Genomic DNA, 134,256 nt, shown 5'->3' with positions numbered 1-134,256 from the left:
CCCAACAGTGGGCTCACAGTCTAAAGGGGGGAGACAGAGAACGAAACCAAACATGGTAACAGAATAAAATAAATAGAATAGAATAGATATGTACAAGTAAAATAAATAAATAAATAGAGTAATAAATATGTACAAACATATATCATCATCATCATCATCATCAATCGTATTTATTGAGCGCTTACTATGTGCAGAGCACTGTACTAAGCTCTTGGGAAGTACAAATTGGCAACATATAGAGACGGTCCCTACCCAACAGTGGGCTCACAGTCTAAAAGGGGGAGACAGAGAACGAAACCAAACATAGTAACAGAATAAAATAAATAGAATAGAATAGATATGTACAAGTAAAATAAATAAATAAATAGAGTAATAAATATGTACAAACATATATCATCATCATCATCATCATCAATCGTATTTATTGAATGCTTACTATGTGCAGAGCACTGTACTAAGCGCTTGGGAAGTACAAATTGGCAACATATAGAGACAGTCCCTACCCAACAGTGGGCTCACAGTCGAAAAGGGGGAGACAGAGAACAAAACCAAACATAGTAACAGAATAAAATAAATAGAATAGATATGTACAAGTAAAATAAATAAATAAAATTAATAATAAATATGTACAAACATATATACATATATACAGATGCTGTGGGGAAGGGAAGGAGGTAAGATGGGGGGGAGATATGATAGATCTATTGATTGATTGATTGAAGAGAGCTCAGGGGGAGAGCAGCAATCAGCGATCATCATCATCATCAATCGTATTTATTGAGCGCTTACTATGTGCAGAGCACTGGACTAAGCGCTTGGGAAGTACAAATTGGCAACAGCGATCAAGAGGTCCAGCGCGATGCAGAGCTGAGCGGGGGACCATTGGAGGTTTCGAAGGAGTGGGGGAGACGTTCGTGGTGCGGTGTTGTAGAGAAATGATCCGGGCTTCAGAAGGAAGACTAGATTGGAGAGAGAAGCAGAGAAGCAGCGTGGCTCAGTGGAAAGAGCCCGGGCTTTGGAGTCAGAGGTCATGGGTTCGAATCCCACTCCACCACATGTCTGCTGTGTGACCTTGGGGAAGTCACTTAACTTCTCTGAGCCTCAGTTCCCTCATCTGTAAAACGGGGATGAAGACTGTGAGCCCCCCGTGGGACAACCTGATCACCTTGTATCCCCCCCCCAGCGCTTAGAACAGGGCTTTGCACATAGTAAGCGCTTAACAAATGCCATCGTTATTATTATTACTGGAGAGGGGAGAGCCTGGAGGCAGGGAGGCAAATGAGGAGGCCGACGCAGGAGTCTGATGCAACTGAGGCAGGGCCTTGAGGAGCAGTGTGGCTCAGTGGAAAGGAGCCCGGGCTTTGGAGTCAGAGGTCATGGGTTCAGATCCCGCCTCCGGCAACTGTCAGCGGGGTGACTTCGGGCAAGTCACTTTGCTTCTCTGTACCTCGGTGACCTCATCTGTAAAATGGGGATGAAGACTGTGAGCCCCACGTGGGACAACCTGATTACCTTGTAACCTCCCCAGCGCTTAGAACAGTGCTTTGCACATAGTAAGCGCTTAATAAATGCTATTTAAAAAAAAGTCACTTTGCTTCTCTGTACCTCGGTGACCTCATCTGTAAAATGGGGATGAAAACTGTGAGCCCCACCGTGGGACAACCTTAATCACCTTGTAACCTCCCCAGCGCTTAGAACATAGTAAGCGCTTAACAAATACCATAATCATCATTATTATTATTATGTAAGGGAGAAAGACCGTGGAGAACTCGACACCAACACCCCCATCTTAATCCTCCTCGACCTCTCAGCTGCCTTTGACAGCCCCTCCTTCCTCTCCCCCTCCTCCCCCTCTCCATCCCCCCATCTTACCTCCTTCCCTTCCCCACAGCACCTGTATAGATGTATATATGTTTTTATGGATTTATTACTCTATTTATTTTACTTGTACATATCTATTCTATTTATTTTATTCTGTTAATATGTTTGGTTTTGTTCTCCGTCTCCCTCTTCTAGACTGTGAGCCCGCTGTTGGGCAGGGACCGTCTCTAGATGTTGCCAACTTGGACTTCCCAAGTGCTTAGTCCAGTGCTCTGCACACAGTAAGCGCTCAATAAATATGATTGATTGATTGATTGGACACTGCAGACGACCCCCTTCTCCAGGACATAGCTGTAATTTATTTATTATAGCTGTAATTTATTTATCTCTAGACCTGTCTGTCTCCACGTGAATCCAAGCACGTCTCATTCATTCAATCGCATTTATTGAGCGCTTACGGTGTGCAGAGCACTGTACTAAGCGCTTGGGAAGTCCAAGTCGGCAACATATAGAGACAGTCCCTACCCAACAACGGGCTCACAACCCTCTACTGCACCAGCCTCCTTGCTGACCTCCCTGCCTCCCGTCTCACCCAACTGTGGTCCACCCTTCTGTCTGCTGCCTGGATTATTTATCAATCAATCAATCGTATTGATTGAGCGCTTACTATGTGCAGAGCACTGTACTAAGCGCTTGGGAAGTACAAATTGGCAACATCTAGAGACAGTCCCTACCCAACAGTGGGCTCACAGTCTAAAAGGGTGGGCTCAGTAGCCCATCCATCCATTCATTCATTCATTGTTGTATTTATTGAGCGCTTGCTGTGTGCAGAGCACTGTACTAAGCGCTTGGGAAGTACAAGTTGGCAACATAGAGAGACAGTCCCTACCCAACAGTGGGCTCACAGTCTACGCATCAAACAGAAACTCCTCACCATCGGCTTTAAAGCACTCAATAACCATGCCCCCTCCTACCTTATCTCCCTTATTTCTTACCAATCAATCAATCAATCAATCGTATTTATTGAGCGCTTACTGTGTGCAGAGCACTGTACTAAGCGCTTGGGAAGTACAAGTTGGCAACAACAACAAGTTACCACAACCCAGCCCGCATATTTCACTCCTCTAACACCAAAATACTTGCTGTTTCTCAATCTCGTCCATTTTGCCGCCGACCCCTTGCCCACATCCTGCCTCTGCCCTGGAACGTGCCCCTTTTTTAAAAATGATATTTGCTAAGTGCTGACTATGTACCAGACGCAGTTCGAAGCACTGGGGTAGCTAGAAGATAATCTATATGCTGCCAACTTGTACTTCCCAAGCGCTTAGTACAGTGCTCTGCACACAGTAAGCGCTCAATAAATACGATTGAATGAATGAATGAATGAATAATCAGGTTGGACACAGTCCCTGTCTCACATGAGGCTCACCATCTGAACCCCCCATTTCACAGATGAGGTAACCGAGGCACAGAGAAGTGAAGTGACCTGTCCAAGGTCACACAGCAGACAATAATAATAATAATAATGGCATTTATTAAGCGCTTACTATGTGCCAAGCACTGTTCTAAGCGCTGGGGAGGTTACAGGGTGATCAGGTCATCCCACGGGGCACTCACAGTCTTGCAGCGTGGCTCGGTGGAAAGAGCCCGGGCTTTGGAGTCAGAGGTCACGGGTTCAAATCCCGCCTCCCCCACTTGTCAGCTGTGTGACTTTGGGCAACTCACTTAACTTTCTAGACTGTGAGCCCACTGTTGGGTAGGGACTGTCTCTCTATGTTGCCAACTTGTACTTTCCAAGCGCTTAGTACAGTGCTCTGCACACAGTAAGCGCTCAATAAATACTATTGATTGATTGATTGATTGATTTAGACTGTAAGCTCTTTGTGGACAGGGACTGCGCCTGCCAACTCCCCTGAATTGTACTCTCCCAAGCAGAGCTCTGTGCCCAGTGAGTGCTCAATAATAATAATAGTAATAATAATAATAATAATGGCATTTATAAAGCGCTTACTATGTGCAAAGCACTGTTCTAAGCACTGGATAAATCCCACTGACCGATCAATTGATTGATAAGGAATTTCTGCTTAAAGCAGAGGGAGACACGTGACCGTCGGAGGCATTGGAGAATTAGAGAAGCGGCATGGCTCAGTGGAAAGAGCCCGGGCTTAGGAGTCAGAGGTCATGGGTTCAAATCCCAGCTCTGCCGCTTGTCAGCTGTGTGACTTTGGACAAGTCACTTCACTTCTCTGGGCCTCAGTTCCCTCATCTGTAAAACGGGGATTAAGATTGTGAGCCCCACATGGGACAACCTGATCACTTTGTATCCTTCCCAGCGCTTAGAGCAGTGCTTTGCACATAGTAAGCACTTAACAAATACCAAAATTATTATTATTATTATTGGAAGTGTTCAAAGAGTTGGGGTGGGTGGGTATCCGGTAACATTTCCAGAAATCAGGCCGGGCCACAGCGGGAGTTATATTCTGAAGCAGGAAATCAATCAATCAATCAATCAATCAATCGTATTTATTGAGCACTTACTGTGTGCAGAGCACTGTACTAAGCGCTTGGGAAGGACAAGATGGCAACATCTAGAGACAGTCCCTACCCAACAGTGGGCTCACAGTCATCATCATCATCATCAATCGTATTTATTGAGCGCTTACTATGTGCAGAGCACTGTACTAAGCGCTTGGGAAGTACAAGCTGGCAACATCTAGAGACGGTCCCTACCCAACAGTGGGCTCACAGTCTAGAAGGGGGAGACAGAGAACAAAACCAAACATACTAAAAATAATAATGATGGCATTTATTAAGTGCTCACTATGTGCCAAGCACTGTTCTAAGCACTGGGGAGGTTACGAGGTGATCAGGTTGTCCCACGGGGGGGCTCACGGTCTTCATCCCCATTTTACAGATGAGGGAACTGAGGCACAGAGAAGTGAAGTCACACAGCTGACAGTTGGCAGAGCCGGGATTTGAACCCATGACCTCTGACTCCAAAGCCCGGGCTCTTTCCACCGAGCCACGCTGCTTCTCGTGGCCGGAGGCTGGTAAAGAGGCTGATGCAGCAGTCTAATTTTTTTTTTTAATGGTTCTTGTTAAGTGCTTACTATGTGTCGAACGCCGTTCCAAGTGCTGGGGTAGGTGTGATTTAATTTGGGTTGGACCCGGTCCCTGCCCCTCATGGGGCTCCCAGTTGAAGCAGGACGGAGAGCAGGTATCGAATCCTCATTTCGCAGTTGAGGAAACTGAGGCCTCGATGAGTGAAGCGACTCGCCCAAAGTGAGTCAGCAGATAAGCGGCGGAGCGGGGATTAGAACCCACATCCTCTCACTCCCAGGCCCAGGGGCTCTTTCCCACGCGAAAGAAAAACCCCACAGACTCCGCGTTGGGTTTAAAGGGTATTAATTTCACATGGAGGGTATTACATTATTACATGGAGGGTATTTAAGGCCCTGCTGAGAGCTCACCTCCTCCAGGAGGCCTTCCCAGACTGAGCCCCTTCCTTCCTCTCCCCCTCGTCCCCCTCTCCATCCCCACATCTTACCTCCTTCCCTTCCCCACAGCACCTGTATATATGTATATATGGTTGTACATATTTATTACTCTATTTATTTATTTATTTATTTATTTATTTTACTTGTACATTTCTATCCTACTTATTTTATTTTGTTGGTATGTTTGGTTCTGTTCTCTGTCTCCCCCTTTTAGACTGTGAGCCCACTGTTGGGTAGGGACCGTCTCTATGTGTTGCCAATTTGTACTTCCCAAGCGCTTAGTACAGTGCTCTGCACATAGTAAGCGCTCAATAAATACGATTGATTGATTGATTGATTGATTGATTTAGACTGTGAGCCCACTGCTGGGTAGGGACTGTCTCTATACGTTGCCAATTTGTACTTCCCAAGCGCTTAGTACAGTGCTCTGCACATAGTAAGCGCTCAATAAATACAATTGATGATGATGATGGAGGGTATTACATTATTACATGGAGGCTATTTAGACTGTGAGCCCACTGTTGGGTAGGGACTGTCTCTATATGTTGCCAATTTGTACTTCCCAAGTGTTTAGTACAGTGCTCTGCACACAGTTAGCGCTCAATAAATACGATTGATGATGATTGAGCCCCTTCCTTCCTTTGAGCCCTTCCTTCCTCTCCCCCTCGTCCCCCTCTCCAACCCCCCCATCTTACCTCCTTCCCTTCCCCACAGCACCTGTATATATGTATATGTTTGTAAATATTTATTTCTCTATTTATTTATTTATTTATTTTAATTGTACATATCTATTCTATTTATTTTATTTTGTTAGTATGTTTGGTTTTGTTCTCTGTCTCCCCCTTTTAGACTGTGAGCCCACTGTTGGGTAGGGACTGTCTCTATACGTTGCCAATTTGTACTTCCCAAGCTCTTAGTACAGTGCTCTGCACACAGTAAGCGCTCAATAAATACGATTGATGATGATGATGATGATGATGGAGGGTATTACAGCAGAGAAGAAGTGGCTCGGTGGAAAGCGCCCGGGCTTTGGAGTCAGAGGTCGTGGGTTCAAATCTCGGCTCCGCCACTGGTCGGCTGTGTGACTTTGGGCCAGTCACTTCACTTCTGAGCCCGGGCTTTGGAGTCAGAGATCATAGGTTCGAATCCCGGCTTCGCCAGCTGTCTGCTGTGTGACCTTGGGTAAGTCACTTCACTTCTCTGAGCCTCAGTTCCCTCCTCTGTAAAATGGGGATTAAGACTGTGAGCCCCCCGTGGGACAACCTCATTACCCTGTTTCCCCTCCCCAGCGCTTAGAACAGTGCTTTGCACATAGTAAGCGCTTAACAAATGCCATTATTATTACTATTATTCTCTGGGCCTCAGTGACCTCATCTGCAAAATGGGGATCATCATCATCATCAATCGTATTTATTGAGCGCTTACTGTGTGCAGAGCACTGTACTAAGCGCTTAAGTTGGCAACATATAGAGACAGTCCCTACCCAACAGTGGGCTCACAGTCTAAAAGGGGGATTAAGACCGTGAGCCCCCCGTGGGACAACCCGATCACCTTGAAACTTCTCCAGTGCTTAAAACAGAGCTTTGCACATAGTAAGCACTTAACAAATGCCATTATTATTATTATTATTATTATTATTACAGAGACAGGTTTATTTCTACTAGTGCTTCTTCCAGGATTAGCAGGGTGAGGCGGCTGAGCAGCAGAGATTCCCCTGCTAGTCAAGGCCAGCTCAACTTCAAACAATATACAGTTTCACTGGAACAGCATTTACACTCAAGCGCTTAGTACAGTGCTCTGCACATAGTAAGCGCTCAATAAATACGGTTGATGATGATACTGATCCTAAGAATATAATATAAGAGAAATACTTTAGGACAGAAAGCAGTAAGTCCCTCGGGCATTTTCCATTCAGTCCCGCTTGGTTCTAGGCGATCTGATACTGCTGCTATTCATTCAATCGTATTTATTGAGCGCTTACTGTGTGCAGAGCACTGGACTAAGCGCTTGGGAAGTCCAAGTTGGCAACATCTAGAGACGGTCCCTCCCCAGCAGCGGGCTCACAGTCTAGAAGGGGGAGACAGAGAACAAAACCAAACATATTAACAAAATAAAAGAAATAGAATAAATATGTACAAATAAAATAGAGTAATAAATCCGTACAAACATATATACATATATACAGGTGCTGTGGGGAGGGGGAGGAAGGGGAGAGGAAGGAGGGGGCTCAGTCTACTACTACTACTAATAATAATTATCATCATCAATCATATTTATTGAGCGCTTACTATGTGCAGAGCACTGTACTAAGCGCTTGGGAAGTACAAATTGGCAACATATAGAGACAGTCCCTACCCAACAGCGGGCTCACAGTCTAAAAGATAATAATTGTGGCATTTGTTAAGCGTTTACTACGTGCCAGGCACTATAATAATATATATATATAATATATATAATAAGCGTTTACTATGTGCAAAGCACTGTTCTAAGCGCTGGGGAGGTTACAAGGTGATCAGGTGGCCCCACGGGGGGCCTAGTAGTTTTAATCCCCATTTTCCAGATGAGGGAACTAAGGCACAGAGAATAATAATAATAATAATAATGATAATGGCATTCGTTAAGCAGTTACTATGTGCAAAGCACTGTTCTAAGCGCTGGGGAGGTTACAAGGTGATCAGGTTGTCCCTGGGGGGACTCACAGTTTTAATCCCCATTTTCCAGATGAGGGAACTGAGGCCCAGAGAAGTGGAGTGACTTGCCCAAAGTCACCCAGCTGACAGTTGGCGGAGCTGGGATTCGAACCCATGATCCCTGACTCCAAAACCCGGGCTCTTTCCACTGAGCCACACTAATATAGGAGAAGAAGCGTGACTCAGTGGAAAGAGTCCAGACTTGGAAGTCAGGGGATGTGGGTTCGAATCCCAGCTGCGCCAGTCGACTGCTGTGTGACCTTGGGCAAGTCACAACTCGATTGGAGTCAATTGAGAAACCAAGTTGGGTTGAGCCAATGAAGTAACCAATTTATAATAATAATAATAATAATGATGACATTTATTAAGCGCTTACTACGTGCAAAGCACTGTTCTAAGTGCTGGGGAGGTTACAAGGTGATCAGGTTGTCCCACGGGGGGGGTCACAGTCTTCATCCCCATTTTACAGATGAGGTAACTGAGGCACAGAGAAGTGAAGTGACTTGCCCAAGGTCACACAGCCGACAGTTGGCGGAGCCGGGATTTGAACCCATGACCTCTGACTCCAAAGCCCGGGCTCTTTCCACTGAGCCACGCTGCCAATTTATCTAATTCAATCAAAGAACTAGGCCGGACTTGAGTAAATCAAGTCATCAGGCACATCGAGAGAGGTCAAGCAGATGGAGAGAAGCAGCGTGGCTCAGTGGAAAGAGCCCGGGCTTTGGAGTCGGGGGTCATGGGTTCGAATCCCACCTCTGCCACTTGTCAGCTGTGTGGCTTTGGGCAAGTCACTTCACTTCTCTGTGCCTCAGTTCCCTCATCTGTAAAGTGGGGACTGATAATAATAATAACGATGATGGTATTTGTTAAGTGCTTACTATGTGCAAAGCACTGTTCTAAGCGCTGGGGAGGCAAGGTGATAAGGTTGTCCCAAGGGGGGCTCACACTTTTAATCCCCATTTGACAGATGAGGTAACTGAGGCACAGAGAAGTGAAGTGACTTTCCCAAAGTCACACAGCTGACGACTGGCAGGGCCGGGATTTGAACCCATGACCTCTGACTCCAAAGTCCGGGCTCTTTCCACTGAGCCACGCTGCTGTGAGCCCCCCCGTGGGACAACCTGATCTCCTGGTAACCACCCCAGCGCTTAGATCAGTGCTTTGCACATAGTAAGCGCTTAATAAATGCCACCATTATTATTATTATTATTATCTAGGGTTGAAACAACTCATAATAGTAAAATTATGCTTCCACACCCACTAGGCCACACTGCTTCTCTTGGCTAATCTTGAGAAGACAGGAGCTTGACCTGCTAAAGAAGCAGTCGATCAGTCAATCGTATTTATTGAGCGCTTACGATGTGCAGAGCACTGTACTAAGCGCTTGGGAAGTCCAAGTTGGCAACATAGAGAGACGGTTTCAACCCAACAGCGGGCTCACAGTCTAGAAGGGGGAGACGGACGACAAAACAAAACATGTGGATGGGTGTCAAGTCATCAGAATAAATAGAAGTAAAGCTAGATGCACAGCATTAACAAAATAGAATAGTAAATATGTACAAATAAAATAAATAGAGCAATAAATCTGTGCAAACATATATATATTTATCATCATCAATCATATTTATTGAGCGCTTACTGTGTGCAAAGCACTGTACTAAGAGCTTGGGAAGTACAAATTGGCAACATAATATATAGGTGCAGTGTACAAACTTCACTTCACTTCTCTGTGCCTCTGTGTCTGTGCCAGACGAGGGAATCGAGGCCCGGAGAGTCAATCAATCAATCAATCAATCGTATTTATTGAGCGCTTACTGTGTGCAGAGCACTGTACTAAGCACTTGGGAAGTCCAAGTTGGCAACATATAGAGACAGTCCCTACCCAACAGTGGGCTCACAGTCCAGAAGAGGTGAAGTGACTTACCCAAGGTCACACAGGAGGCACGTGGCAAAGCCAGGATTAGAACCCAGGTCCTTCTGTCTCCCACGCCCGTGCTCCATCCGCTAAGCCGTGGTGCTGTACTAAGTGCTTGGGAGAGTAGACAGTAGATGGGTGTCACTTCACTTCTCCCTCTTTTAGACTGTGAGCCCACTGTTGGGTAGGGACTGTCTCTATATGTTGCCAATTTGTGCTTCCCAAGCGCTTAGTACAGTGCTCTGCACATAGTAAGCGCTCAATAAATACGATTGATTGATTGATTGTTGAATCACTTCACTGTGCCTCAGCTACCTCAGTGGAAAGAACCCGGGCTTGGGAGCCAGAGGTCGTGGGTTCTAATCCTGACTCTGCCACTTGTCAGCTCTGTGACTTTGGGCAAGTCACATAACTTCTCTGGGCCTCAGTTACCTCATCTGGAAAATGGGGATTAAGACTGTGAGCCCCCCGTGGGACAACCTGATCGCCTTGTAACCTCCCCAGCGCTTAGAACAGTGCTTTGCACATAGTAGGCACTTAACAAATGCCATCATCATCATCTGTAAAATGGAGATTAAGACTGTGAGCCCCCCGTGGGACAACCTGATCACCTTGTAACCTCCCCAGCGCTTAGAACAGTGCTTTGCACATAGTAGGCGCTTAACAAATGCCATCATCATCATCATCATCATCTGTAAAATGGAGATTAAGACTGTGAGCCCCCCGTGGGACAACCTGATCACCTTGTAACCTCCCCAGCGCTTAGAACAGTGCTTTGCACATAGTAGGCGCTTAACAAATGCCATCATCATCATCATCATCATCTGTAAAATGGAGATTAAGACTGTGAGCCCCCCGTGGGACAACCTGATCACCTTGTAACCTCCCCAGCGCTTAGAGCAGTGCTTTGCACATAGTAAGCGCTTAACAAATGCCATCATCATCATCATCATCATCTGTAAAATGGAGATTAAGACTGTCAGCCCCCCGTGGGACAACCTGATCACCTTGTAACCTCCCCAGCGCTTAGAACAGTGCTTTGCACATAGTAAGCGCTTAACAAATGCCATCATCATCATCATCTGTAAAATGGAGATTAAGACTGTGAGCCCCACGAGGGACAACCTGATCACCTTGAAACCTCCCCAGAGCTTACAGCAGTGCTTTGCACATCGTAAGCGCTTAACAAATACCATTATTATTATTATTATTATCTGTAAAATGGGGATGAAGACTGTGAGCCCCCCCGTGGGACAACCTGATCACCTTGTAACCTCTCCAGCGCTTAGAACAGTGCTTGGCACATAGTAAGCGCTTACTAAACGCCATCGTTATCATTATTATTATTATTATTCCCCCCCGCCAGCTCCGCAACCTATGAGCTGTGTGACTTCGGGCGAGTCACTTAACTTCTCTTTGCCTCAGTTACCTCATCTGGAAATAGGGGACTAAGACTGTGAGCCCCACATGGGACAACCTGATTACCCTGTAACCACCCCAGTGCTTAGAACAGCGCTGTACCTAGTGAGCACTTAACAAACACCATCGTCATCATTATTATTATTTTTACTGAGGCCGGACGGGAACGAAGGCCTGCAGGGATGAAGGCCCCAGCGCGGCAGGAGCTCCTGGGATTTTATCCTGGATGCATCCCGCCCCGTCTCCTTGGCAACGAGCTGGGATCTGGGCAACGGCCCAGGCCTCCGCTGTCCTAACGAGTCCCCTGGGCATTGGGCGGCACCGAGTGCGACCGATTTGCTGGGAGAATCTCCCAGAACCAGCGAAGGGGGAGGAGGGCGCAGGCCCTGGCGCCAAATCTCCCCCACTTCAAAGCCTTCTTCAAGGCCCATCTCCTCCAGGAAGCCTTCCCTGACTAAGCCCCCCTCTCTTCTTCTCCCGCTCATTCGCTCATTCATTCAATCGTATTTACTGAGCGCTTATTGTATGAAGGGCACTGGACTAGTACAAGTTGGCAACAGACAGAGCCGGTCCCTACCCAACAACGGGCTCTCAGTCTAGAAGCGGAAGACAGACGACAAAACAAAACAAGTACACAGGCATCAGTAGCATCAAAATAGATAGGAGGAATTATAGATCTATACACATCGCTAATAAAACAAATAAGATAATAAGCATGTACAAATATACACAAGCGTATACACTCCCGTCTGCGTCGCCCTGACTTACTCCTTCATTCATCCATCATTCATTATGTTGCCAACTTGGACTTCCCAAGCGCTTAGTCCAGTGCTCTGCACACAGTAAGCGCTCAATAAATACGATATATGTATATATGTATATCCTGTATATATGTATATATGTCCTGTATATATGTTTGTACGTATTTGTTACTCTATTTATTTTACTTGTACATATCTATTCTATTTATTTTATTTTGTTAGTATGTTTGGTTTTAATAATAATAATAATAATGGCATTTATTAAGCGCTTACTATGTGCAAAGCACTGTTCTAAGCGCTGGGGGATACAAGGTGCTCAGGTTGTCCCACGTGGGGCTCACAGTCTTAATCCCATTTTACAGATGAGGTAACTGAGGCACAGAGAAGTTAAGTGGCTTGCCCAAGGCCCCACAGCTGACAAGTGGCGGAGCCGGGATTCGAACCCATGACCTCTGACTCCGAAGCCCGTGCTCTTTCCACTGAGCCATGCTGCTTCTCTGTCTCCCCCTTTTAGACTGTGAGCCCACTGTTGGGTAGGGACCGTCTCTAGATGTTGCCAACTTGGACTTCCCAAGCGCTTAGTACAGTGCTCTGCACACAGTAAGCGCTCAATAAATACGATTGATGATGATGATGACGATTGATTGATTGATTGATTCATCCTCCCTCTCATCCCCACCTGTAATTCATCTATTTATTTATTTATATTAATGTCTGCCTCCCCCTCTAGACTATGAGCTCGCTGTGGGCAGGAATGTATCTGTTTGTTGTCATATTGTACTCTCCCAAGTGCTTAATACAGTGCTTTGCACACAGTAAGCACTCAATAATCAATCAATCAATCGTATTTATTGAGCGCTTACTGTGCGCAGAGCACTGGACTAGGAGAAGCAGCGTGTCTCAGTGGAAAGAGCCCGGGCTTGGGAGCCAGAGGTCGTGGGTTCTAATCCCGACTCCGCCACTTGTCAGCTGTGTGACCTTGGGCAAGTCACATAACTTCTCTGGGCCTCAGTTCCCTCATCTGTAAAATGGGGATGAAGACTGTGAGCCCCACGTGGGACAACCTGATGACCTTGTATCTACTCCAGCGGTTAGAAAAGTGCTTTGTACATAGTAAGTGCTTAACAAATACCAACATTATTATTAATAATAATAATAATAATAAATATGACTGAATTAATTGTACTAACCGCTGGTGTAGTTATGAGCTAGCCAGGTTGGACACACCCTATGTGCCATAGGGGGCTCACAGTTTTAATCCCCATTTTACAGGTGAGCTAACTGAGGCACAGAGAGAAGTTAAGTGACTTGCCCAAGGTCACACAGCAGACAAGTGGCAGAGCCAGTATTAATAATAATAATAATAATTATGGCACTCATTAAGCACTTCCTATGTGCCAAGTACTGTTCTAAGCGTTGGGGTTAGAACCCATGACCTTCTGATTCCTCGGCCCACGCTCTATCCCGGCTAGCTTGCATCTATCCCAGCAATCAATCAATCAATCGTATTTATTGAGCGCTTACTGTGTGCAGAGCACTGTACTAAGCGCTTGGGAAGTACAAGTTGGCAACATCTAGAGACGGTCCCTACCCAGCAGTGGGCTCACAGCTTAGAACACTGTAGGGACTGTCTCTATATGTTGCCAACTTCTACTTCCCAAGCGCTTAGTACAGTGCTCTGCACATAGTAAGCGCTCAATAAATACGATTGATGATGATGATGACAACCTGATCACCTTGTAACCTTCCCAGCGCTTAGAACAGTGCTTTGCACATAGTAAGCGCTTAATCAATGCCATCATTATTATTATTAGTCTAGCGCTCTGCACACAGTAAGTGCTCAATAAATACGATTGAATGAATAAATGTAATACAAGGTGATCAGGTTGTCCCACGGTGGGCTCACAGTCTCCATCCCCATTTGGCAGAGGAGGGAACTGAGGCCCAGAGAAGTGACTTGCCCAAAGTCCCCCAGCCGACAAGGGGCGGAGCCGGGATTAGAACCCATGACCTCCGACTCCCAATAATAATAATAATAATAACTTTGGTATTTGTTAAGCGCTTACTATGTGCCAAGCCCGGGCTCTTTCCACTGAGCCACGCTGCTTCTCTAATTCATTCATTCATATTTATTCAGCTGTGTGATCTCGGGCCAGTCACTTCACTTCTCTGGGCCTCAGTTCCCTCATCTGTCAAATGGGGATGAAGAGTGTGAGCCCCCCGTGGACAACCTGATCACCTTGTAACCTCCCCGGCGCTTAGAACAGTGTGCTGCACATAGTAAGCGCTTAATAAATGCCATTATTATTATTATTATTGTTATTATGTGGGACAGGGACCGCATCCAATCTGATTACCTTGTATCCACCCCAGCGTTTAGAACAGTGCTTGGCACATATAGTAAGTGCTCAACAAGTACCACGATTATTATTAAATATCCCTGATTGGTTGATTGGGCCTCGCTCTTGCCTCTCTCCTCGTCAATCCCTTTCTTATGCCCTCCCTCCTTCCTGAAACTCCTTGCCCCTTTTATACAACAGACTGCTAATAAGAAGTATAATAAGTAGAATAATATAATATAATTATTATTATAATTATTATAATATAATATAATAATAACAATAATAATAATAATGGCATTTATTGAGCGCTTATTATGCGCAAAGCACTGTTCTAAGCACTGGGGAGGTTACAAAGTGATCAGGTTGTCCCACGGGGGGCTCACAGTCTTAATCCCCATTTTACAGATGAGGTAACTGAGGCCCAGAGAAGTTAAGTGACTTGCCCAAAGTCACCCAGCTGACAAATGGGGAGCCGGGATTTGAACCCACGACCTCTGACTCCAAAGCCCGGGCTCTTTCCACTGAGCCACGCGGTCACCCCCCACTTATTATTATAACATAATAATAAGTAGAATAATAAGTTAATAGTAAGAATAACTGCGGAATTGTTGGGAGAAGCAGCGTGGCTCAGTGGAAAGAGCCCGGGCTTCGGAGTCAGAGGTCATGGGTTCGAATCCTGGCTCCGCCACACGTCTGCTGTGCGACCTTGGGCAAGTCACTTCACTTCTCTGAGCCTCAGTTACCTCTTCTGGAAAATGGGGATGAAGACTGTGAGCCCCAAGTGGGACAACTTGATCACCTTGCACCCCCTCCCCAGCGCTTAGAACAGTGCTTTGCACATAGTAAGCGCTTAACAAATGCCATCATTATTATTATTATTATTATTCTAATCCCGGCTCAGCCACTAACGTGCTCAGAGACCTTGGGCAAGTCGCTTCACCTCTTGGTGCCTCAGTTCCCTCATCTGCGGAATGGGGGTTTAATACCTGTCCTCCCTCCTACTTCTTTTGGTTGATGGTATTTGTTAGGCACTTACTATGTAGCAAGCACTGTACCATGCGCTGGGGTAGAAACAAGATAATCAAGTCTTGTTGATGATGTTGTTGTTGATAATCAAGCGCTTAGTACAGTGCTCTGCACACAGTAGGCGCTCAATAAATACACTTGATTGAATCAAGTCCCACATGGGAGCTCACGGTTTAAGGAGGAAGGCAGCATAGCCTAATGGAAAGAGCGCGGGTGTCAGAGGACTTGGGTTCTAATCCCAGTTCCACCACTTGTAACAATAATGATGGTATTTGTTAAGCGCTTACTACGTGCCAAGCACTGTTCTAAGCGCTGGGGGAGATACAAGGTAATCACGTTGTCAAACGTGTCACAGTCTTAATCTCCATTTGACAGCTCATCATCCATCGTATTTATTGAGCGCTTACTGTGTGCAGAGCACTGTACTAAGCGCTTAATGAGGGAACTGAGGCACAGGGAAGTGAAGTGGCTTGCCCAGACGAGTGGCAGAGGGGGGATTGAGAAGCAGTGTGGCTCAGTGGCAAGAGCCCGGGCTTTGGAGTCAGAGGTCGTGGGTTCAAATCCTGGCTCCGCCGCTTGTCAGCTGGGTGACTTTGGGCGAGTCACAACTTCTCTGGGCCTCAGTTCCCTCATCTGTAAAATGGGGATTAAGATTGTGAGCCCTACATGGGACAGCCTGATTACCTTGTATCTACCCCAGCGCTTAGAACAGTGCTTGGCACATAGTAAGCACTTAACAAATACCAACATTATTATTATTATTACCTTGTATCTCCCCCAGCGCTTAGAACAGTGCTTGGCACATAGTAAGCGCTTAACAAATACCAACATTATTATTATTACTATGTGGGACAACCTGATTACCCTGTATCCACCCCAGCGCTTAGAACAGTGCTTGGCACATAGTAAGTGCTTAACAAATACCAACATTATTATTATTATTACCTTGTATCTACCCCAGTGCTTAGAACAGTGCTTGGCACATAGTAAGCGCTTAACAAATACCAACATTATTATTATTACTATGTGGGACAACCTGATTACCCTGTATCCACCCTAGCGCTTAGAACAGTGCTTGGCACATAGTAAGCGCTTAACAAATACCAACATTATTATTATTATTATTATTACCTTGTATCTACCCCAGCTCTTAGAACAGTGCTTGGCACATAGTAAGCGCTTAACAAATGCCAACATTATTATTATTACTATGTGGGGCAACCTGATTACCCTGTATCCACTCCAGCACTTAGAACAGTGCTTGGCACATAGTAAGCGCTTAACAAATACCAACATTATTATTATTATTATTACCTTGTATCTACCCCAGTGCTTAGAACAGTGCTTGGCACATAGCAAGCGCTTAACAAATACCAACATTATTATTATTATTATTACCTTGTATCTACCCCAGTGCTTAGAACAGTGCTTGGCACGTAGTAAGCGCTTAACAAATACCAACATTATTATTATTATTATTATGTGGGACAACCTGATTACCCTGTATCCACCCCAGCGCTTAGAACAGTGCTTGGCACCTAGTAAGCGCTTAACAAGTACCGCAATTATTATTATTAGAACCCACGTCCTTTGACTCCCAGGCTTGCATTCTTTCCGCTAAGCCACGCTAGGCCTGCTGTGTGATCTTGGGCAAGTCACTTATCATCATCATCATCATCAATCGTACTTATTGAGCGCTTACTGTGTGCAGAGCACTGTACTAAGCGCTTGGGAAGTCCAAGTTGGCAACATCTAGAGACAGTCCCTACCCAACAGTGGGCTCACAGTCTAAAAGGGGGAGACAGAGAACAAAACCAAACATACCAACAAAATAAAATAAATAGAATAGATATGTACAAGTAAAATAAATAGAGTAATAAATATGTACAAACATATATACATATATACAGGTGCTTAACTTCTCTGGGCCTCAGTGACCTCATCTGTAAAATAGGGATTAAGACTGTGAGCCCCCCACCGTGGGACAGGGGCTGGGTCCAACCTGAACAGCTGGTATCTATTGCGGAGTCCCCTACAGTGCCAGGCAAATAGGAAGCGCCTAATAAACTCCATTCTCATAAAGAAAAGAGGAGGGAGAACAGGTCTGAAATCCCCATTTGGCATGTGAGGGAACCGAGGCACAAAGAAGTGAAATGACTCACCCAAGGTCACGCAGCAGGTTAGGGACGGAGCCGGGATTAAACTTAGATCTTCGACTCCCCAAACCACGCTCTTTTTTTATATATATATAGCATTTATTAAGCGCTTACTATGTACAAAGCACTATCCATTTTCCAGATGAGCAAAGTCACACAGCTGACATGTGGCAGGGCGGGATTTGAACCCATGACCTCGGACTCCAAAGCCCGGGCTCTTTCCACTGAGCCACGCTGCTTCACTATTCATTCCTTCATTCCTTCAATCGTATTTATTGAGCGCTTACTGTGAGCAGGGCACTGTACTAAGCGCTTGGGAAGTCCAAGTTGGCAACATATAGAGACGGTCCCTACCCAACAGCGGGCTCACAGTCTAGAAGGCATTTATTGTTAAGCGCTTACTGTGTGCAGGGCACTGTACTAAGCGCTTGGGAAGTCCAAGTTGGCGACATATAGAGACGGTCCCTACCCAACAATGGGCTCACAGTCTAGAAACTTCACTACTCCCCTCCCTACTGAGTCACCTTTGCACTTGAGCCCTAACCACTGAGGTACTCTGCCACCCCCAAAGCACTCCTGTCCATGTTTTTCTCATTCAATCGTATTTATTGAGCGCTTACTGTGTGCAGAGCACTGTACTAAGCACTTATACGCTCTTATATGTATATGTCCTTATACGCTCTTGTTTCTCTTCCTGTAATTTATTTTGACGTCTGCCTCCCTGCTTAGATTGTAACTCCTCGAGGGCGTGGGTCACGTCTTCCGGCTCGACGGTCCTCTCCCCAACGCTTAGTACAGTCCTCTGTGCTCAGTAGTGCTCAATAAATTCCATTCATTCAATCATATTTATTGAGCGCTTACTACTACTACTAATAATAATGGCATTTATTAAGCGCTTACTATGTGCAAAGCACTGTTCTAAGCGCTGGGGAGGTTACAAGGTGATCAGGTTGTCCCACGGGGGGCTCACAGTCTTCATCCCCATTTTCCAGATGAGGGAACTGAGGCACAGAGAAGTGAAGTGACTTGCCCAACATCACACAGCTGACACTTGGCGGAGGCGGGATTTGAACCCATGACCTCTGACTCCAAAGCCCGGACTCTTTCCACTGAGCCACGCTGCTTCTCTATAATAATGGCATTTATAAAGCGCTTACGATGTGCAAAGCATTGGGGAGGTCACAAGGGGCTCAGTCTTCATCCCCATTTTACAGATGAGGTCACTGAGGCCCAGAGAAGTGAAATGACTTCCCCAAAGTCACACAGCTGACAAGTGGTGGAGCCAGGATTTGAACCCAAGACCTCTCAGTCCAAAGCCCGGGCTCTTTCCACTGAGCCACGCTTACTGTGTGCAGAGCACTGTACTAAGCGCTTGGGAAGTCCAAGTTGGCAACATCTAGAGGCGGTCCCTACCCAACAGCGGGCTCACGGTCTAGAAGGGGGAGACGGACAACAAAACAAAACATATTAACAAAATAAAAGAAATGGAATAAATATGTAGAAGTAAAATAAATAGAGTAATAAATATGTTCAAACATATATACATATATACAGGGTCACTAGGCGTGGTCCCCAGACTCCTGGGAGCCAGAGTCCTCAATAGTGCTCAATAAATTCCATTCATTCAATCATCAATCAATCAATCAATCGTATTTATTGAGCGCTTACTGTGTGCAGAGCACTGTAGTAAGCACTTGGGAGGTCCAAGTTGGCAACATCTAGAGACGGTCCCTACCCAACAGCGGGCTCACGGTCTAGAAGGGGGAGACGGACAACAAAACAAGACATATTAACAAAATAAAATAAATGGAATAAATATGTACAAGTAAAATAAATAAATAAATAGAGTAAATATGTACAAACATATATACATATATACAGGGTCACTAGGCGTGGCCCCCAGCCCCCTGGGAGCCAGAGTCCTCAATAGTGCTCAATAAATACCATTCATTCAATCATATTTATTGAGCGCTTACTGTGTGCAGAGCACTGGACTAAGCGCTTGGGAAGTCCAAGTTGGCAACATCTAGAGACGGTCCCTACCCAACAGTGGGCTCACAGTCTACTACACTTGAGAAGCCGCTTGGCTCAGTGTGGAAAGAGCCCGGGCTTTGGAGTCAGAGGTCGCGGGTTCAAATCCCGGCTCCGCCAATTGTCAGCTGTGTGACTTTGGGCAAGTCACTTCCCTTCTCTGCGCTTCAGTTCCCTCATCTGGAAAATGGGGATGAAGACGGTGAGCCCCTGTGGGACCACCTGATCACCTTGTAACCTCCCCCAGCGCTTAGAACGGTGCTTGGCACATAGTCAGTGCTTAATAAATGCCATCATTATTATTATTATTAGAAGGGGAAGAGGGGACAGGGGCTGAGGAGGGGATGGGGAGGGTAGCTCCCCTAAAAGGAGGAGGGGAATTGGGGGTGGGCTGTTTTGGTGGAGCATATGCTGTTCCTCTGGGACCATGGGCCCTGAGCCTAGGCCTGGGGGTGAGGTAACAGAGGAGGCAGGAGGGAGGCGTGGGGGACGGGAGCGCCGGGCCTTTCTCCTTTGTATTTCCGTATACTGGACCTTTGTTCCTCCACTGCCCCATCCTCTCCTTCCCCTCCCTCTCCTCCTCCCCCACCCCCAGAGCCTGGACGTCCGTCCTTGGGGGAAATGAAGAAAACTCCCACTTCCCAAGGCCTGGTGGTGGTGGTGGTTGGGAAGGGGAGGGGGAACCATGGGGTCCTGGAGAGGGAAGGGGCGGTTGGGAGAGGTTCAGCCTGGAAGCGTCGCCACTGTTGGGAAGAGGGGGACGGGACACTGGGGGGGTGTAGGGGGACAAGGAGGATAATAATAATAATAATAATGGTAAGCACTTACTACGTGCCAAGCACTGTTCCAAGCGCTGGGATAGATACAAGGTCATCAGCCTTCAGCCCCGTTTTACAGATGAGGGAACTGAGGCCCAGAGAAGCCAAGTGGCTTGCCCAAAGTCACACAGCAGACAGGTGGGGGGGGCCGGGATTTGAACCCATGACCTCTGACTCCAAAGCCCGGGCTCTGTCCACTGAGCCGCGCTGCTTCTCTGTGGATGGGGATGGGGGTGGGGGGGGGAAAGAGGGGAGTGGGGTGTCTTGGCTAGAGAAGTTGACTGGAGGCTGAGGTCAGGGTTAAGACCAGGGAAAGAGGTGCTTGGAGATCGGGTCAAGGAAAGTCGGGGGGACGGACTGAGGGAGGAGGGATCTGGCCTGTCTCAGATAGGGAGCCCTGAGGTGCAGGCCCAGGCTAGGGATAAAGCGTAAGGGTCTTATAATAATAATAATAATAATAATAGTAATGATGATAGCATTTGTTAATCAATCAATTGTATTTACTGAGCGCTTACTGTGTGCAGAGCACCGTACTAAGCGCTTGGGAAGTCCAAGTTGGCAACATAGAGAGACGGTCCCTACCCAACAGTGGGCTCACAGTCTAGAAGGCATTTATTGTTAAGCGCTTACTGGGTGCAGAGCACTGTACTAAGCGCTTGGGAAGTCCAAGTTGGCAACATAGAGAGACGGTCCCTACCCAACAGTGGGCTCACAGTCTAGAAGGCATTTATTGTTAAGCGCTTACTGTGTGCAGAGCACTGTACTAAGCGCTTGGGAAGTCCAAGTTGGCAACATAGAGAGACGGTCCCTACCCAACAGTGGGCTCACAGTCTAGAAGGCATTTATTGTTAAGCGCTTACTATGTGTGCAGCACTGTTCTAAGTGCCGGGGGGCGGGGGGTACAAGGTGATCAGGTTGTCCCACGTGGGGCTTGCAGAGAAGCAGCGTGGCTCAGTGGAAAGAGCCTGGGCTTTGGAGTCAGAGGTCATGGGTTCGTATCCCAGCTCCCCCAATTGTCAGTTGTGTGACCTTGGGCAAGTCACTTCACTTCTCTGGGCCTCAGTTCCCTCATCTGTAAAATGGGGATTAAGACTGGGAGCCCCTCAGGGGACAACCTGATCACCTTGTATCCTCCCCAGCGCTTAGAACAGTGCTTGGCACATAGTAAGTGCTTAATAAATGCCATTATTACAGTAAGCGCTCAATAAATACGATTGATGATGATTGATGATTATTATCATTAATCCCCATTCTACTTAACTTCTCTGTGCCTCAGTTACCTCATCTGCAAAACGGGGATGAAGACCGGGAGCCCCACGTGGGACAACCTGATCACCTTGTATCCCCCCCAGCGCTTAGAACGGTGCACTTAACAAATACCATTATTATTAGGTGAGGTAACCGAGGCCCAGGGAATTGAAGTCACCCAGCTGACAAGGGGCGGAGGCGGGATTAGAACCCACGACCTCTGGCTCCCAAGCCCGGGCTCTTTCCACCGAGCCAGGCCGCTTCTCTCCTTATGTAAGCGGGGGCCACAGCATCCCCCAGAGGGGTGCGGGGCTGGGGTGGCCGGGCTTGGCAGCGCGGCGGGTACAGGCTCCGGGCCTGGCCATGACCCCGCTGGCTCCGAGCCCTCCGGCTGACCGGGTCGCCTGCCAAAGTCCCCGGGTCCAGCTGGCCGGCCCAGCCGAGGGCCGGCTTCCCAAGGCCCGGCCGGGGGGCCTCGGTCTCCCCCTTCATCATCATCACCATCATCAATCGTATTTATTGAGCGCTTACTGTGTGCAGAGCACTGGACTAAGCGCTTGGGAAGTACAAGTTGACAACATATAGAGACAGTCCCTACCCAACAGTGGGCTCACAGTCTTCGACGCGGACCCTCACCCTGGGCCTGCCTCTTTATGCTGGGCACCACCCTCTCTCCTCCTCTGGACCCCCCATTGCCAACCCAATCTGACCCCAGGGCCTCGACTTGTCGCCCCTCCTTTGGGCTCAGTCCCTGGGAAGATGACGCCTCCCGGGAGGGCAGTGCAATCAATCAATCAATCAATCAATCAATCAATCAATTTATTGAGCGCTTACTGTGTGCAGACTGAGCCCCTTCCTTCCTCTCCCCCTCGTCCCCCTCTCCATCCCCCCATCTTACCTCCTTCCCTTCCCCACAGCACCTGTATATATGTATATATGTTTGTACAGATTTATTACTCTATTTATTTATTTATTTATTTATTTTACTTGTACATATCTATTCTATTTATTTTATTTTGTTAGTATGTTTGGTTTTGTTCTCTGTCTCCCCCTTTTAGACTGTGAGCCCACTGTTGGGTTGGGACTGTCTCTATTTGTTGCCAATTTGTACTGCCCAAGCACTTAGTACAGTGCTTTGCACATAGTAAGCGCTCAATAAATACGATTGATGATGATGATGATCATCACAGCACAGCACTGGACTAAGCGTTTGGGAAGTGCAAGTTGGCAACATCTAGAGACAGTCCCTACCCAACAGTGGGCTCACCGTCTAGAAGGGGGAGACAGAGAACAAAACCAAACATATGAACAAAGTAAAATAAATAGAATAGATATGTACAAGTAAAATAAATAAATAGAGTAATAAATATGTACAAACATATATATAGGTATGCAGACACTGCAAGTCCAAAGCCAGCCTCCTGCAGAGGGGTGGGCTCCCATCGCCCACTGTGAGCCCACTATTGGGTAGGGACCGTCTCTATATGTTGCCAACTTGGACTTCCCAAGCGCTTAGTACAGTGCTCTGCACACAGTAAGCGCTCAATAAATACGATTGATTGACTGATTGCCCCCCAAGCCAGGAGGCTTCCCAGACTGAGCCCCCCCCTTTCCCTCTGCTCCTCCTCCCCATCGCCCTGACTCCCTCCTTCTGCTCTTCCAGCGCTTAGAACAGCGCTTTGCACATAGTAAGCACTTAATAAATGCCATCATTATTACCCCTTTCCCCACCCCACGGCACTGGTGTATATTTCTACATAGTTATTATTCTATTGCTTTTGATGATGATGATGGCATTTATTAAGCGCTTACTATGTGCAAAGCACTGCTCTAAGCGCTGGGGAGGTTACAAGGCGATCAGGTTGTCCCACGGGCGGCTCACAGTCTTCATCCCCATTTTCCAGATGAGGTCACTGAGGCCCAGAGAAGTGAAGTGACCTGCTCAAAGTCACCCAGCTGACAGTTGGCGGAGCCGGGATTTGAACCCCTGACCTCTGACTCCAAAGCCTGGGCTTTTTCCACTGAGCCACGCTGCTTCTCATTTAATTAATGATGTGCATATACCTATAATTCTATTTATCTATTTTGACGCTATTGATGTCTATTTGTTTTGTTTTGTTGTCTGTCTCCCCCTTCTAGACTGTGAGCCCATTGTGGGTAGGGATTGAGAAGCAGCGTGGCTTAGTGGAAAGAGCACGGGCTTGGGAGTCAGAGGTTGTGGGTTCTAATCCCAGCTCCGCCACTTGTCAGCTGTGTGACTTTGGGCAAGTCACTTAACTTCTCTGGGCCTCAGTTTCCTCATCTGTAAAATGGGGGTTAAGACTGTGAGCCCCATGTGGGACAACCTGATTACCTTGTATCTACCCCAGGGCTTAGAACAGTGCTTGGCACATAGTAAGGGCTTAACAATCAATCAATCAATCGTATTTATTGAGCTCTTACTGTGTGCAGAGCACTGGACTAAGCGCTTGGGAAGTACAAGTTGGCAACATAGAGAGACGGTCCCTACCCAACAGTGGGCTCACAGTCGAAAAGGGGGAACAGTCTAAAACAGTTAACACCAACATTATAATTGTTGTCTCTGTTGCCGAACTGCACTTTCCAAGCGCTTAGTACACTGCTGTGCACAGAGTAAGCGCTCAATAAATGCGACTGAATGAATGCATGAAGCCTGATGTGGGGTCTGAAGAGGGTAAGAAGGACAGAGCAGGAATGGGAGGGTTTGTGGGATGGAGACCAAGATGAGGATCATTTAATCAATCCATCGATGGTGTTGATCTCATTCATTCATTCATTCATTCAAGCGCTCAATAAATACGATTGAATGAATGAATGAATTGAATTGAATGAATAGTTGGGCGGATGTGAGGAGGAAGGGCGTGGGCAGGGGGTCGACGGCGGGACAGGTGAGAACGAGGCCCGGTGAGAAGGTGAGCGGCGGCAGAGGAGCGGAGGGTGCGGGCTGGGCTGGAGAAGGACAGAAGGGAGGTGAGGTAGAAGGGGGTGAGGGGATGGATGGACAGCCTGGAAGCCGAGAGTGAGGAATTTTTGCTTCATGTGAAGGTTGATTGGTAGCCACTGGAGATTTTTGAGGAGGGGAGTGATATGCCCAGAGTGTTTCTGTACAAAGATAATCCGGGCAGCAGAGTGAAGTATAGACTGAAGCGGGGAGAGACAGGAGGATGGGAGATCAGAGAGGAGGCCGGTGCAGTCATCCAGTCGGGTTAGGAGGAGAGATTGAACCAGCAAGGTAGCGGTTTGGATGGAGAGGAAAGGGCAGATCTTGGCGATGTTGCGGAGGTGAGACTGGCGGGTTTTGGTGATGGATTGGATGTGTGGGGTGAACGAGAGAGCGGAGTCGAGGATGACACCGAGGTTGCGGGCTTGCGAGACGGGAAGGACGGTAGTGCCATCTACAGTGATGGGTAAGTCAGGGAGAGGACAGGGTTTGGGAGGGAAGATAAGGAGCTCGGTCTTGGACGTGTTGAGTTTTAGGTGGCGGGTGGACATCCAGATGGAGATGTCCTGAAGGCAGGAGGAGATACGAGCCTGGAGGGAGGGAGAGAGAGCAGGGGCAGAGATGTAGATTTGGGTGTCTGAGTAGAGATGATAGTTGAAGCCGTGGGAGCGAACGAGTTCACCAAGGGACTGAGTATAGATGGAGAACAGAAGGGGACCAAGAACTGACCCTTGAGGAATCCCTACAGTTAGGGGATGGGGGGGAGGTGAGAAGCCCGCAAAGGAGACTGAGAATGAATGGCCGGAGAGATAAGAGGAGAACTAGGAGAGGATGGAGTCTGTGAAGCCAAGGTTGGATAATGTGTTGTGGAGAAGGGGATGATTCACAGCATCAAAGGCAGCTGAGAGGTCGAGGAGGATTAGAATAGAGGAGGATTAGAATAGAATTCTTGCCATTGGATTTGGCAAGAAGGAGGTCAACTGAGAGGGCAGTTTTGGTGGAGTGTAGGGGACGGAAGCCAGATTGGAGGGGGTCTAGGAGAGAGTTGGAGTTGAGGAATTCGAGGCAGCGAGTGTAGACGACTCGTTCTAGGAGTTTGGAAAGGAAGGGTAGGAGGGAGATGGGGCGATAACTGCAAGGGGAAGTGGGCTCAAGAGAGGTTTTTTTCAGGATGGGGGAGATGTGGGCATGTTTGAAGGCGGAGGGGAAGAAGCCATTGGAGAGTGAGCATTTGAAGATGGAAGTTAAAGAAGGGAGGAGGGAAGGTGTGAGAGTTTTTATAAGATGAGAGGAAATGGGGTACGAAGCACAGGTAGATGGGGTGGCACTTGAGGGGAGGGAGGAGATTCATTCATTCATTCAGTCGTATTTATTGAGCGCTTACTGTGTGCAGAGCACTGTACTAAGCACTTGGGAAGCACAAGTTGGCAACATATAGAGACGGTCCCGACCCAACAGTGGGTTCACAGTCTAGAAGATCTCCTCTGAAGATACTGCTGGGAAGGATGGGAAAGTAGAGAGGGTTGAGAGCGGGGTGGGATGGAGAAGGGGGAGGGGTGACTTCAGGGAGCTCAGACCTGATGGTGTTAATTTTCCTAATGAAGTGGGTGGCCAGGTCGTTGGGGGTGAGGGATGGAGCGGGGGAAGGAACGGGGGCCCGAGGGAGGAGTTAAATGTTCGGAACTGCTGATGGGGGTGATGGGCACGGGTGTCAATAAGGGAAGAAAAATGGTTTTGCCTGGCAGAGGAGAGAGCAGAGTTAAGGCAGGAAAGGATAAGTTTAAAGTGAACAAGTTTGGCTTAGCATCTAGACGTTCGCCAGTAACATTCAGCAGCTCGAGCATAAGAGCGAAGGAGGCAGACAGTGGCAGTGATCCAAGGCTGTGGGTTAGGGGTGCGAGAGCGACGAAGGGAAAGGGGAGCGAGTAAGTCGAGTTGAGTAGAGAGGGTGGAGTTAAGGGAGTAATCTGGTCATCAGGAGTGGGTAGAGAGGATAGGGAGGCGGGGTGGGGTGTCATGCGCTGAGAAGATGGATGGGGTTGAGAGAGTGGAGGTCTCTGTGGGGGAATAATATAGATTTACAGAAGGGAGGAGTGTGAGAGAAGAGGCAGGTGAGGAGGTTATGGTCAGAGAGAGGGACTTCAGAGTTGGTGAGGGTAGAGATAGTGCAGAGGTAAGACGTGATGAGATTGAGTGGACGAGGTGTGGTGGAGCAGGAGGTTGGCAAAGTCAAGGAGAGATAGAAGGCGGGCAGAAGAGGAGTCACCGGGTACAACCATGTGGATGTTGAAGTCTCCGAGGATCAGAGTGGGCATGGAAAAGGAGGGAAGGAAGGTGAGAAAGGGGTCAAAATGGTTAAAGAAATTGGAGGTGGGACCAGGCGGGAGGTAGATGATGGCTACAAGAATCTGGAGGGGGTGCGAGAGGCAAATAATATGGTGGGCTTCAAAGGAGGGAAAGGAAAGGGAAGGGGAAGGAGGGATAGTGCGAAAGTGACATTGGGGTGCGAGAAGGAAGATGACACCTCCTCCTTTCCCGGTGAGGCTGGGTGAGTGGGAGAAGAAGAGGCCTTCCCTGGAGAGAGCAGCAGAAGAGACTTTGTTATCCAGGGTGAGCCAAGTCTCGGTGAGGGCGAGGAGGAGGAGAGAGCGGGAAAGGAACACTTTCTACTACTATTAATACTATTCAATTAATTTTGTTAATAATAATAATAATAATGATGGCATTTATTAAGCGCTTACTATGTGCAAAGCACTGTTCTAAGCGCTGGGGGGGATACAAGGTGATCAGGTTGTCCCAAGGGGGGCTCACAGTCATCATCCCCATTTTACAGATGAGGTAACTGAGGCACAGAGAAGTTAAGTGACTTGCCCAAAGTCACACAGCTGACAATTGGCAGAACTGGGATTTGAACCCATGACCTCTGACTCCAAAGCCCGGGCTCTTTCCACTGAGCCACGCTGCTTCTCTAAGCAGCGTGATGATGTGCATATAGCTATCGTGGCTCAGTGGAAAGAGCACGGGCTTTGGAGTCAGAGGTCATGGGTTCAAATCCCGGCTCCGCCAATTGTCAGCAGTATGACTTGGGGCAAGTCACTTCGTTTCCCTGTGCCTCAGTTACCTCAACTGTAAAATGGGCATGAAGACTGTGAGCCCCCCGAGGGACAACCTGATCACCTTATAACCTCCCCAGCGCTCAGAACAGTGCTTTGCACATAGTAAGCGCTTAATAAATGCCATCGTTATTATTATTATTTGTTCTGACGATTTTGACACCTTTCTACATGTTTTGTTTTGTTGTCTGTCTCCCCCTTCTAGACTGTGAGCCCGTTGTTGGGTAGGGGCCGTCTCTCTATGTTGCCGACTTGTACTTCCCAAGCGCTTAGTACAGTACTCTGCACACAGTAAGTGCTCCGTAAATACGATTGAATGAATGAACAGGTAGAAGATGAAAAAGATCTTACCTCTAATGGAGCAGGGGATTCGTAGGCCACACTTGGCAGCAGCTGTGGAAGGAGGGGAGGGGGAGGAAGGATGGGTTTGGATGGGAATGAGTTGGCGGGGGCTTGGGCGGGGAGAAGGGGATGAGGGGTGGCGATGAAACAGGAGAACTGGGATGGGACGGGGTGGGAAGGAGAGGAGGGAAGGGTTTGGAAGGGACGGGTTTGGCCGGGAACTGGGCAAGGTGGGGAAAAATGAGGGTTGGCACTGGTACAGAGGGATTCTAGGCGGGGAAGAAGGGTGGGGGCGGATAAAAGGGAGGGAAAGAGCTGGGTGGGAGAGGGGAAAGGGAAGGTGAGGACTGGGAAGGGCAGATGGGAGCAGGCGAATTGATAGATCATGGTGAGGTCAATGAGGTAAATGACAGCAGTGAGAGCAGTTAACAATTAACATGCAATAGCAACGATAACATCATCATCATCATCATCAATCGTATTTATTGAGCACTTACTGTGTGCAGAGCACTGTACTAAGCGCTTGGGAAGTACAAGTTGGCAACATCTAGAGACAGTCCCTACCCAGCAGTGGGCTCACAGTCTAAAGGGGGAGACAGAGAACAAAACCAAACATACTAACAAAATAAAATAAATATAAATGGGTGATGCCCAGAGTAGAAGGCTGAATTGTCCACGGGTCAATCAAATCAAAAAGGCTACTTGATTGGGCGCTTACTGTGTGCACAGCACGAAATGGATAGAGTCTGGTTTGGGTAGTGAGTTCTAATCCCCACTCCACCACTTCATTCATTCAATCGTATTTATTGAGCGCTTACTGTGCTTGGGAAATACAAATGGGCAACATATAGAGATGGTCCCTATCCAACAACGGGCTCACAGTCTAGAAGGGGGAGACAGACAACAAAACAAAACCTATTAACAAAATAAGATAAATAGAATAGTAAATATGTCCAAGTAAAATAAATAGAGTAATAAATCTGTACAAACATATATAGAGGTGCTGTGGGGAGGGGAAGGAGGTAGGGTGAGGGGGATGGGGAGGGGGCTTAGTATTTATTGGGTGCTTACTGTGTGCAGGGCACGGTACTAAGCGCTTGGGAAATACAAATGGGCAACGGTAGAGATGGTCCCTATCCAACAACGGGCTCACAGTCTAGAAGGGAGAGACAGACAACAAAACAAAACATATTAACAAAATTAGATAAATAGAATAGTAAATATGTCCAAGTAAAATAGAGTAATAAATCTGTACAAACATATATAGAGGTGCTGTGGGGAGGGGAAGGAAGGAGGGGGAGGGGGAGAGGAAGGAGGGGGCTCAGTATTTACTGAGCGCTTACTGTGTGCAGGGCATCATCATCATCATCATCATCAATTGTATTTATTGAGCGCTTACTGTGTGCAGAGCACTGTACTAAGCGCTTGGGAAGTACAAATTGGCAACATATAGAGACACTGTACTAAGCGCTTGGGAAATTCAAATGGGCAACGTATAGAGATGGTCCCTATCCAACAACGGGCTCACAGTCTAGAAGGGGGAAACAGACAAAAAAAAAACAAACAAGAAAACAAGTAGACAGGTGTCAATACCAACAGAATAAATAAAATTATAGCTCTCTACACATCACTAATAAAATAAATAGAGTAATAAATATGTACAAATATACACTAGTGCTGTGGTGAGGGGAAGGGAGAAGGGCAGAGGAAGGGGGAAGCGATGTGGGGGGAGGAGGAGGAGAGGAAAAGGTTGGGGGGCTCAGTGTGGGAAGGCCTCCTGGAGGAGGTGAGCTCTTAGTAGGGCTTTGAAGGGAGGAAGAGAGGAGGATGTGTGGAGGGAGGGAATTCCAGGCCAGGGGAAGGACGTGGGCCGGGGGTCGACGGCGGGACGGGTGAGAACGAGGCCCGGTGACGAGGTGAGCGGGCAGAGGAGCGGAGGGCGTGGGCTGGGCTGGAGAAGGACAGAAGGGAGGTGAGGTACGAGGGGGCGACGGGATGGACAGCTTGGAAGCCGAGAGGGAGGAGTTTTTTGCTTGATTCGAAGGTTGACGGGCAACCACTGGAGATTTTCGAGGAGGGGAGTGACATGCCCAGGGCGTTTCTGTAGAAAGATAATCCGGGCAGCAGCATGAAGGATAGACTGAAGGAGGACGGGAGATCAGAAAGACAAGATCAGCACTTGTCTGCTGTGTGACCTTGGATAAGTCATTTCACTTCTCCATGCCTCAGTTCCCTCATCAGGAAAATGGGGATTCAGACTCTGAGCCCCATGCGGGACAGGGACTATATCCAACCCAATTTGCTTGTACCCATCCCAGTGCTGAGCACAGTGTCTGGCGCATAGTAAGCACTTAAAAAATACCACAATTGTTATTATTATTACTAAGTCCTCTGGACAGTAAGCTCATTGAAGGCAGGGAATGTATCTGTTTATTGTTATACTGCACTCTCCCGAGAGCTTAGTTCAGTGTCCTGCACACGGTAAGTGCCCAATAAATACCACTAAGGGCTTGGGAGAGTACATACTTAGTACAGTGCCTGACACATAGTAAGTGCTTAACAAATACCATTATTATTATTATTATTACACTACAACACAGTTGGTAGGCATTCCCAGCCTGCCAGGAGCTTACGGTCTAGAGGGGAAGGCAGGAATTAATATAAATAAATTACAAATATAATAAGCGCCGTGGGGCTGGGGAGTGAATTATTTATCCATATTAACATTTGTCTCCTGCTCGAGACTGTAAGCCCGTTTTGGGCAGGGAATGTGTCTGCTAATTCTATTCTACTCTCCTAAGCACTTAGTACAGTAATTAATGATGGCATTTAAGCACTTACAGTACTCTGCACATAAGTGCTCAATAAATACCATTGATTGATAGACCGATTATATTATCATTCATTCATTCATTCAATCGTATTTATTGCATGCTTACTGTGTGCAGAGCACTGTACTAAGCGCTTGGGAAGTACAAGTTGGCAACATATAGAGACGGTCCCTACCCAACAACGGGCTCACAGTCTAGAAGCAGCGTGGCTCAGTGGAAAAAGCAGGGGCTTTGGAGTCAGAGGCCATGGGTTCGAATCCCTGATCCACCACATGTCAGCTGGGTGACTTTGGAGCAAGTCACTTCACTTCTCTGGGCCTCAGTGACCTCATCTGGAAAATGGGGATTAAGGTTGTGAGCCCCCCGTGGGACAACTTGATCACCTTGTATCCCCCCCAGTGCTTAGAACAGTGCTTTGCACATAGTAAGCGCTTAACAAATGCCATAATTATTATTATTATTATTAGAAGGGGGAGACCTTTACTACTGCATCATCATCATCAATCGTATTTATTGAGCACTTACTGTGTGCAGAGCACTGTACTAAGTGCTTGGGAAGTACAAGTTGGCAACATATAGGGACAGTCCCTCCCCAACTGCATCAGCCTCCTTGCTCACCCCTCCCTGCCTCCTGTCTCTCCCCACTCCAGTCCATACTTCACTTTGCTTCCCGGATCAGTTGTATTTTCCCAGCGCTTAGTATAGTGCTCTGCACACAGGAAGCGCTCGATAAATACGATTGGATGAATGTTCCTACAAAAAACTTTCAGTCCATGTCTCCCCCCCGCTTCTCAAGAACCTCCAACGGTGGCCCACCCACCTCAGCATCGAACAAAAACTCCTTACCCTTGGTTTTAAAGCACTCAACCCCTTCGCCCCCTTCTATTTTATCTCCCTTATTTCCTACCACAATCCGGGCTGCGTACTTCGTACTTTGCTTCTCTATTGTCAACATACTGGCTGTACCTCTATCTCCCCTACCTCACCCCTGACCTCTCATCCAAGTCTCGTCTCTGGCCTGGAATAGCCTCCCTCTACATATTCGCCAATCACTCTCATTCATTCATTCATTAATAATAATAATAATAATGATGGCATTTATTAAGCGCTTACTATGTGCAAAGCACATGTGCGAATCATTATATTTTACTTGTACATATCTATTCTATTTATTTTATTTTGTTAGTATGTTTGGTTTTGTTCTCTGTCTCCCCCTTTTAGACTGTGAGTCCACTGTTGGGTAGGGACTGTCTCTATATGTTGCCAATTTGTATTTCCCAAGCGCTTAGTACAGTGCTCTGCACATAGTAAGCGCTCAATAAATACGATTGATGATGATGATGATGATGATGTGCAAATCATTCATTCAATCAATCGTATTGATTGAGCGCTTCCTGTGTGCAGAGCACTGGACTAAGCGCTTGGGAAGTATATGGGGGCAACATCTAGAGACGGTCCCTACCCAACAGCGGGCTCACAGTCTAAAAGGGGGAGACAGAGAACAAAACCAAACATACTAACAAAATAAAATAAATAGAATAAATATGTACAGATAAAATAAATAGAGTAACCTTCAGAGTCTTTTTGAAGGCACATCTCCCCAAGAGGCCTTCCCTGACTAAGCCCTCATTTCCACTTCTTCTACTCCCTTCTGCATTGCCCCTGTACTTAATAATAATAATTATGGCATTTGTTAAGCACTTACTATGTGCCAGCCACTGTACTAAGCGCAAGGATGGATACAAGCAAATCGGGTTGGACGTAGCCCCTGTTCGGCATAGGGCTCACAGACTTAATCCCCACTTTACAGATGAGGTAACTGAGGCCCAGAGAAGTGAAGTGACTTGCCTAAGGTCACACAGCAGACAAGTGGAAGTGCCGGGGTGGATTAGAGAAGCAGCGTGGCTCAATGGAAAGAGCCCGGGCTTTGGAGTCAGAGGTCATGGGTTCAAATCCCAGCTCCGCCAATTGTCAGCTGCGTGACTTTGGGCAAGTCACTGAACTTCTCTGGGCCTCAGTTACCTCATCTGGAAAATGGGGATGAAGACTGTGACCCCCCTGTGGGACAACCTGATCACCTTGTCACCTCCCCAGCGCTTAGAACAGTGCTTTGCACATAGTAAGCTCTTAATAAATGCCATTATTATTATTTGCACTTGGATTGGATTTGCCCCCTTTATTCACCCCTTCCACCCCAGAGAAGCAGCGTGGCTCAGTGGGTTCGAATCCCGACTCCGCCACATGTCTGCTGTGTGATCTTGGGCTCTAGTGTCTAGTGTCTTGAGTGTCTCTAGCTCTGTCTCTGCCTCAGTCTCCCCTAACTCAGTCTCTGCCTCAGCGTGTCTCTCTAGCTCATTCTCTGCCTCAGAGTGTCTCTCTAGCTTAGTCTCTCCCTCAGTGTCTCTCTAGCTCAGTCTCTGCTGCCTCAGTCTCCCCTAACTCAGTCTCTGCCTCAGAGTGTCTCTCTAGCTCAGTCTCTGCCTCAGAGTGTCTCTCTAGCTTAGTCTCTCCCTCAGAGTGTCTCTCTAGCTCTGTCTCTGCCTCAGTCTCCCCTAACTCAGTCTCTCCCTCAGAGTGTCTCTCTAGCTCAGTCTCCCCCTCAGAGTGTCTCTCTAGCTCAGTCTCTGCCTCAGAGTGTCTCTCTAGCTCAGTCTCTGCCTCAGAGTGTGTCTCTAGTTCTGTCTCTGCCTCAGTCTCCCCTAACTCAGTCTCTGCCTCAGCGTGTCTCTCTAGCTCAGTCTCTGGCTCAGAGTGTCTCTCTAGCTTAGTCTCTCCCAAAGAGTGTCTCCCTAACTCAGTCTCTGCCTCAGGGTATCTCTCTAGCTCAGTCTCTCCCTCAGAGTGTCTCTCTATCTCTGTCTCTCCCTCAGAGTGTCTCTCTAGCTCCGTCTTTGCCTCAGTCTCCCCTAACTCAGTCTCTGCCTCAGAGTATTTCTCTGCCTCAGTCTCTGCCTCAGAGTGTCTCTCTAGCTTAGTCTCTCCCAAAGAGTGTCTCTCTAGCTCTGTCTCTGCCTCAGTCTCCCCTAACTCAGTCTCTCCCTCAGAGTGTCTCTCTAGCTCTGTCTCTCCCTCAGAGTGTTTCTCTAGCTGTCTCTGCCTCAGTGTGTCTCTCTAGCTCTGCCTCTGCCTCAGTCTCCCCTAACTCAGTCTCTACCTCGGAGTGTCTCTCTAGCTCTGTCTCTGCCTCAGTCTCCCCTAACTCAGTCTCAGCTTCAGAGTGTCTCTCTAGCTCAGTCTCTGCCTCAGAGTGTGTCTCTAGCTCTGTCTCTGCCTCAGTCTCCCCCAACTCAGTCTCTGCCTCAGAGTACCTCTCTAGCTCAGTCTCTGCCTCAGAGTGTCTCTCTAGCTTAGTCTCTCCCTCAGAGTGTCTCTCTAGCTTAGTCTCTCCCTCAGAGTGTCTCTCTAGCTTAGTCTCTCCCTCAGAGTGTCTCTCTAGCTCCATCTCTGCCTCAGTCTCCCCTAACTCAGTCTCTCCCTCAGAGTGTCTCTCTAGCTTAGTCTCTCCCTCAGAGTGTCTCTCTACCTCTGTCTCTGCCTCAGTCTCCCCTAACTCAGTCTCTCCCTCAGAGTGTCTCTCTAGCTCAGTCTCTGCCTCAGTGTCTCTCTAGCTCAGTCTCTGGCTCAGAGTGTCTCTCTAGCTTAGTCTCTCCCAAAGAGTGTCTCTCTAGCTGTCTCTGCCTCAGTCTCCCCTAACTCAGTCTCTCCCTCAGAGTGTTTCTCTAGCTCAGTCTCTGCCTCAGAGTGTATCTCTAGCTTAGTCTCTCCCAAAGAATGTCTCCCTAACTCAGTCTCTGCCTCAGGGTATCTCTCTAGCTCAGTCTCTCCCTCAGAGTGTCTCTCTAGCTCAGTATCTCCCTCAGAGTGTCTCTCTAGCTCTGTCTCTGCCTCAGTCTCCCCTAACTCAGTCTCTGCCTCAGAGTATTTCTCTACCTCAGTCTCTACCTCAGAGTGTCTCTCTAGCTTAGTCTCTCCCAAACAGTGTCTCTCTAGCTCTGTCTCTGCCTCAGTCTCCCCTAACTCAGTCTCTCCCTCAGAGTGTCTCTCTAGCTCTGTCTATCTCTCAGAGTGTCTCTCTAGCTGTCTCTGCCTCAGAGTGTCTCTCTAGCTCAGTCTCTGCCTCAGTCTCCCCTAACTCAGTCTCTGCCTCAGAGTGTCTCTCTAGCTCTGGCTCTGCCTCAGTCTCCCCTAACTCAGTCTCTGGCTCAGAGTGTCTCTCTAGCTCAGTCTCTGCCTCAGAGTGTGTCTCTAGCTCTGTCTCTGCCTCAGTCTCCCCTAACTCAGTCTCTGCCTCAGCGTGTCTCTCTAGCTCAGTCTCTGGCTCAGAGTGTCTCTCTAGCTTAGTCTCTCCCAAAGAGTGTCTCTCTAGCTGTCTCTGCCTCAGTCTCCCCTAACTCAGCGTCTCCCCAGAGTGTCTCTCTAGCTCAGTCTCTGCCTCAGTGTCTCTCTAGCTTAGTCTCTCCCAGTGTCTCTCTAGCTCTGTCTCTGCCTCAGTCTCCCCTAACTCAGTCTCTCCCTGAGTGTCTCCCTAGCTCAGTCTCTCCCTCAGAGTGTCTCTCTAGTTCAGTCTCTCCCTCAGCGTGTCTCTCTAGCTCAGTCTCTGCCTCAGAGTGTCTCTCTAGCTCAGTCTCTGCCTCAGAGTGTGTCTCTAGCTCTGTCTCTGCCTCAGTCTCCCCTAACAGTCTCTGCCTCAGCGTGTCTCTCTAGCTCAGTCTCTGGCTCAGAGTGTCTCTCTAGCTTAGTCTCTCCCAAAGAGTGTGTCTCTAGCTCTGTCTCTGCCTCAGTCTCCCCTAGCTTAGTCTCTCCCAAAGAATGTCTCCCTAACTCAGTCTCTGCCTCAGGGTATCTCTCTAGCTCAGTCTCTCCCTCAGAGTGTCTCTCTAGCTCTGTCTCTCCCTCAGAGTGTCTCTCTAGCTCTGTCTCTGCCTCAGTCTCCCCTAACTCAGTCTCTGCGTCAGTGTCTCTCTAGCTCCGTCTCTGCCTCAGTCTCCCCTAACTCAGCCTCTCCCTCAGAGTGTCTCTCTAGCTCAGTCCCTGCCTCAGTCTCCCCTAGCTCCGTCTCTGAGTGTCTCTGTAGGCCTGTCTCTGCCTCAGCGTGTCTCCCTCGATGGGCCTGGATCTCTCCCGCTTTGGGCGTCCGTCGTTCCCCCCACCCCTTCCGCAGCGTGGCTCAGTGGAAAGAGCGCGGGCTTTGGAGTCGGAGGTCACGGGTTCAAATCCCGCCTCCGCCACTTGTCAGCTGTGTGACTTTGGGCGAGTCACTTCACTTCTCTGGGCCTCAGTTACCTCACCTGTAAAATAATAATAATAAAATAATAATAATAGTAATGGCATTTATTAAGCGCTTACTATGTGCATAGCACTGTTCTAAGCGCTGGGGGGGATACAAGGTGATTAGGTGGTCCCACATGGGGCTCACAGTGGAGGCTTGGGAGTTGGGGCCGGTAATTGGTTGTCAGAGATGATAATAATAATAATAATAATGATGGCATTTATTAAGCGCTTACTATGTGCAAAGCACTGTTCTAAGCCCTGGAGGGGTCACAAGGTGATGAGGTTGTCCCCCATGGGGCTCACAGTCTTCATCCCTTAGTACAGTGCTCTGCACATAGTAAGCGCTCAATAAATACGATTGATTGATTCATCCCCATTTTCCAGATGAGGGAACTGAGGCCCAGAATGGGGATGAAGACGGTGAGCCCCATGGGGGACAACTTGATCACCTGGTATCCTCCCCAGCGCTTAGAACAGTGCTTTGCACATAGTAAGCGCTTAACTAAAGGCCATCATGATTATAATTATTATTGCGCCCCCCGCCATTAGGCCGCACGCGCTCGGCCGTTGCCCGCGAGCGCCCCCGCCAGGCCCGAGGCGACCATTGCACCCGGACTTCTGCCCGGCAACCAGTGACGCTAGGGAATCCCGGCGCCTGATTGGCTGGCCCCGGCCTGCGGGGGGTTCAAACGGTTGTGGAGGTGATCCGTCGGGCCTAGGCCTCCATAGGCCTCCCTAGGCCAATTCCTGCCCCCTGGGGCCCCCCGACGCCCCCATTTTCCTTCATCCCCGAGGGGGCACAACGAGGTAGTCGGGACGGGCCCCGGGGGCTGTCGGGAGGCCGGCCGGGGGGCCCAGGGAAAGGCCAAGTCCCCCCTTGTCAAGCCGTGTGGCTCAGTGGAAAGAGCCCGGGCTTTGGGGTCAGAGGTCATAACAATAATAATAATAATGATGGCATTTATTAAGCGCTTACTATGTGCCAAGCACTGTTCTAAGCGCTGGGGTAGATACGAGGTAATCAAGTTGTCCCACGTGGGGCTCACAGACTTCATCCCCATTTTCCAGATGAGGGAACTGAGGCCCAGAGAAGTGAAGTATATATGTATATATATATATATGTATATATGGTTGAACATATTTATTACTCTATTTATTTATTTATTTATTTTACTTGTACATTTCTATCCTATTTATTTTATTTTGTTGGTATGTTTGGTTCTGTTCTCTGTCTCCCCCTTTTAGACTGTGAGCCCACTGTTGGGTAGGGACTGTCTCTATGTGTTGCCAATTTGTACTTCCCAAGCGCTTAGTACAGTGCTCTGCACATAGTAAGCGCTCAATAAATACGATTGATTGATTGATTGAAGTGACTTGCCCAGAGTCACCCAGCTGACAAGCGGTGGAGCCGGGATTTGAACCCATGACCTCTGACTCCAAAGCCCGAGCTCTTTCCACTGAGCTACGCTGCTTCTCATGGCTTCCAATCCCGGCTCCACCAACTGCAATAATAAATGCCATCATTATTATTATTATTATTCTCTGGGCCTCGGTGACCTCATCTGGAAAATGGGGTTGATCGTGAGCCCCACGTGGGACAACCTGATCACCTTGTAGTCTCCCCAGCGCTTAGAACAGTGTTTGGCCCATAGAAAGTGCTTAACAAATACCAAAATTATTATTGTTAGGATGATGAGGATGGTGCTGCTAAGCGCTAACCCCTCGGCCCAGGCCGGGTGGGGGCAAGTAGGGCGAGGTGGGAAATAATAATAATAATAAAACAGTGATGGCATTCATTAATTATTACTTAATTAATCATCAATTAATTAATTAATTACTATGTGCAAAGCACTGTTCTAAGCACTGGGGAGGTTACAAGGTGATCAGGTTGTCCCACGGGTGGGGGGGCTCACAGTCTTAATCCTCATTTTACAGATGAGGTCACTGAGGCACAGAGAATAATAATAATAATAATAATAATAATGGCATTTATTAAGCACTTACTATGTGCAAAGCACTGTTCTAAGCGCTGGGGAGATTACAAGGTGATCAGGTTGTCCCACGGGGGCTCACAGTCTTAATCCTCATTTTACAGATGAGGGAACTAGACTGTGAGCCCGTCTTCTATCAATCAGTCAATCAATCAATCGTATTTATTGAGCGCTTACTGTGTGCAGAGCACTGTACTAAGTGCTGTCTTCTAGACCATGAGCCCGTTGTTGGGTAGGGACCGTCTCTATATGTGGCCAACTTGGACTTCCCAAGCGCTTAGTCCAGTGCTCTGCACACAGTGAGCGCTTAATAAATACGATTGAATGAATGAAGTGACTTGCCCAAAGTCACCCAGCTGACAATTGGCAGAGGCGGGATTTGAACCCATGACCTCTGACTCCAAAGCCCGGGCTCTTTATACTGAGCCACGCTGGACAAGGGAAGGGGCAGTGGGGCCAAGGTGACCTGAACCCGGGGCTGCGAGCTGTGGGTTCAAAGTCGTCCCTTGCCTCGTCCCCACCGTCCAGGGAGATCCCAGGGCCTGGAGGAGGCTGGCACCCCCAGGCCCGGAGGGCAGGGAGGGGACAAATTTTATTATTATTATTATTATTATTATTATGGTATTGTTTCATTATTATGATGATGATGATGGTATCGTTAAGCGCTGACCCCTCGGCCCAGGCCGGGCGGGGCAAGTGGGGCAAGGTGGGAAATAATTATAATAAAATAATGATGCTATTAAGCGCTTACTATGTGCAATGCACTGTTCTAAGCGCTGGGGAGGTTACAAGGTGATCAGGTTGTCCCACGGGGGGCTCACAGTCTTCATCCCCATTTTACAGATGAGATAACTGAGGCCCAGAGAAGTGACTTGCCCAAAGTCACCCAGCTGACAATTGGCAGAGGCGGGATTTGAACCCACGACCTCTGACTCCAAAGCCCGGGCTCTTTATACTGAGCCACGCTGGAAAAGGGAAGGGGGAGTGGGGATCCCAGGGCCTGGAGGAGGCTGGCATCCCCAGGCCCGGAGGGCAGGGAGGGGACAAATTATTATTATTATTATGGTATTGTTTTATTATTATTATTATTATTATTATCATTATTATTATTATGGTATCATTAAGCGCTGACCCCTCGGCCCAGGTCAGGCAGGGCAGGTGGGGCGAGGCGGGAAATAATAACAATAAAATAATGATGGCATTTATTAAGCCCTTACTATGTGCAAAGCACTGTTCATTCATTCATTCAATCATATTTATTGAGCGCTTACTGTGTGCAGAGCACTGTACTAAGCGCTGGGGAGGTTACAAGGTGAACAGGTTGTCCCACGGGGGGCTCACAGTCTTCATCCCCATTTTACAGATGAGATCACTGAGGCCCCGAAAAGGGAAGGGGGAGTGGGGCCAAGGTGAGCCGGGGCCGTATTGCTAGAGAAGCAGCGTGGCTCAGTGGAAAGAGCCCGGGCTTTGGAGTCAGAGGTCATGGGTTCAAATTCCTACTCCACCAATTGTCAGCTTTGTGACTCTGAGCAAGTCACCTCACTTCTTTGTGCCTCAGTGACCTCATCTGTAAAACGGGGATTGACTGTGAGCCCCCCGTGGGACAACCTGATCACCTTGTGGCCTTCCCAGCGCTTAGAACAGTGCTTTGCACATAGTAAGCGCTTAATAAATGCCATTATTATTATTATTATTATTATTATGCGCTGACCCCTCGGCTCAGGCCGGGAGCGGCAAGTGGGGCGAGGCGGGAGAAGGGAAGGGGGTGTGAGGCCAACGCGAGCTGATCCCGGGGCTGCACTGTTAGAAAAGCAGCGTGGCTCAGTGGAAAGATGGCATTTATTAAGCACTTACTCTGTGCAAAGCGCTGTTCTAAGCGCTGGGGAGGTTACAAGGTGATCAGGTTGTCCCACGGGGGGCTCCCAGTCTTCATCCCCATTTTACAGATGAGGGAACTGAGGCCCAGAGAAGTGAAGTGACTCTCCCAAAGTCACACAGCTGACCATTGGCGGGATTTGAACCCACGACCTCCGACTCTAAAGCCCGGGCTCTTTCCATTGAGCCACGCTGCTTCTCCAAAGAGCCCGGCTTTTGGAGTCAGAGGTCATGGGTTCAAATCCCCGCTCCGCCAATGGTCAGCTGTGTGACTTTGGGCAACTCACTTAACCAGGAGGCCTTCCCAGACTGAGCCCCCTCCTTCCTCTCCATCCCCCCCATCTTACCTCCTTCCCTTCCCCACAGCACCTAGATAGATGTTTGTACATATTTATGACTCTATTTATTTATTTGTCTTACATGTACATATCTATTCCATTTATTTTATTTTGTTAGTATGTTTGGTTTTGTTTTCTGTCTCCCCCTTTTAGACTGTGAGCCCGTTGTTGGGTAGGGACTGTCTCTAGATGTTGCCAACTCTTACTTCCCAAGCGCTTAGTCCAGTGCTCTGCACACAGTAAGCTCTCGATAAATACGATTGATTGATTGATTTTCAGGGTGGCTCCCGCTCGGCTGCTCCCCGACGATGGTGACCCCGGAACGCCGGCCGCCGGCCCTGCCCGCCGCGGGGGCTCCCCACGCCGCCGGTACTTGACACCGGGCCCGGGGGCGGGCGGGCGCGGGCCTTCTCCCTCCGGGCCGCCGGGGGGCGCTGCGGCGGGCGGCGGGCGCGTGCCTTCTCCCTCCGGGCCGGCGGGGGGCGCTTCAGCGGGGCCAGGCGCGTGCCTTCCCCCTCCGGGCCAGCGGGGGGCGCTGCGGCGGGCGTGCCTTCTCCCTCCGGGCCGCCGGGGGTCGCAGCGACGGGCGTGCCTTCTCCCTCCGGGCCGGCGGGGGGCGCTTCAGCGGGGCCAGGCGCCTGCCTTCTCCCTCCGGGCCGGCGGGGGGCGCTTCAGCAAGGCCGGGCGCGTGCCTTCTCCCTCCGGTCCGGCGGGGGGCGCTGCGGTGAGCGGCGGGCTTGCCTTCTCCCTCCGGGCCGGCAGGGGGCGCTTCAGCGGGGCAGGGCGCGTGCCTTCTCCCTCCGTGCCGGCGGGGGGCGCTGCGGTGGGCGCTTGCTTTCTCCCTCCGAGCCGGCGGGGGGCGCTTCAGCAGGGCCGGGCGCGTGCCTTCCCCCTCCGGGCCAGCGGGGGGCGCTGCGGTGAGCGGCGGGCGCGTGCCTTCTCCCTCCGGGCCGGCGGGGGGCGCTGCGGCGGGCGGCGGGCGCGTGCCTTCTCCCTCCGGGCCGGCGGGGGGCGCTACAGCGGGGCCGGGCGCGGGCCTTCTCCCTCCGAGCCACCGGGGGGCGCTGCGGCGGGCGCGTGCCTTCTCCCTCTGAGCCGGCGGGGGGCGCTGCGGCGGGCGCGTGCCTTCTCTCTCTGGGCCGCCGGGGGGCGCTTCAGCGGAGCCGGGCGCGTCCCTTCTCCCTCCGGGCCGGCGGGGGGGCGCTGCGGCGGGCTTGCCTTCTCCCTCCGGGCCGGCAGGGGGCGCTTCAGCGGGGCAGGGTGCGTGCCTTCTCCCTCCGGGCCGGCGGGGGGCGCTGCGGCGGGCGTGCCTTCTCCCTCCGGGCCGCCGGGGGGCGCTGCGGCGGGCGTGCCTTCTCCCTCCGGGCCGCCGGGGGGCGCTTCAGCGCGGCCGGGCGCGTGCCTTCTCCCTCCGAGCCGGCGGGGGGCGCTGCGGTAGGCGTGCCTTCTTCCTCCGAGACGGCGGGGGGCGCTGCGGCGAGCGCGTGCCTTCTCTCTCCGGGCCGCCAGGTGGCGCTTCAGCGGGGCCGGGCGCGGGTCTTCTCCCTCCGGGCCGGCGGGGGGCGCTGCGGCGGGCGGGTGCCTTCTCCCTCCGAGCCGGCAGGGGGCGCTTCAGCGGGGCCGGGCGCGTGCCTTCTCCCTCCGGGCTGGCGGGGGGCGCTGCGGTGGGCGCTTGCTTTCTCCCTCCGAGCCGGCGGGGGGCGCTTCAGCGGAGCCGAGCGCGTTCCTTCTCCCTCCGGGCCGACGGGAGGCGCTGCGGCGGGGCCGGGCGCGGGCCTTCTCCCTCTGGGCCGCCGGAGGGCGCTGCGGTGAGCGGCGGGCGCGTGCCTTCTCCCTCCGGGCCGGCGGGGGCGCTGCAGCAGGGCCGGGAGCGTGCCTTCTCCCTCCGGGCCGGCGGGGGGCGCTGCAGCGGGGTCGGGCGCGTGCCTCCTCCCTCCGGGCCGGCGGGGGGCGCTGTAGCGGGGTCGGGCGCGTGCCTTCTCCCTCCGAGCCGGCGGGGGGCGCTGCAGCGGGGCCGGACGCGTGCCTTCTCCCTCCGAGCCGGCGGGGGGCGCTGCGGCGGGAGGCGGGGCCGCGGAGAGGGGCGGGAGGAGGAGGAGGAGGAGGAAGGGGCGGAGGAGGAAGAGGGCTTGGCGGTGGGAGCGGAGGGCGCGGGGCCGCCATGGCCGACGGCGAGAAGCTCAACTTGGACTCCATCATCAGCCGCCTGCTGGAAGGTAGCGGGCCCGGGCACGGACCCACGCGGCACCGGAAGCCACGGACGCCCCCGGGGTCCCCCGGGCCGCGGGGGGGCGCGCGGGAGCCCGCGCCAGACCGGAAGTGGCCTCGAAGTTGGGGGGAAAGTGGAGGCCTCGCAGGCCCGGGGGGGGGGGCTGGGGGTCAGAGGTCAACCCCACATTGACACCCCCCATTCATTCATTCATTCATTCAATCGTATTTATTGAGCACTTACTGTGTGCAGAGCACTGGACAATGCGCTTGGGAAGTCCAACTTGGCAACAAGGGGGTCAGGGGGCAACCCCTGACTGAGCTCCCTCATTCATTCAATCGTATTTATTGAGCGCTTACTGTGTGCAGAGCACTGGACTGAGCGCTTGGGAAGGACAAGTTGGCAACAGGGGGGTCGGGGCAACCCCAGACTGAGCCCCCTCATTTATTCAGTCGTATTTACTGAGCGCTTACTGTGTGCAGAGCACTGGACTGAGCGCTTGGGAAGGACATGTTGGCAACAGGGGGGTCAGGGGGCAACCCCAGCCTGAGTCACTTCATTCATTCAATCGAATTTACTGAGCGCTTACTGTGTGCAGAGCACTGGACTGAGCGCTTGGGAAGTCCAACTTGGCAACAAGAGGGTCAGGGGGCAACCCCAGACTGAGCCCCTTCATTCATTCATTCATTCAGTCGTCTTTATTGAGCGCTTACTGTGTGCAGAGCACTGGACTAAGCGCTTGGGAAGTGCAGCTTGGCAACAAGGGGATCAGGGGGCAACCCCTGACTGAGCTCCCTCATTCATTCAATCGCATTTACTGAGCGCTTACTGTGTGCAGAGCACTGGACTGAGCGCTTGGGAAGGACAAGTTGGCAACAGGGGGGTCAGGGGGCAACCCCAGACTGAGCCCTCTCATTCATTCATTCATTCAGTCGTCTTTATTGATCGCTTACTGTGTGCAGAGCACTGGACTAAGCGCTTGGGAAGTCCAAGGTGGCAACAGGGGGGTCAGGGGGCAACCCCAGACTGAGCCCCTTCATTCATTCATTTGTATTTATTGAGCGTTTACTATGTGCAGAGCACTGGACTAAGCCCTTGGGAAGTCCAGCTTGGCAACAGGGGGGTCAGGGGGCAACCCCAGACTGAGCCCCCTCATTCATTCATTCATTCAATCGTATTTATTGAGCGCTTACTGTGTGCAGAGCACTGGACTAAGCGCTTGGGAAGTCCAACTTGGCAACCCCAGACTGAGCCCCCCCCCCCCCCACCCATTCATTCAATCGTATTGAGCGCTTACTGTGTGCAGAGCACTGGACTGAGCGCTTGGGAAGGACAAGTTGGCAACAGGGGGGTCAGGGGGCAACCCCAGACTGAGCCCCCTCATTCATTCATTCATTCAGTCGTCTTTATTGAGCGCTTACTGTGTGCAGAGCACTGGACTAAGCGCTTGGGAAGTCCAACTTGGCAACAAGGGGGTTAGGGGGCAACCCCTGACTGAGCTCCCTCATTCATTCATTCAATCGTATTCAGCGTTTACTGTGTGCAGAGCAGTGGACTAAGCGCTTGGGAAGTCTAAGGTGGCAACAGGGGGGTCAGGGGGCAACCCCAGACTGAGCCCCCTCATTCATTCATGTGTATTTATTGAGCACTTACTGTGTGCAGAGCACTGGACTGAGCGCTTGGGAAGTCCAGCTTGGCAACAGGGGGGTCAGGGGGCAACCCCAGACTGAGCCCCCTCATTCATTCATTCATTCAATCGTATTTATTGAGCGCTTACTGTGTGCAAAACACTGAACTAAGCGCTTAAGAAGTCCAACTTGGCAACCGGGGCGTCAGGGGTCAACCCCAGACTGAGCCCCCTCATTCATTCATTCATTCAGTCGTATTTATTGAGCGCTTACTGTGTGCAGAGCACTGGACTAAGCGCTTGGGAAGTCCAACTTGGCAACAGGGGGGTCAGGGATCAACCCCAGACTGAGCCCCCTCATTCATTCAATCGTATTTATTGAGCGCTTACTGTGTGAAGAGCACTGTACTAAGCGCTTGGGAAGTCAACTTGGCAACGGGGGCGGTCAGGGGTCAACCCCAGACTGAGTCCCTTCATTCATTCAATCGTATTGAGCGCTTCCTGTGTGCAGAGCACTGGACTAAGCGCTTGGGAAGTCCAAGTTGGCAACATACGGAGACGGTCCCTACCCAACAGCGGGCTCACAGGCTAGAAGGGGGAGACAGGCGACAAAACAAAGCATATTAACAAAATAAAATAAATAGAATATGTATAAGTAAAATAAGTATGTATTTATTTTGTTTGTAAATATGTACAAACATGTATACCTATATACCTTCCTTGCTCTCCCCCTCCCTACCCCCCCGCCCTACCTCCTTCCCCTCCCCACAGCCCCTGTATATATGTTTGTACAGATTTATTACCCTATTTATTTTACTTGGACATATTTACTAACCGTCTTTATTTTGTTACTGCATGTTGTTTTGTTGTCTGTCTCCCCCTTCTAGACTGTGAGCCCACTGTTGGGTAGGGACCGTCTCTATATGTTGCCAACTTGTCCTTCCCAAGCGCTTAGTCCAGTGCTGTGCACACAGTAAGCGCTCAATATGAATGAATGAACCGTGACCGTCTGTGTTGCCAAGTTGTCCTTCCCAAGCGCTTAGTCCAGTGCTCTGCACACAGTAAGTGCTCAATCAGTACGACTGAATGAATGAATGAACCGTGACCGTCTATGTTGCCAACTTGTCCTTCCCAAGCGCTTAGTACAGCGCTCTATCAATACGATTGAATGAGTGAATGAATGAATGAGCCATGACTACATATGTTGCCAACTTGTCTTTCCCAAGCGCTTAGTCCAGTTCTGTGCACACAGTAAGCGCTCAATCAATATGAATGAATGAATGAATGAATGAACCGTGACCATCTGTGTTGCCAACTTGTCCTTCCCGAGCGCTTAGTCCAGTGCTGTGCACACAGTAAGCGCTCAATCAATATGAATGAATGAACCGTGACCGTCTATGTTGCCAACTTGTCCTTCCCAAGCGCTTAGTACAGCGCTCAGTCAATACGATTGAATGAGTGAATGAATGAATGAACTGTGACCATATATGGTGCCAACTTGTCCTTCCCAAGCGCTTAGTCCAGTGCTGTGCACACAGTAAGCGCTCAGTCAATATGAATGAATGAACCGTGACAGTCTATGTTGCCAACTTGTCCTTCCCAAGCGCTTAGTCCAGTGCTGTGCACACAGTAAGCGCTCAGTCAATATGAATGAATGAACCGTGACAGTCTATGTTGCCAACTTGTCCTTCCCAAGCGCTTAGTCCAGTGCTCCGCACACAGTAAGCGCTCAATCAATATGAATGAATTAACTGTGACTGTCTGTGTTGCCAACTTGTCCTTCCCAAGCGCTTAGTACAGCGCTCAATCAATACGATTGAATGAGTGAATGAATGAATGAGCCATGACTACATATGTTGCCAACTTGTCTTTCCCAAGCGCTTAGTCCAGTGCTGTGCACACAGTAAGCGTCAATCAGTATGAATGAATGAATGAACCGTGACCGTCTGTGTTGCCAACTTGTCCTTCCCAAGCGCTTAGTCCAGTGCTGTGCACACAGTGAGCACTCAATCAATATGAATGAATGAACCGTGACCGTCTATGTTGCCAACTTGTCCTTCCCAAGCGCTTAGTCCAGTGCTCTGCACACAGTAAGCGCTCAATCAATATGAATGAATGAACCGTGACCGTCTATGTTGCCAACTTGTCCTTCCCAAGCGCTTAGTACAGCGCTCAATCAATATGATTGAATGAGTGAATGAATGAATGAACTGTGACCATATATGGTGCCAACTTGTCCTTCTCAAGCGCTTAGTCCAGTGCTGTGCACACAGTAAGCGCTCAATCAGGATGAATGGATGAACCATGACCGTCTATGTTGCCAACTTGTCCTTCCCAAGCGCTTAGTCCAGTGCTCTGCACACAGTAAGCGCTCAATCAGTACGACTGAATGAATGAATGAATGAACCGTGACCGTCTGTGTTGCCAACTTGTCTTTCCCAAGCGCTTAGTACAGCGCTCAATCAATACGATTGAATGAGTGAATGAATGAATGAGCCATGACTATATATGTTGCCAACTTGTCTTTCCCAAGCGCTTAGTCCAGTGCTGCGCACACAGTAAGCGCTCAGTCAATATGAATGAATGAACCGTGACCGTCTGTGTTGCCAACTTGTCCTTCCCAAGCGCTTAGTCCAGTGCTGTGCACAAAGTAAGCGCTCAATCAGTATGAATGAATGAATGAACCGTGACCGTCTATGTTGCAAACTTGTCCTTCCCAAGTGCTTAGTCCAGTGCTGGGCACACAGTAAGCGCTCAATCAATATGAATGAATGAATGAATGAACCGTGACCGTCTATGTTGCCAACTTGTCCTTCCCAAGCGCTTAGTACAGCGCTCAATCAATACGATCGAATGAGGGAATGAATGAATGAACTGTGACCATATATGTTGCCAACTTGTCCTTCCCAAGCGCTTAGTCCAGTGCTGTGCACACAGTAAGCGCTCAGTCAATATGAATGAATGAACCGTGACAGTCTATGTTGCCAACTTGTCCTTCCCAAGCGCTTAGTTCAGTGCTGTGCACACAGTAAGCGCTCAATCAATATGAATGAATGAATGAATGAACCATGACCATCTATGTTGCCAGCTTGTCCTTCCCAAGCGCTTAGTCCAGTGCTGTGCACACAGTAAGCGCTCAATCAGTATGAATGAATGAACCGTGACCGTCTATGTTGCCAACTTGTCCTTCCCAAGCGCTTAGTCCAGTGCTGTGCACACAGTAAGCGCTCAATCAATATGAATGAATGAACCGTGACCATCTATGTTGCCAACTTGTCCTTCCCAAGCGCTTAGTACAGCGCTCAATCAATACGATTGAATGAGTGAATGAATGAATGAACTGTGACCATATGTTGCCAACTTGTCCTTCCCAAGCGCTTAGTCCAGTGCTGTGCACACAGTAAGCGCTCAATCAATATGAATGAATGAATGAATGAACCGTGACCATCTGTGTTGCCAACTTGTCCTTCCCAAGCGCTTAGTCCAGTGCTGCGCACACAGTAAGCGCTCAATCAATCCGATTGAATGAATGAATGACCGTTCCGATCCTTCCCGCCCCTCGCAGTGCAGGGCTCCCGGCCCGGGAAGAACGTGCAGCTGACGGAGAACGAGATCCGGGGCCTGTGCCTTAAGTCCCGGGAGATCTTCCTGAGCCAGCCCATCCTGCTGGAACTGGAGGCCCCCCTCAAGATCTGCGGTGAGACCCCCGACCCAACAGACAATCCGTGGGGTTTATAATCGTGATCATAATGGGGTTGGATTTGTAATAATAATGATGGGGGTATTTATTAAGCGCTTACTATGGGTGTTCTGAGCGCTGGCGGGGAATACAAGGTGATCATCCCCCCATCTTACCTCTTTCCCTTCCCCACAGCACCTGTGTATATGTATATATGTTTGCACATATTTATTACTCTATTTTACTTGTACATATCTATTCTATTTATTTTATTTTGTTAGTACGTTTGGCTTTGTTCTCTGTCTCTGGTTTTGGTTTGGTTCTGTTGTCTGTCTCCCCCTTTTAGACTGTGAGCCCACTGTTGGGTAGGGACTGTCTCTATGTGATGCCAATTTGTACTTCCCAAGCGCTTAGTACAGTGCTCTGCACATAGTAAGCGCTCAATAAATACGATTGATTGATTGATTGATTGATTGTCTCCCCCTTTTAGACTGTGAGCCCACTGTTGGGTAGGGACTGTCTCTATATGTTGCCAACTTGGACTTCCCAAGCGCTTAGTACAGTGCTCTGCACATAGTAAGCGCTCAATAAATACGATTGATGATGATGATGATCAGGTTGTCCCCCGTGGGGCTCCCAGTCTTCATCCCCATTTTACAGATGAGGTAGGAATAATGATGATCAGGTTGTCCCCCGTGGGGCTTCCAGTCTTCATCTCCATTTTACTAATACTAATGATGGTATTTGTTAAGCGCTTACTATGTGCCAAGCACTGTTCTAAGCGCTGGGGGGGGTACAAGGTGATCAGGTTGTCCCCACATGGGGCTCCCAGTCTTCATCCCCATTTTACAGATGAGGTAGGAGTAATGATGATCAGGTTGTCCCACGTGGGGCTCCCAGTCTTCATCCCCATTTTACAGATGAGGTAATACTAATGATGGTGTTTGTTAAGCACTTACTATGTGCCAAGCACTGTTCTAAGCACTGGGGGGGATACAAGGTGATCAGGTTGTTCCATGTGGGGCTCACAGTCTTCATCCCCATTTTACAGATGAGGTAGGAATAATGATGATCAGGTTGTCCCATGTGGGGCTTCCAGTCTTCATCCCCATTTTACAGATGAGGTAATACTAATGATGGTATTTGTTAAGTGCTTACTAGGTGCCAAGCACTGTTCTAAGCGCTGGGGGGGATACAAGGTGATCAGGTTGTCCCCCGTGGGGCTCCCAGTCTTCATCCCCATTTTACAGATGAGGTAGGAATAATGATGATCAGGTTGTCCCCCCGTGGGGCTCCCAGTCTTCATCCCCATTTTACAGATGAGGTAGGAATAATGATGATCAGGTTGTCCCCCGTGGGGCTCCCAGTCTTCATCCCCATTTTACAGATGAGGTAATACTAATGATGGTATTTGTTAAGCGCTTATTATGTGCCAAGCACTGTTCTAAGCACTGGGGGGATACATAGGTTGTCCCCCATGGGGCTCCCAGTCTTCATCCCCATTTTACAGATGAGGTAGGAATAATGATGATCAGGTTGTCCCCCGTGGGGCTCCCATCTTCATCCCCATTTTACAGATGAGGTAGGAGTAATGATGATCAGGTTGTCCCCCCCGTGGGGCTCCCAGTCTTCATCCCCATTTTACAGATGAGGTAATACTAATGATGGTGTTTGTTAAGCGCTTACTATGTGCCAAGCACTGTTCTAAGCGCTGGGGGGGATACAAGGTGATCAGGTTGTCCCCCGTGGGGCTCCCAGTCTTCATCCCCATTTTACAGATGAGGTAGGAATAATGATGACCAGGTTGTCCCACGTGGGGCTCACAGCCTTAGTAATAATGATGATGCTATTTGTTAAGCGCTTACTCTGGGCCAAGCACTGTTCTAAGCGCTGGGGAGGTTACAAGGTCATCAGGTTGTCCCATGTGGGGCTCACAGCCTTAATAATAATGATGATGGCATTTGTTAAGCGCTTACTATGTGCCAAGCACTGTTCTAAGCACTGGGGAGGTTACAAGGTGATCAGGTTGTCCCACGTGGGGCTCACAGCCTTAATCATAATAGTGAGGGTATTTGTTAAGCGCTTACCATGTGCCAAGCACTGTTCTACGCGCTGGAGGAGATACAAAGTGATCAGGTTGTCCCACGTGGGGCTCACAGGCTTCATCCCCATTTGACAGAAGACGGAACTGAGGCACAGAGAAGTGAAGTGACTTGCCCAGAGTCACACAGCCAATAAGTGGCAGAGCTGGGATTAGAACCCGTGACCTCCGACTCCCAAGCCCGTGCTCCATGCTGCTTCTCTACTTCCCAAGCGCTTAGTACAGTGCTCTGCACACAGGTGCTCAATAAATATGATTGAATGAATGATGCACAGTAAGTGCTCAATAAATACAATTGAATGAATGATGCACACAGTAAGCGCTCAATAAATACAATTGAATGAGCGAATGTTAAGCGCTTAGTATGTGCCAAGCACTGTTTGAAGCGCTGGAGTAGATCCAAGGTGATCAGGTTGGCCCATGTGGGGATCCCAGTCTTCATCCCCATTTTACAGATGAGGGAACTGAGGCCCAGAAAAGTGAAGGGACTTGCCCACAGTCACACGGCTGATAAGTGCCGGAGTCGGGATTAGAACCCACGCCCTCTGACTCCCAAACCCGGGCTCTTTCATTCATTCATTCAATCGTATTTATTGAGCGCTTACTGTGTGCAGAGCACTGGACTAAGTGCTTGGGAAGTCCAAGTTGGCAGCATCTAGAGACGGTCCCTACCCAACAGCAGGCTCACAGTCTAGACGGGGGAGACATTCATTCATTTAGTCGTATTTATTGAGCGCTTACTGTGTGCAGAGCACTGGACTAAGCGCTTGGGAAGTCCAAGTCGGCAACATCTAGAGACGGTCCCTACCCAACAGCGGGCTCACAGTCTAGAAGGGGGAGATGGACGACCAAACAAAACGTGTAGACTGGTGTCAAAGTCGTCAGAACAAATAGAATTAAAGCTAGATGCACATCATCATTCATTCAGTTGTATTTATTGAGCGCTCACTGTGTGCAGAGCACTGTACTAAGCGCTTGGGAAGTCCAAGTTGGCAACATGGAGAGACGGTCCCTACCCAGTAGTGGGCTCGCAGTCCAGAAGATCATCATCATCATCAGTCGTATTTATTGAGCGCTTACTATGTGCAGAGCACTGTACTAAGCGCTTGGGAAGTACAAATTGGCAACATATAGAGACAGTCCCTACCCAACAGTGGGCTCACAGTCTAAAAGGGGGAGACAGAGAACAAAACCAAACATACTAACAAAATAAAATAAATAGAATAGATATGGACAATTAAAATAGAGTACTAAATATGTACAACCATATATACATATATACAGGTGCTGTGGGGAAGGGAAGGAGGTAAGATGGGGGGATGGAGAGGGGGACGAGGGGGAGAGGAAGGAAGGGGCTGAGTGTGGGAAGGCCTCCTGGAGGAGGTGAGCTCTCAGCAGGGCCTTGAAGGGAGGAAGAGAGTGAGCTTGGCGGAGGGGCAGGGGGATTGGGGGCATTCCGGGCCCCGGGGGAGGACGGGGGCCGGGGGTCGACGGCGGGACAGGCGAGAACGAGGCATGGGGAGGAGATTAGTGGCGGAGGAGCGGAGGGTGCGGGCGGGGCCGGAGAAGGACAGAAGGGAGGGGAGGTAGGAGGGGGCCAGGGGATGGATGGACAGCCTGGAAGCCCAGGGTGAGGAGTTTCTGCCTGATGCGCAGATTGATTGGTAGCCACTGGAGATTTTTGAGGAGGGGAGTAACATGCCCAGAGTGTTTCTGGACAAAGACAATCCGGGCAGCGGCATGAAGTATGGATTAAAGTGGGGAGAGACATGTGGATGGGAGATCGGAGAGAAGAAGGCTGGTGCAGTAGTCCAGACTGGATAGGATGAGAGCTTGAACGAGCAGGGTAGCGGTGTGGATGGAGAGGAAAGGGCGGATCTTGGCAATGTTGCGGAGGCGAGACCGGCAGGTTTTGGTGACGGATTGGATGTGAGGGGTGAACGAGAGGGCAGAGTTGAGGATGACACCAAGGTTGCGGGCTTGTGAGGCGGGAAGGATGGTAGTGCCGTCAACAGTGACAGAAAAGTCAGGGAGAGGGCAGGGTTTGGGAGGGAAGATAAGGAGCTCGGTCTTGGACGTTTCCACTCAGCCACGCTGCTTCTCTAGTAATAATAGTATTTACTACTGAGAGCTCACCTCCTCCACGAGGCCTTCCCAGACTGAGCCCCTTCCTTCCTCTCCCCCTCGTCCCCCTCTCCATCCCCGCATCTTACTTCCTTCCCTTCCCCACAGCACCTGTATATATGGATATATGCTTGTACATATTTATTACTCTATTTCACTTGTACATATCTATTCTATTTATTTTATTTTGTTAGTATGTTTGGTTTGGTTCTCTGTCTCCCCCTTTGAGACTGTGAGCCCACTGTTGGGTAGGGACTGTCTCTAGATGTTGCCAACTTGGACTTCCCAAGCGCTTAGTCCAGTGCTCTGCACACAGTAAGCGCTCAATAAATACGATTGATGATGATGATGATGATATTTAAGTTCTTACTATGTGCCAAGCATTCGTTCATTCAGTCGTAAGCTCTTAGAACAGTGCGCGGCCCAGTGTAAGCACTTGACTGTCATTATTATTATTATTATTGAGCGCTTAATGTGTGCAGAGCACTGCACTAAGCGCTTGGGAAGTACAATTCAGCAACAGATAGAGACGATCCCTGCCCACAACGGGCTCACGCTGTTCTAAGGTGATCAGGTTGTCGCACATGGGGCTCACGGACTTAATCCCCATTTTCCAGATGAGGGAACTGAGGCCCAGAGAAGTTAAGTGACTTGCCCAAGGTCACACAGCAGACAAGTGGCAGAGCCGGGATTAGAACCCCCATCCTCTGACTCATTCATCATCATCGTCAATCGTATTTATTGAGCGCTTACTGTGTGCAGAGCACTGGACTAAGCACTCGGGACATTCATTCAGTCGTATTTATTGAGCGCTTACTGTGTTACTTCCAAGCCCGCGCTCTCTCCACGAGGCCGCATGGTATTTGTTAAGCGCTGACTGTGTGCCGGACACTGTACTAAGCGCTGGGGTGGGTACAAGCAAATCAGATGGGACGCAGTCCGGTGTCCCACGTGGGCTCGCGGTCTTCACCCCCATTTTACAGATGAGGTCACCGAGGTACAGGGAAGTGAAGTGATTATATTCTTTTAGACTGTGAGCCCACTGTCGGGTAGGGACCGTCTCTCTATGTTGCCAATTTGTACTTCCCAAGCGCTTAGTACAGTGCCCTGCACACAGTAAGCGCTCAATAAATACGATTGATGATGATGGACTGGCCCAGGGCCACACAGCAGACAAGTGGCGGAGTCAGGATTAGAACCCACAACCTTCTAGCTCCCAGGCCTCCTGTGCTCTATCTGCCACGCCATGCCGCCATCGACCCCCGGCCCCCGTCCTCCCCCGGGCCCGGAATGCCCCCAATCCCTCTGCCCCTCCGCCAAGCTCGCTCCCTTCCTCCTTTCAAGGCCCTGCTGAGAGCTCACCTCCTCCAGGAGGCCTTCCCACACTGAGCCCCTTCCTTCCTCTCCCCCTCGTCCCCCTCTCCATCCCCCCCATCTTACCTCCTTCCCTTCCCCACAGCACCTGTATAGATGTTTGTACATATTTAGTACTCTATTTTACTTGTACATATCTATTCTATTTATTTTATTTTGCTAGTATGTTTGGTTTTGTTCTCTGTCTCCCCTTCTATTTATTTTATTTTGCTAGTATGTTTGGTTTTGTTCTCCGTCTCCCCCTTTTAGACTGTGAGCCCACCGTTGGGTAGGGACCGTCTCTAGATGTTGCCAACTTGGACTTCCCAAGCACTCAGTACCGTGCTCTGCACACAGTAAGCGCTCGATAAATACGATTGATGACGATGCTGATGATTCCTATCGTTCCCCGCCCGCAACGAGCGTCGTCTCGGGCTCTGACGGCCGGCCCCCCACGCCGGCGCCTCCCCGCAGGCGACATCCACGGCCAGTACTACGACCTGCTGCGGCTCTTCGAGTACGGGGGCTTCCCTCCCGAGAGCAACTACCTCTTCCTGGGCGACTACGTGGACCGGGGCAAGCAGTCGCTGGAGACCATCTGCCTGCTCCTGGCCTACAAGATCAAATACCCGGAGAACTTCTTCCTGCTGCGGGGCAACCACGAGTGCGCCAGCATCAACCGCATCTACGGCTTCTACGACGAGTGTGAGTGGGCCCGGGGAACCTCCCCGGCGCTCAGAGCGGTGCTTGGCGCGGGGCGGGCGCTCAGTGGGTGCCCTGGGCCCGAAAAGCGGGGCCCCCGGACGCCTCCGGACTCCGCTCCCCACGGGTCCCTCGCGTCGGGAACGAGATTCCCCCACGGGTCCCTCACATTGGGAACAAGATTCCCGGCGGGGAGGGCTGGGAAACCCCACCCCTCACCCCCGTTTCCGCGACAGGCAAAAGACGCTACAACATCAAGCTCTGGAAGACCTTCACCGACTGCTTCAACTGCCTCCCCATCGCGGCCATCGTCGACGAGAAGATCTTCTGCTGCCACGGGGGTGAGTCCCGGCCGGGAGCGTCCCGACGGGCCAGGGGCGGGTGGGGAGGCGGGCGCCGGACCCGTCCCGCCGGGATCGGTCGATCCGAACGCCCGCCCCGCGCCAGGGCTGTCCCCGGACCTGCAGTCGATGGAGCAGATCCGGCGCATCATGCGGCCCACGGACGTCCCGGACCAGGGCCTGCTGTGCGACCTGCTGTGGTCCGACCCGGACAAGGACGTGCAGGGCTGGGGCGAGAACGACCGCGGCGTCTCCTTCACCTTCGGGGCCGAGGTGGTGGCCAAGTTCCTGCACAAGCACGACCTGGACCTCATCTGCCGCGCGCACCAGGTGCGGGGGGCGGCGGGCCCGGCACGGGGCACGGGGACGGGGAGCGGGCCGGCGGGGCTGACGGCGGGCGTCTCGGCCCCCGGCGCAGGTGGTGGAAGACGGCTACGAGTTCTTTGCCAAGAGGCAGCTGGTGACGCTCTTCTCGGCCCCCAACTACTGCGGCGAGTTCGACAACGCGGGCGCCATGATGAGCGTCGACGAGACGCTCATGTGCTCCTTCCAGGTACGGCGCGGGGGTGGCGGGGCGGGCGCGGCCGGGACCCCCCCCCCGTCCCTGACGGCCCCTCCTCTCCCCCGCCAGATCCTCAAGCCGGCCGACAAGAACAAGGGCAAGTACGGCCAGTTCGGCGGCCTGACTCCCGGGGGCCGCCCCGTCACCCCCCCCCCGCAACTCGGCCAAAGCCAAGAAGTAGCCCCTTCTCCCGGCCCCGGGTGGGGACCCGGGGGCCGGGGGCGGACACGGGTGGTTGGCACGGGGCGAGCACTGAGGCCGGCATCGCCGGGCACCCGGGGGGAGGAGGGGGAGCCGCCACCTCCTCGCCCTCTAGTCTTTTTGAATAAACAGCGACGCTGGATTCTCAATCAACCAATCAATCGTATTTATTGAGCGCTTACTGTGTGCAGAGCACTGGACTAAGCGCTTGGGAACTACAAATTGGCAACACATAGAGACAGTCCCTACCCAACGGCAGGCTCACAGTCTAAAAGACTGTGATTCTCCTCGCGGAGTGGCATCGTCTCATTCGAAATGAACTCCAGCCAAAAATTAAAAAGCACCCGTGTCCAGACGCGGCCAAGGCACTGCACGACGTCAGCCCGTTGTTGGGTGGGGACCGTCTGTGTTGCCGCCTTGGACTTCCCAAGCGCTTAGTACAGTGCTCTGCACACAGTAAGCGCTCAATAAATACGCCTGAATGAATATGTTCTCTGTCCTCAGCGAGCTCACAGCTAAGAGGGTCTAGTCTTTAGTTATTGAGTAACTGTGTTCTCTGTCAGTGTCCCTAGATTCATTCATTCATTCAATCGTATTTATTGAGCGCTTACTGTGTGCGGAGCACTGTACTAAGCGCTTGGGAAGTACAAGTTGGCAACGTATAGAGTCCCTACCCAACAGTGGGCTCACAGTCTAAAAGTCCAGTGCTCTGCACACAGTAAGCGCTCAGTAATCTTCCAGACCGCGAGCCCGCCGTTGGGTAGGGACTGTCCCTATGTGTTGCCAACTTGGACTTCCCAAGCGCTCAGTACAGTGCTCTGCACACAGTAAGCGCTCAATAATCTTCCAGACCGCGAGCCCGCCGTTGGGTAGGGACCGTCTCTATGTGTTGCCGACTTGGACTTCCCAAGCGCTCAGTCCAGTGCCCTGCACACAGTAAGCGCTCAATAAATACGATTGAACGAATAATGAAATTCTCCAATGCCCTGCTATGGGACAGGGAAGATTCAGATGCTGGTGGTATCAAATATTTCTTTCTGCGTCAGATATTTAAGAGACATCTGTGAGACTGTGTTGAAAATACAATTGAGACTTTTTCCTCTTGGCTGGGTCACCACAACACTATGTTGGGAAATATTTGGACGGTGTTAACAGCCATTGGAAAACGTTTAGTACATGTTTACTATTCTTTTAATTTTGTTAATGACGTGCATCTAGCTTTAAGTCTGTTCTGACGGCTTTGACACCTGTCTACATGTTTTGTTTTGTTGTCCGTCCCCCCTCTTTTAGACTGCGAGCCCGCTGTTGGGTAGGGACCGTCTCTATATGTTGCCGACTTGGACTTCTCAAGCGCTTAGTCCAGTGCTCTGCACACAGGAAGCGCTCAATAAATACGATTGAATGAATGAATGAATCTAGGGACACTGACAGAGAACACAGTTAATAACTAGACTAGACCCTCTTCCTCAGTAAGCTGTGAGCTCGTTGAGGACAGAGAACATATTCATTCAGTCGTATTTATTGAGCGCTTACTGTGTGCAGAGCACTGTACTAAGCGCTTGGGAAGTCCAAGTTGGCAACATCTAGAGACGGTCCCTACCCGACAGTGGGTTCACAGTCTAGAAGGGGGAGACAGACGACAAAAACAAAACATATTGACAAAACTCTTGTACTGTACTCTTTCAAATGCATATTACGATTCTCTGCACAGATGAGTGAGAGAACATATTCAGTCGTATTTATTGAGCGCTTACTGTGTGCAGAGCACTGTACTAAGCGCTTGGGAAGTCCAAGTTGGCAACATCTAGAGACGGTTCCTACCCAACAGCGGGCTTGCAGTCTAGAAGGGGGAAACGGATGACAAAACAAAACATATTAACGAAACTCGGTTGTGCTGTACTCTTTCAAATGCATATTCATTCATTCAATCGTATTTATTGAGCGCTTACTTTGTGCAGAGCACTGGACTAAGCGCTTGGGAAGTCCAAGTCGGCAACATAGAGAGACGGTCCCTACCCAACAGTGGGCTCACAGTCTAGAAGGGGGAGGCAGACAACAAAACAAAACATGGAGACAGGTGTCAAGTCGTCGGAACAAACAGAATTAAAGCTAAATGCACATTCATTCATTCAATCGTATTTATTGAGCGCTTACTTTGTGCAGAGCACTGGACTAAGCGCTTGGGAAGTCCAAGTCAGCAACATAGAGACGGTCCCTACCCAACATTACGATTCTCTGCACAGATGAGTGAGACAGAGAACATATTCATTCAGTCGTATTTATTGAGCGCTTACTGTGTGCAGAGCACTGGACTAAGCGCTTGGGAAGTCCAAGTTGGCAACATCTGGAGACGGTCCCTACCCAACAGCGGGCTCGCAGTCTAGAAGGGGGAGACGGACGGCAAAACAAAACATATTAACAAAACTCGGTTGTGCTGTACGCTTTCAAATGCGTATTACGATTCTCTGCACAGGGGAGTGAGAAAGAGAACATATTCATTGTTATATTTATTGAGCGCTTACTGTGTGCAGAGCGCTTGGGAAGTCCAAGTTGGCAACACCTAGAGATGGTCCCTACCCGACGGCGGGCTCGCAGTCTAGAAGGGGGAGACGGGCGACAAAACATATTAACAAAACCCCGTTGTGCTGTACTTTTTCAAATGCGTATTACGATTCTCTGCACAGGTGAGTGAGAGGAGGAACTGGGGCCACCCCCTCGCCCCCCGCCCCGGTGCCCGCCCGCCCCAGGGCAGGGACGGCTGGGTCTCTCCATGCATTTTATTTACAGGGTCGGGGGTCTTGAGGAGGGGGAAGAGGGGGTCTTCGGGGGCTGGCGGCCCCTTCAGCCATCGCCGTCGCTGTCTTCGGCCAGAACCCGGCTCGGGGAGCCGTGGGGCTGGGGGCCGGTCAGCACCGAGCCGAAGAAGAGGGAGCGGAACTGTTGGAAGGGAGAGGAGGGCGGATCTGAGTGCGAGCACTCCTCAATAATAATGATGATGGCATTTATTAAGCGCTTACTACGTGCCAAGCACCGTTCTAAGCGCTGGGGACGTGATAAGGTGATCAGGTTGTCCCACGTGGGGCTCACAGTCTTCATCCCCATTTGACAGATGATAATAATAATAATGATGGCATTTACTAAGCGCTTTCTACGTGCTAAGCAGCGTGGCTACAGAGAAGCAGCGTGGCTCAGTGGAAAGAGCCCGGGCTTTGGAGCCAGAGGTCGTGGGTTTGAATCCCGGCTCCGCCACGTCTGCTGTGTGACCTTGGGCAAGTTACTTCACTTCTCTGAGCCTCAGTTACCCGATGTGTAAAATGGGGATTACGTCTGTGAGCCCCCCGTGGGCCAACCTGATCACCTTGTATCCCCACCCCGCGCTTAGAACGGTGCTTGGCACATAGTAAGCGCTTAACAAATGCCATTATTATTATTATTATTATTCTCCCCATTTGACAAGATGATAATAATAACAATGATGGCATTTATTAAGCGCTTTCTACGTGCCAAGCACCGTTCTAAGCGCTGGGGAGGTTGCGAGGTGATCAGGTTGTCCCCCATGGGGCTCACAGTCTTCATCCCCATTTGACAGATGATAATAATAATAATGGCATTTATTAATTAATTAATAATAATAATATTATATTATAATAATATAATAATTGTATTATATAATATAATATTATATAATATTATATTATATATATTATATATATAATAATTATATATTATATAATAATTATATAATATATAATAATAATAACTGAGCCTCAGTTACCTCATCTGTAAAATGGGGATGAAGACTGTGAACCCCACAAGGGACAACCTGATCACTTTGTATCCCCCCCCAGCGCTTAGAACAGTGCTGTGCACATAGTAAGCGCTTAACAAATGCCAACATTATTATTATTATTATTATTAAGCGCTTTCTATGTGCCAAGCACTGTTCTAAGCGCTGGGGACGTTGCGAGGTGATGAGGCTGTCCCACATGGGGCTCACAGTCTTCATCCCCATTTGACAGATGATTAATAATAATAATGATGGCATTTATTAAGCGCTTTCTATGTGCAAAGCACTGGTCTGAGCGCTGGGGAGGTTACAAGGTGATCAGGCGGTCCCACGGGGGGCTCACAGTCTTCATCCCCATTTGACAGATGAGGGAACTGGGGCACAGAGAAGTGAAGTGATTTGCCCTAAGTCACCCAGCGCTTCGAACAGTGCTTCGCACGTCGCGAGTGCTTAATAAACAGAGAAGCAGCGGGGCTCAGTGGAAAGCCTGGGCTGGGGATTCAGAGGTCACTTAGCTGTGTGACTCTGGGCCAGTCACTGCGCTTCTCTGAGCCTCAGTTGTAAAATGGGGATGGGCCGTGAGCCCCACGTGGGACAACCTGATAATAATAATAACGGTATTTGTTAAGCGCTTACTATGTGCCAAGCACTGTTCTAAGCACTGGGGGAGATGCAAGGTAATCAGGTTGTCCCACGTGGGGCTCACGCTTTTAATCCCCCCTTTTCCAGACGAGGGAACTGATCACCTTGTATCCTCCCCAGCGCACAGAACAGTGCACATAGTAAGCGCTTAACAAATGCCATCGTTATTATGGTAAGTGCCATTTAAAAAATAAAGTGCCAGAGCCGGAATTTGAACCCGCGACTCCAAAGCCCGCACGCTTTTCCACCGAGCCCCGCTGCTCCTGTTTGCCGACTGTTCCCCCGCCCCGAGTCCGCTTGCCTTTTTCAGGGGAGGGGTCCCAGGCACAGGCTCCTTGTCCTCGTCGTCCTCATCGTCCTCGTCGAGGGGGAGCGGGCTGACTGGGGGGCGAGGCAGGGGGGTGCCCAGCCCCTGGCACCCGCCGGTTTCCATGGTGACCATGAAGGAGTCGATGTCATCGCTGGCAAAGTCGTCAGGGAGGCCGTCCCTGAGCCGGGGCGGAGGCACGCTGAATCCGGGGCCCGGCCGAACCCCTCGTTCATTCATTCATTCAGTCGTCTATATGTTGCCAATTTGTACTTCCCAAGCGCTTAGTACAGTGCTCTGCACTAAATGCGATTGATGATGATGATGATGAAATACGACTGATGATTTATTGAGCGCTTACTGTGTGCGGAGCACTGGACGGAGCGCTTGGGAAGGCCAAGTTGGCAACATCGAGAGACGGTCCCTGCCCGACGGTGGGCTCCCAGTCTAGAAGGGCCTCAAGTCTCGGCCGGCAACTGAACCGATCAATCAATCAATCGTATTTATTGAGCGCTTACTGTGTGCAGAGCACTGGACTAAGCGCTTGGGAAGTCCACATTGGCAACACATAGAGACGGTCCCTACCCAACAGTGGGCTCACAGTCTTTTAGACTCAGCTGGACCGGGGCTGAGCCACTGGCCTGGGCTCAGCAAGCTGGATAATAATAATAATAATAATAATAATAGCATTTCTTAAGCGCTTACTATGTGCCAAGCACTGTTCTAAGCGCTGGGAAGGTTACAAAGTGATCAGGTTGTCCCACGGGGGGCTCCCAGTCTTCATCCTCATTTTCCAGCTGAGGTCACTGGGGCCCAGAGAAGTGAAGTGAGAGAAGCAGTGTGGCTCGGTGGAAAGAGCACGGCCTTTGGAGTCAAAGGTCATGGGTTCAGATCCCCACTCTGCCAATTGTCAGCTGTGTACCTTTGGGCAAGTCACTTCACTTCTCTGGGCCTCAGTTCCGTCATCTGTAAAATGGGGATGAAGACTGTGAGCCCCCCTGTGGGACAACCCGATCACCTTGTAACCTCCCCAGCGCTTAGAACAGTGCTTTGCACATAGTAAATGCTTAATAAATGTCATTATTTGGACATTTAGCCTTTTAGACTGTGAGCCCACTGTTGGGTAGGGACTGTCTCTATATGTTGCCAACTTGTACTTCCCAAGCGCTTAGTACAGTGCTCTGCACACAGTAAGCGCTCAATAAATATGATTGATTTATTGATTGATTGAAGTGACTTGCCCAAAGTCACCCAGCTGACAGCTGGCAGAGTTGGGATTCGAACCCGTGACCTCCGACTCCAAAGCCCGGGCTCTTTCCACTGCACCACGCTGCTTCTCTGGATGCCGGCCCAACACATGTATGTTGCCAACTTGGACTTCCCAAGCGCTTAGTACAGTGCTCTGCACACAGTAAGCGCTCCATAAATACGATTGATGATGATGATGATTATCTTTTAGACTGTGAGCCCACTGTTGGGTAGGGACTGTCTCTATATGTTGCCAACTTGTACTTCCCAAGCGCTTAGTACAGTGCTCTGCACACAGTAAGCGTTCAATAAATTTGATTGATTGATTGAAGTGACTTGCCCACAGTCACCCAGCTGACAGCTGGCGGAGTCGGAATTCAAACCCGTGACCTCCGACTCCAAAGCCCGGGCTCTTTCCACTGCTCCACTGGATGCCGGCCCAACACATATATGTTGCCAACTTGAACTTCCCAAGCGCTTAGTCCAGTGCTCTGCACACAGTCAGTGCTCGGTAAATACAATCCAATGGACGAACGAATGAGCCACCCACCTGGGCCTCGGCCCTCGGCTGACAGCTAGACCACCGACCTGGCCCTTGCCCTGGGCTCAGGCCTCGGGCGGCAGCTTTATGAGCCCACTGTTGGGCAGGGACTGTCCCTATATGTTGCCAATTTGTACTTCCCAAGCGCTTAGTACAGTGCTCTGCACACAGTAAGCACTCAATAAATACGATTGATGATGATGATGATGAGAGGGGGACGAGGGGGCCTTCCCAGACCGAGCCCCTTCCTTCCTCTCCCCCTCGTCCCCCTTTCCATCCCCCTCATCTTCCCTCCTTCCCTTCCCCACAGCACCTGTATATATGTTTGTACATATTTATTACTCTATTTATTTTGTACATATCTATTCTATTTATTTTATTTTGTTAGTATTTTTGGTTTTGTTCTCTGTCTCCCCCTTTTAGACTGTGAGCCCACTGTTGGGCAGGGACTGTCTCTAGATGTTGCCAATTTGTACTTCCCAAGCGCTTAGTCCAGTGCTCTGCACACAGTAAGCGCTCAATAAATACGACTGATGATGATGATGATGAGAGGGGGACGAGGGGGCCTTCCCAGACTGAGCCCCTTCCTTCCTCTCCCCCTTGTCCCCCTCTCCATCCCCCTCATCTTACCTCCTTCCCTTCCCCACAGCACCTGTATATATGTTTGTACATATTTATTACTCTATTTATTTATTTTACTTGTACATATCTATTCTATTTATTTTATTTTGTTAGTATGTTTGGTTTTGTTCTCTGTCTCCCCCTTTTAGACTGTGAGCCCGCTGTTGGGCAGGGACTGTCTCTGTATGTTGCCAGTTTTTACTTCCCAAGCGCTTAGTCCAGTGCTCTGCACACAGTAAGCGCTCAATAAATATGATTGATGATGATCAAGGGCTAAAGCCCAGGCCCGGCCCCACTCCCTGCCCCGGCGTAAGCCACCCACGCAGAGTCCGGCTGGGGAAGGCCGGCGTTCCTCACCTGGGAAGGGCGTCCCGGCCCGCGGGCGGGAGGGGCTCCTGGGAGCAGAGTTGGGAATTGGACAGCGTGGCCAGGACGAAGTGTCCTTCCAGCAGCGAGTCCTCAAAGGTGAAAATGGCCGGCCTGGGGGCAGTGGGGGACAGGCGGGGCTGGATGGAGGACCCCCATCCCCCGGGGTCGGGGGGGGGGGACCGGAGTCGGGGATGGGGAGGGATGGGGCCGCGGGAGGTACCTGCCGGGCGCGTCGAAGTGGATGTTGAGGGGCAGATTCGACGACTCCACGAAGCTCAGGAGCCCCTGGAAGACCAATCGATAGGGTGGACTGAGCGCATTGGGCGCGCACAGCCTTGAGAATCAATCATCAATCGTCTTTATTGAGCGCTTACTGTGTGCAGAACGCTGGACTACGCGCTTGGGAAGTCCAAGTTGGCAACATAGAGAGACGGTCCCTACCCAACAGTGGGCTCACAGTCCAAAAGTCCCACCCTTTTAGACTGTGAGCCCACTGTTGGGTAGGGACCGTCTCTATAGGTTGCCAATTTGTACTTCCCAAGCGCTTAGTACAGTGCTCTGCACACAGTAAGCGCTCAATAAATACGACTGATGATAAAAGAGTGGGCTCACAGGAGAAGGCAAGATTCCTATCCTCAAGAAGCCAGGGCCACTCAATCAATCAATCAATCGTATTCATTCATTCAATCGTATTTATTGAGCGCTTACTGTGTGCAGAGCACTGGACTAAGCGCTGGGAAAGGACAAGTTGGCAACACATAGAGACAGTCCCTACCCAACAGTGGGCTCACAGTCGAAAAGAGTGGGCTCACGGGAGAAGGCAAGATTCCTGTCCTCGAGAAGCCAGGGCCACTCAATCAATCAATCAATCAATCGTATTTATTCATTCATTCAATCGTATTTATTGAGCGCTTACTGTGTGTAGAGTGCTGGACTAAGCGCTTGGGAAGGACAAGTTGGCAACACATAGAGACGGTCCCCACCCAACAGTGGGCTCACAGTCGAGAAAGGGGAGACGGAGAACAAAACAAAACATATCGACAAAATAGAAGAGAATAGATATGTACAAGTAAAATGAATAGAGTGATAAATCCGTACAAACATCTATACATATATACAGGTCATCATCATCAATCGTATTTATTGAGCGCTTACTGTGTGCAGAGCACTGGACTAAGCGCTTGGGAAGTATAAGTTGGCAACATCTAGAGACGATCCCTACCCAACAGTGGGCTCACAGTCTAGAAGGGGGAGACAGAGAACAAAACCAAACATATTAACAAAATAAAATCAATAGAATAGATATGTACAAGTAAAATAGAGTAATAAATACATACAAACATATATACAGGCACTCCTGCTGCTTTCTCCCCATTAAGGGGCAAGCAAGCGCTCAGTACAGTCCTCCACACACTGCACTCGAGCATCATCGGCGAGGAGAAAGAGTGCTGAAGTAGCCTCCGTGTGGGATGCCGAGAAATCAGTCAGGGACGGCCTCAATCAATCAATCAATCGTATTTATTGAGCGCTTACTGTGTGCAGAGCACTGTACTAAGCGCTTGGGAAGTACAAAGGGCTCTTAAGGATGGGAGAAGGGTGGTGTGGCTGACGTGGACAGGAGGCGAGCTGGGGTGGAGTGGGAGAGGACAGCGGATCCATGGAAAGGTGAGGGCCTTGGAGTGGACTGTCAGGAATAATAATAATAATGATGGCATTTATTAAGCGCTTACTATGCGCAAAGCACTGTTCTAAGCGCTGGGGAGGTTACAAGGTGATCAGGTTGTCCCACGCGGGGGCTCACAATCTTCATCCCCATTTTACAGATGAGGGAACTGAGGCCCAGAGAAGTGACTTGCCCAAAGTCACCCAGCTGGCGGAGCCGGGATTCGAACCCCTGACCTCTGACTCCAAAGCCCGGGCTCTTTCCACCGAGCCACGCTGCTTCCCTGGAATCTCTGGACGGATCTAGAGAAGCAGCGTGGCTCGGCGGAAAGGGCCCGGGCTTCAGAGTCGGCGGTCAGGGGTTCGAATCCCGGCTCCGCCAGCTGGGTGACTTTGGGCAAGTCACTTCTCTGGGCCTCAGGTACCTCATCTGTGAAATGGGGGCTAAGACTGTGAGCCCATGGGGGGTGGGGGTGGGGGGGAACCTGATCACCTTGTAACCTCAGTGCTCTGCACATAGTAAGTGCTTAATAAATGTCATTAATAATAATAATAATAATAATTATAGCATTTATTAAGTGCTTACTATGTGCAAAGCACTGTTCTAAGCGCCATTATTTACATTAGTCACAGCCTTCTAGACTGTGAGCCCACTGCTGGGTAGGGACTGTCTCTATAAGTTGCCAAGACTGAGCCCCTTCCTTCCTCTCCCCCTCGTCCCCCTCTCCATCCCCCCCATCTTACCTCCTTCCCTTCCCCACAGCACCTGGATATACATATATATATTTGTACATATTTAGTACTCTATTTGTTTATTTATTTTACTTGTACATATCTATTCTATTTATTTTATTTTGTTAGTATGTTTGGTTTTGTTTTCCGTCTCCCCCTTCTAGACTGTGAGCCCACTGTTGGGTAGGGACCGTCTCTAGATGTTGCCAACTTGGACTTCCCAAGCGCTTAGTCCGGTGCTCTGCACACAGCAAGCGCTCAATAAATACGATTGATTGATTGATTGATCACCTTGTAACCTCAGTGCTCTGCACATAGTGAGCGCTTAATAAATGCCATTATTTACATCAGTCACAGCCTTCCAGACTGTGAGCCCACTGTTGGGTAGGGACCGTCTCTATATGTTGCCAACCTGGACTTCCCAAGTGCTCAGTCCAGTGCTCTGCACACAGTAAGCGCTCAATAAATACGATCAATTGATTGATCACCTTGTAACCTCAGTGCTCTGCACATAGTAAGCGCTTAATAAATGCCATTATTTACATCAGTCACAGCCTTCTAGACTGTGAGCCCACTGTTGGGTTGGGACCGTCTCTAGATGTTGTCAACTTGGACTTCCCAAGTGCTTAGACCAGTGCTCTGCACACAGTAAGCGCTCAATAAATACGATTGATTGATTGATTGATCACCTTGTAGCCTCAGTGCTCTGCACATAGTAAGCGCTTAATAAATGCCATTATTTACATCAGTCACAGCCTTCTAGACTGTGAGCCCACTGTTGGGTAGAGACTGTCTCTAGATGTTGCCAACTTGTACTTCCCAAGCGTTTAGTCCAGTGCTGTGCACACAGTAAGCGCTCGATAAATACGACAATGAATGAATGAATGATTATTATTATCTAGCGCTGAATCATCATCATCATCAATCGTATTTATTGAGCGCTCACTGCGTGCAAAGCACTGGACTAAGCGCTTGGGAAGTCCAAGTTGGCAACATCTAGAGACGGTCCCTACCCAACAGCGGGCTCACGGTCTAAAAGGGGGAGACAGGGAACAAAACCAAACATACTAACAAATTAAATCAATAGAACAGATATGTACAGAATCATGCTGTGGCCAGGCAGAGGCTTCTCTGTCAGGCCCAGTGGGAGGCCCTGAGGGGAAGGGGTGAGCCCCACCGTGGGACAACCTGATCACCTTGTAACCTCCCCAGCGCTTAGAACAGTGCTTTGCACATAGTAAGCACTTAATAAATGCCATTATTATTATTATTATTATTATTATTATTATTATTAAGGGGTGGGGGCCTTACCCTGAATTCCTTGAGGCAGAAGGTGATGGCGGTGCTGTCTTCCTGGACCCGCAGCTGCTGGAAATCGTCCGGCCCGAGGCTCATCTCCGTCACCATCGCCTTGGCGGGGTCTGGGGGCAACGGCAACCATGTCTCCCCCTTTTAGACTGTGAGCCCGCTGTTGGGTAGGGACCGTCTCTGTATGTTGCCAACTTGGGCTTCCCAAGCGCTTAGTCCAGTGCTCTGCACACAGTAAGCGCTCAATAAATACGATTGATGATGATGAGTCGCAGCCCCTTGTGGAAGGCCCTCCCCCCCAAAACAGGCTCCTCACCGGCCTCCTCCACGAAACTCCGGAAAACCACCCTGCGGCCGCGGCTCACGCCCAGCGTCACCTCCGCCAGGGTCAGGGGGAAAGGCAGGATGGCATCGACCAGGACCCTGGACCGAGTGAGTCAAGGCCCTACTGAGAGCTCACCTCCTCCAGGAGGCCTTCCCACACTCAGCCCCCTCCTTCCTCTCCCCCTCGTCCCCCCTCCATCGCCCCCAACTTACCTCCTTCCCCTCCCCACAGCACCTGTTTATACGTATATATGTTTGTACAGATTTATTACCCTATTTTACTTGTACATATCTATTCTATTTATTTTATTTTGTTAGTCTGTTTGGTTTTGTTCTCTGGCTCCCCCTTTTAGACTGTGAGCCCACTGTTGGGTAGGGACTGTCTCTCTATGTTGCCAACTTGGACTTCCCAAGCGCTTAGTACAGTGCTCTGCACACAGTAAGTGCTCAATAAATACGATTGATTGATTGATTGACCCTGACGGGGGGCACAGCCTCAGTCAAGGGTCTGGCCCCGAGCCCCCCACCCTACCCCCAAGCCCTGGGGTGGAGGGGGAGTTCATTCATTCCTTCCTCTCCCCCTCGTTCCCCTCTCCATCCCCCCATCTTACCTCCTTCCCTTCCCCACAGCACCTGTATAGATGTATATATGTTTGTACATATTTATTACTCTTTATTTATTTTACCTGTACATATCTATTCTATTTATTTTATTTTGTTAGTATGTTTGGTTTTATTCTCTGTCTCCCCCTTTTAGACTGTGAGTCCACTGTTGGGAAGGGACTGTCTCTATATGTTGCCAACTTGGACTTCCCAAGCGCTTAGTACAGTGCTCTGCACACAGTAAGCGCTCAATAAAGACGATTGATTGATTGATTGATTCATTCATTCATTCTTTCAATTGTATTTATTGAGCGCTTACTGTGTGCGCTTGGGAAGTCCAAGCTGGCAACATCTAGAGACGGTCAATCAATCAATCAATCAATTGTATTTATTGAGCACTTACTGTGTGCAGAGCACTGTACTAAGCGCTTGGGAAGTACAAGATGGCAACATATAGAGACAGTCCCTACCCAACAGCGGGCTCACAGTCTAGAAGGGGGAGACGGACGACAAAACCAAACCTGCGGACGGGTGTCAAGTCATCAGAATGAACAGAAATAAAGCTAGATGCACATCATTAACAAAATAAATGGAATAGTGAATATGTATTCACTCATTCATCCATTCAGTCGTATTTATTGAGCGCTTACGGTGTGCAGAGCACTGTACTAAGCGCTTGGGAAGTACAAGTTGGCAACATACAGAGACGGTCCCTACCCAACAGCGGGCTCACAGTCTAGAAGGGGGAGACGGACGACAAAACCAAACCTGTGGATGGGTGTCAAGTTGTCAGAATCAATAGAAATAAAGCTAGATGCACATCATTAACAAAATAAATGGAATAGTGAATATGTATTCACTCATTCATCCACTCAATCGTATTTATTGAGCGCTTACGGTGCGCACAGCACTGGACTAAGCGCTTGGGAAGTCCAAGTTGGCAACATCTAGAGATGGTCCCTACCTAACAGCGGGCTCACAGTCTAGAAGGGGGAGACGGACGACAAAACAAAACATATTAACAAAATAAAATAAATAGAATAAATATGTACAAATAAAATGAATAAATAAATATTTATAAAATATATAAACCTGTGGACGGGTGCCAAGTAGTCAGAATGAATAGAAATTAAGCTAGATGCACATCATTAGTACAAGCACTTAGTACATCAAGCGCATCAAGCACATCAAGTGCTTAGTCCAGTGCTCTGCACACCGTAAGCGCTCAATAAATATGATTGAATGAATCATTAATAAGTAGAATAGTGAATATATACTCATTCATTCAATCGTATTTATTCAATCGTAATAATCGTATGAATATGTACAAATATTTATTCAATCGTAATAAATACGATTGGATGAATGAATGAATGAATTTATTGAGCACTTACGGTGTGCAGAGCACTGGACTAAGCGCTTGGGAAGTCCAAGTTGGCAACATAGAGAGACGGTCAATCAATCAATCGTATTTATTGAGCGCTTACTGTGTGCAGAGCACTGTACTAAGCGCTTGAGAAGTCCAAACTGGCAACATATAGAGACGGTCCCTACCCAACAGCGGGCTCACAGTCTAGAAGGGGGAGACGGATGACAAAACAAAACATATTAACAAAATAAAATAAATAGAATAAATATGTACAAATAAAATAGAGTAATAAATATGTCCAAACATATATACAGGTAATAAATTAATAGAGTAATAAATCCGTACAAACATATATACATATATCCAGGTGCTGTGGGGAAGGGAAGGAGGTAAGGTTATGTTGCCAGCTTGTACTTCCCAAGCGCTCAGTCCAGTGCTCTGCACACAGTGAGTGCTCAATAAATACGATTGAATGAATACGGCGGGAGGGATGGGGAGGAGGGAGAGAGGAAGGAGGGGGCTCAGTTTGGGAGTGAATATGTGAATATATCATCATCATCAATCGTATTTATTGAGCGCTTACTATGTGCAGAGCACTGTACTAAGCGCTTGGGAAGTACAAATTGGCAACATAGAGAGACAGTCCCTACCCAACAGTGGGCTCACAGTCTAAAAGAATATATGGACAAATAAAGTTCTCACCGGGCGGGGGCCCGCAGCAGGTGCGGGCAGCGGGCTGGGTCGAACACCGCCTGTAGAGACTCACACTCCTGGAGGGACAGGTTGTGGGTTCGGGTCATGCCTGGGCAGGGGGGGAAGACCAAGACGAGCCCAAGACGTCAGCCTGGCCCGCTCTCTGTCGCTGCCCCCCGTCCCACCCACCGTGCTGGTGGCCCGGCCGGAGGACTGGGCAACCCCCCTGCCCCCCGCCACCATTCATTCCTTCATTCAATCGTATTTACTGAGCGCTTACTGTGTGCAGAGCACCGGACTAAGCGCTTGGGAAGTCCAAGTTGGCAACATGGAGAGACGGTCCCTACCCGACAGCGGGCTCACAGGCTAGAAGATGGGTGCACTTCATCTTATGTGCGGCGCAAGTGGAGGACCAGCCCCACCCACGCAGCCCCATTCATTCATTCATTCAATCGTATTTATTGAGCGCTTACTGTGTGCAGAGCACTGGACTAAGCGCTTGGGAAGTCCAAGTTGGCAACATCTAGAGACGGTCCCTACCCAACAGTGGGCTCACAGTCTAAAAGATGGGCACACACCAGCACCACCCATGCAGCCCCATTCAATCGTATTTATTCAGTGCTTACTGTGTGCAGAGCACTGGACTAAGCGCTTGGGAAGTCCAAGTTGGCAACATAGAGAGACGGTCCCTACCCGACAGCGGGCTCACAGTCTAGAAGATGGGCGCACACCATCTTATGTGAGGCACAAGTGGAGGACCAGCCCCACCCATGCAGCCCCATTCATTCATTCATTCAATCGTATTTATTGAGCGCTTACTGTGTGCAGAGCACTGGACTAAGCGCTTGGGAAGTCCAAGTTGGCAACATCTAGAGACGGTCCCTACCCAACAGTGGGCTCACAGTCTAAAAGATGGGCGCACACCATCTTATGTGTGGTGCAAGTGGAGGACCGGCCCCACCCATGCAGCCCCATTCATTCATTCATTCATTCCATCATATTTATTGAGCGCTTACTGTGTGCAGAGCACTGGACTAAGCGCTTGGGAAGTCCAAGTTGGCAACATCTAGAGACGGTCCCTACCCAACAGTGGGCTCACAGTCTAAAAGATGGGCGCACACCATCTTATGTGTGGTGCAAGTGGAGGACCGGCCCCACCCATGCAGCCCCATTCATTCATTCATTCATTCCATCATATTTATTGAGCGCTTACTGTGTGCAGAGCACTGGACTAAGCGCTTGGGAAGTCCAAGTTGGCAACATAGAGAGACGGTCCCTACCCAACTGTGGGCTCACAGTCTAGAAGATGGGCGCACACCATCTTATGTGAGGCACAAGTGGGGGACCGGCCCCACCCATGCAGCCCCATTCATTCAATCGTATTTATTGAGCGCTTACTGTGTGCAGAGCACTGGACTACGCGCTTGGGAAGTCCAAGTTGGCAACATATAGAGATGGTCCCTTCCCAACAGTGGGCTTATTTTATTTTGTCAGTATTTTTGGTTTTGTTCTCCGTCCCCCCCTTCTAGACCGTGAGCCCGCTGTTGGGCAGGGACCGTCTCTATGCGTTGCCGACCTGTACTTCCCAAGCGCTCAGTACAGTGCTCTGCACACAGTAAGCGCTCAATAAATACGATTGATTGATTGATTGATTAGAAGAGGGGCGCACACCAGCCCCACCACGCCGGACGTGCGGCGCAGCCGGAGGATCGTCCCCCCACCGAGCCCCCCATCCCGCCCCCGGGCCGGGGGGATACCCTCGCACCGTATTTGCAGTGTAGTTGGATGACCAGACAGCTGCGTTGGGGCCTCAGCGACACACAGCACCGATCCACCGTCTTCTCCAGCGCGGGCAGCGAGCGGAAAACCGACAGCAGGGACTTGGGGGGGGGGGAACAGAGGCACGGTGAGGCAGTGAGACGGGCCCAGAGGGACCCAGCCCGGGCAGCTGGGCGATGGGGCACACTTACACTACAGGGTCAGCCCCCTCCCCAAATAATAATGGTAATAATAATAATAATAATAATGGCATTTATTAAGCGCTTACTATGTGCAAAGCGCTGTTCTAAGCGCTGGGGGGGATACAAGGTGATCAGGTTGATAATATTGGTTAAGCACTTCCTGTGATGATGACGATGGCATTTGTTAAGCACTTACTATGTGCCATGCACTGTTCTAAGTGCTGGGGGGGATACAAGGTGATCATCATCATCAATCGTATTTATTGAGCACTTACTGTGTGCAGAGCACTGGACTAAGCGCTTGGGAAGTCCAAGTTGGCAACATCTAGAGACGGTCCTTACCCAACAGTGGGCTCACAGTCTAAAGGGGGGAGACAGAGAACAAAACCAAACATACTAACAAAATAAAATAAATAGAATAGATAGGTACAAGTAAAATAAATACAGTAATAATAAATAAATAGAGTAATAGTAAATAGAGTAATAAAATAAATAGAGTAATAAAATAGAGTAATAGGTGATCAGGTTGTCCCACGGGGGCTCCCAGTCTTCATCCCCACTTGACAGATGAGGGAACTGAGGCCCAGAGAAGTGACTTGCCCAAAGTCACACAGCTGACAGGTGGCGGAGTCGGGATTTGAACCCACGACCTCTGACTCCAAAGCCCGGGCTCTTTCCACTGAGCCACGCTGCTTCTCTAGGGGGTCAGACTCGCACTAGGGGGTCAGCCCCCTCCCCAAATAATAATGAGAATATTTGTTAGGCGCTTACCATGTGCCAAGCACTGTTCTAAGCGCTGGGGTAATAATAATAATGCTGGCATTTGTTAATCAATCAATCAATCGTATTTATTGAGCGCTTACTGTGTGCGGAGCACTGGACTAAGCGCTTGGGAAGTCCAAGTTGGCAACATAGAGAGATGGTCCCTACCCAACAGCGGGCTCACAGTCTAGAAGGGGGAGACGGACAACAAAACAAAACATATTAACAAAATAAAATAGAATAGATATGTACAAGTAAAATAGAGTAATAAATCCGTACAAACATATATACATATAGCGCTTACTATGCGCCAAGCACTGTTCTAAGTGCTGAGGTAATAATAATAATAATAATAATGTTGGTATTTGTTAAGCGCTTATATTGTGTCTACCCCAGCGCTTAGTTCAGTGCTTGCACATAGTAAGCGCTTAATAATAATGGCATTTGTTAAGCGCTTACTATGTGCCAAGCACTGTTCTAAGCTCTGGGGGAGATACAAGGTAATAATAGTAATAATAATTATAATAATAATAATGATGATGGTATTTGTTAGGCGCTTACTATGTGCCAAGCACTGTTCTAAGCGCTGGGGGAGATACAAGGTGATCAGGTTGTCCCACGTGGGGCTCACAGTCTTATTCCACTTGGAAGTGGCTCAGTGGAAAAGAGCCTGGGCTTTGGAGTCAGAGGTCATGGGTTCAAACCCCGGCCCCTCCAATTGTCAGCTGTGTGACTCTGGACAAGTCACTTCACTTCTCTGGGCCTCAGTTACCTCATCTGGAAAATGGGGATGAAGACTGTGAGCTTCACATGGGGCAACCTGATCACCTTGTAACCCCCCCAGCGCTTAGAACGGTGCTTTGCACATAGTAAGCGCTTAATAAATGCCATCATCATTATTATTCCCCATTTTACAGGTGAGGGAACTAAGGCCCAGAGAAGTGAAGTGACTTGCCCAAGCAGCGGAGCCGGGATCCGAACCCACGACCTCCGACTCCCAAGCCCGGGCTCTTTCCACTGAGCCACGCTGCTTCTCTGGAAGCGCTTAAGAAATACCATTAAAAACACTTTCATCCACTCCACCGGGCTGCTTCTCACAGAGCCCCTGCGGGCCGGGAGGCTGAGACCGCGGGCCAGATAGGCAAGGGAGTGGAGATGATAATAATAATAATAATAATAATAATAATAATGGCATTTGTTAAGCGCTTACTATGTGCAAAGCACTGTTCTAAGCGCTGGGGAGGATACAAGGTGATCAGGTTGTCCCACTTGGGGCTCACAGTCTTAATCCCCATTTTACAGCTGAGGGAACTGAGGCCCAAAGACTAAATAATAATGGCATGTATGTAGGGCTTACTATGTGCAAAGCACTGTTCTAAGCGCTGGGGAGGTTACAAGGTGATGAGGTTGTCCCACGGGGGGCTCACAGTCTTCATCCCCATTGTACAGATGAGGGAACTGAGGCCCAGAGAAGTGAAGTGACTTGCCCAAAGTCACCCAGCTGACAATTGGCAGAGCAGGGATTCGAACCCATGACCTCCGACTCCAAAGCCTGGGCTCTTTCCGCTGAGCCACGCTGCTTCTCTAAGATCGCACAGTACAGTGCTCTGCACACAGTAAGCACTCAATGAATACGATTGATTGATTGATAATAATAATGGCATTTATTAAGCGCTTACTATGTGCAAAGCACTGTTCTAAGCACTGGGGAGGTTACAAGGTGATGAGGTTGTCCCACGGGGGGCTCACAGTCTTATCCCCATTTTACAGGTGAGGGAACTGAGGCCCAGAGAAGTGAAGTGACTTGCCCAAAGTCACCCAGCTGACACGTGGCGGAGCCGGGATTTGAACCCGTGACCTCCGACTCCAAAGCCTGGGCTCTTTCCACTGAGCCACGCTGCTTCTCTGAGATCGCACAGTCCAGTGCTCTGCACACAGTAAGCGCTCAATGAATACGATTGATTGAGAGAAGCGGCGTGGCTCGGTGGAAAACAGCCCGGGCTTTGGAGTCAGAGGTCACGGGTTCAAATCCCGGCTCCGCCGATTGTCAGCTGGGTGACTTTGGGCAAGTCACTTCTCTGGGCCTCAGTGACCTCATCTGGAAAACAGGGATGGAGACTGTGAGCCCCCCGTGGGACAGCCTGATCACCTTGGAACCACCCCAGCGCTTAGAACAGTGCTTTGCCCGTCGTAAGCGCTTAACAAATGCCATTATTATTATTACGATTATTGATAGATCGCAGGTGGGGAGCGGTGGGCCGCGCTGGGGAGACCACCCACCTTCATGAGGACTTTGCAGCGGCGCGGCAGGGCCCGGGGAGCCCCCGCCTCGTAGTGCTGGAAGAAGAGGGGGGCGAAGAGGACGCAGGCGTAGGCCGAGCGGGAGGAGTTGACCGTCCGCAGGGAGAGCTGGACGCATGGACGGACGCACGGATGGACGGACGGGGGAAGAATCAGGGCCCGGAGACGCGCCGCCCCCCACCCACGCCCCCCACGTGCTGACCCCCGAGACCCCCACCTTACCCCATCCTCCAGGGGCTCCAAGTAGAGCTCGTCTCCGACGCGGGAAAGGGAGTGGACGGCTTTTCCCAGCACTGTGGACAGACCGGGGGAGCGCTGGTTCACGGGCCGCTCCCGGGCCCAGGGGTCTTTGCATTGGTGTCCTGTGCCTCCCCATCAATCAATCAATCAATCAATCGTATTGATTGAGCGCTTACTGTGTGCAGAGCGCTGGACTAAGCGCTTGGGAAGGACAAGATGGCAACACATAGAGACAGTCCCTACCCAACAGTGGGCTCACAGTCTAGAAGGGGGAGACAGAGAACAAAACCAAACATACTAACAAAATAAAATAAATAGAATAGATATGTACAAGTAAAATAAATAGAGTAATAAATATGTACAAACATATATCCATCTATACAGGTGCTGTGGGGAAGGGAAGGAGGTCACATGGGGGGGATGGAGAGGGAGACGAGGGGGAGAGGAAGGAAGGGGCTCAGTCTGGGAAGGCCTCCTGGAGGAGGTGAGCTCTTAGTAGGGCCTTGAAGGGAGGAAGAGAGCTAGCTTGGTGGATGGGCAGAGGGATTGGGGGCATTCCGGGACTGGGGGAGGACGTGGGCCGGGGGTCGACGGCGGGACGGGCGAGAACGAGGCCTAACGGTGAGGAGATTAGCGGCGGAGGAGCGGAGGGTGCGGGCTGGGCTGGACAAGGACAGAAGGGAGGTGAGGGAGGAGGGGGCCAGGGGAGGGACAGCCTGGAAGCCGAGAGTAAGGAGTTTTTGCCTGACACGTAGGTTGACAGACAGCCACTGGAGATTTTTGAGGAGGGGAATAACATGCCCAGACCATTTCTGAACAAAGACAATCCGGGCAGCAGCGTGAAGTATGGACTGAAGTGGGGAGAGACAGGAGGATGGGAGATCAGAGAGAAGGCTGATGCAGTAGTCCAGACGGGATAGGATGAGAGCTTGAACGAGAAGGGTAGCGGTGTGGATGGAGAGGAAAGGGTGGATCTTGGCAATGTTGTGGAGCTGAGACCGGCAGGTTTTGGTGACGGCTTGGATGTGAGGGGTGAACGAGAGAGCGGAGTCGAGGATGACACCGAGGTTGCGGGCTTGTGAGACGGGAAGGATGGTAGTGCCGTCAACAGAGATGGGAAAGTCAGGGAGAGGGCAGGGTTTGGGAGGGAAGATAAGGAGCTCGGTCTTGGACGTGTTGAGTTTTAGGTGGCGGGTGGACATCCAGATGGAGATGTCCTGAAGGCAGGAGGAGATGCGAGCCTGGAGAGAGGGGGAGAGAGCAGGGGCAGAGATGGAGATCTGGGTGTCATCAGCGTAGAGATGATAGTTGAAGCCGTGGGAGCAAATGAGGTCACCAAGGGAGTGAGTGTAGACCGAGAACAGAAGGGGACCAAGCACTGAACCTTGGGGAACCCCCACAGTAAGAGGATGGGAGGGGGAGGAGGCTCCCACAGAAGAGACTGAGAATGAACGGCCGGAGAGATAAGAGAACCAGGAGAGGACGGAGTCTGCGAAGCCAAGGTCGGATAGCGTGTTGAGGAGAAGGGGGTGGGTCACAGTGTCGAAGGCAGCTGAGAGGTCGAGGAGGATTAGGACGGAGTATGAGCCGTTGGATTTGGCAAGCAGGAGGTCATCGGTGACCTTTGAGAGGGCAGTTTCCGTGGGATGTAGGGGACGGAAGCCAGACTGGAGGGGGTCGAGGAGAGAGTTGGTGTTGAGGAATTCGAGGCAACGCGTGTAGACGACTTGTTCAAGGAGTTTGGAAAGGAAGGGTAGGAGGGAGATGGGGCGATAACTAGAAGGTGAGGTGGGGTCAAGAGTCAATCAGTCAATCGTATTGATTGAGCGCTTACTGTGTGCAGAGCGCTGGACTAAGCGCTTGGGAAGGACAAGTTGGCAACATAGAGAGACGGTCCCTACCCAACGTTCATTCATTCATTCATTCAATCGTGTTTATTGAGCGCTTACTGTGTGCAGAGCACTGGACTAAGCGCTTGGGAAGGACAAGTTGGCAACACAGAGAGACAGTCCCTACCCAACATTCATTCATTCAATCGTATTTATTGAGCACTTACTGTGTGCAGAGCACTGCACTAAGCGCTTGGGAAGGACAAGTTGGCAAAATATAGAGATGGTCCCTACCCAACAGTGGGCTCACAGCCTAGAAGGCTCACAGGGATCACCCGATCCCTTCCCGGGCAGTTGCAGTGGTAGAGCAGTGTGGGTAATAATAATAATAATAATAATAATAATAATAATAATAATAATAATAATAATGACATTTGTTAAGCGCTTACTATGTGCAAAGCACTGTTCTAAGCACTGAAAGACAGCACACACACGACGAGGGTGTATTCATTCATTCATTCATTCAATCGTATTTATTGAGCACTTACTGTGTGCAGAGCACTGGACTAAGCGCTTGGGAAGTACAAGTTGGCAACACACAGAGACAGTCCCTACCCAACAGCAGGCTCACAGTCTAAAAGGGGGAGAAAGAGAACAAAACCAAACATACTAACAAAATAAAATAAATAGAATAGATAGGTACAAGTAAAATAAATAAATAAACAGAGTAATAAATCTGTACAAACATACATATAAACAGGTGCTGTGGGGAAGGGAAGGAGGTACAAGTTGGCAACATAGACGGTCCCGACCCAACAGTGGGCTCCCAGTCTAAAAGGGGGAGACAGAGAACAAAACCAAACATACTAACAAAATAAAATAAATAGAATAGATGTGTACAAGTAAAATAAATAAATAAATAACTAGAGTAATAAATATATACAAACATCTATACATATGAACAGGTGCTGTGGGGAAGGGAAGGAGGTACAAGTTGGCAACATATAGAGATGGTCCCTACCCAACAGTGGGCTCACAGTCTAACAGAGGGAGACAGAGAACAAAACCAAACATACTGACAAAATAAAATAAATAGAATAGATGTGTACAAGTAAAATAAATAAATAACTAGAGTAATAAATATGTACAAACATATATACATATAAACAGGTGCTGTGGGGAAGGGAAGGAGGTACAAGTTGGCAACATAGAGAGACGGTCCCTACCCAACAGCGGGTTCACAGTCTAAAAGGGGGAGACAGAGAACAAAACAAAACATATTAACAAAATAAAATAAATAGAATAGATGTGTACAAGTAAAATAAATAATCAATCAATCGTATTTAATAAATAAATAAATAGAGGAATAAATGTGTACAAACATCTATACATATATACAGGTGCTGAGGGGAAGGGAAGGAGGTACAAGTTGGCAACATAGAGAGACGGTCCCTACCCAACAGCGGGCTCACAGTCTAAAAGGGGGAGACAGAGAACAGAACCAAACATGCTAACAAAATAAAATAAATAGAATAGATGTGTACAAGTAAAACAAATAAATAAATAAATGGAGGAATAAATCTGTACAAACATATATACATATATACAGGTGCTGTGGGGAAGGGAAGGAGGTACAAGTTGGCAACATAGAGAGACGGTCCCTACCCAACAGCGGGCTCCCAGTCTAAAAGGGGGAGACAGAGAACAGAACCAAACATACTAACAAAATAAAATAAATAGAATAGATGTGTACAAGTAAAATAAATAAATGGAGTAATAAATCTGTACAAACATATATACATCTATACAGGTGCTGTGGGGAAGGGAAGGAGGTAAGATGGGGGGATGGAGAGGGGGACGAGGCGGGGAGGAAGGAAGGGGCTCAGTCTGGGAAGGCTTCCGAAGCCCCCACGGCTGGGCAGGGGTCCAGTACATGCCCCCTCTCCACCCCCTACTCACCTTTGACGTTGCCCCCATTGATGACACACTTCATGATGCCTCCAACCAGGGATCGCCCCAGCACCTGTCCAAAGGAACACCGTGTGAGGGCCCAGCCAGATATGTTGCCAACTTGTCCTTCCCAAGCGCTTAGTACAGTGCTCTGCATACAGTAAGCGCTCAATAAATACGACTGAATGAATGAGGGGGGCATGGGAGGTGAGGCGACAATCAACCAATCGATCAACTGTATCTATTGAGCACTTACTGTGTGCAGGGCACTGTACGAAGCAGCGCGGCTCAGTGGAAAGAGCCCAGGCTTTGGAGTCAGAGGTCACGGGTTCAAATCCCGGCTCCGCCACATGTCTGCTGTGTGACCGTGGGCAAGTCACTTAACTGCTCTGACTCAGTTACCTCAGTCTTCTAGACTATGAGCCCACTGTTGGGTAGGGACCGTCTCTGTGTGTTGCCAACTTGTGCTTCCCAAGTGCTTAGTCCAGTGCTCTGCACACAGTAAGCGCTCAATAAATACGATTGATTGATTGATTGATTGATCTGGAAAATGGGGATGAAGACTGTGAGCCCCATGTGGGACAACTTAATAATAATAATAATAATGGTAGCATTTATTAAGCGCTTACTCTGTTCAAAGCACTGTTCTAAGTGCTGGGGAGGTTACAAGGTGATCAGGTTGTCTCACAGTCTTAATCCCCATTTTAATAATAATGATGGCATTTATTAAGCGCTTACTATGTGCAGAGCACTGTTCTAAGCACTGGGGAGGTTACAAGGTGATCAGGTTGTCCCACGGGGGGCTCACAGTCTTAATCCCCATTTTACAGATGAGGGAACTGAGGCCCAGAGAAGTGAAGTGACTTGCCCAAAGTCACACAGCTGGCAAGCTTGATCACCTTGTATCCCCCCCCAGCGCTTAGAACAGTGCTCTGCACATAGTAAGCGCTTAACAAATGCCATCGTTATTATTATTTATGTCTGCTGTGTGATCTTGGGCAAGTCACTTCACTTCTCTGGGCCTCAGTTCCCTCATCTGTAAAATGGGGATGAAGACTGTGAGCCCAACGTGGGACAACCTGATCACCTTGTATCCTCCCCAGCGCTTAGAACAGTGCTTTGCACATAGTAAGTGCTTAACAGATGCCATCATTATTATTATTATTATTGGGAGACTGTAAGTCCTCTAGACTGTAAGTTCATTGTGGGTAGGGAATGTGTCTGTTTATTGTTATAGTGTACTCTTCCAAGCGTTTTGTAGCAGAATAATAATAATAATGATGGCATTTGTTAAGCGCTTACTATGTGCAAAGCACTGTTCTAAGCGCGGGGGAGGATACAGGGTAATCAGGTTGTCCCACGGAGGGCTCACACTCTTAATCCCCATTTTACAGATGAGGAAACTGAGGCCCAGAGAAGTGAAGTGACTTGCCCAAAGTCACACAGCTGAAAATTGGCGGGGCTGGGATTTGAACCCACGACCTCTGACTCCAAAGCCCGGGCTCTTTCCACTGAGCCACGCTGCTTCTCCATCAGAAGCTCATGGGTTCTACTCGTGGCTCTGCCACTTGTCTGCTGGGTGACCTTGGGAAAGTCACAATTTCTCTGTGCCTAAGTTTCTTCATCTGTAAAATGGGGGTGAAGACTGTGAGCCCCCTGTGGGACAACCTGATCACCCTGTAACCTCCCCAGCACTTAGAACAGTGCTTTGCACATAGTAAGCACTTAATAAATGCTATCATTATTATGATTATTACTCGCTTCTCTGGGCCTCAGTTCCCTCATCTGTAAAATGGGGATGAAGACTGTGAGTCCCCTGTGGGACAACCTGATCACCCTGTAACCTCCCCAGCGGTTAGAACAGGGCTTTGCACATAGTAAGCGCTTAATACATGCTATCATTATTATTATTATTATTATCACTTCACTTCTCTGGGCCTCAGTTACCTCGTCTGTAAAATGGGGATGAAGACTGTGAGCCCCCCGGGGGACAACCTGATCACCTTGAAACCTCCCCAGCGCTTAGAACAGTGCTTTGCACATAGTAAGCGCTTAATAAATGCTATCATTATTATTATTATTACTTCGCTTCTCTGGGCCTCAGTTCCCTCATCTGTAAAATGGGGATGAAGACTGTGAGCCCCCCAGGGGACAACCTGATCACCCTGTAACCTCCCCAGTGCTTAGAACAGTGCTTTGCACATAGTAAGTGCTTAATAAATGCTATCATTATTATTATTATTACTTCACTTCTCTGTGCCTCAGTTACCTCATCTGTAAAATGGGGATGAAGACTGTGAGCCCCCCGTGGGACAACCTGATCACCTTGTAACCTCCCCAGCGCTTAGAACAGTGCTTTGCACATAGTAAGCACTTAATAAATGCCATCATATAATAGAGAAGCAGCGTGGCTCAGTGGAAAGAGCACGGGCTTGGGGGTCAGAGGTCATGGGTTCGAGTCCCAGCTCCACCACATGTCTGCTGTGTGACTTTGGGCAAGTCACTTAACTTCTCTGAGCCTCAGTGACCTCATCTGTAAAATGGGGATTAAGACTGTGAGCGCCACATGGGACAACCTGATCACCTTGTATCCCCCCAGGACTTAGAACAGTGCTTTGCACATAGTAAGTGCTTAACAAATGCCATTATTATTATTATTATCATATTATTATTATTCTCTGGGCCTCAGTTACCTCATCTGTAAAATGGAGATGAAGACTGTGAGCGCCCCGTGGGACAGCCTGATCACCTTGTAACCTCCCCGGTGCTTAGAACAGTGCTTTGCACATAGTAAGTGCTTAATAAATGCCATCATATTATTATTATTCTCTAGGCCTCAGTTACCTCGTCTGTCAAATGGGGATGAAGACCGTGAGCCCCCCGTGGGACAACCTGATCCCCCTGTAACCTCCCCAGAGCTTAGAACAGCGCTTTGCACATAGTAAGTGCTTAATAAATTCTATCATTATTATTATTATTATTATTATTACCTCGCTTCTCTGGGCCTCAGTTCCCTCATCAGTAAAATGGGGATGAAGGCTCTTAGCCCCCCGTGGGACAACCTGATCACCTTGTAACCTCCCCAGCGCTTAGAATAGTGCTTTGCACATAGTAAGTGCTTAATAAATGCCATCATTATTATTATTACTTCACTTCTCTGGGCCTCAGTTCCCTCATCAGTAAAATGGGGATGAAGACTGTGAGCCCCCCGTGGGACAACCTGATCCCCTTGTAACCTCCCCAGTGCTTAGAACAGTGCTTGGACCATAGTAAGCGCTTAATAAATGCTATCATATTATTATTTCTTCACTTCTCTGTGCCTCAGTTCCCTCATCAGTAAAATGGGGATGAAGACTGTGAGCCCCCCGTGGGACAACCTGATCCCCTTGTAACCTCCCCAGTGCTTAGAACAGTGCTTGGCATATAGTAAGCGCTTAATAAATGCCATCATATTATTATTATTCTCTAGGCCTCAGTTACCTCGTCTGTCAAATGGGGATGAAGACCGTGAGCCCCCCGTGGGACAACCTGATCCCCTTGTAACCTCCCCAGAGCTTAGAACAGCGCTTTGCACATAGTAAGTGCTTAATAAATTCTATCATTATTATTATTATTATTATTATTATTACCTCGCTTCTCTGGGCCTCAGTTCCCTCATCAGTAAAATGGGGATGAAGGCTCTTAGCCCCCCGTGGGACAACCTGATCACCTTGTAACCTCCCCAGCGCTTAGAATAGTGCTTTGCACATAGTAAGTGCTTAATAAATGCTATCATTATTATTATTACTTCACTTCTCTGGGCCTCAGTTCCCTCATCAGTAAAATGGGGGTGAAGACTGTGAGCCCCCCGTGGGACAACCTGATCACCCTGTAACCTCCCCAGCGCTTAGAACAGTGCTTGGCCCATAGTAAGCGCTTAATAAATGCTATCATATTATTATTTCTTCACTTCTCTGGGCCTCAGTTCCCTCATCAGTAAAATGGGGATGAAGACTGGGAGCCCCCCGTGGGACAACCTGATCACCTTGTAACCTCCCCAGCGCTTAGAACAGTGCTTGGCACATAGTAAGTGCGTAATAAATGCTATCATTATTATTATTATTACTTCACTTCTCTGTGCCTCAGTTACCCCGTCTGTAAAATGGGGATGAAGACTGTGAGCCCCCCGTGGGACAACCTGATCACCTTGTAACCTCCCCAGCGCTTAGAACAGTGCTTTGCACATAGTAAGCACTTAATAAATGCCATCATATAATAGAGAAGCAGCATGGCTCAGTGGAAAGAACACGGGCTTGGGAGTCAGAGGTCATGGGTTCGAGTCCCAGCTCCACCACATGTCTGCTGTGTGACCTTGGGCAAGTCACTTAACTTCTCTGAGCCTCAGTTCCCTCATCTGTAAAATGGGGATTAAGACTGTGAGCCCCACATGGGACAACCTGATCACCTTGTATCCCCCCCAGCACTTAGAACAGTGCTTTGCACATAGTAAGTGCTTAACAAATGCCATTATTATTATTATTATTATTATTATCATCATATTATTATTATTCTCTGGGCCTCAGTTACCTCATCTGTAAAATGGGGATGAAGACTGTGAGCCCCCCGTGGGACAGCCTGATCACCTTGTAACCTCCCTGGTGCTTAGAACAGTGCTTTGCACATAGTAAGTGCTTAATAAATGCCATCATATTATTATTATTCTCTAGGCCTCAGTTACCTCGTCTATCAAATGGGGATGAAGACTGTGAGCCCCCCGTGGGACAACCTGATCACCTTGTAACCTCCCCAGCGCTTAGAACAGCGCTTTGCACATACTAAGCGCTTAGTAAATTCTATCATTATTATTATTATTATTACCTCGCTTCTCTGGGCCTCAGTTCCCTCATCAGTAAAATGGGGATGAAGGCTCTTAGCCCCCCGTGGGACAACCTGATCACCCTGTAACTTCCCCAGCGCTTAGAATAGTGCTTTGCACATAGTAAGTGCTTAATAAATGCTATCATTATTATTATTACTTCACTTCTCTGGGCCTCAGTTCCCTCATCAGTAAAATGGGGATGAAGACTGTGAGCCCCCCGTGGGACAACCTGATCACCCTGTAACCTCCCCAGCGCTTAGAACAGTGCTTGGCCCATAGTAAGCGCTTAATAAATGCTATCATATTATTATTTCTTCACTTCTCTGGGCCTCAGTTCCCTCATCAGTAAAATGGGGATGAAGACTGTGAGCCCCCCGTGGGACCACCTGATCCCCTTGTAACCTCCCCAGCGCTTAGAACAGTGCTTGGCATATAGTAAGCACTTAATAAATGCCATCATCATTATTATTATTCTTCTCTGGGCCTCAGTTACCTCGTCTGTCAAATGGGGATGAAGATTGGGAGCCCCCCGTGGGACAACCTCATCACCTTGTAACCTCCCCAGCGCTTAGAACAGTGCTTGGCACATGGTAAGCGCTTAACAAACGCCATCATTGGGGAGGGGGGGCCTCTGCCAGGTGAAGGGGCACAGGGGTGAGACTGTGCCAACTTATTACTCTATTTTACTTGTCCATATCTATTCTATTTATTTTATTTTGTTAGTATGTTTGGTTTTGTTCTCTGTCTCCCCCCTTCTAGACTGTGAGCCCGCTGTTGGGTAGGGACCGTCTCTCTATGTTGCCAACTTGTGCTTCCCAAGCGCTTAGTCCAGTGCTCTGCACACAGTAAGCGCTCAATAAATAGGATTGAATGAATGAATGAATGAATGAGGGAGCCTGACCGGATGAAGAGTCGCGCGCAGACGGATTCTCCCGGCAGCCTCCGCGGCGGCACCTCCTCCTCCTCCTGCTCGGCTTCCCGCGCTGCAGGGCCCGGCCCCGCCCCCGTCACGTGACCAAACCCCATTGACGCCCCCGCCACGTGACCTCACCGGCATGACGTGACCTCACCGATATGGCGCCCCGTCACGTGGCCGCGCCCGCCTGCTCCCCTCTTGCCCTCATCACGTGACCGCCCTCGCTTCCCGCCCCTGTCCCCGTCACGTGCCCACATCCATCGACGCGCCCCGCCTCCGTCACGTGACCGTTGGCGCCCCTCCCCTATCACGTGACAGGGGAGAACCATTTCCCCCTTCACCCCCAGGCCCTCGGCGGCCCCCATTCCCGCCCAAGCAGGAAGGGAATAATAATAATGATGATGATAATAATAATCAATCACTCAATCAATGGTATTTATTGAGCACTTACTGTGTGCAGAGCACTGTACTAAGCGCTTGGGAAGTACAAGTTGGCAACATCTGGAGACAGTCCCTACCCAACAGCGGGCTCACTGTCTAAAAGTCTAATAAAAGTCTCACAGTCTAATAATAATACACAGTCTAATAATAATAATAATAATGATAATAATAATAATGATAATAATATTTGTTAAGCGCTTGCTGAGGTAAATACAAGGTGACCAGGTTGTCCCACGTGAGGCTCACAGTCTCAATCCCCATTTTACAGATGAGGGGACTGAGGCCCAGAGAATAATGATGATGGTGTTTGTTAAGCGCTTACTATGTGCCAAGCACCGTTCTAAGCGCTGAGGTAAATACAAGGTGATCAGGTTGTCCCCCGTGGGGCTCACAGTCTTCATCCCCATTTTACAGATGAGGGGACTGAGGCACAGAGAATAATGATGATGATATTTGTTAAGCGCTTACTATGTGCCAAGCACCGTTCTAAGCGCTGAGGTAAATACAAGGTGATTAGGTTGTACCACATGGAGCTCACAGACTTCATCCCCATTTTACAGATGAGGGAACTGAAGCACAGAATAATAATGATGATATTTGTTAAGCACTTACTAATCAATCAATCATATTTATTGAGCGCTTACTGTGTGCAGAGCACTGGACTAAGCGCCTGGGAAGTACAAGTTGGCAACATATGGAGACAGTCCCTACCCAACAGTGGGCTCACAGTCTAAAAGTCTAATAAAAGTGTCACAGTCTAATAATAATAATAATAATAATAGTATTTGTTAAGCGCTTGCTGAGGTAAATACAAGGTGATCAGGTTGTCCCCCGTGGGGCTCACAGTCTCAATCCCCATTTTACAGATGAGGGGACTGAGGCCCAGAGAATAATGATGGTGGTATTTGTTAAGTGTTTACTATGTGTCAATCAATCAATCAATCATATTTATTGAGCGCTTACTGTGTGCAGAGCACTGTACTAAGCCCTTGGGAAGTCCAAGTTGACAACATCTAGAGACAGTCCCTACCCACAGTCTAAAAGGGGGAGACAGAGAACAAAACCAAACATACTAACAAAATAAAATAGATATGTACAAGCTAAATAAATAAATAAATACATAGAGTAATAAATATGTACAAACATATTTACATACATACAGGTGAATAGAAGGGAATAATGATGATGATAGTAATAATAATAATAATAATAACAATAATATTTGTTAAGTGCTTGCTGAGGTAAATACAAGGTGATCAAGTTGTCCCCCGTGGAGCTCACAGTCTCAATCCCCATTTTACAGATGAGGGGACTGAGGCCCAGAGAATAATGATGATGGTGTTTGTTAAGCGCTTACTATGTGCCAAGCACCGTTCTAAGCACTGAGGTAAATACAAGGTGATCAGGTTGTCCCCCGTGGGGCTCACAGTCTTCATCCCCATTTTACAGATGAGGGGACTGAGGCCCAGAGAATAATAGTGATGGTATTTGTTAAGCGCTTACTATGTGTCAAGCACCGTTCTAAGCACTGAGGTAAATACAAGGTGATCAGGTTGTCCCCCGTGGGGCTCACAGTCTTCATCCCCATTTTACAGATGAGGGGACTGAGGCCCAGAGAATAATAGTGATGGTATTTGTTAAGCGCTTACTATGTGTCAAGCACCGTTCTGAGTGCTGACGTAAATGCAAGGTGATCAGGTTGTCCCCCGTGGGGCTCACAGTCTTCATCCCCATTTTACAGATGAGGGGACTGAGGCCTAGAGAATAATAATGATGGTATTTGTTAAGCGCTTACTATGTGCCAAGCACCGTTCTAAGTGCTGAGGTAAATACAAGGTGATCAGGTTGTCTTCCGTGGGGCTCACAGTCTTCATCCCCATTTTACAGATGATGGACCTGAAGCACAGAGAATAATAGCGATGATATTTATTAAGCGCTTACTATGTGCCAAGCACCGTTCTAAGCACTGAGGTAAATACAAGGTGATCAGGTTGTCCCCCGTGGGGCTCACAGTCTTCATCCCCATTTTACAGATGAGGGGACTGAGGCCTAGAGAATAATAATGATGGTATTTGTTAAGCGCTTACTATGTGCCAAGCACCGTTCTAAACGCTGAGGGAGATACAAGGTGATCAGGTTGTCCCACGTGGGGCTCACAGTTTTAATCCCCATTTTACAGATGAGGCCACTGAGGCACAGAGAATAATAAAGATGGTATTTGTTAAGCGCTTACTATGTGCCAAGCACCGTTCTAAGCTCTGGGGGGGGATACAAGGTGATCAGGTTGTCCCACGTGGGGCTCACAGTTTTAATCCCCATTTTACAGATGAGGCCACTGAGGCACAGAGAATAATAAAGATGGTATTTGTTAAGCGCTTACTATGTGCCAAGCACCGTTCTAAGCTCTGGGGGGGATACAAGGTGATCAGGTTGTCCCATGTAGGGCTCACGATCTTCATCCCCATTTTACAGATGAGGCCACTGAGGCTCAGAGAAGTGAAGCGACATGCCCAAGGTCACCCAGCAGACACGTGGCGGAGCAGGGATTTGAACCCACGACCTCTGCCTCCCAAGCCGGGGCTCTTTCCACTGAGCCACGCTGCTTCTCGGAGGAGGGAAGGGAGACGGGGTCCAGTCCAGTTCCGGGTGGGTTTCCAGCTTGGCCTTCCTCGTCCCGATGGCTCCCGACCTGCTGGAACCGCTGGCCAGCCCGGCTTTGAGGGCGTCCTCACAGTAGCCGCATCAGTAGCTCAAGGGGGAACCAAAAGTACTTACTGAGCACCTGCCGCGTGCGGGGCACTAGAGAAAGCGCCTCGGTCGCCAGAAATAGAAGATACGGCGCCTGCCCTAGAGAAGCTTATGGGGAAGTCAAATGAGGAACACTAATATGGAAATCAATTTAAGATAGGAAGGAAGAAAGTTAGACAAGCGACTGCTAAATGTGTGCTTTTTTGAAAAAAAATGGTACTTGCTTGGGTTTCTTTAAGGTATTTGTTAAGCGTTTACTGTGTGCCAGGCACTGTACTGAACACTGGGGTAGAAATAAATTGGACACAGACTATGTCCCACGAGGGGCTCACAGTCTTAATCCCCATTTTGCAGACGAGGTCACTGAGGCCCAGAGGAGTGAAGTGACTTGCCCAGGGTCGCCCAGCAGACAAGTGGCGGAGGCGGGATTCGAACCCACGACCCAAGCCTGGGCTCTTTCCACTGAGCCCCGCCGCGCCTCGAAATCAAGGCCCGCGAGGCGGGAGGGCAGGGATACAGCGGAGGAGGAGGACTGGGATAGAGCCGAACAGGGCCGGGATGGCGGAGCGGGGTCGGGATAGAGCGGAATTCCCTCATCTGTAAAATGGGGATTGTTATATAGAGAATTAGAGCTGTAATTGTTAGAGGGTTGGACACAGTCCCTGACCCTCACGGGGCTCGCAGACTTAATCCCCATTTTACAGATGTGGTAACTGAGGCCCAGAAAAGTGAAGTGACTTGCCCCAGGTCACACAGCGGACAAGTGGTGGAGGCAGCATTAGAACCCCGGTCCATTCATTCATTCAATCTTATTCACTGAGTGATTACTGTGTGCCGAGCACTAATAATAATAATAATAATAATGGTGTTTATTAAGCGCTTACTATGTGCAAAGCACTGTTCTAAGCGCTGGGGAGGTTACAAGGTGATCAGGTTGTCCCACGGGGGGCTCACAGTCTTAATCCCCGTTTTACAGATGTGGTAACTGAGGCCCAGAAAAGTGAAGTGACTTGCCCCAGGTCACACAGCAGACAAGTGGTGGAGGCAGCATTAGAACCCAGGTCCATTCATTCATTCATTCAATCTTATTTACTGAGTGATTACTGTGTGCAGAGCACTAATAATAATAATAAGAAGAAGAATAATAATGGCATTTATTAAGCGCTTACTATGTGCAAAGCACTGTTCTAAGCGCTGGGGAGGTTACAAGGTCATCAGTTGTCCCACGGGGTCTCACAGTCTTAATCCCCATTTTACAGATGTGGTAACTGAGGCCCAGAAAAGTGAAGTGACTTGCCTCAGGTCACGCAGGGGACAAGTGGTGGAGGCAGGATTAGAACCCAGGTCCATTCATTCATTCATTCATTCATTCATTCAATTTTATTTACTGAGTGATTACTGTGTGCAGAGCACTAATAATAATAATGGCATTTATTAAGTGCTTACTATGTGCAAAGCACTGTTTTAAGCGCTGGGGAGGTTACAAGGTGATCAGTTGTCCCACGGGGGGCTCACAGTCTTAATCCCCATTTTACAGTTGAGGGAACTGAGGCCCAGAGAAGTGAAGTGACTTGCCCAAAGTCACCCAGCTGACAATTGGCGGAGCCGGGATTTGAACCCATGACCTCTGACTCCAAAGTCCGGGCTCTTTCCACTGAGCCACGCTTGCACTGTACTAAGCGCTTGGAAAGTACAATTTGAACAGATAGGGCCCATCCCTACCCAACAACGGGCTCAATGTCTCAATAAATACGATTGATGATGATGAAGGGGGAGACAGACAACAGAACAAAACAAGTAGACAGACACCAATAGCATCAAAATAGATAAATAGAATTATAGATAATAATAATAATGGCATTTGTTAAGCACTTACTTTGTGCAAAGCACTGTCCAAAGCACTGGAGGGGGGGGGGGATACAAGGTGATCAGGTTGCCCCACGTGGGGCTCGCAGTCTTCATCCCCATTTTACAGATGAGGTCACTGAGGCACAGAGAAGCAAAGTGACCTACCCAAGGTCACACAGCAGACATATAATAATAATGATGGCATTTATTAAGCGCTTACTATGTGCAAAGCACTGTTCTAAGCGCTGGGGAGGTCACAAGGCAATCAGGTTGTCCCATGTGGGGCACACTGTCTTAGCCCCCATTTTCCAGATGAGGGAACTGAGGCCCAGAGAAGTGAAGGGACTTGCCCAAAGTCACCCAGCTGACAATTGGCGGAGCTGGGATTTGAACCCATGACCTCTGACTCCAAAGCCCGGGGTCTTTCCACTGAGCCACGCTGCTTCTCCATGGCGGAGTCAGGATTAGAACCCATGACCTCTGACTCCAAAGCCCGGGCTCTTTCCACCGAGCCATGCTGCTTCTCTGCTATGTACACATCATTAATAAAATAAATAGAATAATAAATATGTAGAAATATACAGCAGGGCTGTGGGGCAGGGAAGGGGGAAGAGAAGAGGGAGGGAGCAGTCAACTTGTCAACAAGCCAACTTGGACTTCCCAAGCGCTCAGTACAGTGCTCTGCACACAGTAAGCGCTCAATAAATACGATTGATGATGATGATGATGATGAGCAGAGAAAAAGGGGGGCTCAGTCAGGGAAGGCCTCCTGGAGGTGAGTTCTCCGTAGGGAAGCAGCGTGGCTCAATGGAAAGATCCCGGGCTTTTGGAGCCAGAGGTCCTGGGTTCAAATTCCAGCCCCGCCAATTGTCAACTGGGTGACTTTGGGCAAGTCACTTCACTTCCCTGGGCCTCAGTTCCCTCATCTGGAAAATGGGGATGAAGACTGTGAGCCCCCCCCCCCCCGCCCCCGGCCCCGACATGGGACAACCTGATCACCTTGTAATAATAATAATAACAATGATGGCATTTTTTAAGTGCTTACTATGTGCAAAGCACTGTTCTAAGCACTGGGGAGGTTACAAGGTGATCAGGTGTCCCACGTGAGGCTCACAGTCTTCATCCCCATTTTACAGAAGAGGTCACTGAGGCACAGACAAGTCAAGTGACTTGCCCAAAGTCACACAGCTGACGACAGCTCGTCCCCCTCTCCATCCCCCCATCTTACCTCCTTCCCTTCCCCACAGCACCTGTATATATGTATATATGTTTGTACAGATTTATTACTCTATTTATTTATTTATTTTATTTGTACATATCTATTCTATTTATTTTATTTTGTTAGTATGTTTGGTTTTGTTCTCTGTCTCCCCCTTTTAGACTGTGAGCCCACTGTTGGGTAGGGACTGTCTCTAGATGTTGCCAATTTGTCCTTCCCAAGCGCTTAGTACAGTGCTCTGCACATAGTAAGCGCTCAATAAATACGATTGATGATGATGATGATGATGATGATGACAATTGGTGGAGTCGGGGTTTGAACCCATGACCTTTGACTCCAAAGCCCAGGCTCTTTCCACTGATCCACGGTGCTTCTCTTCTGCTTGTAACCACCCCAGCTTTTAGAACAGTGCTTTGCACATAGTAAGTGCTTAATAAATGCCATTGTTATTATTAGGGCTTTGAAGGGGAGAAGAGAGCCAGTAATAATATAATGATAATTATGTTGCCGACTTGTACTTCCCAAGCGCTTAGTACAGTGCTCTGCTCAATAAATACGATTGAATGAATGAATGAATGATACATATAGTATAGTATATATGTAGTATATATATATGTAATAATAATGGTATTTGTTAAGCGCTTACTATGTGCAAAGCACTGTTCTAAGCTCAAGGGGGGGGGGTATACAAGGTGATCAGGTTGTCCCCCGTGGAGCTCCCAGTCTTCATCCCCATTGTACAGATGAGGTCACTGAGGCACAGAGAAGTGAAGGGACTTGCCCAAAGTCACCCAGCTGATAAGTGGCGGAGGCGGAATTAGAACCCACGACCTCTGACTCCCAAGCCGCTTCTCATATGTATACTCCCAGAAGCAAGCAAGGAGAAGCTGGTTGGCGGGGGTCTTCCAACCCCCAGCCCCCTCAAGCGCTTAGTCCAGTGCCCTGCACGCAGTAAGCGCTCAATACATAGGATTGAATGAATGAATGAATGAATGAATGAATGAATGAACGAATGAACGAATGAATGAATGAATGAATGGATGAATGGATGAATGAATGAATGAGGGGTCCCGGCTCCTCCTGGCCGCCCGCTGGGGCCCAGGACGGCGTGCGCTGCCCGGTGCCGCCAGCAGAGGGAGACACCCGCCGCCCCGGGACCGGACACCCCCGTCATTCAATTAGTCATTACATTCATTCATTCATTCATTCATTCACTCACTCACTCGTTCGTTCATTCGTTCGTTCATTCACTAGTTCATTCACTCACTCATTCATTCATTCACTCGTTCGCTCACTCACTCGTTCATTCATTCACTCACTCACTCATTCATTCATTCATTCACTCGTTCATTCACTCACTCGTTCATTCATTCACTCACTCACTCATTCATTCATTCATTCACTCGTTCATTCACTCACTCGTTCATTCATTCACTCACTCACTCATTCATTCATTCACTCGTTCATTCACTCGCTCATTCTCACTCACTCGCTCATTCATTCATTCCTTCACTCACTCACTTGCTCATTCACTCATTCATTCACTCACTCACTCACTCGTTCATTCACTCACTCATTCATTCATTCGCTTACTCATTCATTCACTCATTCATTCACTCACTCACTCACTCGTTCATTCACTCACTCATTCATTCATTCATTCGCTTACTCATTCATTCACTCATTCATTCACTCACTCACTCACTCGTTCATTCACTCACTCATTCATTCATTCATTCGCTCACTCGTTCATTCACTCACTCGTTCATTCACTCACTCACTCATTCATTCGCTCACTCGTTCATTCACTCACTCACTCGTTCATTCACTCACTCACTCACTCGTTCATTCACTCACTCATTCATTCATTCGCTCACTCGTTCATTCACTCACTCACTCGTTCATTCACTCACTCACTCACTCGTTCATTCACTCACTCACTCACTCGTCCATTCACTCACTCATTCATTCATTCATTCACTCACTCACTCATTCATTAATCATTCATTCATTCATTCACTCATTCGTTCATTCATTCATTCATTCACTCACTCATTCGTTCATTCATTCATTCATTCACTCATTCATTCACTCAATCAATCAATCAATTGCATTTATTGAGCGCTTACTGTGTGCAGAGCACTATACTAAGCGCTTGGGAAGTACAAGTCGGCAACATCGAGAGACGGTCCCTACCCAACAGTGGGCTCAACAGTCTAGAAGGGGGAGACAGACAACAGAACAAAACATATTAACAAAATAAAATAAATAGAATATGTAAATATGTCCAAGTAAAATAAATAGAGTAATAAATCTGTACAAATATTCATTCATACATTCATTCAATCATATTTATTGAGCGCTTACTGTGTGCAGAGCACTATACTAAGCGCTTGGGAAGCTCAAGTCGGCAACATAGAGAGACGGTCTCTACCCAACAATGGGCTCACAGTCTAGAAGGGGGAGACAGATGATAAAACAAAACATATTAACAAAATAAAATAAATAGAATACGTAAACATGTCCAAGTAAAATAAATAGAGTAATAAATCTGTACAAATATATATACAGGTGCTGTGGGGAGGGGAAGGAGGTAGGGCGGGGGGGATGGGGAGGGGGAGAGGAAGGAGGGGGCTCAGTCTGGGCTCAGCCATTCATTCATTCATTCAATCGTATTTGAGTGCTTACTGTTTGCAGAGCACTGTACTAAGCGCTTGGGAAGTCCAAACTGGCATCATAGAGAGACGGTCCCTACCCAACAAGGGGCTCACAGTCTAGAAGGGGGAGACAAACAACAAAACAAAACATGTGGAAGGGTGTCAAGTCATCAGAACAAATAGAAGTAAAGCTAGATGCACATCATTAACAAAATAAATAGAATAGTAAATATGTCCAAGTAAAATAAATAGAGTAATAAATCTGTCCAAACATCTATACAGGGGTTGTGGGGAGGGGAAGGAAGTAGGGTGGGGGTGGTCGGGAGGAGGAGAGGAAAAAGGGAGCTCAGTGTGGGAAGGCCTCCTGGAGGAGGTGAGTGCTCAGTAGGGCTTTGAAGGGAAAACCTTATAATAATAATAATAATAATGGCATTTATGAAGTGCTTACTGTGTGCAAAGCGCTGTTCTAAGCGCTGGGGAGGTTACAAGGTGATCAGGTTGTCCCACGGAGGGATCACAGTCTTAATCCCCATTTTCCAGATGAGGGAACTGAGGCCCAGAGAAGTTGTGACTGGCCCAAAGTCACCCAGCTGACAGTTGGCAGAGCCGGGATTTGAACCCACGACCTCTGACTCCAAAGCCCGGGCTCTTTCCAGTGAGCCATGCTGCTTCTCCGGCACTTAGAACAGGGCTTTGCACATAGTAAGCGCTTAATAAATACCATCATCATTATTATTATTCTCTAATAATGGTGGTATTTAATAATAATAATAATAATGTTGGCATTTGTTAAGCGCTTACTATGTGCCAAGCACTGTTCTAAGCGCTGGGGGGGGATACAAAGTGATCAGGTTGTCCCACGTGGGGCTCACAGTCTTCACCCCCATTTTCCAGATGAGGTCACTGAGGCTCAGAGAGGTGAAGTGACTTGCCCAAGGTCACACAACAGACACGTGGCGGAGCCGGGATTCGAAGCCACGACCTCTGACTCCAAAGCCCGGCCTCTTTCCACTGAGCCACGCTGCTTCTCCGGCACTTAGAGCAGTGCTTTGCACATAGTAAGCGCTTAATAAATACCATCATCATTATTAACATAACACGTTCGTGTTTTGTTTTCTCTTCTAGACTGTGAGCCCGCTGTTGGGTAGGGACCGTCTCTAGATGTTGCCAACTTGTACTTCCCAAGCGCTTAGTCATCATCATCAATCGTATTTATTGAGCGCTTACTATGTGCAGAGCACTGTACTAAGCGCTTGGGAAGTACAAATTGGCAACATATAGAGAGAGTCCCTACCCAACAGTGGGCTCACAGTCTAAAAGGTGGGCTCACAGTCTAAAAGTCTAGTCTAGTCCAGTGCTCTGCACACAGTAAGCGCTCAATAAATACGATTGATGATGATGATGATGATTATTCTCTAATAACGGTGGTATTTGTTAGAACCCAGGCCTCCCTTTTCCCAGGTCGCTGCCTTTTCCACTAGGCCACGATGCTTCCCTATTACCTTTACCTCTTCAACACCCAGGGAAACACCCCGCCCGCACTGCATTTATGTCCAAATCTTTATCCTCAGTTGGCCCCTTTTCCTGTAATTTATTCCACTGACTGTCTCCCCAGCTACTTTGTAAACTCCCAGAGGGCAGGGCTGGCGTCTGCTCCTATTACAGTTCCGCAAGCAGTTGGCGTGAAGTTATGCTCACCATGGATCCTCAATAAATACCGCTGATTGCCGATTCATTCATTCAATCATATTTATTACTCTATTCATTCAATCGTATTTATTACTCTATCTATTTATTTATTACTCTATTTATTTATTACTCTATTTATTTATTACTCTATTTTTTACTCTATTTAAATTTATTTATTACTCTATTTATTACTCTATTTATTTATTTATTACTCTATTTATTTATTACTCTATTTATTTATTTATTACTCTATTTATTTATTTTTACTCTATTTATTTATTACTCTATTTATTTATTTATTACTCTATTTATTACTCTATTTATTTATTACCCTATTTATTTATTTATTACTCTACTACTCTATTTATTTATCACTCTATTTATTTATTACTCTATTCATTACTCTATGTATTTATTACTCTATTTATTTATTTCTCTATTTATTTATTTATTACTCTGTTTATCACTCTATTTATTTATTACTCTATTTATTTATTTATTACTCTGTGTATTTATTTATTTTACTTGTACATATCTATTCTATTTATTTTATTTTGTTAGTCTGGTTTTGTTCTCTGTCTCCCCGTTTTAGACTGTGAGCCCACTGTTGGGTAGGGACCGTCTCTAGATGTTGCCGACTTGGATATATTTATTTATTACTCTATTTATTTATTTATTACTCTATTTATTTATTTCTCTATTTATTTATTACTCTATTTATTTATTACTCTATTTATTTATTACTCTATTTATTTATTACTCTATTTATTTATTTATTACTCTATTCATGTATTTATTTATTTTACTTGTACGTATCTATTCTATTTATTTTATTTTGTTAGTCTGGTTTTGTTCTCTGTCTCCCCCTTTTAGACTGTGAGCCCACTGTTGGGTAGGGACCGCCTCTAGATGTTGCCGACTTGGATATATTTATTTATTACTCTATTTATTTATTACTCTATTTATTTATTTATTACTCTATTTATTTATTTATTACTCTATTTATTACTCTATTTATTTATTTATTACTCTATTACTCTATTTATTTATTTATTACTCTATTTATTTATTACTCTATTTATTTTTTTATTTCTCTGTTTATTTATTACTCTTTATTACTCTATGTATTTATTTATTTTACTTGTACATATCTATTCTATTTATTTTATTTTGTTAGTATGTTTGGTTTTGTTCTCTGTCTCCCCCTTTTAGACTGTGAGCCCACTGTTGGGCAGAGACTGTCTCTATATGTTGCCAATTTGTACTTCCCAAGTGCTTAGTACAGTGCTCTGCACACAGTAAGCGCTCAATAAATACGACTGATGATGATGATGATGAGAGGGGGACGAGGGGGCTTTCCCAGACTGAGCCCCTTCCTTCCTCTCCCCCTCGTCCCCCTTTCCATCCCCCTCGTCTTATCTCCTTCCCTTCCCCACAGCACCTGTATATACGTTTGTACATATTTATTACTCTATTTTACTTGTACACATCTATTCTATTTATTTTATTTTGTTAGTATGTTTGGTTTTGTTCTCTGTCTCCCCCTTTTAGACTGGGAGCCCGCTGTTGGGTAGGGACCGTCTCTAGATGTTGCCGACTTGGATATATTTATTTATTACTCTATTTATTTATTACTCTATTTATTTATTTATTGCTCTATTTATTACTCTATTTATTTATTACTCTATTTATTTATTTATTACTCCATTTATTTATTACTCTATTTATTTATTACTCTATTTATTTATTTATTACTCCATTTATGTATTTATTTATTTTACTTTTACATATCTATTCTATTTATTTTATTTTGTTAGTATGTTTGGTTTTGTTCTCTGTCACCCACTTTTAGACTGTGAGCCCACTGTTGGGTAGGGACCGTCTCTAGATGTTGCCAACTTGGACTTCCCAAGCGCTTAGTCCGGTGCTCTGCACACAGTAAGCGCTCAATAAATACGATTGATTGATTGATTGATTGATTGAGTGCTTACTGTGTGCAGAGCACCGGACTAAGCGCTTGGGAAGCCCAAGTCGGCAACATCTAGAGACGGTCCCTACCCAACAGTGGGCTCACAGTCTAGAAAAAAAAATGGCATTTATTAAGCGCTTACTATGTGCAGAGCACTGTTCTAAGCGCTGGGGAATTTACCAGGTGATCAGGTTGTCCCATGTGGGGCTCCCAGTCTTAATCCCCATTTTACAGATGAGGTAACTGAGGCCCAGAGAAGTTAAGTGACTTGCCCAAAGTCACACAGCTGACGAGTGGTGGAACCAGGATTTGAACCCATGACCTCTGACTCCAAAGCCCGGGCTCTTTCCACTGAGCCACGCTGCTTCTCTGAAGGATTGATTGACTGATTGATTACCCTCAGCCCCCCACCCCAACTTCACGGACGCTTTTTTTACATATATTAGAGAAGCAGCGTGGCTAAGTGGAAAGAGCCCGGGCTTGGGAGTCAGAGGTCATGGGTTCAAATCCCGGCTCCGCCACTTGTCATTCATTCATTCAGTTGCATTTACTGAGCACTCACTGTGTGCAGAGCACTGGACTAAGCGCTTATCTCCCCCTTTTAGACTGTGAGCCCACTGTTGGGTAGGGACCGTCTCTATATGTTGCCAACTTGGACTTCCCAAGTGCTTAGTACAGTGCTCTGCACACAGGAAGCGCTCAATAAATACGATTGATTGATTGATTGATTGATTGATTGGGAAGTCCAAGTCGGCAACGTCTAGGGACGGTCCCTACCCAACAGCGGGCTCACGGTCGAGAAGGGGGAGACGGACGACAAAACAAAACATGTGGACGGGTGTCAAGTCATCGGAATAAATAGAAGTAAAGCTACAAGCACATCATTAACAAAATAAATAGAATAATAAACATGTACAAGTAAAATAAATAGAGTAATAAATCGGTACAAACATATATACTGTGCGACCTTGGGCAAGCCACCTCACTTCTCTGTGCCTTTGCACATAGTAAGTGCTTAATAAATGCCATCATTATGATTATTATCCCCATTTTCCAGCCAATTTTCCAGCTGTGTGACTTTGGGCAAGTCACTTCACTTCTCTGGGCCTCAGTGACCTCATCTGTAAAATGGGGATTAAGACTGGGAGTCTCCTGTGGGACAACCTGATCACCTTGTATCCACCCCAGTGCTTGGAACAGTGCTTTGCACATAGTAAGAGCTTAACAAATACCATCATCATCATCATATGGTCTTTGGTAAACACTTACTATGTGCCATCATCATCATCCTCAATCGTATTTATTGAGCGCTTACTGCGTGCAGAGCACTGTACTAAGCGCTTGGGAAGTAAGTTGGTGCCAGGTACTGTGCTAAGTGCTGGGGTAGATAATAATAATAATGGTGGTATTTGTTAAGCGCTTCCTATGTGCCAAGCACCGTTCTAAGCGCTGAGGGAGATCCAAGGTGATCAGGCTGTCCCACGTGGGGCTCACAGTCTTCATCCCCATTTTCCAGATGAGGTAACTGAGGCCCAGAGAAGTGAAGTGACTTGCCCATGGTCACACAGCTGACAAGTGGGCAGAGCGGGATTAGAACCCACGACCTCCGACTCCCAAGCCCGGGCTCTTTCCACTGAGCCGCGCTGCTTAGATGCAAGCTGCTTCATTTATTCATTCATTTGATCGTATTTATTGAGCGCTTACTGTGTGCAGAGCACTGTACTAAGCGCTTGGGAAGGACAAGTCGGTAACATAGAGAGACGGTCCCTACCCAACAGCGGGCTCACAGGCTAGAAGGGCTGATCAGGTTGGACAAAGTCCATGTCCCATATGGGGCTCCCAGTCTTCATCCCCATTTTCCAGACGAGGGAACTGAGGCACAAAGAAGTGAAGTGACTTGCCCAAATCAATCAATCAATCAATCGTATTTATTGAGCGCTTACTGTGTGCAGAGCACTGGACTAAGCGCTTGGGAAATACAAGTAGACAAGCGGCGGGGCTGGGAATTAGAAACCTTACCCACATACATAGAGAAGCAGCGTGGCTCAGTGGAGAGAGCCCGGGCTCTGGAGTCAGAGGTCATGGGTTCAAATCCTGACTCTGCCACTTGTCGGCTGTGTGACTTCGGGCGCTTAACTTTTCTGTGTCTCAGTTCCCTCATCTGCAAAATGGGGATGAAGACTGTGAGCCCCACGAGGGACAACCTGATCACCGTCTAACCTCCCCAAGCGCTTAGAACGGTGCTTTGCACATAGTAAGCCCTTAATAAACGCCGTCATTATTATTGTTTTTATTATTATTACTGCCCTTTCTGAGGCAGTGAGGTCATCATCATCCTCAATCGTATTTATTGAGCGCTTACTATGTGCAGAGCACTGTACTAAGCGCTTGGGAAGTACAAATTGGCAACATAGAGGGACAGTCCCTACCCAACAGTGGGCTCACAGGTCGCCGGGCCTCTATCCCCATCCCACGGCGGCCTGCCCGCGGAGCCCGGGGCTCGTGGAGCTGGTGTTTCCGTTGCCAACTTGTCCTTCCCAAGCGCTTAGTCCAGTGCTCTGCACCCAGTAAGCGCTCAATAGATACGATTGATTGATTGATTGATTGATATTGACCGTCCCGTGACTCACTCGGCCTCGCCGGCCACCGGCCCAAGTGGCAAATGGAGGAAAATTGGGTGCGGGGACCCAAGGGAGGAGGCGGCGTGGGAGCGAGCGGACCGTGACTCAACGCCCAGGATAAGGATCTCCGGTCCAGCCCTTTCCCGCCCTGCCCCACCCCAGGAAAAGGTGAACCCCCGCCCTCCTGGGGAGACCGAGTCACGGGCCCGAGGGGCTTCGGGAGGGGCGCGGCGGCCTGCCAGGGGCGGCTGTGGCCTGCCAGGTCGACCGAGGCCTGTCGTCAGGGGTCAGGGGTGAAGGAGCCAGCTCGCCCTGAGCAGTAGGGTGGGGAAACTGAGGCCCGGAGCAGGATTCATTCATTCATTCAGTCGTCTTTATTGAGCGCTTACTGTGTGCAGGGCACTGGGCTAAGCGCTTGGGAAGAACAAGATGGCAACATGGAGAGACGGTCCCTACCCAACAGCAGGCTCGCAGTCTAGGAGGGGGAGACGGACAACAAAGCAAAACATATTAACAAATAAAATAAATGGAATGACTAGGTACAAACAAAATAAATAGGGTAATCAATACGTACAAACGTATATAGCCCCCCGCCGTCGCGCAGGGGTGGGCTTTTAGGCCCCCGTCCCTTTGCGGAGGACCCCAGCTGGGACGGCGACCGACCGGCGAGGGGACAGGGCCGGGCCGGGGGTGTGGGACAGTGGGGAGGGAATGGGGGAGAACCGGGGGATCAATCAATCAATCAATCAATCAATCGTATTTATTGAGCGCTTACTGTGTGCAGAGCACTGGACTAAGCGCTTGGGAAGAACAAGTGGGCAACACATAGAGACGGTCCCTACCCAACAGCGGGCTCACAGTCTAGAAGGACGGAGGATGGAGGATGGATCAAAGACGGAGCTGGGCGGAGCTGGGAGCAGGGATAATAATAATAATAATAATAATAATAATAATGGCATTTATTAAGCACTTACTATGTGCAAAGCACTGTTCTAAGTGCTGGGGAGGTTGCAAGGTGATCAGGTTGTCCCTCAGGGGGCTCACAGTCCATCCCCATTTTAATCAATCAATCAATCAATCATCAATCAATCGTATTTATTGAGCGCTTACTGTGTGCAGAGCACTGGACTAAGCGCTTGGGGAGAACAAGTCGGCAAGACATAGAGACGGTCCCTACCCAACAGCGGGCTCACAGTCGTCTAGAAGAACGGAGGACGGACCGAGGACGGAGCTGGGGGGAGCTGGGAGCAGGGATAATAATAATAATAATAATAATAATAATAATAATAATAATAATGGCATTTATTAAGCGCTTACTATGTGCAAAGCACTGTTCTAAGCGCTGGGGAGGTTACAAGGCGATCAGGTTGCCCCTCAGGGGGCTCACAGTCCATCCCCATTTTAATCAATTAATCAATCAATCAATCGTATTTATTGAGCGCTTACTGTGTGCAGAGCACTGGACTAAGCGCTTGGGAAGTCCAAGTTGGCAACATAGAGAGACGGTCCCTACCCAACAGTGGGCTCACAGTCGAGAGAGATGTTCCCTCATCTATGATGGGGCAAGTCACTTCACTTCTCTGGGCCTCGGTGACCTCATCTGGAAAATGGGGATTAAGACTGTGAGCCCCACCAGGGACAACCTGACCACCTTGTAACCTCCCCAGCGCTTAGAACAGTGCATTGCACATAGTAAGCGCTTAACAACGCTTAACATATCATAGATGAGGGAACTGAGGTGCAGAGAAGGGAAGTGACCGGCCCAAAGTCGCACAGCTGACAGTTGGTGGAGCGGGATTTGAACCCACGACCTCCGACTCCAAAGCCCGGGCTCTTTCCACTGAGCCACGCTGCTTCTTGGGGGGGCGGGGAGACAGTACGGGGGGCACAAAGGGCAGTGCTTTCATTCAGTCATTCCTTCAATCATATCATTATTAATAATAATAATGTTTGTGGCATTTGTTAAGCGTTTACTATGTGCTGAGCGCTGTTCTGAGCACTGGGGTAGATGCAAGGTGATCAGGTTGGACGCAGTATCGTCCAACCTGACCGAGTGCTTACCATGTGTAGAACACTGTACTAAGCGCTTGGAAGAGTATAATATAAGACTGTGAGCTCATCACGGGCAGGGATTGCTCGTGGTGGGTAGGGAATGTGTCTATGTTTTCATTCATTCAATCGCATTTATGTAAGCGCTTAGTACAGTGCTCTGCACATAGTAAGCGCTCAATAAATACGATTGATGATGATGATGATTGTCACTCTTTGTACTGTACTTTCCCAAGCGCTTAGTCCAGTGCTCTGCACACAGTAAGCGCTCAATAAATATGATTGAATGAATGAATGAAATCAATCAATTGTATTTATTGAGCGCTTACTGTGTGCAGAGCACTGTACTAAGCGCTTAAATAAATGCGATTGAATGAATGAATCAATCAATCGGATTTATTGAGCGCTTACTGTGTGCAGAGCACTGTACTAAGCGCTTAAATAAATGCGATTGAATGAATGAAAACATAAACAGACACATTCCCTACCCACCACGAGCTTACAGTCTGTCTACAGTCTGTCTGTCTAGAGAAGCAGTGTGGCTCAGTGGAAAGAGCCCGGGCTTTGGAGTCAGAGGTCATGGGTTCAAATCCCGGCTCCACCACTTGTCAGCTGTGTGACTTTGGGCAAGTCACTTCACTTCTCTGGACCTCAGTTCCCTCATCTGGAAAATGGGGATTAAGGCTGTGAGCCCACCTTGAGACAACCTGAAGCAGTGTGGCTCAGTGGAAAGAGCCCAGGCTTTGGAGTCAGAGGTCATGAGTTCAAATCCCGGCTCCGCCAATTGTCAGCTGTGTGACTTCGGGCAAGTCACTTACCTTCTCGGGGCCTCAGTTCCCTCATCTGGAAAATGGGGATTAAGGCTGTGAGCCCCCCGTGAGACAACCTGAAGCAGCGTGGCTCAGTGGAAAGAGCCCGGGCTTTGGAGTCAGAGGTCACGGGTTCAAATCCCCATTTTACAGTTGAGGTAGCTGAGGGGCAGAGAAGTGAAGTGACTTGCCCAAAGCCACCCAGCTGCCAAGTGGCGGAGCCGGGATTTGAACCCACAACCTCTGACTCCAAAGCCCAGGCTCTTTCCACTGAGCCACACTGCTTCTCTAAGCACTGGGGAGGTTACAAGGTGATCAGGTTGTCCCACGGGGGGCTCACAGTCTTCATCCCCATTTTCCAGGTGAGGGAACTGAGGCACAGAGAAGTGAAGCGACTTGCCCAAAGTCACACAGCTGACAAGTGGCGGAGCCAGGATTTGAACCCACAACCTCTGACTCCAAAGCCCGGGCTCTTTCCACTGAGCCACGCTGCTTCTCTAAGCACTGGGAGGTTACAAGGTGATCAGGTTGTCCCACGGGGGGCTCACAGTCTTCATCCCCATTTTCCAGATGAGGGGAACTGAGGCACAGAGAAGCGAAGCGACTTGCCCAAAGTCACCCAGCTGCCAAGTGGTGGAGCCGGGATTTGAACCCACAACCTCTGACTCCAAAGCCCGGGCGCTCTTTCCGCTGAGCCATGCTGCTTCTCTAAGCGCTGGGGAGGTTACAAGGTGATCAGGTTGTCCCACGGGGGGCTCACAGTCTTCATCCCCATTTTCCAGGTGAGGGAACTGAGGCACAGAGAAGTGAAGCGACTTGCCCAAAGTCACACAGCTGACAAGTGGCGGAGCCAGGATTTGAACCCACAACCTCTGACTCCAAAGCCCGGGCTCTTTCCACTGAGCCACGCTGCTTCTCTAAGCACTGGGAGGTTACAAGGTGATCAGGTTGTCCCACGGGGGGCTCACAGTCTTCATCCCCATTTTCCAGATGAGGGGAACTGAGGCACAGAGAAGCGAAGCGACTTGCCCAAAGTCACCCAGCTGCCAAGTGGCGGAGCCGGGATTTGAACCCACAACCTCTGACTCCAAAGCCCGGGCTCTTTCCACTGAGCCACGCTGCTTCTCTAAGCACTGGGAGGTTACAAGGTGATCAGGTTGTCCCACATGGGGCTCACAGTCTTCATCCCCATTTTCCAGATGAGGGAACTGAGGCACAGAGAAGCAAAGCGACTTGCCCAAAGTCACACAGCTGACAAGCGGCGGAGCCGGCACGGGCCTGGTGGTTTTAATTAATCCAGGCTCTGCCACTTGTCTGCCGTGTGACCTTGGGCAAGTCGTTTCATTTCTTCCCCTTTTCCTCATCCTCAGCCGATTTTGGAACTCCTCTCCCTCCATATCCACTAGTTCATTCAATCGTACTTACTGAGCGCTCACTGTGGATGGAATCAATCAATCAATCAATCATATTTATTGAGCACTTACTGTGTGCAGAGCACTGGACTAAGCGCTTGGGAAGTCCAAGTTGGCAACATAGAGAGACAGTCCCTACCCAACAGTGGGCTCACAGTCTAAAAGGGGGAGACAGAGAACAAAAACAAACATACTAACAAAATAAAATAAGTAGAATAGATATATACAAGTAAAATAAATATAGAGTAATAAATATGTACAAACATATATACATATATACAGGTGCTGTGGGGAAGAGAAGGAGGTAAGATGGGGGGATGAATGAATGAAGGATAGCAGGCCAAGCTGCCCGGGGCCAGCCAATCAATCAATCAATCGTCTTTATTGAGCGCTTACTGTGTGCAGAGCACTGTACTAAGTGCTTGGGAAGTACAAGTCGGCAACATATAGAGACCATCCCTACCCAACAGTGGGCTCACAGTCTAAAAGGGGGAGACAGAGAACAAAACCAAACATACTAACAAAATAAAATAAGTAGAATAGATATGTACAAGTAAAATAAATAAATAAATAGAGTAATAAATATGCACAAACATATATACATATATACAGGTGCTGTGGGGAAGAGAAGGAGGCCTTCCCAGACTGAGCCCCCTCCTCCTCATCCTCCCCGCCTTACCTCCTTCCCCTCCCCACAGCACCTGTATATACGTTTGTACTTATTTATTACTCTATTTACTCGTACATATTTATTCTATTTATTTTATTTTGTAACTATGTTTTGTTTAGTTGTCTGTCTCCCCTTTCTAGACTGTGAGCCCGCCGTCGGGTAGGGACCGTCTCTAGATGTTGCCAAATTGGACTTCCCAAGCGCTTAGTCCAGTGCTCTGCACACAGTAAGCGCTCAATAAAGACGAATGAATGAATGAATGAAGAGAAGGAGGTAAGATGGGGGGATGAATGAATGAAGGATAGCAGGCCAAGCTGCCCAGGGCCAGCCAATCCATCAATCAGTCGTATTTATTGAGCGCTTACTGTGTGCAGAGCACTGTACTGAGCGCTTGGGAAGGACAAGTTGGCAACATAGAGAGACAGCAGGCTACTTGGCTCTTTTCCCGACAAAAAGGGAAGGCGCAGCCGCCCTCCTTGCTTCCCACCCTCCTTCCTGCCTGAAGGGCCACATTCCTGCTGGGTTTCCCTCCTGCTCCACCCTTCCCACCCTCCTGTCCTCAGCTGCCCCTTCCATCACCCGCTCCAGGCCGTGCCAGGGCCCTGTCTATTCATTCATTCAATCATATTTATTGAGCGCTTACTGTGTGCAGAGCACTGTACTAAGCGCTTGGGAAGTTCAAGTTGGCAACATATAGAGACGGTCCCTACCCAACAGTGGGCTCACAGTCTAGCGCTTGGGAAGTCCAAGTTGGCAACATCTAGAGACGGTCCCTACCCAACAGCGGGCTCCCAGTCTAGAAAGGGGAGACAGAGAACAAAACCAAACATATTAACAAAATAAAATAAATAGAATAGATAGGTACAAGTCAAATAAATAAATACATAGAGTAATAAATATGTACAAACATCTATACAGGTGCTGTGGGGAAGGGAAGGAGGTAAGACGGCGGGGATGGAGAGGGGGACGAGGGGGAAGCGCTGCGTGGGGGGCGAGTACAAGGTGATCAGGTTGTCCCACGTGGGGCTCACAATCTTAATCCCCATTTTCCAGATGAGGGAACTGAGGCTCAGAGAAGTGAAGTGACTCACCCAAGGTCACACAGCAGACATTCATTCATTCATTCATTCAATCTTATTTATTGAGTGCTTATTCACTCATTCAATCGTATTTATTTTTAGACTGTGAGCCCACTGTTGGGTAGGGACTGTCTCTATATGTTGCCAACTTGTGCTTCCCAAGCGCTTAGTCCAGTGCTCTGCACACAGTAAGTGCTCAATAAATATGATTGATTGATTGATTGATTGAGCGCTTACCGTGTGCAGAGCACTGTACTAAGCTCTTGGAAGTTTGTACTAAGCGCTTATGTGGCAGAGCCGGGATTCGAACCCATGACCTCTGACTCCCGAGCCCGGGCTCCTTCCACTGAGCCATGCTGCTTCCTCCACGTGTCTGTGACTGTACTCGTTTGAGGTGTCTGAGTGCGCAAGGAGATTCTGGGAGGTTTGGAGAGATCCGCCATTATTATTATTATTATTATTATTATTATTATTATTATTATTAATCCACGATGAGTAGGATGCTGCGTATCTGGAGGGAGAGTCAGGGATGGAGAGGGATGAGGCACAGTTGGAGATGGGTGAATCATGGGGGGAAGAGTCAGGGAAGGATGGGGAGACCTGGGGATGGAAAGAGGAGAGGCAGGGATGGAGTGGGAAGAGGGAAAAAGCCAGGCAAGGATGATGGAGAGTCGTGCGTCATTAGAGAAGCAGCGTGGCTCGGTGGAAATAATCATAATAATAACAATAATGGCATTTATTAAGCGCTTACTATGTGCAAAGCACTCTTCTAAGCGCTTGGGGAGGTTACAAGGTGATCAGGTGGTCCCACGGGGGGCTCACAGTCTTCATCCCCATCATCGTCATCATCAATAGTATTTATTGAGTGCTTACTATGTGCAGAGCACTGTACTAAGCGCTTGGGAAGTACAAATTGGCAACACATTTGACAGATGAGGGAACTGAGGCCCAGAGAAGTGAAGTGACTCGCCCAAAGTCACCCAGCTGACAATTGGCGGAGCCTGGATTTGAACCCATGACCTCTGACCCCAAAGCCCGGGCTCTTTTCCACTGAGCCACGCTGCTTCTCTAAAGACAGCACTGGGCTCTGGAAATAATAATAATAATAATAATAATGGCATTTATTAAGTGCTTACTATGTGCAAAGCACTCTTCTAAGTGCTTGGGGAGGTTACAAGGTGATCAGGTTGTCCCACGGGGGGCTCACAGTCTTAATCCCCATTTTACAGATGAGGGAACTGAGGCCCAGAGAAGTTAAGTGACTTGCCCAAAGTCACCCAGCTGACAATTGGCGGAGCCCGGGCTTTGGAGTCAGAGGTCGTGGGTTCAAATCCCGGCTCCGCCACTTGTCAGCTGGGTGACTTTGGGCAAGTCACTTCACTTCCCTGGGCCTCAGTTCCCTCATCTGGAAAACGGGGATTAATGTGAGCCTCCCGTGGGACAACCTGATCACCTTGTAACCTCCCCAGTGCTCAGAATGGTGCTTGGCACGTAGTAATAAATGCCATCATTATTATTATTATTATTACAAGGGGGAGACAGATGACAAAACAAAACCTATTCACAAAGTAAAATAAATAGAATAGTAAATATGTTATTATTACAAGGGGGAGACAGATGACAAAACAAAACATACTCACAAAATAAAATAAATAGAATAGTAAATATGTACAAGCTGGGGATTCAATCCCGGCGCTCCCTCCTACTTAAACAAGGAGCCCCAGGTGGGACCTGATTATTTTTATATCTACCCCAGTGTTGGGCACATTGTCCGTGCTTAATACCAAAATAATAATTATTATTAAGCAAGTACACAGCCCCACATACAACATGCAGTCACACATGTCTAGGTAATCATACGTGGCCACCCCTTCAACACTTTTGCATCAATTACTCACTTGTGAACTCACAACCGGCCATGCCACCTCTGTACATAGCTAACCTGCCAATTATATAGTCTAGCCATAATTAGTAGCTCATTTGCATTCCCACTTTTCCTCCTTCCTATCTGTAAACTATTTCAGTGTAGGTCTCTCCCCCTAGATTGCAAATTCCCTGAAGAGCAGGGAGCGTGCCTACCAACTTGTACTTCCAAGCGCTTAGTACAGTGCTCTGCACATAGTAAGCGCTTAATAAATGCCATCATTAGTATTATTATTATTACAAGGGGGAGACAGATGACAAAACAAAACATATTAACAAAATAAAATAAATAGAATAGTAAATATGTACAAGCTGGGGATTCAATCCCGGCGCTCCCTCCTACTTAAACAAGGAGCCCCAGGTGGGACTTGATTATCTTTATATCTACCCCAGTGTTGGGCACATTGTCCGTGCTTAATACCAAAATAATAATTATTATTAAGCAAGTACACAGCCCCACATACAACATGCAGTTACACATGTCTAGGTAATCATACGTGGCCACCCCTTCAACACTTTTGCATCAATTACTCACTTGTGAACTCACAACCGGCCATACCACTTCTGTACATAGTTTACCTGCCAATTATATAGTCCAGCCATAATTAGTAACTCATTTGCATTCCCACTTTTCCTCCTTCCTATCTGTAAACTATTTTAGTGTAGGTCTCTCCCCCTAGATTGCAAATTCCCTGAAGAGCAGGGAGCGTGCCTACCAACTTGTACTTCCCAAGCGCTTAGTACAGTGCTCTGCACATAGTAAGCGCTTAATAAATGCCATCATTAGTATTATTATTATTACAAGGGGGAGACAGATGACAAAACAAAACATATTAACAAAATAAAATAAATAGAATAGTAAATATGTAAAAGCTGGGGATCCAATCCCGGCACTCCCTCCTAATTAAACAAGGAGCCCCAGGTGGGACTTGATTATCTTTATATCTACCCCAGTGTTGGGCACATTGTCCGTGCTTAACGAATACCAAAATAATAATTATTATTAAGCAAGTACACAGCCCCACATACAACATGCAGTTACACATGTCTAGGTAATCATACGTGGCCACCCCTTCAACACTTTTGCATCAATTACTCACTTGTGAACTCACAACCGGCCATGCCACCTCTGTACATAGCTAACCTGCCAATTATATAGTCTAGCCATAATTAGTAGCTCATTTGCATTCCCACTTTTCCTCCTTCCTATCTGTAAACTATTTTAGTGTAGGTCTCTCCCCCTAGATTGCAAATTCCCTGAAGAGCAGGGAGCGTGCCTACCAACTTGTACTTCCCAAGCGCTTAGTAAAGTGCTCTGCACATAGTAAGCGCTTAATAAATGCCATCATTATTATTATTATTATTATTACAAGGGGGAGACAGATGACAAAACATATTAACAAAATAAAATAAATAGAATAGTAAATATGTAAAAGCTGGGGATCCAATCCCGGCGCTCCCTCCTAATTAAACAAGGAGCCCCAGATGGGACTTGATTATCTTTATATCTACCCCAGTGTTGGGCACATTGTCTGTGCTTAACGAATACCAAAATAATAATTATTATTAAGCAAGTACACAGCCCCACATACAACATGCAGTCACACATGTCTAGGTAATCATACGTGGCCACCCCTTCAACACTTTTGCATCAATTACACACTTGTGAACTCACAACCGGCCATGCCACTTCTGTACATAGCTAACCTGCCAATTATATAGTCTAGCCATAATTAGTAGCTCATTTGCATTCCCACTTTTCCTTCTTCCTATCTGTAAACTATTTTAGTGTAGGTCTCTCCCCCTAGATTGCAAATTCCCTGAAGAGCAGGGAGCGTGCCTACCAACTTGTACTTCCAAGCGCTTAGTACAGTGCTCTGCACATAGTAAGCGCTTAATAAATGCCATCATTATTATTATTATTATTACAAGGGGGAGACAGATGACAAAACAAAACATATTAACAAAATAAAATAAATAGAATAGTAAATATGTAAAAGCTGGGGATCCAATCCCGGCGCTCCCTCCTACTTAAACAAGGAGCCCCAGATGGGACTTGATTATCTTTATATCTACCCCAGTGTTGGGCACATTGTCCGTGCTTAACGAATACCAAAATAATAATTATTATTAAGCAAGTACACAGCCCCACATACAACATGCAGTCACACATGTCTAGGTAATCATACGTGGCCACCCCTTCAACACTTTTGCATCAATTACACACTTGTGAACTCACAACCGGCCATGCCACTTCTGTACATAGCTAACCTGCCAATTATATAGTCTAGCCATAATTAGTAGCTCATTTGCATTCCCACTTTTCCTTCTTCCTATCTGTAAACTATTTTAGTGTAGGTCTCTCCCCCTAGATTGCAAATTCCCTGAAGAGCAGGGAGCGTGCCTACCAACTTGTACTTCCAAGCGCTCAGTACAGTGCTCTGCACATAGTAAGCGCTTAATAAATGCCATCATTATTATTATTATTATTACAAGGGGGAGACAGATGACAAAACAAAACATATTAACAAAATAAAATAAATAGAATAGTAAATATGTAAAAGCTGGGGATTCAATCCCGGCGCTCCCTCCTACTTAAACAAGGAGCCCCAGATGGGACTTGATTATCTTTATATCTACCCCAGTGTTGGGCACATTGTCCGTGCTTAACGAATACCAAAATAATAATTATTATTAAGCAAGTACACAGCCCCACATACAACATGCAGTCACACATGTCTAGGTAATCATACGTGGCCACCCCTTCAACACTTTTGCATCAATTACTCACTTGTGAACTCACAACCGGCCATTCCACTTCTGTACATAGTTTACCTGCCAATTATATAGTCTAGCCATAATTAGTAACTCATTTGCATTCCCACTTTTCCTCCTTCCTATCTGTAAACTATTTTAGTGTAGGTCTCTCCCCCTAGATTGCAAATTCCCTGAAGAGCAGGGAGCGTGCCTACCAACTTGTACTTCCCAAGCGCTTAGTACAGTGCTCTGCACACAGTAAGCGCTCAATCAATCAATCAATCGTATTTATTATTAATAATAATAATGGCATTTATTAAGTGCTTACTATGTGCAAAGCACTGTTCTAAGCACTGGGGAGGTTACAAGACTTTAGACTGTGAGCCCACTGTTGGGTAGGGACTGTCTCTATATGTTGCTAATTTGTACTTCCCAAGCGCTTAGTACAGTGCTCTGCACATAGTAAGCGCTCAATATATACGATTGATGATGATGAAGGGGATCAGGTTGTCCCACGGGGGGCTCCCAGTCTTAATCCCCATTCTACAGATGAGGTAACTGAGGCCCAGAGAAGTGAAGTGACTTGCCCAAGGTCACACAGCAGACACGTGGCGGAGCCGGGATTCGAACCCCTGACCTCTGACTCCAAAGCCCGGGCTCTTTCCACTGAGCCACGCTGCTTCTCTAATTTATTGAGCGCTTACTGTGTGCAGAGCACTGTACTAAGCGCTTGGGAAGTTGGCAACATCTAGAGAAAGTCCCTACCCAACAGTGGACTCACAGTCTAGAAGGGGGAGACAGAGAACAAAACCAAACATTTTAACAAAATAAAATAAATAAATACGATTGAATGAATGAACTCTATTCCCTCCCAAGCGGTTGGCACAGCGCTCTGCACAGAGTAGGTGCTCAGTAAACACAGTGGATTGATTGATTTAGACAAATATGGTCTAAAAATAGTAATTGTGATGTTTGTTACATAATAATAATAATGATGGCATTCGTTAAGCACTTACTATGTGCGAAGCACTGCTCTAAGCGCTGGGGGGGATACAAGGCGAATCAGGTTGTCCCACGTGGGGCTCACAGTCTTCATCCCCATTTTACAGATGAGGTCACTGAGGCCCAGAGAAGTGAAGTGATTTGCCCTAGGTCACACAGCTGACAAGTGGGGGAGCTGGGATTCGAACGCATGACCTCGGGCTCCCAAGCCCGGGCTCTTTCCACTGAGCCACGCTGCTTCTCAATCAATCAATCAATCAATCAATCAATCGTATTTATTGAGCGCTTACTGTGTGCAGAGCACTGTACTAAGCTCTTGGGAAGTACAAATTGGCAACATATAGAGACAGTCCCTACCCAACAGTGGGCTCACAGTCTAGAAGGGGGAGACAGAGAACAAAACCAAACGTATTAACAAAATAAAATAAATAGAATAAATATGTACAAATAAAATAGAGTAATAAATACGTACAAACATATATACATATATCCAGGTGCTGTGGGGAGGGGAAGGAGGTAAGATGGGGGGGATGGAGAGGGGGAGGAGGGGATTAAACACTGGAATAAAAACAAGATAAGCACATCCCACATGGGGCTCACAGTCTAAGTAGGAGGGAGAACAGGGTTCGAATTAGGGAAAGAAGCAGCGTGGCTCAATGGAAAGAGCCCAGGCTTTGGAGTCAGAGGTCGTGGGTTCAAATCCCGCTCCACCAACTGTTAGCTGTGTGACTTTGGGCAAGTCACTTCACTTCTCTGGGCCTCCGTTCCCTCAGCTGGAAAATGGGGATGAAGACTGTGAGCCCCCCGTGGGACAACCTGATCACCTTGTAACCTCCGCAGCGCTTAGAACAGTGCACATAGTAAGCGCTTAATAAATGCCATCATTATTATTCCCCCCTCTAGACTGTGAGCCCACCATTGGGTAGGAACCGTCTCTATGTGTTGCCAACTTGGACTTCCCAAGCGCTTGTACTTCCGAAGCAGCGTGGCTCAGTGGAAAAAGCCCGGGCTTTGGAGCCAGAGGTCATGGGTTCAAATCCCGGCTCCGCCACTTGTCAGCTGTGTGACTTTGGGCAAGTCACTTCACTTCTCTGGGCCTCAGTTACCTCATCTGTAAAATGAGGATTAAGACTGGGAGCCCCACGTGGGACAACCTGATCACCTTGTATCCTCCCCAGTGCTTTGCACATAGTAAGCGCTTAACAAATTCCATCATCATTATTATTATTATTATCATTACAGTGCTCCGCACACAGTAAGTGCTCAATAAATACAATTGATTGATTGATTGAACCCCCATTTTACAGATGAGAAAGCTGAGGCACAGAGAAATTACGTGACTGGCTCAATCTCACACAGCAGGGAAATGGCGGAGCCAGGATTAGAACCCACATCCTTTAACTCCCAGGCTTTTTTCACTAAGCCAGGCTACTTCTCCCAATCAATTTTATTTATTGAGCATTATTTGTACAGAGCACTGTACTAAGCCTTGGGAGAGAACATTAGAACAACAGAACAGGCACATTTCCTGCCCACAGTGAGCTTACAGTTTACAGAAGGAGAAAATTGAAGAGTTCTTTGAGCTGGAATCAAACCATTCATTCATTCATTCATTCAATCGTATTTATTGAGCGCTTACTATGTGCAGAGCACTGGACTAAGCGCTTGGGAAGTACAAATCGGCACCATAGAGAGACGGCCCCTACCCAACAATGGACTCACAGTCTAGAAGGGGGAGACAGACGACGAAACAAAACAAGTAGACAGGTGTCAATACTATCAGAATTTATTCTATTTATTTTATTTTGTGAATATGTTTGGTTTTGTTCTCCGTCTCCCCCTTCTAGACTGTGAGCCCACTGTTGGGTAGGGACCATCTCTAGGACTTCCCAAGCGCTTAGTCCAGTGCTCTGCACACAGTAAGCGCTCAATAAATATGATTGATTGACTGATTGATCAGAATAAATAGAAGTATTTATTGAGAGGAGCGGCGTGGCTCAGTGGAAAGAGCCTGGGCTTTGGAGTCAAAGGTCAGGGGTTCAAATCCCAGCTCTGCCAATTGTCAGCTGGGTGACTTTGGGCAAGTCACTTCACTTCTCTGTGCCTCAGTTCCCTCATCTGTAAAATGGGGATGAAGACTGTGAGCCCCCCGTGGGACAACCTGATCACCTTGTAACCTCCCCAGTGCTTAGAACAGTGCTTGGCACATAGTAAGTGCTTAATAAATGCCATTATTAGTATTATTATTATTATAAGTATAGCTATATACACATCATTAATAAAATATAGTAAGTATGTACAAATAAATGCAGTAATAAACATGTAGAAATGTGGGGAGGGGAAGGGGGTAGGGCAGAGGGGGAGAGGGTGGGTGATGTGACTTTGGGCAAGTCACTTCACTTCTCTGTGCCTCAGTTCCCTCATCTGTAAAATGGGGATGAAGACTGTGAGCCCCCCGTGGGACAACCTGATCACCTTGCAACCTCCCCAGCGCTTAGAACAGTGCTTGGCACATAGTAAGCGCTTAATAAATGCCATTATTATTATTATAAGTATAGCTATATTATCATCATCAATCGTATTTATTGAGCGCTTTCTATGTGCAGAGCACTGTACTAAGCGCTTGGGAAGTACAAACTGGCAACATATAGAGACAGTCCCTACCCAACAGTGGGCTCACAGTCTAAAAGCTATATACACATCATTAATAAAATATAGTATGTACAAATAAATGCAGTAATAAATATGTAGAAATAGATACAAGTGCTGTGGGGAGGGGAAGGGGGTAGGGCAGAGGGGGAGAGGGTGGGCGACGGGGAGGGGAGGAGGAAGGGAGGAAAAAGTGGGGGCTCAGGGTGGGAAGGCCTCCCGGAGGAGGTGAGCTCTCAGTAGGGCTTTGAAGGGAGGAAGAGAGCTAGTTTGGCGGATATCAATCAATCAATCGTATTTATTGAGCGCTTACTGCGTGCAGAGCACTGTACTAAGCGCTTGGGAAGTATAAAAGTGCTTGGGATATGTGGAGGGAGGGCGTTCCGGGCCAAAGGAAGGACGTGGGATGGTGGTCGATGGCGGGACGGGCGAGAACGAGGCCCAGTGAGGAGGTGAGCGGCGGCAGAGGAGCGGAGGGTGCGGGCTGGGCCGGAGGAGGACAGAAGGGAGGTGAGGTACGAGGGGGCGACTGGATGGACAGCCTTGAAGCCGAAAGTGACCTTAGGATGTGTCAACCGACTCTGTTATATTATTATATTGTACTCTCCCAACTGCTTAGTACAGAGCTCTGCACACCGTCTCTGTATGTTGCCGACCTGTACTTCCCAAGCGCTTAGTCCAGTGTTCTGCGCACAGTAAGCGCTCAATAAATAGGATTGAATGAATGAATGAATTCACACAGTAAGTGATCGATAAATAATAATAATAATGATGGCATTTATTAAGCGCTTACTATGTGCAAAAAGCACTGTTCTAAGCGCTGGGGAGGTTACAAGGTGATCAGGTGGTCCCCCGGGGGGCTCCCAGTCTTCATCCCTATTTTACAGATGAGGTCACTGAGGCACGGAGGAGTGAAGTGACTTGCCCACAGTCACACAGCTGACAAGTGGCGGAGCTGGGATTTGAACCCATAATAATAATAATAATAATAATAATGGCATTTATTAAGCACTTACTAAGTGCAAAGCACTGGGGAGGTTACAAGGTGATCAGGTTGTCCCCCGGGGGGACTCCCAGTCTTCATCCCCATTTTACAGATGAAGTCACTGAGGCACGGAGGAGTGAAGTGACTTGCCCAAAGTCACACAGCTGATAATTGGTGGAGGTGGGATTTGAACCCCTGACCTCTGACCCCAAAGCCCGGGCTCTTTCCACTGAGCCACGCTGCTTCTTACAACTGATTGATTGATTAACTGGCCTCCCTCCACCTTAGTCTCTTCCCCACAGCACCTGTATATATGTGTATATGTTTGTACGTATTTATTACTCTATTTATGTATTTATTTTACTTGTACGTATCTATTCTATTTATTTTATTTTGTTACTATGTTTGGTTTTGCTCTCTGTCTCTCCCTTCTAGACTGTGAGCCCACTGTTGGGTAGGGACCGTCTCTAGATGTTGCCAACTTGGACTTCCCAAGCGCTTAGTCCAGTGCTCTGCACACAGTAAGCGCTCAATAAATACGATTGATTGATTGATTGATTGATTGACCTGATTGTCTTTTAACTACCCCACATGGATTATCTTGTATCGTCTGACTCAGAGGCCCATGCTGAATTCAGTCATTCAATCGTATTTATTGAGCACTTACAGTGTGCAAAACACCGCTCTAAGCACTTGGGAGAGGACACTATAAGAATATAACAGACACATTCCCTGCCCACGACAAGCTTACAGTCTAGAGGGGGAGACCGACATTAATAGAAACAAATAAAGGACAGATACGGACTTAGAGAAGCAGCGTGGCTCAGTGGAAAGAGCTCGGGCTTTGGAGTCGGAGGGCGTGGGTTCAAATCCCCACTCCACCAATTGTCAGCTGTGTGGCTTAACTTCTCTGTGCCTCAGTTCCCTCATCTGTAAAATGGGGATTAAGACCGTGAGCCCCCCGTGGGACAACCTGATCACCTTGTATTCCCCAGCGCTTAGAACAGTGCTTTGTACGTAGTAAGCACTTAATAAATACCTCATTATTATTATTATTACTGCAGGGCTGGGAAGAGGGGATGAATAAAAGAAGTGTATTGATGTCTGTCTCCCCCCACCCCACTAGACTGTGAGCTCGTTGTGGGCAGGGGCTGTTACTGTTTATTGCTGTACTGTACTTTCCCAATTACTTAGTCCAGCGTTCTGCACACAGTAAGTGCTTTACCTCGTTTGTAAAATGGGGATTAAGATCGTGAGCCCCCCGCGGGACAACCCGATCACCTTGGAATCTCTCCAGCGCTTAGAACAGTAATAAATGCCACTATTATTATTATTATTCAATGTGATTGAATGAGTGAATGAATGACGGTTGACTTGTACTTCCCAAGCGCTTAGTCCAGTGCTCCGCACACAGTCAGCGCTCAATAAATTTGAATGGATGAATGACTGTTGAGTCCCGGCCTAGAGTAAGCTGTCCCCTTGGTGTCGGCCGCCGCTCCTCCGGCTCTGCTCTCCCCATCTGTGCCCCACTCCCCACCCCTGCTCCTGGCAGGAGGGTGAGACAGGGAGAGAGGGAGGGAGAGAGAGAGATTGCAGAGCAGAGGGACGGGTGGGGAGAGGAAAGGTGGGGTGCAGACAACGGGTCCCACCCTTCTGAAGAGGCAAGTTCTGTAGGAGGAGAGGGTTGGAACCGAATTGATTAACTTCAGGGGGGTTGGGGCTGGGCTGGGGCCCGGAACCCCAGCTCTGTCTGTCTGGCCAAGCCAGACAGGGTGGCCGGATTGGGTCAGCATCAAGGCAGGCCGATCGCCGCTCCCAGAAAACACCCAGTCCCCAGCCCAACTAGCCCCCATCTCTGAGGCCTCTAGCAGCTCCTAGACTCCTCCCACCAACCCCCTTAAGCCTCCAGCGTCCCCAGCCTGGCAAGCCCCCCGCCCCAAGGCCTCTAGCAGCTCCCAGCTCTTCCAGCCCCCTGCCTTGAGCTCCCCAGTAGTAGCCAATCCCCCCCCCCCCCATTCTTAGCCCCCCACCACAAGCTCAGGCCGGCAGACCCCAGACCCTAGCCCACCAGGCCCCAGCCCCCTGGCCCTAGGCCAGCCGGTCCTCAGCTCCCAGGCCCTAGCCCCACTGGCCCCCAGACCCACTGACCCCTCAATTCCTAGGCCCACCGGACCTCAGGCCCCCAGTCCTCGCCCCACAGCCCCCCAACTCCCAAGGCTTAGCCCTAAAGGCTCCCCAGTCCTATCTCCACTGGCCACCAGCCCCCGGGGCCTAGCCCTATAGTTGCCCCCAGCCCCCTAGGCCAGCCAGTCCCCATCTCCCAGGCCCTAGGCCCCCAACCCCTGGCCCCACTGGCCCCCAGACCCACTGACCCCCCAATTCCTAGGCCCATCGGCCCTCAGCCCCCCAGTCCTCGCCCCACAGCCCCCCAACTCCCAAGGCCTCCCCAGTCCTATCCCCACTGGCCACCAGCCCCCGGGGCCTAGCCCTAAAGTTGCCCCCAGCCCCCAGGCCCTAGGCCAGCCAGTCCCCAGCTCCCAGGCCCTAGGTCCCCAACCCCTAGCCCCACTGGCCCCCAGACCCACTGACCCCCCAATTCCTAAGCCCACCAGCCCTCAGCCCCCCAGTCCTCGCCCCAAAGCCCCCCAACCCCCAAGGCTTAGTCCTAAAGGCTCCCCAGTCCTATCCCCACTGGCCACCAGCCCCCGGGGCCTAGCCCTACAGTTGCCCCCACCCCCCTAGGCCAGCCGGTCCCCATCTCCCAGGCCCTAGGCCCCCAACCCCTAGCCCCACTGGCCCCCAGACCCACTGACCCCCCAATTCCTAGGCCCACCGGCCCTCAGCCCCCCAGTCCTCCCCCCACAGCCCCCCAACCCCCAAGGCTTAGCCCTAAGGGCTCCCCAATCCTATCCCCACTGGCCACCAGCCCCCAGGGCCTAGCCCTACAGTTGCCCCCAGCCCCCAGGCCCTAGGCCAGCCGGTTCCCATCTCCCAGGCCCTAGGCCCCCAACCCCTAGCCCCACTGGCCCCCAGACCCACTGACCCCCCAATTCCTAGGCCCACCGGCCCTCAGCCCCCCAGTCCTCCCCCCACAGCCCCCCAACTCCCAAGGCTTAGCCCTAAAGGCTCCCCAGTCCTATCCCCACTGGCCACCAGCCCCCGGGGCCTAGCCCTACAGTTGCCCCCAGCCCCCAGGCCCTAGGCCAGCTGGTTCCCATCTCCCAGGCCCTAGGCCCCCAACCCCTAGCCCCACTGGCCCCCAGACCCACTGACCCCCCAATTCCTAGGCCCACCGGCCCTCAGCCCCCCAGTCCTCGCCCCACAGCCCCCCAACTCCCAAGGCTGAGCTCTAAGGGCTCCCCAGTCCTATCCCCACTGGCCACCAGCCCCCGGGGCCTAGCCCTACAGTTGCCCCCGGCCACCTAGGCCAGCTGGTCCCCATCTCCCAGGCCCTAGGCCCCCAACCCCTAGCCCCACTGGCCCCCAGACCCACTAACCCCCCAATTCCTAGGCCCACCGGCCCTCAGCCCCCCAGTCCTCGCCCCCCAGCCCCCCAGCCCCCGAGGCTCAGCCCTAAAGGCTCCCCAGCCCTATCCCCACTGGCCACCAGACCCCGGGGCTTAGCCCTACGGTGGCCCCCAGCCCCCAGGCCGTGGCCCCACGGGCCCCCAGCCCCCGCAGAGCAGAGCCTGATTTCCTGGCCCTTCCCTCCTTGTTTAGAAAAAGCCCCAACAGCAGAGTGTGTCCCGCCCGTAATTGGAAACAAACTTTTTCCCCAGTTGGGGCGGCACAAAGCGAGCGGCCCTGCGAGCTGCAAAGCTGCGGGCTGGGGCCCTTCGGGGAGGAGAGAGCCCCCCCACCACCCCGGGGGGGGCCCTCCAGGCGGGGAGGGGGCCTCTCTGTGGGGTCCCCAGCTCGGCTGGGCCCGCCCCCACCCCAGTCTGGCCGACAGCTGTGTCTCCCCCCACCTCCGCCCCCCTCCCCAATACCCCACCTCCGCCTCCTCTTTCCCCGGGAGTCTCTCCAGGACTGGGGGGCGACCCCCCGCCCAGCTCAGGGGGTGCGGGGGCGAGCTCTGGGCTCCTCCCCCCCCCCCCCCCTTAATCCCAGGCCCACAGGAAGTAAAAAGTCAAGTGTCACTCTTGGGACGTCTGTGTCCTTCTGTCTGTCTCTGGGAGAAAGAGTTCTCCTCTGAGTCACCCTTGGAAACCTTTTGTGTTGAAACTGGTCTGGTGTCTCGCGCTTATGAGTGATATCCAAATATCTTCGGCCCGTTGGCCGCCCTCGCCACCCAGGCTGCCCCCGTTATCCCCCCCGACCCCCCAAAACACACACCATACACACTCACAAACACACGCACACACACACACAGGGTCCCGGAGGGGAAAGAAAACTCGCGTGGACCATTCGGACAAGAGGGCTCCTTCCACTCCACCCGGCTGCCCGCCCTCCCGCCTCCGGCCTGCCCAGGGCGCGGGTTCGGTCTCTTAGTCACCTGCCCGGCTGTGGCCTGACTCGCCCCCGCGTGGGATGGAGAAAGAGGAGGGGGCCGGAAGACCCGAGTCCGGGAAGGGGGCGAGGGGGGGCAGGGCAACCCCAAAAGGGCTGGAGGAAAAACCCCATCACATCAGGGCTCTGGGTCACGGCTGTCTGGGGCCGCCAGGAGGGAAAGGCGATGGGGTCGAGGGTGGGAAAAGGATTTGGGAAGAACGGGAGGTCGGGTGGGGGGGTTGCACGATGGGCTGGGAAGTGGCTTCTGGGATATTCAGAGGGAGAAGAAAGGGGATGAGAATTGGGGTAGGGGCTGAGGCCTGGGAGCTGGGGGTTGGAACTGGAGGCTGCGACAGGGGGGATGGGGGCTGGAGCTGAAGGCTAAGTCTGGGGTGGCAAGTTGGGGTCTCCGGATGGACCGTGGCCTGGGCTAAGTCTGGGGCAGGGGGTCAGAAGCTGGGGACTGGGGCTGGGGCTTAAATCTGGGGCTCGAGGCTGGGCTGGGGGAATAATAATAATAATAATAATGATGAAGATGGCATTTATTAAGCACTTACTATGTGCAAAGCACCGTTCTAAGCGCTGGGGAGGTTACAAGGTGATCAGGTTGTCCCACGGGGGGCTCACAGTTTTCATCCCCGTTTTACAGATGAGGGAACTGAGGCACAGAGAAGTTAAGGGATTTGCCCAAAGTCACACAGCTGACAATTGGGGGAGCGGGGATTTGAACCCATGACTGCTGACTCCAAAGCCCGGATTCTTTCCGCTGAACCACACTGCTTCTCTATGGGCTGTGGACTGGGCTAAGTCTGGGCCCAAGGACTAGAGGCTCTGGATGGGTGTGGGCCCATGGAGTGGGGTTAGATCTGCGGCTGGGGCCCTTGGATGAGCTGGGGGCTAGGATGGGGGGCTGTGGACTGGGAGCTGGGGCTGTGTATTGGGGCTAGGGGGGCTATAGATTGGGGGCTGGGGGCTAGGGGTTGGGGACTGTGAATGAGCTGGGGTCTAGGGTCTGGGGACTGGAGCCTGGGTGGACTGGGGTCTAGGGGCTGGGGGTGGGGGACTGTGAATGGGCTGGAATCTGGGGGTTGGGGCTGGGGTCTGGGGGCTAGGGAGTGGAGTCTAGGGGCTGCGGGCCGGGGGTTGGGGACGGTGAAGGAGCTGGGGTGTAGGGGCTGTGGACTGGAGCCTGGGTGGGCTGGGGGCTAGAGGCTGGAGTCTAGGGGTTGTGGACTGGAGCCTGGATGGGCTGGGGTCTAGGGGCTGGGAGCTGGGGGCTAGGGACTGGGGGCCAGGGGTTGGGGACGGTGAAGGAGCTGGGATCTAGGGGCTGTGGACTGGAGCCTGGATGGGCTTGGGTCTAGGGGCTGGGGGTTGGGGGCTAGGGACTGGAGTCTAGGGGCTGGGGGACGGTGAAGGAGCTGGGGTCTAGGGGCTGTGGACTGGAGCCTGGATGGGCTGGGGTTTAGGGGCTGGGAGCTGGGGGGCTAGGGACTGGAGTCCTGGGGTCTAGGAGCTGTGGATTGGAGCCTGGATGGGCTGGGGTCTAGGGGCTGGGAGCTGGGGGGCTAGGGACTGGAGTCCTGGGGTCTAGGAGCTGTGGATTGGAGCCTGGATGGGCTGGGGTCTAGGGGCTGGGAGCTGGGGGCTAGGGACTGGAGTCTAGGGGCTGGGGGCCAGTGGTTGGGGACAGTGAAGGAGCTGGGGTCTAGGGGCTGTGGAGTGGGGCCTGGATGGACTGGGGTCTAGGGGCTGGGAGCTGAGGTCTAGGAACTGGAGTCCTGGGGTCTAGGGGCTGTTGACTGGAGCCTGGATGAGCTGGGGTCTAGGGGCTGGGAGCTGGGGGCTAGGACCTGGAGTCCTGGGGTCTAGGGGCTGTGGACTGGCGCCTGGATGGGCTGGGGTCTAGGGGCTGGGGGTTGGGGGCTAGGGACTGGAGTCTAGGGGCTGGGGGACGGTGAAGGAGCTGGGGTCTAGGGGCTGTGGACTGGAGCCTGGATGGGCTGGGGTTTAGGGGCTGGGGGACAGTGAAGGAGCTGGGGTCTAGGGGCTGTGGACTGCAGCCTGGATGGGCTGGGGTTTAGGGGCTGGGAGCTGGGGGGCTAGGGACTGGAGTCCTGGGGTCTAGGGGCTGTGGATTGGAGCCTGGATGGGCTGGGGTCTAGGGGCTGGGAGCTGGGGGCTAGGGACTGGAGTCTAGGGGCTGGGGGACGATGAAGGAGCTGGGGTCTAGGGGCTCGGCCCTGGAGCCTGGTTGGGCTGGGGGCTAGGGGCTGGGACCTGGGGGCTAGGGACTGGACTCTAGGGGCTCGCGGACGGTGAAGGAGCTGGGGTCTAAGGGCTCGGCCCTGGAGCCTGGATGGGCTGGGGGCTAGGGGCTGGGATGGGCTGGGGGCTAGGGACTGGAGTCCCGGGGTCTAGGGGCTGTGGACTGGAGCCTGGATGGGCTGGGGTCTAGGGGCTGGGGGTTGGGGGCTAGGGACTGGAGTCCTGGGGTCTAGGGGCTGTGGACTGGAGCCTGGATGGGCTGGGGGCTAGGGGCTGGGGGTTGGGGGCTAGGGACTGGAGTCTAGGGGCTGGGGGACAGTGAAGGAGCTGGGGTCTAGGGGCTGTGGACTGCAGCCTGGATGGGCTGGGGGCTAGGGGCTGGGGGTTGGGGGCTAGGGACTGGAGTCCTTGGGCCTAGGGGATGTGGACTGGGGCCTGGATGGGCTGGGGGCTCGGGTTTGGGGTCTGGGGGCTAGGGACTGGACCTGGAGTCTGGATGGTCAGGATTTGGGCAGGGGTCCCAGGTGAAGCTTGGTTGTGTCCCGCAGCCCCGGCCGGCCCCCGGCCCGCCCCCCTCAGCTCCGGGGAAAGGGAGGGAAGGAGGGAAGGAGGGAAGAAGGAGGGAGACAGGCAGCCCAGCGGGCCGGGCCGCCCCTCCCCTCCTTTCCCCCCGCCCCCCGCCCCAATTTGTGGTTGCGGCTTTACACGTCAGGAAAAAAAAGTTCGCAGAATGTCCCGCACCGGAAAAAAAAAAAATCCCAAAAAGTCGGAGGAAAAGCCGTGGTCGTGGGCTCGGCGGATGGGGCTATTAAAGGCCCGGGAGAGGTCGGCTCCCTCCCACTCCCACTCCCATTCCCACTCCCATTCCCACTCCCATTCCCACTCCCACTCCCATTCCCACTCCCACTCCCACTCCGCCCGTCTCCGGTCCCGGCCCGCAGCCCGATGGGCTTCCCGGCAGGTAGGAAAACGGGGGGACGGGGAGGGAGGGGACGGGGCCCCGGTGACCCCCCGATGGCCCCCGGGGTCGCAGGGACAGAGGGGACCCCCGGGGGGCTGCCACAGACCCGCTCGGCCGCACACAACACACACGTGACACACACACACATGTTGCCAACTTTTGTACTTCCTAAGCGCTTAGTCCAGTGCTCTGCACACAGTAGGCGCTCAATAAATACGACTGAATGAACACACACATATGTTGCCAACTTGCACTTCCTAAGCGCTTAGTCCAGTGCTCTGCACACAGTAAGCGCTCAATAAACACGACTGAATGAATGAACACACACATATATGTTGCCAACTTGGACTTCCCAAGCGCTTAGTCCAGTGCTCTGCACACAGTAAGCGCTCAATAAATACGACTGAATGAATGGACACACACACATATGTTGCCAACTTGGACTTCCCAAGCGCTTAGTCCAGTGCCCTGCACACAGCAAGCGCTCAATAAATACCACTGAATGAACACACACATATGTTGCCAACTTGTATATGTTGCCAACTTGGACTTCCCAAGCGCTTAGTCCAGTGCTCTGCACACAGTGAGCGCTCAATAAATACGATTGAATGAACACACACACACACACACATACACACACACACCCCGACACTCCCAAAAGTGCCCGGACGGCCACTGGCCCACCGGATCCGGACCCCAGCTGGACGCCGGCCCCGCCGGCCCCCCACCCCACGGCTGCACAAACCCCCACTCCACAAACAGGCCCACAACTAGGCTCTCCCGGACTCACACCCACCCCGCACCGACACACCACCACTTGGGCCCACTCCCTCCCCAACTGACACACCCTCCCGAGGACACACACACTTACACTTAACTCCCTCTCCCACTTGGGCACACAAACACCCACCCACAAACACACACACATACACCAATAGCCCCCCACGTATATGCTTTTCCACAACCCCCCAAACTGATACACACACACAACCCAATAGCCCCCCACGTATTTGTTCTTCCACATCCCCCCAAACTGACCCCCAAACACACACCCAGACATCCCCTCCCGCCACACACACACATACACACACCCCATAGGCCCCCACTTATATGTTCTTCCACATCCCCCCAAACTGACCCACAAACACAGCCCCAGATATCCCCCCGCCACACACACACACACACACACACACACACACACTAATAACCCTCCTCGTATGTTCTTCCACATCCCCCCGAACTGACCCCCCCACACACCACACAAACACACACCACACAAACACACACCACACAAACACACACCACACAAACACACACACCAGTAACCTCCCACGTATATGCTCTTCCACATCCCCCCAAACTGACACATTCACACACACACACCAATAACCCCCCCACGTATATGTTCTTCCACATCCCCCCAAACTGACCCCCCAACACACACACCACACAAACGCACACCAATAACCCCCCCACGCATATGCTCTTCCACACACCCCCAAACTGACCCAGAAACACACCCCCAGACATCCCCCCTCCACACACACACACACACACACACACACACACAAAATAACCCTCCTCGTATGTTCTTCCACATCCCCCCGAACTGATCCCCCAACACCCACACCACACAAACACACCCCGATAACCCCCCCACGTATATGCTCTTCCACATCCCCCCGAACTGACCCACAAGCACACCCCCAGACATCCCCCGCCACACACACTCACACACACACAAACACACACACACTAACCCCCTCGTATATGTTCTTCCACATCCCCCCGAACTGACCCACAAACACACCCCCTCCCAATAACCCCCCACGCATATGCTCTTCCACATCCCCCCAAACTGACCCACAAACACACCCCCAGACATCCCCCCTCCACACACAAACACACACACACACACAGTAACCCCCCTCGTACATGTTCTTCCACATCCCCCCAAACTGACCCACAAACACACACACACACACACCCAATAACCCCCCACGCATATGCTCTTCCACATCCCCCCAAACTGACCCACAAACACACCCCCAGCCATCCCCCCTCCACACACACACACAAACACACACACACATAGCCCCCCACGTATATATGCTCCTCCACATCCCCCCAAACTGACCCCCCAACACCCACACCACACAAACACACCCCAATAACCCCCCACGTGTATGCTCTTCCACATACCCCCAAACTGACCCCAACCACCCCCCTAGACACCCCCCACACAATAACCCCCCACATATATGTTCTTCCACATCCCCCCAAACTGACCCCCAAACACCCCCCCAGCCATCCCCCCTCCGCACACACACAAACACACACACACACACAATAACCCCCAATGTATATATGCTCCTCCGCATCTCCCCAAACTGACCCACGCCACACAAACACACCCCAATAACCCCCCCAACGCCTATGCTCTTCCACATCCCCCCAAACTGACCCCCAAACACCCCCCCAGACATCCCCCCCAACACACAATAACCCCCCACGTGTGTGTTCCTCCACATCCCCCCAAACTGACCCCCCCAACCCCCACACCACACAAGCACACACACACCAATAACACCCTCCCCACCACGCATATGCTCTTCCACATCCCCCCAAGCTGACCCACCCTCACCCACACAGGCACCCATTCATTCATTCGGTGGTATTTATTGAGCGCTTACTGTGTGCAGAGCACTTGGGAGACCCCCCCACCCCCCACCCTGCCCAGCCCCGGCTTCCTTGCCGGGCCTGGAGAGGCTGGGGAAGGGGAAGGAGGAATTGGGGGTCGAGGGGCTTGGGAGCCGGTCCTTCCCTGTCGCCCCATTCCCTGTTTTCCCCCCTTTGGGCCTGGGAAAGGCCTTGGACAGTCCGGGAGGGGCCGGAGGAGGGGAAGAGAGGAAAGGGGAAGGAAGGGGACGGGGCTGGGGGCCACCCAGGGGGAAGGAGGAGCCACCCACCGTCATTCATCACAATACTGATGGCATTTGGGAAGCGCTTACTATGTGCCAAGCACTGTTCTAACCGCTGGGGAGGATACAAGGTGACCAGGTTGGCTCACGGTCTTCATCCCCATCTTACAGATGAGAGAACTGAGGCCCAGAGAATGATAATAATGATGGCATTTGTTAAGTGCTTACTATGTGCCAAGCACTGTTCTAAGCGCTGGGGAGGATACAAGGTGACCAGGTTGGCCCACGGCGGGGTCACGGTCTTCATCCCCATCTTACAGATGAGAGAAATGAGGTCCAGAGAAGAATAATAATGATGGCATTTGTTAAGCGCTTACTATGTGCCAAGCACTGTTCTAAGCACTGGGGAGGATACAAGGTGATCAGGTTGTCCCACGGAGGGCTCACGGTCTTCATCCCCATTTTGCAGATGAGAGAACTGAGGCCCAGAGAATAGTAATAATGATGGCATTTGTTAAGCGCTTACTATGTGCCAAGCACTGTTCTAAGCGCTGGGGAGGATACAAGGTGACCAGGTTGGCCCATGTGGGGCTCACAGTCTTCATCCCCATCTTACAGATGAGGGAACTGAGGCCCAGAGAATGATAATAATAATAATAGTGATGGCATTTGTTAAGCGCTTACTATGTGCAAAGCGCTGTTCTAAGCACAGGGGAGGATACAAGGTGACCAGGTTGGCCCACGGGAGGCTCACGGTCTTCATCCCCATTTCGCAGATGAGGGAACTGAGGCCCAGAGAATGATAATAATAATAATAATAATAATAATAATGGCATTTGTTAAGCACTTTCTATGTGCCAAGCACTGTTCTAAGCGCTGGGGAGGATACAAGGTGACCAGGTTGTCCCACGGGGGGGGGGTCACGGTCTTCATCCCCATTTTGCAGATGAGGGAACTGAGGCCCAGAGAATAATAATAATGATGGCATTTGTTAAGCACTTACTATGTGCAAAGCACTGTTCTAAGCGCTGGGGAGGTTACAAGGTGACTAGGTTGTCCCACGGGGGCAGGGGGGCTAACAGTCTTCATCCCCATTTGACAGATGAGGGAACTGAGGCACAGAGAAGTGAAGTGACTTGCCTAAAGTCACCCAGCTGACAATTGGTGGAGCTGGGATTTGAACCCATGACCTCTGACTCCCAAGCCTGTGCTCTTTCCACTGAGCCATGCTCCTTCTCATAATAATAATAATAATAATAGTAATGATGGCATTTAAGCGCTTACTATGTGCAAAGCACTGTTCTAAGCACTGGGGAGGATACAAGGTGACCAGGTTGTCCCACGTGGGGCTCACAGTCTTCATCCCCAATTTACAGATGAGGTCACTGAGGCCCAGAGAAGTGAATTGACTTGCCTAAAGTCACCCAGCTGACAATTGGCGGAGCCGGGATTTGAACCCATGACCTCTGACTCCCAAGCCTGTGCTCTTTCCACTGAGCCACGCTGCTTCTCATAATAATAATGATGGCATTTGTTAAGCGCTTACCATGTGCCCAGCACTGTCCTGAGTGCTGGGTAGGGACCGTCTCTCTGTGTTGCCAACTTGTACTTCCCAAGCGCTTAGTACAGTGCTCTGCACACAGTAAGTGCTCAATAAATACGATTGAATGGGGACCCACCCTGGCTGAGTTGGGTGGGGAGGGGGGTCCCCTCAGCTCATTCATTCATTCACTTAGTCGTATTTATTGAGCGCTTACTGTGCGCAGAGCACTGGGCTACCGACTTGTACTTCCCAAGCGCTTAGTACAGTGCTCTGCACACATTCATTCATTCGTATTTATTGAGCGCTTACTGTGCGCAGAGCACTGGACTACCAACTTGTACTTGCCAAGCGCTTAGTACAGTGCTCTGCACACATTCATTCATTCAATCGTATTTATTGAGCGCTTACTGTGCGCAGAGCACTGGACTACGGACTTGTACTTCCCAAGCGCTTAGTACAGTGCTCTGCACACATTCATTCATTCATTCGTATTTATTGAGCACTTACTGTGCGCAGAGCACTGGACTACCGACTTGTACTTCCCAAGCGCTTAGTACAGTGCTCTGTGCACAGTAAGCGCTCAGCGTGGCTCAGTGGAAAGAGCCCGGGCTTTGGAGTCAGAGGTCATGGGTTCAAATCCTGGCTCCGCCACTTGTCAGCTGGGTGACTTTGGGCAAGTCACTTCACTTCTCTGGGCCTCAGCTCCCTCATCTGTAAAATGGGGATTAAGACTGTGAGCTCCCCCGTGGGACAACCTGATCACCTTGTATCCCCCCAGCGCTTAGAACAGTGCTTTGCACATAATAAGTGCTTAACCAGTACCATCATTATTATTATTATTATTAATAATTGAATGAATTCATTCAATCGTATTTATTGAGCGCTTACTGTGTGCAGAGCACTGTACTAGGCGCTTGGGAAGTACAAGTTGGCAACATATAGAGACAGTCCCTACCCAACAGTGGGCTCACAAGAATGAATGAATGAATGAATCAATCAATTGTATTTATTGAGCGCTTCCTGTGTGCAGAGCACTGTACTAAGCGCTTGGGAAGTCCAAGTCGGCAACATAGAGAGACGGTCCCTACCCAACAGTGGGCTCACGGTCTAGAAGGGGGGAATGGGTTGAAGGAGTAGCGGAACAGAGATGGAGACGAGGACCGGGATTCCGAGAGACGGGAATGCCAATGTTGATTCCTTTCTCCCGGGCCCTCACTGACCTGTGTGTTTACACACACAAATACACACGATAATAATAATAACAATAATAATAATAATAATAATAATGGCATTTGTTAAGCGCTTACTATGTGCAAAGCACTGTTCTAAGCGCTGGGGGGGATACAAGTTGATCAGGTTGTCCCACGTGGGGCTCACAGTCATCCTCCCCATTTTACAGATGAGGGAACTGAGGCCCAGAGAAGTTAATCAATCAATCAATCATATTTATTGAGGAGCAGCGTGGCTCAGAGGAAAGAGCCCGGGCTTTGGAGTCAGAGGTCATGGGTTCAAATCCCAGCTCCACCAACAGTCAGCTGTGTGACTTTGGGCAAGTCACTTCACTTCTCTGTGCCTCAGTTCCCTCATCTGGAAAATGGGGATTGACTGTGTCCCCCCTGTGGGATAACCTGATCACCTTGTAACCTCCCCAGTGCTTAGAACAGTGCTTGCACATAGTAAGCGCTTAATAAATGCCATTATTATTATTATTATTATTGAGCGCTTACTGTGTGCAGAGCACTGTACTAAGCGCTTGGGAAGTCCAAGTTGGCAACATAGAGAGACGGTCCCTACCCAACAGTGGGCTCACAGTCTAGAAGTGAAGTGACTTGCCCAACGTCACACAGCGGACGTGTGGGGGAGTCAGGATTCGAACCCGTGACCTCTGACTCCAAAGCCCGGGCTCTTTCCACTGAGCCACCGATCGGATCAATCGTATCGATGGAGGGCTTGCCGTGGGCCGATCGCGGTACCGAGCGTTTGGGTACCGCCGTGGTACCCCCCAACCACAAGGACACACATACTTGAGAAGCAGCGTGGCTCAGTGGAAAGAGCCCGGGCTTTGGAGTCAGAGGTCATGGGTTCTAATCCCGGCTCCACCAACTGTCAGCTGGGTGACTTTGGGCAAGTCACTTCCCTTCTCTGAGCCTCAGTTACCTCACCTGTAAAATGGGGATTAAAACTGTGAGCCCCCGGCGGGGCAACCTGATCACCTCGTAACCTCCCCAGCGCTTAGAACAGTGCTTGGCACATAGTAAGTGCTTAACAAATACCATTATTATTATTTAAGAGAAGCAGCGTGGCCCAGTGGAAAGAGCCCGGGCTTTGGAGTCAGAGTCATGGGTTCAAATCCCGGCTCCACCAACTGTCAGCTGGGTGACTTTGGGCGAGTCACTTCACTTCTCTGTGCCTCGGTTACCTCATCTGGAAAATGGGGATTAAAACTGTGAGCCCCCGGCGGGGCAACCCGATCACCTCGTAACCTCCCCAGTGCTTAGAGCAGCGCTTGGCACATAGTAAGTGCTTAACAAATACCATTATTATTATTTAAGAGAAGCAGCGTGGCCCAGTGGAAAGAGCCTGGGCTATGGAGTCAGAGGTCATGGGTTCAAATCCCGGCTCCACCAACCGTCAGCTGGGTGACTTTGGGCAAGTCACTTCACTTCTCTGTAAAATGGGGATTAAAACCGTGAGCCCCCGGTGGGGCAACCTGATCAATCAATCGTATTTATTGAGCGCTTACTGTGTGCAGAGCACTGTACTGATCACCTCGTAACCTCCCCAAGCGCTTAGAACAGTGCTTGGCACATAGTAAGCGCTTAACAAATACCATCGTTGTTATTGTTAGACCAGATTCAGCTACTTAAATACACCTACAAATACACGCACACACACGTGCGCGCCGACCCACATCAACCCACTGCCAGCAGATTGACACGGGCTCCTCATTCATTCCTTCAATCGTATTTATTGAGCGCTTACTGTGTGCAGAGCACTGTACTAAGCGCTTGGGAAGGACAAATCGGCAACATCTAGAGACGGTCCCTACCCAACAACGGGCTCCCGGCCTAGAAATAAATATGTCCAAACGTATATACATATATACAGGTGCTGTGGGGAAGGGGGAAGTGGGGGAGACAGAACTGACCATTGTCCTAGGGGAAGTCCAGGCCTCCGAATCAATCAATCAATCAATCGTATTTATTGAGCGCTTACTATGTGCAGAGCACTGTACTAAGCGCTTGGGAAGTACAAATTGGCAACATATAGTGACAGTCCCGACCCAACAGTGGGCTCACAGTCCGAAGCCTTCCGTTCCCTCCTCTCCGCTGCCCAGGACCTCCCGCCCCCCTGTCCCAACCAGATCCGGCAGTTTGTGAACCCCCTTTAATAATAATGGCATTTATTAAGCGCTTCCTCTGTGCAGAGCACTGTTCTAAGCGCCGGGGAGGTTCCTTCATTCATTCATTCATTCATTCAATCGTATTTATTGAGCGCTTACTGTGTGCAGAGCACTGGACTGAGCGCTTGGGAAGGACAAGTTGGCAACGCACAGAGACGGTCCCTACCCAACAGTGGGCTCACGGTCCAGAAGGTTACAAGGCGATCGGGTTGTCCCGCATGGGGCTCCCAGTCATCATCATCATCATCAATCGTATTTATTGAGCGCTTACTATGTGCAGAGCACTGTACTAAGCGCTTGGGTAGTACAAATTGGCAACATATAGAGACAGTCCCTACCCAACAGTGGGCAGTCTTCATCCCCATTTTCCAGATGAGGGAACTGAGGCCCAGAGAGGTGAAGTGACTGGCCCAAAGTCACACAGCTGACAAGCGGCGGAGCTGGGATTTGAACCCATGGACTTAGAGAAGCGGCGTGGCTCAGTGGAAAGAGCCCGGGCTTTGGAGTCGGAGGTCATGGGTTCAAATCCCAGCTCCGCCAATTGTCAGCTGGGTGACTTGGGGCAAGTCACTTCACTTCTCTGGGCCTCAGTGGCCTCATCTGTAAAACGGGGATGAAGACTGTGAGCCTCCCGTGGGACAACCTGATCACCTTGTAACCTCCCCAGTGCTTAGAACAGTGCTTGGCACATAGTAAGCGCTTAATAAATGCCATTATTATTATTATTATGAACTCCGACTCCTAAGCCCGGGCTTTTTCCACTGAGCCGCGCTGCTTCTCAGCGTGCCCCTTTCCACTCCCAGATTAGAGAGTGCCAATTCCCAGGGCCTTGGGAATGTCCCCCTCTCCATCCCCCCATCTCACCTCCTTCCCTTCCCCACAGCACCTGTATATATGTATATATGGTTGTACATATTTATTACTCTATTTATTTATTTATTTATTTTACTTGTACATTTCTATCCTATTTATTTTATTTTGTTGGTATGTTTGGTTTTGTTCTCTGTCTCCCCCTTTTAGACTGTGAGCCCACTGTTGGGTAGGGACTGTCTCTATGTGTTGCCAATTTGTACTTCCCAAGCGCTTAGTACAGTGCTCTGCACGCAGTAAGCGCTCAATAAATACGATTGATTGATTGATTGATTCCCAACCCCACGTCCAGGCTCCGTGGATGTGCCATGGACACTCAGTGCATACGCCGTGTACCCACAGATCTCGTTTTTACACCCGTGGATTTCCCTGCCCTTGCCTCCCTTCCCACGCGGCGTCTTGAGTTGCGAGGTTACCGCGTCTCCGCGGGAAGCGCCGGCCTGGTAGGGAGATGGGGTGGACACCGTCCTGCCCTCGGCGAGGTCCCAATCTGGCGGGAAGGAGGAGCGGATGTGGTCAGATTCATTCATTCATTCATTCAATTGTATTTATTGAGCGCTTACTGTGTGCAGAGCACTGTCCTAAGCGCTTGGGAGGTCCAAGTCGGCACCATATAGAGACGGGCCCTACCCGATAGCGGGCTCACAGTCTAGAAGGGGGACGGACGGACAACAAAACAAAAGATATTAACAAAATAAAATAATTAGAATAAATATGTACAAATCAATCAATCAATCAATCGTATTTATTGAGCGCTTCCTGTGTGCAGAGCACTGGACTAAGCGCTTGGGAGGTCCAAGTCGGCACCATATAGAGACGGGCCCGACCCGATAGCGGGCTCACAGTCTAGAAGGGGGACGGACGGACAACAAAACAAAACATATTAACAAAATAAAATAATTAGAATAAATATGTACAAACCAATCAATCAATCGTATTTATTGAGCACTTACTGTGTGCAGAGCACTGGACTAAGCGCTTGGGAGGTCCAAGTCGGCACCATATAGAGACGGGCCCTACCCGATAGCGGGCTCACAGTCTAGAAGTGGGGGGGACGGACAACAAAACAAAACATATTAACAAAATAAAATAATTAGAATAAATATGTACAAATTAATCAATCAATCAATCGTATTTATTGAGCGCTTCCTGTGTGCAGAGCACTGGACTAAGCGCTTGGGAGGTCCAAGTCGGCACCATATAGAGATGGGCCCTACCCGATAGCAGGCTCACAGTCTAGAAAGGGCAGACGGACAACAAAACAAAACATATTAAAAAAATAAAATAATTAGAATAAATATGTACAAATCAATCAATCAATCGTATTTATTGAGCACTTACTGTGTGCAGAGCACTGGACTAAGCGCTTGGGAAGTCACATGTCTTCAGAGGCACCCCCATTCCCACAGGGTGACGGGATGGGCAGAATCCCATCCTCAGGGAGGCCCCAGTTCGGTGGGGTTTTAAAAGCAGTCAGATTTTAGACTGTGAGCCCACTGTTGGGTAGGGACTGTCTCTATATGTTGCCAACTTGTACTTCCCAAGCGCTTAGTACAGTGCTCTGCACACAGTGAGCGCTCAATAAATGCAATTGATGATGGGGAGAGGGGGCTGACACGGTCCTGCCCTTGGGGAACCCCTGGCCTAGCAGGAGAGACAGGACAGCTACGGATACCCCAGCCTGGCAGGAAATTCATTCAATCACATTTATTGAGCGCTTACTGTGTGCAGAGCACTGTACTGAGCGCTTAATGGGGTGAGGAAATGGGGTGGAGGTGGACCGGACCTCAGAAAGTTAGGGCCAGCGAAGGAGATTTGGCCGGAGGGAAGAAACGTCAGACGTGGTCCTGCCCTCAGGCAGCCCTTGGGCTGGTGATGGAGATGAGGTGGCCACAGTCCAGTTCTCCTGAAATCCCTGGCTCAGCGGGGAAGGATGGTGGACATGGTCCTGCCCTCAGGGAGCCCCTTTTCTGGTGGGGGAGATGGGGGGGACACAGTCCAGTTCTCAGGAAGCTCCTGGCCTAGTGGGGAAGTTTGATGGCTTCGGTCCTGCCCTCAGGGAACCCTTGGTCCGGTTGGGTGGACACAGTCCAGTCCTCAGAAGTCTCTGGGCCCAACAGGGAAGGTTGATGGTCACAGTCCTGCCCTCAGGGAGTCCTTGGTCTGGTGTGGCGATGAGGTGGGCACAGTCCAGTTCTCAGGAAGCCCCTGGCTTAGCAGGGAAGGTTGATAGTCACAGTCCTGTCCTCAGGGAGTCCTTGGTCTGGTGTGGCGACGAGGTGGGCACAGTCCAGTTCTCAGGAACCCCTGGTTTAGCAGGGAAGTTTGATGGTCACAGTCCTGCCCTCGGGGAGCCCTTGGTCCGGTGGGGTGGACACAGTCCAGTGCTCAGAAATCCCTGGCCCAACAGGAAAGGTTGATAGTCACAGTTCTGCCCTCAGGGAGCCCTTGGTCTGGTGTGGAGATGACTTGGGCACAGTCCAGTTCTCAGGAACCGCTGGCTTAGCAGGGAAGTTTGATGGCTACGGTCCTGCCCTCTGGGAGTCCTTGGTCTGGTGTGGCGATGAGGTGGGCACAGTCCAGTTCTCAGGAAGCCCCTGGCTTAGCAGGGAAGGTTGATGGCTACGGTTCTGCCCTCAGGGAGCCCTTGGTTTGGTGTGGCTATGAGGTGGGCACAGTCCAGTTCTCAGGAAGCCCCTGGTTTAGCAGGGAAGTTTGATGGCTACAGTCCTGCCCTCAGGGAGTCCTTGGTCTGGTGTGGCAATGAAGTGGGCACAGTCCAGTTCTCAGGAACCCCTGGCCTAGCAGGGAAGTTTGATGGCTACGGTCCTGCCCTCAGGGAGTCCTTGGTCTGGTTTGGAGATGAGTTGGGCACAGTCCTGTTCTCAGGAAGCCCTGGCTTAGCAGGG

General features: G+C 49.6%; 3 protein-coding genes across 3 annotated transcripts; 1 reads left to right on the top strand and 2 right to left on the bottom strand.

The window, feature by feature from the left end:
- Positions 1–40,716: 40,716 nt before the first annotated feature.
- Positions 40,717–42,604, bottom strand: LOC119944176 (proline-rich protein 2-like). Its single transcript, XM_038765395.1, has 5 exons — positions 42,592–42,604; positions 42,024–42,494; positions 41,710–41,936; positions 41,183–41,666; positions 40,717–41,090 (listed from the first exon to the last, which is right to left on the bottom strand). Exons 1-5 carry the CDS (start codon positions 42,602–42,604, stop codon positions 40,717–40,719), a joined length of 1,569 nt encoding a protein of 522 aa, XP_038621323.1.
- Positions 42,577–55,405, top strand: PPP1CA (protein phosphatase 1 catalytic subunit alpha). The gene is given in 8 exon segments (XM_038764535.1): positions 42,577–42,657; positions 47,843–47,974; positions 54,009–54,239; positions 54,473–54,577; positions 54,684–54,907; positions 54,996–55,130; positions 55,209–55,286; positions 55,288–55,405. Coding segments are annotated over 8 exon segments (993 nt in total). The 5' UTR covers positions 42,577–42,602; the 3' UTR covers positions 55,321–55,405.
- A 2,498-nt stretch (positions 55,406–57,903) lies between these two features.
- On the bottom strand, positions 57,904–84,418 carry RAD9A (RAD9 checkpoint clamp component A). The gene is made up of 13 exons (XM_038764824.1): positions 84,349–84,418; positions 78,599–78,662; positions 74,793–74,863; positions 74,550–74,678; positions 71,312–71,426; positions 69,556–69,655; positions 66,874–66,980; positions 66,561–66,670; positions 63,076–63,140; positions 62,844–62,966; positions 61,860–61,874; positions 60,071–60,257; positions 57,904–58,277 (listed from the first exon to the last, which is right to left on the bottom strand). Exons 2-13 carry the CDS (start codon positions 78,630–78,632, stop codon positions 58,182–58,184), a joined length of 1,152 nt encoding a protein of 383 aa, XP_038620752.1. The 5' UTR covers positions 78,633–78,662; positions 84,349–84,418; the 3' UTR covers positions 57,904–58,181.
- Between the last annotated feature and the right edge of the window lie 49,838 nt (positions 84,419–134,256).

This window comes from Tachyglossus aculeatus, chromosome 22, assembly GCF_015852505.1.
Source record: "Tachyglossus aculeatus isolate mTacAcu1 chromosome 22, mTacAcu1.pri, whole genome shotgun sequence".
NCBI classification, from domain to species: Eukaryota; Metazoa; Chordata; class Mammalia; order Monotremata; family Tachyglossidae; genus Tachyglossus; species Tachyglossus aculeatus.
The sequence above is the reverse complement of the archived record's forward strand: the minus strand, read 5'-3'. Positions and strand labels throughout refer to the sequence as shown.

Coding starts and splice junctions, on each gene's coding strand:
- LOC119944176 (XM_038765395.1), bottom strand. Junction 41,937..42,023: donor TGCCGGCTCGGAGGGAGAAG/GCACCCGCCCGC, acceptor GGCGGCCCGGAG/AGAGAAGGCACGCGCTCGCC. Junction 41,091..41,182: donor TGCCGGCCCGGAGGGAGAAG/GCAAGCCCGCCG, acceptor GCCGGCCCGGAG/GGAGAAGGCAGGCGCCTGGC.
- RAD9A (XM_038764824.1), bottom strand. CDS start 78,632: ATGAAGTGTGTCATCAATGGGGGCAACGTCAAAG. Junction 74,864..78,598: donor CAATGGGGGCAACGTCAAAG/GTGAGTAGGGGG, acceptor GTCTGTCCACAG/TGCTGGGAAAAGCCGTCCAC. Junction 74,679..74,792: donor TGGAGCCCCTGGAGGATGGG/GTAAGGTGGGGG, acceptor CCATGCGTCCAG/CTCTCCCTGCGGACGGTCAA.